This window comes from Hemitrygon akajei, unplaced genomic scaffold, assembly GCF_048418815.1.
Source record: "Hemitrygon akajei unplaced genomic scaffold, sHemAka1.3 Scf000054, whole genome shotgun sequence".
Classification (NCBI taxonomy): domain Eukaryota; kingdom Metazoa; phylum Chordata; class Chondrichthyes; order Myliobatiformes; family Dasyatidae; genus Hemitrygon; species Hemitrygon akajei.
The window spans coordinates 1,994,546-2,138,724 of NW_027331940.1; the positions used below are offsets into that span (position 1 = coordinate 1,994,546).

The 144,179-nt window shown below is 43.4% G+C and overlaps 2 protein-coding genes and 1 long non-coding RNA gene across 5 annotated transcripts in view; 1 reads left to right on the top strand and 2 right to left on the bottom strand.

Moving 5' to 3' along the window:
• Positions 1–13,199: 13,199 nt before the first annotated feature.
• On the bottom strand, positions 13,200–103,166 carry LOC140721349 (uncharacterized). The gene is given in 5 exon segments (XM_073036191.1): positions 13,200–13,960; positions 25,976–26,286; positions 70,825–71,096; positions 96,759–98,180; positions 103,121–103,166. Coding segments are annotated over 4 exon segments (2,451 nt in total). The 5' UTR covers positions 97,866–98,180; positions 103,121–103,166.
• On the bottom strand, positions 71,136–89,802 carry LOC140721374 (uncharacterized). The gene is made up of 3 exons (XR_012097370.1): positions 89,671–89,802; positions 86,791–86,958; positions 71,136–71,598 (listed from the first exon to the last, which is right to left on the bottom strand). It is a non-coding gene; the product is annotated as an uncharacterized lncRNA (long non-coding RNA).
• Positions 103,167–107,958: 4,792 nt separating the features above from the next.
• LOC140721367 (uncharacterized) overlaps positions 107,959–144,179 on the top strand; it is a 558,567-nt gene continuing 522,346 nt past the window's right edge. Inside the window, exons 1-3 of one of the 3 annotated variants that reach the window (XM_073036210.1) lie at positions 107,959–108,106; positions 109,869–110,035; positions 129,054–131,818. In XM_073036210.1, the coding sequence (XP_072892311.1) occupies positions 129,460–131,184 (1,725 nt within the window). In that variant the 5' untranslated portion in view covers positions 107,959–108,106; positions 109,869–110,035; positions 129,054–129,459 and the 3' untranslated portion in view covers positions 131,185–131,818. Of the gene's footprint in view, positions 108,107–109,868; positions 110,036–129,053; positions 131,819–144,179 lie in introns of those variants that run through there. The other 2 variants (XM_073036211.1, XR_012097366.1) reach the window with 2 other exon arrangements.

Consider the following 144,179-nt stretch of genomic DNA (forward strand, 5'->3'; position numbering starts at 1 on the left):
TATTAGAGAAAGAGTTGTTGTCACTCATCTTGGCCTTGCGGCATTTTGATGTCGATGTTTGTCCTGAGAAGAAATCTCTTGTAGTTTATACTGATCATAATCTGTTGGTGCTTTTTATTAAGGTAAAGGACAAAACCAGATGATTGTTAAACTAGGGTCTGATTTTGCAAGAATATGGTATTGTGATAACGCATATGAAAAGCACGGACAATATCATTGCCGATTGTCTTTCCAGATTCTGAGCTTACAGTTTTAATAGTGAAGCACAATCTGGTATTTGTATACGACTCTGCAATATGTTACATGATAACCATACATGCATTGTCTTACATACGGTAGCTTGCAGTTAAAATTTTCACTTTTAGAGCAAAAATAATTTTTTGGGTGAGGGGAAGTGTTATGAATTCCTAAATTTTGTTTGCTGTGGACTGTCACTTTAAGAGAGTGCCAGAGTGAGGTAGGTACTAAAAATGACGTCAGCCGCTGACTTTCTCAGCTCACTTTTGATTTTTACAGAGAGAGAGAGAGAGAGAGAGAGAGAGAGAGAGAGAGAGAGAGAGAGAGAGAGAGAGAGAGAGAGAGAGAGAGAGAGAGAGAGAGAGAGAGCTCAAGGAGGCGGGACTGTCTGACTTGCAGCTTGTTTACATTACTCGCAGTTTGTTTCGTTTTCAGCGAGGAGACAGACACTCACAGTCAGAAGGACGCAAAGAAAGAGAACAAAAGGATTTGGACAAGGAAGCTAGTGGCCAAGGGTCACTGTTTGGAACTCTCCTGTGCCCACAAGGGCGGTTTGATTATCGATCCAGTGCACATCGAATGTGTGCCTGTCACCCCGAATAATCCACAGGAGTGGATTTTGTTTGGGGAATCCTGTGGAGACCACTTACGTGTTAAACCTTGCCTGGGTATGTGGTGTGGCGATTCACTTGAAGACGATATCCCTGTGACAAACACGAGGAAATCTGAAATTCAAACAACAAGACACACAAAATGCTGATGGAACACAGCAGGCCAGGCAGCATCTATAGGGAGAAGCGCTGTCGACGTTTCGGGCCGAGACCCTTCGTCAGGACTAACCTAAAGGGAAAATAGTAAGAGATTTGAAAGTAGTGGGGGGAGAGGAATTGCGAAATGATAGGAGAGTACCGGAGGGGGTGGGATGAAGCTAAGAGCTGGAAAGGTGATTGGCGAAAGTGATACAGAGCTGGAGAAGGGAAAGGATCATGGGACGGGAGGATTCGGGAGAAAGAATGGGGGGGGGGTGGTTAGATGGAGAACAGGTAAACAACTAATCATGTCACAGATGGGGTAAGAAGGGGAGGAGGGACATTAACAGAAGTTAGACATTTTAATTACACGTCCCATTCCCATTCTGATATGTCTATCCATGACCTCCTCTATTGTCAAAATGAATCCAAACTCAGGTTGGAGGAACAACACCTTATAATCGACTGGGTAGCCTCCAACCTGATGGCATGAACACTGACTTCTCTAACTTCCGTTAATGCCCCTCTTTCCCTTCTTACCCCATACCAGACATATTTAGTTTTTTGCCTGTTCTCCATCTCCCTCCGGTGTTCCCTCCCCCCACCTCCTTTCTTTCTCCCGAGGCCTCCCGTCCCATGATCCTTTCCCTTCTCCAGCTCCGTATCACTTTCGCCAATCACCTTTCCAGCTCTTAGCTTCATCCCATCTCCTCCGGACTTCTCCTATCATTTCTCATTTCCCCCTCCCCCCACGACTTTCAAATCTCTTACTATTTTCCCTTTAGGTTAGTCCTGACGAAGGGTCTCGGCCCGAAACTACGACAGCGATTCTCCCTATAGATGCTGCCTGGATTGCTGTGTTACACCAGCATTTTGTGTGTATTGTTGATCCCTGTGGCAAGTCACTTTCGGTGATAATTCGTATGTGGATTTGGAACGGCGACGGATAAAATCTACGGCGACTGTTCTCTCATTTTACCACCGTGGAACCTATGGAATTCAACGTAATCGCCATCTTTCAGTATTTGCCCTGGATTACAAATATCTCTCTCCCATCCCTTATTCCGTGAATGAACTACACTGTCATACTTTACCATCTCAAGACTCTAAGCCTTGCTCCACGACCCCCCCCCCACCCACCACCAAGCTCAATTGTTTGGGAGTTATACTTACACATACATATACACACATATCTTGCTTAAGTTACTATATTGTAAGTAGATACTAATGAAGATAATGGTTTTAACTTCAAAAACGTGCTCGTCAGAGCCGAAATAGGAGGATATTTCAGAGGAATACGTGGCTTGAAAAATGGTGCAAGGGGGAGGGATTCAAATTTCTGGGGCATTGGAACCAGTTCTGGGGGAGGTGGGACCGGTATAAACAGGATGGTCTGCACCGGGTCTGGTCTGGAACCAATATCCTAGGGGGAGCGTTTGCTACTGCTGTTCAGGAGGATTTAAACTAACATGGCAGGGGGATGGGAGCAAGTGCAGAGGGACAGAGGTGTGTTAAATGAGGGTAGAAGCAAAAAGTAGTAAGGTGAAAAGTAAAAATGGCAGGTAGGAAAATCCAGGGCAAAAAGCAAAAAGAGCCACTTTTCAACATAATTGTATAAGGGCTAAGAGTGTTGTGACAACAAGCCTGAAGGCTTTGTGTGTCAATGCAAGGAGCATTCGTAACAAGGTGGATGAATTGAATGTGCAGATAGTTATTAATGAATATGATATAGTTGGAATCACAGAGACATGGCTCCAGGGTGACCAAGGATGGGAGCTCAACATCCAGGGATATTCAATATTCAGGAGGGATAGACAGGAAAGAAAAGAAGGTGGGGTAGCATTGATGGTTAGAGCGGAGATTAACGCAATAGAAAGGAAGGACATTAGCCTGGAGGATGTGGAATCGATATGGGTCGAGCTGCATAACACTAAGGGGCAGGAAACGCTGGTGAGAACTGTCTACAGGCCACCTAACAGTAGTGGTGAGGTTGGGGATGGCATTAAACAAGAAATTAGAAATGCGTGCAATAAACGAACAGTAGTTATAATGGGTGACTTCAATCTACATATAGATTGGGTGAACCAAATTGGTAAGGGTGCCGAGGAAGAGGATTTCTTGGAATTTATGCGGGATGGTTTTCTGAACTAACATATCGAGGAACTAACTAGAGAGCAGGCCATTCTAGATTGGGTATTGAGCAATGAGGAAGGGTTAGTTAGCAATTTTGTCGTGCGAGGCCCCTTGGGTAAGAGTACCATAATATGGTGGAATTCTTCATTAAGATGGAGAGTGACATAGTTAATTCAGAAACAAAGGATCTGAACTTAAAGAAGGGTAACTTTGAAGGTATCAGACGTGAATTAGCTAAGATAGACTGGCAAATGATACTTAAAGTGTTGACGGTGGATATACAATGGCAAGCATTTAAAGATCGCATGGATCTACTACAACAATTATTCATCCCAGTTTGGCAAATGAATAAACCAGGGAAGGTAGTGCACCCGTGGCTGACAAGGGAAATTAGGAATAGTATCAAGTCCAAAACAGAAACATATAAATTAGCAACAAAAAAAAAGCGGCGCACCTGAGGACTGGGAGAAATTCAGAGACCGGCAGAGGAGAACAGAGGGCTTAATTAGGAAAGGGACGAAAGATTATGAGAGAAAGCTGGCAGGGACCATAAAAACTGACTGTAAAAGCTTTTATAGATGTGTGAAAAGAAAAAAAAAAGATTGGTCAAGACAAATGTAGGTCCTTTACAGTCAGAAACAGGCGATTTGATCATAGGGAACAAAGACATGGCAGACCAATTGAATAACTACTTTGGTTCTGTCTTCACTAAGGAGGACATAAATAATCTTCCGGAAATAGTAAGGGACCGAGGGTCCAGTGAGATGGAGGAACTGAGGGAAATACATGTTAGTAGGGAAGTGGTGTTAGGTAAATTGAAGGGATTAAAGGCAGATAAATCCCCAGGGCCAGATGGTCTGCATCCCAGAGTGCTTAAGGAAATAGCCCAAGAAATAGTGAATGCAGTAGTGATAATTTTTCAAAACTCCTTAGATTCTGGATTAGTTCCTGAGGATTGGAGGGTGGCTAATGTAACCCCACTTTTTAAAAAAGGAGGGAGAGAAAAACCGGGGAATTATAGACAGGTTAGTCTGACGTCGGTGGTGGGGAAAATGCTCGAGTCGGTTTTCAAAGATGTGATAACAGCACACCTGGAAAGAGGTGAAATCATCGGATAAAGTCAGCATGGATTTGTGAAAGGAAAATCATGTCTGACGAATCTTATAGAATTTTTTTAAGATGTAACTAGTAGAGTGGATAGGAGAGAGCCAGTGGATGTGGTATATTTAGATTTCAAAAGGCTTTTGACAAGGTCCCACAAGGAGATTAGTGTGCAAACTTCAAGCACACGGTATTGGGGGTATGGTATTGATGTGGATAGAGAATTGGTTGGCAGACAGGAAGCAAAGAGTGGGAGTAAATGGTACTTTTTCAGAATGGCAGGCAGGGACTAGTGGGGTACCGCAAGGCTCAGTGCTGGGACCCCAGTTGTTTACAATATATATTAATGATTTAGACGAGGGAATTAAATGCAGCATCTCCAAGTTTGCGGATGACACGAAGCTGGGCGGCGGTGTTAGCTGTGAGGAGGATGGTAAGAGGATGCAGGGTGTCTTGGATAGGTTAGGTGAGTGGGCAAATTCATGGCAGATGCAATTGAATGTGGATAAATGTGAGGTTATCCGCTTTGGTTGCAAAAATATGAAAACAGATTATTATCTGAATGGTGGCCGATTAGGAAAAGGGGAGGTGCAACGAGACCTGGGTGTCATTGTACACCAGTCATTGAAGGTGGGCATGCAGGTACAGCAGGCAGTGAAAAAGGTAAATGGTATGTTGGCATTCATAGCAAAAGGATTTGAGTACAGGAGCAGGGAGGTTCTACTGCAGTTGTACAAGGCCTTGGTGAGACCGCACCTAGAATATTGTGTGCAGTTTTGGTCCCCTAATCTGAGGAAATACATTCTTGCCATAGAGGGAGTACAGAGAATGTTCACCAGATTGATTACTGGGATGGCTGGACTTTCATATAAAGAAAAACTGGATCGACTAGGCTTATACGCACTGGAATTTAGAAGATTGAGGGGGAATCTTACTGAAACATATAAAATTCTAAAGGGATTGAACAGGCTAGATGCAGGAAGATTGTTTCCGATGTTGGGGAAGTCCAGAATGAGGGGTCACAGTTTAAGGATAAATTGGAAGCCTTTTAGGACCGAGATGAGGAAAAACTTCTTCACACAGAGAGTGGTGACTTTGTGGAATTCTCTGCCACAGGAAACAGTTGAGGCCGGTTCATTGGCTAAATTTGAGGAAGTTAGATGTGGCCCTTGTGGCTAAAGGGATCGGGGGCATGGAGAGAAAGCAGGTACAGGGTTCTGATTTGCATGATCAGCCATGATCATACTGAATGGCAGTGCAGCCTCGAAGCGCCGAATGGCCTACCTCTACACCGATTTTCTATGTTTCTATGTTTCTAAAACCAGACTCCAGGTGCAGTCTGTTCCTGCTGGTTCGTTTCTAAAGTGTTACTGTTCGTAACAAAATGCTAGAATCTATCCTGCCATGCCCTACGATCGTAGCTTATAACTCTTAACCCACCAGGTGCTGCATTCAATTAAACCTTTTGTCGTTCTAGCAATCAGAAACTGATTCTTGGAAAACTCAGTGAGATAGAAGGTGCAAGATAAGACTTCACAATGAAGTCAAATGTTACAGGAAACTTTACCGATACACTGTACATCTTTGCCTCAGTCAAAGTAGGAATTATAAAAGTCAATTGTTTAATCAAATGTTGTGTACCATTTGTTATTTCGGGGTACAGTACTGATTTGTAACAGTGGACACATCACGCAGCATCCACCCAAATGAGATTTCTTAAGTTTGGATGGGTGGGGAGGGGACTATCACCTCCTATGTTAAGCTGCCAGCCGAAGCGAGAGTTACATAAGGCTAGATGAATAAGCGAATCGCTTCCCAAATTCACAGTACGTGAACAGCCGTTCCAAATCCACATACGAATGATAATCGAAAGTGACTTGTCACAGGGATCAACAACGCACACAAAATGCTGGTGGAACACAGCAGACCAGGCAGCATCTATAGGGAGAAGGGCTGTCAAAGTTTCGGGCTGAGACCCTTCGTCAGGACTAACCTAAAGGGAAAATAGTAAGAGATTTGGAAGTCGTGTGGGGAGGGGGAAATGAGAAATGATAGGAGAAGACCGGAGGAGGTGGGATGAAGCTAAGAGCTGGATAGGTGATTGGCGAAAGTGATACAGAGCTGGAGAAGGGAAAGGATCATGGGGCGGGAGGATTCGGGAGAAAGGGGGAGGGCAGATGGAGAGCAGGTAATCAACTAAATATATCAGGGATAGGGTAACAAGGGGAGGAGGAGCAATAACGGAAGTTAGACATTTTAATTACACGTCCCATTCCCATTCTGATATGTCTATCTATGGGCTCCTCTATTGTCAAAATGAATCCAAACTCAGGTTGAAGGAACAACACCTTATCTACCGGCTGGGTAGCCTCCAACCTAATGGCATGAACATTGACTTCTCTAACTTCCGTTAATGCTCCTCCTCCCCTTCTTACCCTATCCCGGACATATTTAGTTGATTACCAGTTCTCCATCTGCCCCCCCTTTCTTTCTCCAGAGGCCTCCCGTTCCATGATTCTTTCCCTTCTCCAGCTCTGTATCACTTTCACCAATCACCTTTCCAGCTTTTAGCTTCATCCCACCACTTCCGGTCTTCTCCTATCATTTCGCATTTCCCCCTCACCCCACTACTTTCAAATCTCTTACTATCTTTCCTTTCGGTTAGTCCTGACGAAGGGTCTCGGCCCGAAACGTCGGCAGCGCTTCTCCCTATAGATGCTGCCTGGCCTGCTGTGTTCCACCAGCATTTTGTTTGTGTTGTTGTTTGAATTTCAGATTTCCTAGGGGATATCGTCTTCAAGTGAATCGCCACACCACATACCCAGGCAAGGGTTAACACGTAAGTGGTCACCACAGGATTCCCCAAACAAAATCCACTCCTGTGGATTATTCGGGGTGACAGGTACACATTCGATGTGCACTGGATCGATAATCAAACCGCCCTTGTGGGCACAGGAGAGTTCCAAACAGTGACCCTTGGCCACTAGCTTCCTTGTCCAAATCCTTTTGTTCTCTTTCTTTGCGTCCTTCTGTCTGTGAGTGTCTGTGTCCTCGCTTAAAACGAAACAAACTGCGAGTAATGTAAACAAGCTGGAAGTCAGAGAGTCCCGCCTCCTTGAGCTCTCTCTCTGTAAAAATCAAAAGTGAGCTGAGAAAGTCAGCGGCTGACGTCATTGTTAGTCCCCACCTCACTCAGGCACTCTCTTAAAGTGACAGTCCACAGCAAACGAAACTTAGGGATTCATAACACTTCCCCTCACACAAAACATTTATCTGGAAAGACAATCGGCAATGATATTGTCCGTGCTTTTCATATGCATTATCACAATACCATATTCTTGCAAAATCAGACTCTAGATTAACAATCATCTGGTTTTGCCCATTACCTGAATCAAAAACACCAACAGATTATGATCAGTATAAACTACAAGAGGTTTCTTCTCAGGACAAACACAGACATCGAAATGCCGCAAAGTCAAGATGAGTGACAACAACTCTTTCTCTAAGAACCACAGAACATTACAGCACAGAAACAGGCCTTTTGGCCCTTCTTGGCTGTGCCGAAACATTTTTCTGCCTCGTTCCACTGACCTGCACCTGGGCCATATCAACCCAAACGGCTCTCATTCATATACCTGTCCAGGTTTTCCTTAAATATCAAAAATAACCCGCTAAGGTGGAATAATTTCTTTGATGCTCATTGAATTTTCTCGAAATGTAAGCTACAGGATGTTCAACATCATCATCATCTTTTTGTAATAACACTGCCCCGGCAGCTTCATCAGTGGCGTCCACAGCTACAGAAAATGGCTTTGTAAAGTCAGAGCAGAGGTGAATAACATAAAAGCGGCATTCAATCGATGAAATGCCTACTGACGAGGTTCGCTCCGAAGAAACTTTTCACCCTTCTACAGGACATTAGTCAGAGGAAGAGCGATATCAGCAAAGTTCTTACAGAACTTACGATAATATCCAACCATTCCCAGAAACCTTCTAAGAGCCTTCTTACCAGTCAGAACAGGAACTTGAGAAATTGCCTGGACTTTTGCCTGAACAGGAGCCCACTTGCCTTGAGCTACAACACAGCCAAGATAGGTCACAGTGGCATGGCAAAATTCACTCTTAGCCAAGTTACCTGTAAGGCTGGCCTGCGAATGCATGTCAAACAGCTTTTCTACTGCAGAGATATGCTCTTCCCAAGTGTCACTCCCTGTGACTAAGTCATCAATATTGGCATCTGTGTGCTCTAATCTTCGAATTACAAAATCAATCATTCTCTGGAATGTTCATGGAGCATTTTTCCTTCCAAAGGTAAAACATTGTATTCATGCAACCCAGGTGGTGTCACAAACGCAGAAATTTCTCCACCTCTCTGCATCAATGGAACACACCAATACCCTTTCAACAGATCAATCTTTGTTGGAAATTTAGGTTTTCCAACCTTATCGATGCAATCATTCACCCTAGGGATAGGATAGGCATCTCTTTTTGTTGCTGCATTTACCTTCCTATAATCAGTGCAAAATCTAACACTACCATCAGGTTTGTGCACAATAACGCAGGGTGAGCTCCGATCTGATGCTGAATGACTAATAATACCATTTGCCAGCATATTTTTAATTTCTTGCTCTGCCAATTTACATTTTCTACGTTCATGTGATATGGTGTTGTTTAATCGGTTTGGCTTGACCAATATCTGTGTCATGTACTGAGACCGTGGTTTGCTTGGGAATATCAGGAAATAAATCTTTAAACTTCAGAATTAATTCCTTCAGCTGTTGTTGTTGCTTTGGCTGCAGATGAGCCAACTTGTTATCAATGTTTTCTGGAACAACCGAGTTCATTAGCCTAACTGGGACCATGTTTGGCCTGTGAAAAGTCTCAGATGAGTCAATTGTTTCATTCTCAGGGTTACCAGATGCATATATTTTGACAACAACATTCACAGATGGTGCCTGTTTGTCAAAATAAGGCTTTATCATATTTATGTGTACAACTTGTGTTAGTTACATCAGTCGGGTGTTTTAATAACATAATTCGCATCATTAATTTGAGAGCCTATTTCATACGGTCCATTGAATTTCACCTGGAGTGGATTCGTCAACTTTGGAGATAAGATAAGATATCCCCCACCTGGTATTTTCTTTCGCAAGCCCGCTTATCAAACCAACACTTCATTTTGTTTTGAGAAATCTTTAAGTTTTGGCTCACGAGACTACACGCTTGGTGTAGTTTATTATTGAACTTCAAAACATAGTCTAACAAGTTAACATGTACATCCCCATCAATCCACTGTTCCTTTAACAAGTCAAAGGTCCCCTCAGTCTGCAACCAAATAGTTCAAGTGAACTAAAGCCCAGTGATCCTGTACCGACTCTCTTACTGAGAACAAAAGCAAATATATTCCTTCATCGCAGTCTTTCCATTTTCAATACAGTATGTCTTAATCATTGTTTTGAGTGTAGAATGAAAACTTTCTGCAGCCCTTGTGATTCCATATGGTACGCAGATGATGTTATTTGTTCAGCTCCTAGTTCATAAACTACCTACTGAAATAATCCAGGTGTAAAATTACTTTCTTGATCAGACTGGATTTCTTTAGGCACTCCAGAAAATGTATTAAAAAAGAAAACAGCTTGGTAAGAACTTTCGCTACAGTTTTAGCTTTAATATTTCTGAGAGGTATTGCCTCTGGGAATCTGGATGCAGTACACATTATAGTTAGCAGATACTGATGGCCAGCTTTGGGCTTTGTCAATGGGCCAACACAATCCACTATGACTTTAGAAAAGGGTTCACCGAATGCAGGTATAGACCGCAGTGGGGCCACTGGGGTGACCTGGTGGGGTTTACCCACAAATGGACAAATGTGACATGTTTGAAAAAGGTCACATCTTTCCTCAACTTAGGCCAGTACAATTATTTCATAAACCTGTTTACAATTATATTCATTCCAATATGGCCACCTATGTGTTTACTGTGGGCCAAAGTGAAAATTTCAGCCCTATAAACTTTAGGAACTACAACTTGGTGAACAATTGCCCATTCCTCACTCGTTGGTATAGCAGGTGGCCTCCACTTCCTCATTAACACTCCATCCTTGAGATAATACCCTACTGGCACTTTCTTAATCACATCATCTGAGAGAGCTGTTTCTTTTAAAGCTTCAATCTCAGAGTCTCGGTTCTGTTCTGCTATAAACTCCTTCCTAGACAGGGATAAATCTTTCTCATCACTTACTACCTGAATCCTGTTGAAACAATGAAGGCAGAAAAGTTCCTGACAAGTCATCATAACCTGAATCCCGATTTTGGCTATCATGGATATCAGAATCATGCTGCACAGAACTGTCTGTGTCGGCAGCCTTTTTAACCATACTTCGAGTTACTGCGCAGGAAGGATAAATGTTAAAATCCATCTGTGTGTCGTCAGTGGTTGGCTTAGTTGTCAACTACACTGCAGGAACTACTTTAACATCTGCCAGGTCATTCCCTAACAGCAAGGTAACATTTCCCACCAGTAAACTGGAGCACAATCCGATTTTAACAGGTCCCGAAACCAACCCTGACTGTAAAGTTACCTTGTACAATGGAACAGAAACCACACCGCCCCCAATGCCTTTAATAAGATTTAACTCACCTGTTTCAGTCTCATCACCAAACTTTGGAATACTGTCTCATATAAGTGACTGAGAAGCCCCTGTATCTCAAACAGTTTTCAGTGGTACCGGGGTTGACCCTTCCTTTAATAATACAATCCCATCTGACATAAAATGATCGAATCTCTTCTTAACTGGGTCAGACCTCTCAAATGCTTATCTGAGCCTCAACAGAATGTTCAGAACCCTGTGGGTTTACTGGTGCTTCAACAGACTGAACACAGGCATTCGGGACTGCCTCCTTTTCCATTTTCTTCCCCAGGAGGCAACAATTAGCCATCATATAACCAGCTTTCTTACAATAGTAACCAGCAAGACCAGAATATTTCTCCTTCAACTGCTTCCCTTTATCCTTACTCTTGTTACTAGTCCCATCTTTAATTTCTGGATTACACTGGTGATCCCTGCTACTCTTTTGGAAGCTCTTATTCGGGATAAACTTAACCTTCTGAGTTAACGCAAATTCATCTGCTCATCTAGCAGACTCCTGCAAAGTGGCAGCATCCTTTTCATCTAAATATCTCTTTATGTCATCAGCCACGCACCCTCTGAATTCTTCAATTAAAACCAACACTTACAAACTGTTAAAATCAACAGTTATATTTTTATATGTGCACCAGCGGTCAAAACACATAAACGTATCATAAGCAAGATCAATATAAATTTGGTTCGCAGACTTCCTCAATTTTCTAAACTTTTGCCTGTATGATTCTGTGAAAAACTCATAAGCTTTGAGCACAGCCTGTTTCACTATGTCATAATCAGGTGCTTCATCAACTGTCAAAGCAGAATAGGCTTGCTGAGCCTTCCCCTTAATTACACTTTGTAAGAGAATAAGGCAACCCTCTGTTGGCCACTTTAAACTCTGAGCAACTTTCTCAAAATGCTGAAAGTATTTATCAACCTCTACCTCGTCAAATGGAGGTACCAATTTAACTTCCCGACTGGCCTTAAACTTATCACCAGATTCTAACACTCGACCCCTTTGCTGCAATCTTTCTATCTTTTCCAGCTCGAACAGCCTCTGCCTTTCGGCTTCCTCTCTCTGATTTTCTCTCTCTGCCTTTCCGCAGCCTCCGCTTTTAATTTTTTTCTCAATTGTACTGGAGCTCAAGCTCACTAGGTTTACTTTCAGGAAACACCTCCAACTCCTCCACTTTAAACACACCCTCAGATACATAATGTTCAGCTATTATCCTCTGCATCTGTGCCCTCCTCATTGTCGATTTCCCCTTAGCAAGTTTTAACCTTTTAGCAATACATAACAACTCAATCCTTCTGGCGTCCTCCAATGCCTGGCACTTCGAGACATTTATCAACATCCATTGCTTCTGATTTTTCACACACAAATAAATCAAAAGGGATTTCCCCAATGAAATCGATAATTAATGACTACGCCCCCAAATCTGTTCATATCCCAGACGCAGGCCCACATTTTGTTATGAATTGTAACGCTTTAGAAACGAACACCAGCAATAGGCTACACCCGGAGTCTGTTTTAATGTTAAAACTATCTTTATTAGAATCTACTTATAATATAGTAACTTAAACAAGAGAAACAAATGTGTTATGTGTATATATGTGTGTAAATATAACTCCCAGACTATTGAGCTCGGGGGAAACAAGGCTTGGAGTCCCGAGATGGCAAAGTATGGAAGTTCAGTTCAACAATGGAATAGGTGATGAGAGAGATATTTGTAATCCAGCGTAAATGTTGAGAAAAGGCAATTATGTCGAATTCTACAGGTTTCATGGTGGTAAAACGAGACAACAGTTGCTGTCCGTCATCATTCCAAATCCACATACGAATTATCACGGAAAGTGTCTTGTCACAAGGGGTATTGTCTTCAAGTGAATTACCCCACCACACCCAGCAAGGGTTAACACATCAGTGGTCTTCACAAGATACCCCAAATCAGATCCACTCCTACGGATCAAACGAGGTGACAACCACACATCTGAGTACGCTGAATCGATAATTAACCCACCCTAGTGGGCATAGGAAAGTTGCAATCAGTGACCCTTGGTCACTAGTTTTGATCCTTCCATTTTACCTCCTTCGTCTCCGTCTGACTCTGAGTGTCTTTGTCCTGGGTTAAAACTAAACAAGCTGTAAGCGATGTAAACAAGCTGAAGTCAAACTGATTTAACTTTTTAATTTCTCTCTCTTAAAATGACAGTCCACAGCAAACGAAATCTAGGGATTCATAACAATGGCCACTCCCCATTGTGAACTGACTGATGTGCCATTACTTGGGATGACTGAGTGAATCCCTTCTCACATTCTGAGCAGGGAATGGCCTTTCCCCAGTGTGAACTCGCTAGTGACTCAGTAGGTTGGCTGACCGAGTGAATCGCTTCCCTCATTCTGAGCAGGTGAACGGCTTCTCCCCAGTGTGAACTCGCTGATGTCTCTGCAGGGTGGATGACTGAGTGAATCTCTCCCCACAGACTGAGCAGGTGAACGGCTTCTCCCCAGTGTGAACTCGCAAGTGACTCTGTAGGTGAGGAGACTGCGTGAATCCCTTCCCACAGACAGAGCATGTGAATGGCTTCTCCCCAGTGTGAACTCGCTGATGTCTCTGTAGGTTGGATGATTGAGTGAATCTCTCCCCACAGACTGAGCAGGTGAACGGCTTCTCCCCAGTGTGAACTCGCAAGTGACTCTGTAGGTTGGATGACTTACTGAATACCTTCCCACAGACTGAGCAGGTGAACGGCTTCTCCCCAGTGTGAACTTGCGTGTGAATCCGTAGGTTGAATAAGTGAGCGAATCCTTTCCCACATTCTGAGCAGGTGAATGGCTTCTCCCCGGTGTGAACTCGCTGATGACTCTGTAGGTGGGATGACTGAGTGAATTCCTTCCCACAGACTGAGCAGGTGAACGGCTTCTCCCCGGTGTGAACTCGCTGATGTATCTGTAGGGTGGAAGATTGAGTGAATTGCTTCCCACATTCTGAACAAAGGAAGGGCTTCTCTCCAGTGTGAACTCGATGGTGTCTCTGTAGGTGGGATGACTGAGTGAATCCCTTCCCACAGACAGAGCAAGTGAAGGGCTTCTCCCCAGTGTGAACTCGCTGGTGTGCCATTACGTCAGATGATTGAGTGAATCCTTTCCCACAAATTCAGCAGATCACCAGCCTCTGCCCGATGTGAAGTGACTGGTGTGTCCGCAGGTGGGAAGACCAACTGAATCCTTTCTCACACACAGAACAGGTGAATGGCCTTGCCCAGTGTGAACTTGCTGATGTACCTTCAGTTGAGATGACCGAGTGGATCCATTCCCACTGTCTGAGCAGGTGAACGGCCTTTCTCCTTTGTAAGATGACGGGCGTGCCAGTTGGTCAGTTGACCGAATAAATCCCTCCCCACAGTCTGAGTAGGAAGGATGTTCGATTGAATCCCTCGCTTCACTTCTTAAATATCTGGACAGAGACAGCAAAACTGGCGTGGTGTGTTTGAGATTCCCGGAGACAAATTCCTTCTCGTTTTAACCTGTGAAATGATTTACAAAGTCCATCAATGGCTGTAGGACAACATTTCAGATGAGATTGCTTGAGTCGCCAAGTTTTGATCTGGCTGTTCCTCACTGTTACAATGAGGTTGAACCCAAGTTGGACAGAGAAATCATCTCCTGACTGGGCAGATTGCTGGTATCTGGAATGACCATCAATTCCCCGATGCTCTTCCTGTTTCTATAAGAATGGGGCATTTCTGCCATCTGCAATTTGTACCCTGGCTCAGTTTGACTCTCTCCATTGGTATTATTCCCTGTTCCCACTGAGCTGCATGGGTCCTGGCCCCACAGTAACTGAAACACTCTCACGCAAATTCTCTTTTTAACGTGCATCTGGGATTTTCTGTGACGTATTATTAACTTAAAGTTCCACAAATTTAACGCCATATAAAAAATCCCTGCTGAGGTGAATGGTTGGTCTGCACAGCTGTTAAAAGGACTTAGAGTGAATATTAGTATTACTTCAGGTTCTTGTGGAAAATTACAATACAGAAACAGGACATTTGGGCCATCTGGTTTGTGCTGAACTAATTAAACTGCCCACTCCCACACCCCTACCATTCAGGTATCTACACGAACCGCTTAAATGTTGAAATCGAGCTCGCATGCACCACTTGTGCTGGCTGCTCATTCCACACCCAGATGACTGTCTGTGTGATGAAGTTTCCCCTCATGTTACCCTTAACATTTCACCTTTCACCCTTAACCCATGGCCTCTGGTTGTAGTCCCGCACCATCTCAGTGGTAAAAGCCAGCTAAAGGGAGTAGGGGGCGACCCTGGCTGACAAGGGAAGTCAAGGACAGTATAAAAATAAAAGAGAAGATGTATAACATAGCAATGATGAGAGGGAAGCCAGAGGATTGGGAAACTTTTAAAGAACAACAGAAGATAACTAAAAAGGCAATACGGGGAGAAAATACTAAATTCTAAATTCTCCTACTAAATTCCTGTGTAAACAAGCCTGGCTTTCCCGGCTCCTGTTTGATTCTTACTGAGAGAGAGGGAGAGGGGCGGAACTATTTGACGATGCAGCGTGTTTACACTTGCTTGCAGCTTGTGTTTACATAGCTCACAGTTTGTTTTATTTAAGCAAGGACACACAGTCAGCCGGAGAGAAAGAAAGAAGATAGAAAGTTCGAAACAAAGGGCCGAGTGGCAAAGGTCACTGTTTGGACTCTCCTATGCCCACAAGGGTGGGTTGACTATTGATCCAGCGTATACCGAATGTGTGATTGTCACTTTGTTTGATCCATTGGAGTGGATCTGTTGGTTTGGGAGTATCCTGTGAGGACCACTTGTGCTAACCCTTGCCTGGGTGTGGTAATTCACTTGAAGAGGTACCCCTGTGACCAATCACTGTTGGTGATAATTCGTATAATCCAAATGGGGATTTTGTTGGAGTATCCCGTGGCTACAACTTTTGTTAACCCTTAGCTGGATTCGGGTGTGTGATGTGGTAAACACTTGTGAGAAGGGATATTCTGTGGAAATCACTGTCGGTAATACTTTGTGTGTTGGGTCTGGATTGGGAGTACCTTGCGGAATCTACCTGTGTGTTATCCCTTGCTTGGGTGGTAGTTCCTTCTAAAGACAGTACTCCTGTGATAAGCTACTTTTGGGGATAATTCGTATGTGGATTTAGAACAACGACGGATAAGACCTGCAGCGACTGTTATCCTGTTTTACCACTGTGGAATTTGTGGAATTCAACGTAATTGCCTTCTCCTGACATTCACCTTGGATTACAAATATCTCTCTCTCGTCATTGATTCCGTGGATGAACTGAATTTCATACTTTCCCATCTCAAAACTTTAAGCTTGATATTCCCTGCGCTCAGTGGTTTGGGAGTTATATTTACACATATGTGTCCTCATAACACTATTAGCTTTTGATTATTTTGCTTAATTTGTTATATTATAAGTAGATACGAATAAAGACAATGGTTTTAACATCAAAAGCACACTCCAGGTGTCGTCTATTGCTGCTGGTTCATTTAAACCGTTACAGGAATGTAACAGAGGTCTTCGTGTTTATGTCATTCTGGGGGCCCCCATGTTAACACCTTTCTCTCTCTCGGTCACACCTTGCCAAACAGGTAGAACCTTCCTTCCAATGTCTGTAATCCTGCTAAACCAGATTGAGGAACTCTCAGCCTGGGCTTCCTCAAATAACACCTGGGGAAGAGAGTGAGTAACTGTGGTCCAGTCAGAGATGACTGTGGCTGTCGGTGTTTTGAGGGATGGTATCGCAGGCCCCCACCAAACTGAACTTCCTATACTGGGAAACATGCATCCTGGCCATAACTGCAGGTGCCCAGCAGCCGAGAGGAATAACTGAGACTGATTGATTTTGGATGATCGCTTTTCTCTCCTATGGTGTAGCCAGGAATTCACGAGAGATAAACGATTTGGCTAACATCACTTGAGGAGCTGGCCACAATACTGCAGGGGCCCTGACAGAAACACAGGCCCAAGTAACAGAAATATCCACTGAAATGATTGCAATCCGGCAAACAGTCATACAGAATCGTACGGCTTCAGATTTTATCCCAGCTGAGAAAAGGGGAACCTGTGCTATTACTGACACAGAATGCTGCACCTCTATCCCTGATGAGTCTACTAACGTTACATCCCTCTCCAAGCACACTGCCAAGGAGACTGACAGCATCAAGAGAGTAGGGCAGGATTTACACGGGTTCACCGAAGGGTCGAAATGGTGATCTTCGAAGACCTGTCGGTAATATGTGGGGCATGATATTGCATTATGTCCAAATGGTTGTACATATCATTGTTATAATTACTGATGTATGCGTTTTTACCTATTGAGAAATTAATACTCTACTTGGTTTCTTTCTCTGTAAAAAGTTACTACTTTGTTAATCATGAATGATCTAAAGGAGGGAATGATATAGTATGCAAAATGGTTAACACTACATTAAAAATAGCAGCCTGTTTCTCTGAAAGAAACTTCTGATGATCAACCAATGTGCTAAGCCGTGCTGAGCCATATTTCTTCTTGAGGGTAGCTAGCCAAGGTTTCAGGATGCTTATCTCCTTGTGCACTCATGTGTACTGATAGGACAGCTTCTGTCTGTTCTGTGTGTGTAAGCCATTATGACTATTTTGTAATTTGTCTTTAGGGCCTGTCATGTAGTAAATATTTTTGGCTCCAGCCTGTCTTGTGTGGGGTGTATCTGGACAGATATATCTGTGGTGTGAGGGGAATCGGTGAAATGGGTGGGAGCATTCACAGACTGTTCCTGTCTGAGTGACTAACTAAGTAAGTCCTGCTCGGATCGGATAGTTCAAAGGTTAATTTATTATCAAAGCAGGTATCCATAAATACCGCTCAGTTTTTTTATTCTTTTCCAGAGAACCACGAAACAAAGAAAACAGGAAAGTCGTTCAGAGAGAAAAAAAATGAAACTCCCTCCCCACCCCCCGCATCAAAAATGACGGCCTCCCGATCATCAACCCCCAAAACCAACCCCTCCCGCACAAAAGGGAAGAAAAATATCGACTTCCGTTAAAAAACATTCCTACCCGGCAAAACTGAGGAGGAGCCGGTGTCACCAGCGACGAGGCGGCCGCATCGGGAGCAGCGGACACAATGGGCGACTGCAGAAGCTTGACAGGTGAAGTGTCGCCTCACCTGGAAGGACGATTGGACAACGGGGAGAGTTCGGCCGTCCGGCCCTTTCACTGTGACACCCCGAACTCCACATCAAATCCGTCCAAACGAATCTGGGTGAACTTTAATGACCAATAAATATAATATCCTCTCGTCGATCAGCTGACAGAATGATTCCCTGACTCTGAGAGGAAGGGGCATCTATGGGCCACACTGTCAGGGTGTTGAGTTTACCAGGAGACAAAGCCTGCAGTGACAAGAGGTTTTCTGTTGACTAATACACTGTGTGTGGACCCCGCTGGCAATTCTGGTGTTGTGACCCGAATCGAGACAAACACCACGCTGCCCACTCCACCAACAACACGGCACAGCCGGACACATAACAGGGGACTTTACATCTCACAACACTGGATTCAGTGAGGAAACCCGTGATTAATGTTGTTGTCTCACCGAAAAGTCCATTAACACAAACCCTAACCCTGCAATATGGTGTAAATTCCCGCTCCCCATACTAACACGGGTTATACAGACCAAAGAACAAATTGCCGGAGGAACTCAGTGCGTCGGGCAGCATCTGTGGAGGGAAATAGACGGTCAACATTTCGGGGCGAGACCCTCCCTCTGGACTGAGAGTGGACGGGAAATAGTCAGAGAAAAGAGGTGAGGGGTGGGGATGGGGCAAGAGCTGGGGATTGAGTGGTGGATCCAGGTGAGGGGGTAGGTGGAAGGCGAAAACAGTGACAGGGGTGGGAGGTGAGTGGTTGGGGCAACACGGGGCTGCAGAAGATGGAAATTAATTCCATAGAGGATGAACAAAGAGGTTAGAGAGTATTTGTTATAGAGAGTGCAATGAAGATTCACCTGACTGATCCCTGGAGTGGTGGGGTCATAACTTGAAGAAAGATCAAATGTGATAACTCTAAATGTAATTTAGAGAATCGAGGACTGAGAGGAGAACACATTGAAATGCACATCATTACCGTTTGATCCAGGGATCCCAGTCTCTGAAAAAGTGGGTGGATGGTCCGGGACTGAGATGATTGGATGTCTCCATTCCGAGGGTGGTGAATATCTGTAAATCCCCTCCACAGAGAGCGGTGAAGACTCAGTGATCGTTCTCAGGTAGAAAAGAGTCCGGCTGATGTGTGGAGACCGAAAGGATCGTGGAAATGAGGATCGGACAGAAACGTGGCTGAGATGGGAGAGCAGCCGCCATCTTGTTGATTGTTAGATGGGCAGAATGGCCACCTCCTGCTGTTTCTCACTTGATGTTTCAGTGTTCCTGTCCACTGAAGCCGGAGGAATTTGAATACAAATTAGTGTTTATAAACACAGAACCGATTTAAATGAAACGTGAACACTTCCTGTTTGGGCTTGAATTATGTTTCGGACCGGGATGGGAATCGAGCCCGTGACTCAGTGACCTGGGGGTGGAGGAAAAGGGATCGGTGCAGATATGGTGTGGAAAAGTAGACATGTATCTGGTATAAATATGGAATAATGTGGGGAATGCGGCGGATGGGTCAGGCAGTGTGTGTGGGTAGAGGAGCAGAGTCACCGGTTCAGGTGGGAGTCCCTCCACCTGTCACCTGATCCCGTTCCCTGTTCACGTTTTTCTGCAGATCTGCAGCATCTGCGGGTCACTGCTCTACGTGTACGTGTAGCTTCACCTTTTGCCCCTTCAGACAAGGCAGTGAGATCCGGATCAGTCACGTCCTCTCGCTGTGGGTGGACATTGTTTTTTTTTCGTGCAATATTTTCTGCATGTTTCATTCACTGTTTCGACGTGCTGAAGTGCAGCCGATGTTTTGGGGTGTCTGACCCATTTATGTGAGAATTTAACCTTCTGTATTTATCTGAGCTTCTCATAAATGTGTAAAGTTTAATTCAGCTTCACTTCAGAATTTCCAAAGCAACAACCCAGTCAGTCAAATAGATCCACACAATTAAAATACTTTATTACATTTACACAATTAAAATAGTTTATTACATTTTTATTTTTTCTATTTTTGTACTATATATATACACTTATTTTAAATCACAATTGTTAAAATCTTTTGTTAAGAATTAGGTTCTACTGCTACCGCAGAGACGACGTATTTCATGGCATATGCCGGTGCTATTAAACCTGATTCTGATACTGATATGGGAGACACAACACCGGTCACCTGATCCCAGTTACCGCAGATCGTAATGAGAGATTGAAGCATTTTCCATATATTTGCTTTCCACAGAAATGACAACAGTTCAGTTTCCTTCTGTGGTTCCAGAGCAGAAGCTCAGTCTGTCTAATATTTCCACACAATTAAAATGGGGAATTTGTTTATTCTTATCACGTACTGACCTACAGTGAGAATCTTGCCTGATGTACCATCCACATAGATCGATACATTACAACAGTACATTGAGCTGATATACAAGAAAACAATAACTGTAACAAAGTATTAGGCTGCAGGGAAAGTGCAGTGCGGATAGACATATAGTGCAGGGTCATGTCGATATACATTGTGAGTTTGAGTCCATTTTATCATTCATTTGGCTTATAACTGCAGACTGGTGTTACGCACTTTAAGGCTTTTGTATCTCTCCGCCAATGTGGGAGCGGGTTTGCAGCAAGAATATCCAGGTTATGAGGTTATTTGTGTACATGGCCTGCTTTTCCGAGGGAGGGGAAGTGTAGGAAGAGTCCATGGAGCGGAGGCTTGTTTCTCTGATGTTCTCTGCTCTCCAAAGTTCTCTGCAGTTCGTTGCAGTCATGGGCAGAGCAGTAGCCATACAAAGGCATGAAGTATCCACAAGGAGCTCAGAGACCTCGGCCTTCATTCTGTCTTGTGTAGCTGAATCCTGGACTTCCTGTCAGATAGCCGGCAGGTGGTAAGAGTGGGCTCCATCTCCTCTGTCTCTCTGACCCTCAGGACACATAACCCACAGATTTGTCTCTTTGGCCCTCTCCTTTACTTTCTGTGCACACATGATTTGTGTTGCCACCCACAGCTCCAATCTGCTAATTAAATTTGCTGACAGCACTCCATTGATTGGCCTAATCTCACATAATAACTTAAAATCGTTCAAATGCCTCCTGACAAGGCTCGGTCCAAACAAACTTTTCACCCTTCTTCAGGAGATTAGTCAGAGGAAGAGCGATAGCAGCAAAGTTCTTACAGTACTTACGGTAATATCCATCCATTCCCAGAAACCTTCTAAGAGCCTTCTTAGCAGTCAGAATAGGAATTCAAGAAATTGCCTGGAATTTTTCCCGAAAAGGAGCCAACTTGCATTGACCTACAACATAGCCAAGACAGGTCACAGTGGCATGGCCAAATTCACTCTTAGCTAAGTTAACTGTAAGGCTGGCCTGGGAAAACCTGTCAAACAGTTTTTCTACTGCAGAGATATGCTCGTCCCAAGTGTCACTCCCCGTGACTAAGTCATCAATATAGACATCTGTGTGTTCCAACCCTCGAATTACAGAATCATTCATTCTCCAGAATGTTCCTGGACCAGTTTTCATTCCCAAACAGCAAGACATTATATTCATACAACCCAGATGGTATCATAAATGCAGAATTTATTCTACCTCTGTCCGTCAATGGAACACACCACTACCCTGTAAACAGATCAAACTTTGCAAGAAATTCAGCTTTTCCAACCTTATTGATGCAATCATCCATCCTAGGGATAGAATAGGCATGTGCTTTTGTTACTGCATTTGCCTTCCTATAATCAGTGTAAAATCTAACACTACCATCACGTCTGGGCACAATAACGGGGGGGGGGGTGACTCCAATCTGATGCTGAAGGACTAATAATACCATTTTCCAGCATATTTTCAATTTCTTGCTCAGCCAATTTACACTTTTCTACGTTCATGCGATATGGGTGTTCTTTAATCGGTTTAACCAATATCTACATCATGTATTGCGACCGTGGTTTGCTTGGGAACATCGGGAAATAAATCTTTAAACTGCAGAATTAATTCCTTCGGCTGTTGTTGTTGTTTTGGCTGCAGGTGAGCCAACCTGTTATCAAAGTTTTCTGGAACAACCGAGTTCATTAGCTTAACTGGGACAATGTTTGGCTTGTGAAAAGTCTCAGCCAAGTCAATTGCTTTATTCTCAGGGTTGCCAGATTCATATGTTTTGACAACAACACACACAGATGGTGCCTGCTTGTCAAAATAAGACTTTATTATATTTATCTGTACCACCTGTGTTAGTTTACATCCGTCGGGTGTTTTGATAACATAATGCACATTATTAATTTGAGAGACTATTTCACACGGTCCATTAAGTTTTGCCTGAAGTGGATTTGTCAACATTGGAGATAAGGTAAGCACCTTATCCCCCACCTGGTATTTTCTTTCGCAAGCCCACTTATCAAACCAACACTTCAGTTTGTTTTGAGAAATCTTTAAGTTTTGTCTCGCTAGACTAAAGGCCTGGAGTAGTTCATTGTTGAACTTCAAAACTTAGTCCAACAAGTTATCATGCACATCCCCAACAATTCACTGTTCCTTTAACAAGGTCAAAGCTCCCCTCACTCTATGACCAAATACAAATTCAAATGGACTAAAGCCCAGTGATTCCTGTACCAACTCTCTTACTGCGAACAAAAGCAAATATATTCCTTTATCTCAGTCTTTTCCATTTTCAACACAGTATGTCTTTTTTTGGCATGTGCATGCGTGCGTCCGATAATGTATTTTTCAAGCCTTTACAAGTCATGGAGTGAGAGAGAGAGAGAGACAGTGTGGAACACATTATGTTTTAATCATTGTTTTGAGGGTAGAATAAAATCTTCCTAGAACCCATCGTAATTCTGGATGTAATTTGTTTAGCTCCCAGTACATAAAATACCTGCTGGAATAATCCAGATGTTAAATTGCTTCCTTGATCAGACTGGATTTCTTTAGGCAAATCAAATAAAGTAAAAAAAATCTTGGTAAGAGCCTTCGCCACAGTTTTAGCTTTAATATTTCTGAGAGGTATTGCCTCTGGGAATCTGCATGCAGTACACATGATAGTTAGCAGATACTGATGGCCAGCTTTAGTCTTTGGCAATGTGCCAACACAATCTACTATAAATTTTGAAAAGGGTTCACCAAATGCAGTTATATATAGACTGCAGTGGGGCACTGTGGAGATCTGATTAGGTTTACCAACAACTTGACCAATGTGACAGTTTCTGCAAAAGGTCACAACATCTTTCCTCAGATTAGGGCAGTAGAATAATTTCATAATCCTGTTTACAGTTTTATTCACTCCAAAATGGCAACCTGAGGGCAGACTGTGGGCCAAAGTTAAAATTCCAGTCCTATAAACTTTAGGAACTACAACGGTGAACAATTGCCCATTCTTCACTCGCTGATATAGTAGGTGGCCTCCACTTCCTCATTAACACTCCATCCTTGAGATAATACCCTACTGGCACTTTCTTAATCACATCATCTGAGAGAGCTGTTTCTTTTAAAGCTTCAAACTCAGGGTCTTGGTTCTGTTCTGTGATAAACTCGATTTTGGCTCTCATGCGTATCAGAATCATGCTGCACAGAACCGTCTGCGTTAGCAGACATTTTAGCCATACTTCGAGTTCCTGCGCAGGAAGGATAAATGTTAAAATCCATCTGTGGGTCGTCAGTAGTTGGGTTACTTGTTAACTGCATGCAGGAACAACTTTACCATCTGCCAGGTCATTCACTAACAGCAAAATAACATCTTCATCTGGTAAACTGGAGCATACTCCGATCTTAACAGGTCCCGAAACCAACCCTGACAGTAAAGTTACCTTGTGCAATGGCACGGAAACCATGCCGCCCCCAATGACTTTAATAAGACCTTAACTGAGCCTGAAACAGAATGTTCAGAACCCTGTGGGTTTATAGGTGCTTCAACATACTGAACACAGGCTTTTGGGACTGAATCCTTTTCCTTTTCCTTCTTCAGGATGGAAAAATTAGCCATAATATAACCAGCTTTCTTACAATAGTAACAAGTGAGACCAGAATATTTCTCCTTCAACTGCTTCCCTTCATCCTTACTCTTGTCATTATTCCAGCGTTAATTTCTGGTTTACCCCGGTGATCCCTGCTACTCTTTTGGAAGCTCTTATTCGGGATAATCTTAACCTTATGAGTAAAAACAAACTCATCTGCTATTCTATCAAACTCCTGCAGAGTAGCGGCATCCTTTTCAGCTAAATAGGTTCTTTATGTCATCAGGAATGCACCTTTTGAATTCTTGAATTAAAAGCAATACTTTCAAGCTGTTACAATCATCATTTATATCATTATATGTGCACCGGCAGTCAAAACACACAAACTTCTCATAAGCAAGTTCCATATAAGACTGTTTCACAGATTCCCTCAAATTTCTAAACTTTTGCCTGTATGATTCTGGGACCAACTCGTAAGCTTTGAGCAAAGACTGTTTCACTAGGTCATAATCAGCTGCTTCATCAACTGTCAAAGCAGAATAGGCTTGCTGAGCCTTCCCCTTAATTACACTTCGTAAGAGAAAAGGCCAACCCTCTTTTGGCCACTTTAAACTTTGAGCAACCTTCTCAAAATGCTGAAAGTATATATCAACCTCTGCCTCATCAAATGGAGGTACCAATTTAACTTCCTGACTGGCCTTAAACTTATCACTACAGTCTAACGCCAGACCCCTTTGCTGTAATCTCTCTAATTTTTCCAGCTGAAACAACCTCTGTCTTTCTGCTTCCTCCCTGTTTTTCTGCATCCCTAGCCTCAAACTGCCTCTGCCTTCCGCAGCCTCCATCTTTAATTTTTCTCACTTGTACTGGAGCACAAGCTCACGAGGTTTACTTTCAGGAACACCTCCAACTCCTCCACTTTAAACACTCCCTCAGATACATAATGTTCAGCTGTTATCTTCTGCATCTGTGCCCTCCTTATTGTCGATTTCACCTTAGCAAGTTTTAACCTTCTAGCAAGACTCAACAACTCAATCCTTCTGGCGTCCTCTAATGCCTCAGAGGTTGGCGCTTTCTGACATCTATCAACATCCAATGCTACTGATTTTCCACACACAAATAAATCAGAGGGACTTCCTCAATGAAATCGATAATTAATGACAATGCCCGCAAAATGTTAATATCTTGGACGCAGGCCCAATTTTGTTATGAATCATAACGCTTTAGAAATGAACCAGCAGCAATAGACTACACCTGGAGTCTGTTTTTGAAGTTAAAATTATCTTTATTAGAATCTACGTATAATATAGTAACAAGCAAGATAAACAAAAGATAACATTGTTATGTGTGTGTATATATATATATATATACATATATATATATGTGCAAATATAACTCCAAAACTATTGAGCTCGGGAGAAACAAGACTTGGAGCCTTGAGATGGAAAAGTACGAAAGTCTGTCTTCGTTCCAAATCCACATACGAATTATCACCGAAAGTGACTTGTCACAAAGGGTATCGTCTTCAAGTGAATTACCACACCACACTCAGGCAAGGGTTAACACATCAGTGGTCTTCACAGGATACCCCAAATCAGATCCACTCCTATGGATCAAATGAGGTGACATCCACGCATTCGATGTATGCTGAATCGATAATAAACCCACCCTTGTGGGCATAGGAAAGTTGTAATCATCAGTGACCCTTGGCCACTAGTTCCCTGGTTTCGATCCTATTTTCCCTCCTTCATCTCTGTCTGACTCTGAGTGTCTGTGTCCTCGGTTAAGACTAAACAAGCTGCGAGCGATGTAAACAAGCTGCAGGGCAGACTGATCACCTTCTTAATCTCTCTCTCTCTTAAAATGACAGTCCACGGCAAACAAAACCTAGGGATTCATAACAATGGCCACACCCCAATGTGAACTGACTGGTGTGCCAGTAATTGGGGTGACTGAGTGAATCCTTTCCCACATTCTGAGCAGGTGAATGGCCACTCTCCAGTGTGAACTTGCTGATGTCTCTGTAGATGGGATGACTGAGTGAATGTCTTCCCACATTCTGAGCAGGTGAACAGCCTGTCTCCAGCATGAACTTGCTGATGTACCTTCAGATGCGATGATTTAGTAAATCCCTTCCCACAGTCTGAGCAGAGGTATGGCCTCTCCCCAGTGTGAACTGATTGGTGTCTCTGTAGGTGGGATGCCAGTGAGAATCCCTTCCCACATTCTGAGCAGGTGAATGGCTTCTCCCCAGTGTAAACTTGCTGGTGACTCTGTAGGGTGGATGAATGAGTGAATCTCGCCCCACATTCTGAGCAGGTGAATGGCCTCCCTCCAGTGTGAACTCACTGGTGTATCTGTAGGGTGGATGACTCAGTGAATCCTTTCCGACATTCTGAGCAGTTGAAATGCTTTTCCTCCGTGTGAACAGACTGGTGTGCCAGTAATTGGGATGACCGAGTGAATCCCTTCCCACACTCTGAGGAGGTGAAGGCCTCTCTTCAGTGTGAACTCGCTGATGACTCTGTAGGTGAGATGAATGAGTGAATAACTTCCTGCAGACTGAGCAGCTAAATGGCCTCTCTCCAGTGTGAATTTGCTGATGACTCTGCAGATTGGATGAATGAGTGAATCCCTTCCCACAGACTGAGCAAGTGAACGGCTTCTCCCCAGTGTGAACTCACTGGTGAGCCATTAGGTCAGATGACTGAGTGAATCCTTTCCCAGAAATTCAGCAGATGACAGCCTCTGCCCGGTGTGAACTGACTGTTGTGTCCACAGGTGGGAAGACTGACTGAATCATTTCTCACACACAGAACAGTTGAATGGCCTTGCCCAGTGTGAACTTACCTTTAGTTGAGATGACCGAGTGAATCCATTCCCACTGTCTGAGCAAGTGAACGGCCTTTCTCCTTTGTAAAATGACGGGCGTGCCAGTTGGTCAGATGCACGAGTGAATCCCTCCAAACAGTCTGAGCAGGAAGGATGGTCGATTGAATCCCTTGCTCCACTTTTTAGACATCTAGACAGAGACAGCAAAACTGGCATGCCGTGTTTGAGATCCCTGAAGACAAATTCCTTATCATTTTTAACCTGTAAAAAGATTTACAAAATACATCAATGGGTGCAGGACAACATTTCAAGTCAGATTACTTGAGTTGCAGGGTTTGATCATCCTATTTACTATCTCATCTTGAATGCTGATTGACTGAACGTTCGTGACCAAACTCCCTTATGAGACTTTGTCAAGTGCCTTGCTAAAGTCCATGTAGAGAACATCCACTGCCTTGACCTCCCCATCTATTTTGTTTCCTCATATGGATTACCATTCTGATCTTGCAGAGGATTATTTGTTTCCCATGTAATCTTTTTTACTCTTAACATATCTGCAGATTCCCTGAGGATTCTCCTTCACCTTGTCTGCAGGGGCAACCTCATGCCTTCTTTTATTTCTTTCATAAGTGTTCACTTGAATTTCCTGTATTTCATATGTACCCCATTTGTTCCTATCTGCCTGTACCTGGTATTTTCTCTCCTTTTTTTGATCTGGGAGAGGAAAACCAAAGGGGTGATAGAGCTGCATGCTGGGAGGTGGGGGTAAGGGGGGGGGGGGGTAAACGAAAGTTGCAGGGGGAATGGGAGCCTGAATAACTGAACAGAGAGTGGAGTGTTTGTGGAGGTAGTTGTTGTTCAGTCCTCAAAGACAGGAATGAAAAAGTTGAGCATGGTGCAGTGAATATGCTGAGCCCTGTATATTTCAATACAAGGAGCGGATGTGTTCGGGACATGGATCAACACGTGGAAATAAGATACTAGGATCTGGCAACTGTGGATTGGGACAGTCTGCTTTATGGCAAAGGTATAGGCAGGCAGAATCTTATGGAGCATAAGAAATGCAAGAGAACACATAAGAAATAAACCAGGATGGCTAAAAGAAGGCATAAGGTTGCCCTCACAGAAAAGATGAAGGATAATCCTCAGGGATTCTAGTGATAGATTAAGAGCAAAAGGATTGCAAGGCACAAAGTTGGTCCTCTGGAAGACCGGAATGACAACCCACGTGCGGAACCAAAGCAGATGGTGGAAATCTTAATTCTTAAATATTTTTCCATCTCTGTTTACTCAGGAGATGGACAAATAGTCTATGGGAGTGTGGAAAAGTGGCATTAAAATCATGGACCCTATACAGATTAAAGAAGAGTAGTTAATTCACTGTTCAAAATAGAAGATAGAAATCTACAGCATATTCCAGGCGATTCAGCCTAAAATGTTGTGCCAACCGTGTAACCTACTCTAGTAACTGCCTGGAATTTCCCCAGCACACAGCCCTCTGTTTTTCTAAGCTCCATGTACCTATCTAAGCGGCTGTTAAAAGACCCCATTGTATCTGTCTGGACCACCGCTGCTGGCAGTGCATTCCACGCACGCACCACTCTCTGTGTAAAAATCTTACCCCTGACATCCCTCAGTATCTATTTCCAAGCACCTTAAAACTATGCCCTCTTGTGTTAGTCATTTCAACCCTGGGAAAAAACCTCTGGCTATCCACACGCTCAATGCCCCTCATCATTTTATACACCTAAAAAAGGCTCTAAACATAAAGAAGGAAATTATACATTGGATTGGAGATTTGTTAGAAGTATAGAAAATTATGAGAGTATAGATAGGTTAAATGCAAGCAGCTTTTTCCACTGAGGTTGTGTGGGACTACAACCAGAGGTCATGGGTAAGTGGGGAAGGTGAATATTTAATGGGAACATGTGGAAAAGCTCTTTACTGAAATGGTTGTGAGAATGTGGATTGAGATGCCGGTACAAGTGGTGAATATGAGCTCGGTTTCACCACTTAAAGGAAGTTTGGATGGGAGCCTGGATGGTAGGGGTATGAAGGGCGATGGTCCCAGTGCAGGTAGTTGCATTAGACAGCTTAAATGTTTTTTTTCAGCATTGACTAGATGGGCCAAATAGCCCATTTCCATACTGAACTTCTCCATGTTTCTATGACAGAGAAGCTGGCCAAACTTGTTTGGAAGGGAAAGATAGGAGTGACAACGGAGCAACAATGGCTGGAGTTTCTGGGAGCAAATCGGGAGCTGAGTGATTCCACAGAAGTGGAAATATTAGAAAGACAGGAGTACACAACCGTGGCTAAAATGAGAAGCCAAAGCCAACATAAAGCCAGAGAGAGGACACCTAATAGAGCAAAAACTTTTAGAAACCAACAGCAGACAACTAAAAAACTCAGATGAGCTCAGTGCATGGAATCATGTTATTAATGGGTCTTGGTAGCACCCAACAGTCTGAGGGATTTAGAGGAACAAAATATCTGGGGCCTCGATATCTCTTGAAAACCAAGGTTCCCTGTACCAGTTATCACTCAACTTTTATTTTGGCAGGCATATACAAACTCTACACCCTCAAAATTTCACTTCTGAAGGCCTCCCACTTACAAGTACTCCATTGCCAGGAAACAGCCTGTCCCAAACCACACTTGTTAGATCCTTTCTGATACCATCAAAATTGACCTTTCTCCAATATAGAATCTCAACCCATGGTCCAGACCTTTCTTTTTCCATATTTCCTTTGAATCTCATGGCACTATGATCACTAAATTCTGTCACCAGCCTTGGATCATTTCCTAACAGCTTATTGCACACTTCTACGTCGGGAATTCTACGTACTGATTAAAGGCACATTTGACAAACTTTACCCCATCTAGTCCTTTTACAGTATGGGCGTCCCAGTCAATATATGCAAAGTTAAAATCACTTACTGAATAAACCTAAGTTTATTGACATGGTCTACAATCTCTCTACAAATTTGTTCCTCTAAATCCCTCAGACTGTTGGGTGTAAACAAGTCACAATAATGGCTACAATATCATAATTCCCTGACCTGAGCTCATCTGGCTTTCCTACGATGCTTCTTGCATTGTGATATACACAGCTCAGCACATTCATCGCACCATGCTCAACCATTTGATTGCTGACTCTATCTGAGGTCTGAACAACATCTGACTGGTGTCAAGAAAACAAACTCTCCCTCATTGTCACAAAAACAAAGGAGCTGATTGTGGACTACGGGAGGAATGGAGACAGGCTAACCCCTAGTGACATTAATCAATCTGTGGTTAAGAAGGTGATGAGCTTTAAGTTCCTTGGCATAAACACCACCGAGGATATCACATGGTGCCCTGACGAAGGGTCTCGGCCAGAAACATCGACAGTGCTTCTTCCTATAGATCCTACCTGGCCTGCTGTGTTCCACAAGCATTTTGTGTGTGTTTCTTGAATTTCCAGACATCTGCCGATTTTCTCGTGTATACGTACCGGCTATTTTGTGAAAAAAGCACAACAGCACCTCTTTCACCTCAGACGGCTGAAGAAGTTTGGGATGCGGTCCCAAATACTAAGAACTTTCTACAGGAACACAACTGAGAACACCCTGACTGGCTGCATCACTGCCTGGTATGGGAACTGTACTTCCCTTAATTGCAGGAAACTGCAGAGAGTGGTGCGGACAGCCCAGAACATCTGTAGATGTGAACGTCCCACTATTCAGGACATTTACAGAGACAGGTGTGTAAAAAGGGCCCAAAGGATATCGGGGACCAAATTCACCACAACCACAAACTGTTCCTGCTGCTACCATCCAGGAAATGGTACCACAGCAAAAGGACCAACAGGCTCCTGGACATCATCTTCTACCAGGCCATCAGACTGGTTACTTCATGCTGATACACTTGCATTTGTATGTTATATTAACTGTCCTATGTACAAACTATTTATCATAAATGACTATATATTACACATTGCACATTTAGACGGAGACGTAATGTATAGGGAGGATCGATGTAATAAAGTCAATTCAATTCAATTCACGCTCTCCAATATCTGTTCTGTCATTCTGGCTCCCATTCCCCCCTACAACTTATTTTATCCACATTACCCCCCCACCCCCCACCCTACCATTAGCAACCATTACCACTAGGATATTAGTCTCCTCTTGTTCTGTTCCCCTAACTAACGAATCCCCTATCAGCCCTTTGACTTTCCTCTGCCAGGTAATTCCCCCCAACAGCTTCTAAAGTGTTCCACCTGTTGTTTTTTGGGGATGGCCGCAAGAGTACTCTGCGATGGCTATTTAACCTCATTCCCCTTCCTGACTCTCATCCCGTTTCCTGTGTCCTGCAACTTGGGTGTAACTCACCTCTCTTCATGTCATATTCATCACCCCCTCCAACTCCTGGATGATCCAGAATTCATCCATTTCTAGCTCCAACTCCTTAAATTGCAGCTGGACACACATCTTGTAGGTGAGGGCATCAGGGACACTGGATGTCTCCCCACCTTCCCTCCAATGTCCAGCATCTGCAGAGTTTGTGATTGGAAGTGTAACAAAGGTGATTTTCTCAACTGGTGATGTAAAAGACCCGATTTTGTTCCCTTTTTCGGAGTTCCGAATCCTTGCATTTAGATAGCTGGAGCTCAGCTTTGTTTGAGAGATCCATTGGTTCCCATTCCCTGATAAGCCGGAAGCTCCCCGGGGGCCCGTGTACGGATCGTGGGGCTGAGAGAGAGGGAGGTGAGCAGGAAGGTCACAGAAACTGTCCCTCAGTCGGTGGTTAGGACAGTCGCCCGGAGATAATCGCCTACCTGCGTCCGATCCAGCAGCCGTGCTCCTGAGGCCTTTTGTGAACTGCGCGCATGCGTTATATTCGTAAACGTCATCAACCTTGACGCCTGCGCATGTGACCGATGCTTCAGCGCAGGCGAATTTTTTAATACAGGGCATTATCGGTAATCACGGTGCCATTAAAAGTTTCTTCAAGCTCCGGTTCCATCTACAAACCTCATTTTTTTTGTATATAGAAAACTCAGCAGCTGTTTTAACGCAGAAAGCGGCTCACATAAACAATATACTCAATATCAAAGTGTATCTAACTTCAAAGTGCAATCCTCTTACAAAGGCAGATATAAAACTGATGCACCATCAATAACTCACGCCGAGACTTAGGAAGTGAGATATCGGCTTTTATTGACTGAAGGACAACACTACATCCTGGGGAAAATGAGGGAGAGCAGCAGGCCACAGTCGCCTTTATACAGGGGTCTGTGGGAGGAGCCACAGGGGTAGTCAGCAGGGTCTTGGGAGGAGCCACAGGAGCAGTCAGACAGGTATATCTAGTTCACCACATTCACCCCCCCTTTGTTTAAAAAAAAATTCCCAAGCATATTTACAGGTTAAGTCGATCAGGTGGTCGAATCGTTCGCTGCGATCTACGTAGCTCCGGCTGCAATTGCACAGGAGCCGGAGGTGATGACGGCACAGGTGCCGGAGGTGGTGTGTGCTCCGAAGGCGGAGAGTGGGTTAATTCTGTCCCAACAGGAGGTGTCAGGGACCCCTCGCGTGTGAGCGAGGGCCCTGGAACAGACGCATACGGAGTCTGTGTGGGGCACGGTGCGTGCGGAGTCACCTCGGGTACAGGGTGCATAGTTACCGTGGAGTGCTCGGGGTAGTGGTCTGCTGCTCCGGCGGGCGCCAGGTCGCGGACAGAGACCGTGTCCTCCCGCCCATCAGGCAAGACCACGTAAGCATACTGGGGATTAGCATGCAGGAGGTGAACCTTCTCGACCAGTGGTGAGTACTTATTACTCCTCGCATGTTTACGCAGCAGCACTGGCCCCGGGGACGTCAGCCAAACTGGCAGGGTGGTCCCAGTGACAGACTTCCTGGGAAAAGAGAATAAGCGTTCGTGAGGGGTGGCATTAGTGGACGTACACAACAGGGAGCGGATAGAGTGGAGTGCCTCAGGGAGGACCTCCTGCCATCGGGAGACCGGCAACCCTTGTGACTTAAGGGCTAAAAGTATGGCCTTCCACACTGTGGCATTCTCCCTCTCCACCTGGCCATTCCCCCGGGGATTATAACTCGTGGTGCGACTAGTAGCTATGCCCCTAGCAAGCAGGAACCGGCGCAACTCGTCACTCATAAAGGAGGACCCTCTATCACTGTGGACATAGCAGGGATATCCGAACAGTGTGAAGAGCTGGCGCAGGACTTTGATGACCGACGTGGTAGTAGTGTCGGGGCAGGGAACGGCAAAGGGGAATCGCGAGTACTCGTCAATAATACTGAGAAAGTAGACATTGCGGTCGGTGGAGGGAAGGGGGCCCTTAAAGTCAATACTCAGTCGCTCAAAAGGGCGGGTGGCCTTGACAAGCTGCGCAGTGTCAGGACGGTAGAAGTGCGGTTTGCACTCAGCGCAGATCTGGCAGTCCCTGGTCATCGTCCGGATGTCCTCCAGGGAGTACGGCAGGTTCCGGGCTTTAATGAAGTGATAAAACCGGGTGACCCCCGGGTGGCAAAGTTGGGCATGAAGGGCATACAGCTGGTCGAGCTGGGCACTAGCACACGGTCCCCGGGATAGGGCATCAGACGGTTCATTGAGCCTGCCAGGCCGGTACAGGATATCGTAAGTATAGGTGGAGAGTTCTATTCTCCATCGCAAAATTTTATCATTTTTGATTTTGCCCCGCTGTTGGCTGCTGAACATGAACGCAACCGAGCGCTGGTCGGTCAGCAAGGTGAACCTTCTGCCGGCGAGACAGTGCCTCCAGTGCCGAATAGCTTCCACTATGGCTTGGGCTTCTTTCTCCACCGTGGAGTGCCGAAGTTCAGAGCCTTGAAGGGTACGAGAAAAAAAACGCCACTGGCCTGCCTTCTTGATTGAGGGTAGCAGCCAGCGCAACGTCAGAGGCGTCACTCTCTACTTGGAAGGGAATGGTCTCGTCTACCGCATGCATCGTTGCTTAGGCAATGTCCCCTTTAATGCAGCTGAAGGCCGCGCGGGCCTCGGCAGAGAGGGGAAAGGTGGTAGACTTGACCAGGGGGCGGGCCTTGTCTGCGTAATGGGGAACCCATTGGGCGTAATAGGAAAAAAAACCCAGGCACCGTCGGAGGGCCTTGAGAGTAGTGGGAAGAGGGAGTTCTAACAGGGGGCGCATACGGTCGGGGTCAGGGCCAATGACCCCGTTCTCCACGACATACCCAAGGATAGCGAGCCGTGTGGTTCTGAACACACACTTGTCTTTGTTATAAGTGAGGTTCAAAGCATCGGCCACCTGGAAAAAACGTTGGAGGTTGGCGTCATGGTCCGACCAGTCGCGACCACAGATGGTGATGTTATCTAGATAGGGAAATGTGGCCGTCAGTTTGTACTGGTCCACCATCCGGTCCATCTCCCTCTGGAAGACTGAGACCCCATTTGTGACACCAAATGGGACGCGCAGAAAGTGACAGAGCCTGCCACCCGCCTCGAAGGCGGTGTAGGGGCGGTCCTCTGGGCGGATGGGGAGCTGGTGATAAGCGGATTTCAGATCAATTGTCGAGTACACCTTGTACTGAGCTATCTGGTTGACCATATCCGCGATGCGGGGTAGGGGGTACGCGTCAAGCTGCGTGAATCTATTGATGGTCTGGCTGTAGTCCACAACCATCCTATTTTTCTGCCCAGTCCGAACAACGACCACCTGGGACCGCCATGGGCTTGTGCTTGGCTCAATGATCCCCTCCCTGAGCAGCCGCTGCACCTCTGAATGAATAAAGGCCCTGTCCCCCGCACTGTACCTCCTACTTTTAGTTGCCACAGGTTTACAGTCGGGGGTCAGGTTGGTGAACAGCGATGGGGGAGGGATCTTGAGGGTGGAGAGGTTGCAAATAGTGTCAGCAGCACAGCTATCGGCATGGTGCTGGGCGGGATGTGGGGTTCGGGGTGTATGTGCGTGTGGTAACGGAGTATATGGCGAAGTCCCACCAAACTGAGGATTCCTGACAGTGAGTGGTGGGAGGGGGCCGTCATATGCCATAGTCACACTTTCGAGATGGCTCTGGAAGTCCAGCCCAATAGCACAGGTGCGCACAGCCGAGGCATGACCAGGAACGCAAAGTTCCGATATTCTGTGCCCTGCACCACCAATGTCGCTACACAACCCACCCGGATGTCTGTGGAATGCGACCCTGAAGCCAAGGTGATCTTCTGACGGACCGGCCGTGTCACGAGTCCGCAGCGTTTCACTGTGGCCGGGTCAATAAAACTCTCAGTGCTGCCCGTGTCAAACAGGCAGCTAGTCCTGTGCCCCTCCACCAGGATGTCCATCATCGACCTTGCGAGCTGGTGCGGAGCGCTTTGATCGAGGGTCACGGAAGCCAGCGTTGAACTGGGCGTGTCGAGGGCGGGGCCTGGTGACGCCGGCAAAGATGGCCGCTCACATCCGGGCATGCAAGATGGCGAGGCGGGGGCGGGGCCTGGTGACGCCGGCAAAGATGGCCGCTCACATCCGGGCATGCAAGAGGGCGGCTCCCAGGTCGCACACGGGTAGGTAGGTAGGGGCCAGGTGACGCCGGCAAAGATGGTTGTCCACATCCGGTCATGCAAAATGGCGGCCCCCAGGTCTCAGACGCGGCGCTGCTCGACCCCGGGCGCGGTTTAGATTTACAGACCTTGGCGAAATGGCCCTTCTTCCCGCAGCTGGAACAAGTCGCTTCGCGCGCCGGACAGAGTTCCCGGGCATGTTTCCGAAGCCCACAAAAGTAACAGAGTTTCATACCTGGCGAATTCGTGGGGTTTGAGATACCGCGACTGGCTGCGGCGTTGGCGAATTCGCTCGGAACCGGGGAATGGCTCGGTTGGACTTCTTCGGCGTACAGTTGCGCAGCCTCTATCGAACTGGCCGTCTCTATCGCAGAGCGTAAGGTAAGATCAGCTTTTTCCAGCAGCCGCTGGCGGATACACACTGACCGAACCCCAGTCACAAAAGCGTCTCGGACCAAGAGTTCCTTATGCTGTTCCGCTGTGAGCGCTTTGCAGTCACAGTCCCGCGCCAGTATCTGTAGCTCGCTGAGGAATTCAGCAGTCGACTCCGTAGGCCGCTGTTTTCGCGTGGCCAAGCGGTGCCGTGCATAAACTGGATTTACTGGCCGCAGGTACTGTCTTCGGAGGGCGGCAAGCGCCTCCTCGTAGGTGGATATGTCCCTGATGAACGAATAAACTTTTGGGGCGACCCTCGAGAAGAGAAGTTTGTGCCGAACAGCCGAATCGGTGGCACGAACCTCCTCTAAGTACGATTGGAAGCACACCAGCCAGTGATCAAAGGCAAGAGCTGCTCCAGGGTCTCGGGGGTCCAAGTCTAGGCGTTCTGGGCGTAAAGCGGTTTCCATGTTGTAACTTTCAGTCAATAAAATTGATGCACCATCAATAACTCACGCCGAGACTTAGGAAGTGAGATATCGGCTTTTATTGACTGAAGGACAACACTACATCCTGGGGAAAATGAGGGAGAGCAGCAGGCCACAGTCGCCTTTATACAGGGGTCTGTGGGAGGAGCCACAGGGGTAGTCAGCAGGGTCTTGGGAGGAGCCACAGGAGCAGTCAGACAGGTATATCTAGTTCACCACAAAAACACAAAAGATTCTGCAGTTGCTGGAAATACAGAGACGCACACACACAAAATACTGGAGGAACTCTGCAGTTCAGGCAGCAACTAAGCAGAGGATGACTAAAAGAGCAAAGGGAAAAACAGAGAGCTGAGAATACTCCACCGCCGACCCGAGGGTGCGGCAAATCCCTTCCCACCATGGCCGGCATCTGACGGCCCAGTACTGTCCGGAATGTCCTTTGGAATTCTGAATAAAGGACAGGATCCAAAATATCCCTGGTTCCTCCGGACCATATTCCTCCCATACTGGTAAAATGATCCTCAGTGGGAGAGGGGTGGGGAGAGGGGCGGAGGGAGAGGCATGTGTGGCTTCCGATTCGGGGCCAAGTAGGGACAACGTACAAGTTTAAATCCCGATACATTAAGGCGGGATGAATTTTTAGAGAACGGGGAAGATGTGATGTGCATGTTGCCGGGGCAGTTTCCCTCATGACTTTAGAGAGACGGATAAAGCGAGGGGCTAGTTTCCGCCATTCCAGTTTGAGTGGACGATCTTTACTTGAACAGAGACCCGCTTGTCAATATTGAAAGAGGGGCCAAGCCGCCTGTGTCTGTTGGCCTTGGCCTGCAGCCCGGCTGAACTTCCTTTCCGAGTCTTTGTCATTGAGACATCTTTGAACAAATTACTCGGCGGAGGGAACCCCGACATCTAATTCCTGATCAGGAGATTGAGCGGGCAGAAACTCAATTTGACATTCGAATGGGGTCAGACCCAGCGGTGACTGCTGAAGGGTATTGTGGGCGGACTCGGCCCGGATTAAATGGTCACTCCAAGAGGGCAGATTCCCGGACAGAAGGCAGAGAAGGGCTCGCTCCAGGTCCGGGTCCGTCCTCTCAGCCTGCCCATTAGTCTGAGGGTGGAACACCCACTGGCACAAGCTGATGGGGAGGATCAGAGACATTGCCGGGTGTCGATGGCGAAGAGGAAGATTCAGAGGGAGGGTTCAGTGAGTTGGTGTGTGGTCTTTGGATGTGTGTAAAACGTGTGGGGTGGGTGTCGGTGATTTCAATGCGAAGGGCCTGTGCTGATGGAATGGACTCGGGGGGTTTCTATGTAGGAGGACTGGGCTCATTTCGGACAGGTTATTGGGGGAGTCGTGTGTTTATTGGGAGGTGAGTTTAATGAGCAGGCGAGCTGAGGGGGAACGGTCTCTGGTGGAGAGATGTGGGTACAGCCCGTACGGAAGGCGCTGGGTGATCGGAAGAGGTTAGAGGAGGAGTTGTGATGTCTGTGGGGGCTGAGGGATTCCGAAGGTCAGTATCTGTTGCTACTTGGAGACAGGCGTAGTCAGTGTGAGAGTGTCGCGCAAGAGGCGTGTTTTATTATCGGGAGTCACGATCTTCAGTATTTTATTTCATCTGCTATATTTCCCATTAACCTTCCTCTATATCACGGTTTTGTTTTCCCAGAGTTTTTCCGCTCTCCTTTAATGATTATAAAAATTTGGAAATGCTACTGACATCTGAGGAAGTCCAGTGTGAATCCTTCACCGGTCCGGAGAAGCAGCAACATTTCAGGGCTTGGTTCTGCAGAGTCGCGCTCCCCGTTATTGCACAATATCAAATCTCCATGGCAACCCAATTATCCAGCAGCTTTTGGGAGTCAGTAACTGCCCCGTTGCATTAGCTTACGCATCTTCTGCTTCACTGAAGGGTTTTCCCGTGTTACTAAGAAGGATTTTTTTTAACAACTTCGTTCTAATATATTTCAATTGTCCCAGTGAATGCAAATTGAGCCCCTTCCCTGCATCTCCATCCTCTGTGCGGAATGTGTTTTGATTCCCGGTCAGATTCTTCGAGACACAGTCACTGTATTCTTCCGGTACCGAACGTCCACAGTCCTTACACCCACTCTGACTCTGCCTTCCAAATTCTCAATCATCCCGGCAGACTCCCCACATCTTCTCTCTTCTAGGCATAATTTAAGTACCTTCTCCAAATCTTCCATATAAATGAAAGCCAACGTTCTTAGCATTTGACTGTCCTACAAAACTTCTATATCATCCGGGCCGATTCCATCACAGCCACTCATCTTCAAAGGATAATCTAACCCCTCTCGCCAAATCACCCGTATCACTGATAGCAAACGCTCTTAGCAATTATGTTGCAAGCTTATCGTTTGATTGTCACGATAAGAAGACAACATAAATAATAAAAATTAACACTGTGATTGACCTTACTGAAGCAAAATTGCCGGGCACACATTAGTCCGACGGAAGATAATGACAAAGGTGAAAACCAGGCAGCTTCATCACAATAATAGACTCATGACCGCCCCCTTCAGGAGTAGTTGGGGTAACGCATTCCCTTTCGTCCAATGTGATCACAGGCGACCGGCACGTTTTATCACATCCGTTCAATAGGATATTCCTCAGCAGACCAGCAAGAGCTTCCCGCCCGGAACGTCGACTGTACTCTTTCCCATAGATGCTGACTGGCCAGCTGAGTTCCTCCAGAATTCTGTGTGTGGAACCTGTAATTCGACAAGAAGTGCATCAGCTGCGCGAACTTCCTTCTAAAACCTTCACTCCACGGAAAATAAACATCGAGAAATCGCCATTGACCGCGGTATTCGTGAAATATGGTGGAACTGCTTTCCCGTCATACAGTCAGCATGCAGCATGGGGAATGCTTTCATAGCCTAAGAACGTTGCTGGAAATTTGAACTAAATCAATAGAATAAAGTCCCTCCTCTCACTTTGTCTGGGAAGTTAGTCCCATAGTGACATTTGGTTGTACATTTCATTTGGTTCACGTTTGTAAAACTACCGTTCGGCCTGTTCCTGAGCAACAACAACGAGACCGCTCTCACTGCCGACTGGTATGTACAAGCAATTTATTCCGTTCTTTTACAACTGATATTTGTGGTTGTTGCCGACTGTGTCAGCGATCCTGCACCACGCGATAGGGGAAATGTGTGAAGGGGTTAAACGATGGCATAGGAGAGCGAACAACTCCGGAAAATCTGGATTTAACGCATTTCCTCTGTCCACAATGCCGGTTATGACGTCAGATCTCCATTGCTATTAGTTATTCTTCTACATTCTTCAGGTTTTATCTTCCGCCCGTTTTAATCTCCGAAAACACTGTAATGAAATGATTTTACATTTATTGGAATCGCACTGACAATCCCTAATTCAAAACAATACACCTACGGATAAACTCAGAGAGCGCGGCTGCATCACCACTGAACGATTCTTTGCTCTAATTGTGTAACATTGAATGTGCCGTCTTCACTAAAAGACATGTAACCCCACTGGGACATTAGAAAGCACCATAACCGATCATGCAGGTAGAATTAGAAAAGGCGCAGCGGGAGACCCAGCATCTTCCAGTAGCTTTGGCATTTCAGAATTATTTTCCTAAGCAATACAAACATGGGACACGACTTTGTCAGTCAGAGACAGACTACTCACGTCAGGAACGAGATACTCAAAGGAATAGGTCTGAATTTTAAATCAGTAATCAGACTCTGCCGGTACCTGCAAGTAGAAGTGAATTCAGGATTTTGCTGCATATCAAGTTTAAAACATTCTAATGGGGATCACTAAACTGAACATACGGCAACCCCACCCTTTCGGCCACTTTTCCTCGTAAAAATTTACGGGAAACAAAGCAGCACGACAGGTGCAGGAATTTCGAGACGTTTCTGATGTTTCAGTGATTAGAAACGACTTCTCATTGACTTAACGCTGTATATGATACGCCAATTCGGATTGCGTAGTATGTTTCCAGAAATCCCGAATCAGACGAAGGAGCAATTTTAATGGCGGGGACTCGATCGAGATATGAAGTCGCTCCGCTGATTGGGACGTTTCTCCGGAAAGTGTCTTTAAATGCTGCAAACCGGGCAGAGATCAAAATCAGCACGTCAGCTTTATATTGAGTTAATCCTGGGTACGTAGAGTCAAACATAGTTAATTGAACGCTCTTGATTAGATAATCTGTACTGTTCGTGCTTATTTTAATATACCGGCTGTCAACGTGTTAATGGGATAAGGACAGACGTCTGAATTTCCAGACTTATCGCGCTCTTTTGAAATTGGAGAATGATGACGAATATATTCAGACCAGCAGGAAAACCAGACAGAAAGTCGCCAGATGATTCTGACTTTGAACTTACATTTTAAAATCTAAGAACAGGCGTTGAAAGCTTGAGAAACCGGTGTGATGTGTCTTTGAATCAGAATAAATGTAATAAGACCATAAAACCCTTGAAAAGAATTAGGCCATTTGGCCAGTCGAATGCATTCCGCCATTCCATTATGGTTGATTTATAGTTATTTTTCTGCCTTCGCGCCCCTAACCTTTGATGCCCTGATTAACTAAGAAGTTATAAAACTCCGGCTTAAATCCATCCAGTGTCTTGACCTGCACCGTCGACTGTACCAATCGATTCACAGACTTTCCGTGCGTGGCTAAAGGAAAAAATCTTCATCTGTGTTGTAAATTGACGTCTCTCAATTCTGTGCCCTCCCCTCCTAATCTCCCCCACTAATGGAAAATGCCCTTTCAACTCCACTCTATCGAGGCATTGCAACATTCGAAATGTTTCAATCAGATCCAGCCTCATTCTTCGGAACCCCCGCGAATACAGACTCGGAGCCTTCAATTCACAGGAATTGTTTACAACCCAGTTGCGTGCGACACGTGGCACTGCAAAGGGGTCACAGTTCAGTACCATCACAGTCCAACAGCCCTGGGAAACAATGAAACCCGGAATATATAAAGCAGGACATTAGCTTGAATGATCAGGGCAGTAATGGCTCGAACTCAATGTGAATGTATACATTTTAGAATTAGTGTAAGGAACAAAGCATAAGGTCTTTAAACTTGCTTCTGATCGTTCCCCATGTTCGACATCATTACTGTGAAGGGCCGGTGCTGCAAATCTACTATAGCAAAGATAACCTGTATTTACTGTATGGAAATACTGTCAGGCCAATGGGAAATGTGTCCCGATGTGTTGTCAAATTAGAGCGAAGTTGGGCCGAAGCAAAATGATTTCTCATTCATACTGTGGGCTTGGACTTGTGCCGAAACTAGAGAGCTTCAGCCAGACAGAGAAAGGAAAAAACAATCACCCTGCAGAAATAAATTCAGCGAAAACACCGAACAAGAGAGAGAGAGAGAATGAACGTTGGGTGTCCGGTTCGGCAGCCAAGACCAGCACTCTGCAAACGTTTAGGTAATACACACCTCGAGAATGGATATATGTGTTTTCAATATTAGATACCCGGGTGATTTAATCTGCAAGGTAAAATACATTGCTACGGGAGGGATGTAATCAAACGCCGAAATCAATAACGGGAAAGGAGAGTCTGAATGAAAGGCGATGCATTCCTCCTGGGAAGAAATGTAATCACTGAGAAGAACGTTTTCAGGGAGTTTAATTTATTACCATCCCAGTGGATCAAGTGTGGCATTACTTCCGATATTGGAACATTATTTGACGCGTTCATCTGAACGGTACAGACTTCTAAAAAAATTCAAAGCTGAGGTACCGGGGGAGAGCAGAAGAGCTTCCAACTGCTCTCTGAATCTGGTCTGGGTCACTCCGTAGATAAATGTATTCGTGCAGCTGCTGAAATTCTGAATCACAGAACCCCAAAACTGTGCCTGAAAAAGCCGGATTGACATTTCCAGGTCTGTGTAGAGGCATCGCATGAGAATGAAGACCAAAGTGGTTGTCGCCCAACAGAGAAGGAAACTCGCCGACAGGCTGAAGAGCAGAATGATGGATTGTCTCCGACTCTCCAGCTCCAGATCTCGCTGTTTCCCGCATTTTCCCCGTCCCTTCAGCCCCCTGCGGACTCTGCTCGCCGCCAGTATCTGTCTGACGGTCAGAGCATTGAGGGTCAAAATGAGGAAGAAAGGAAGTAGCGGATTCAACAGACGGTCCACCCAATAAAACCCCTCAAACGATCCCGAAATAAGAAGTACGAACCTATTGAAACAGACCCAGTCACCCCTCACCAACAACGCTGCTCTTTCCAGGTATACGAAATAAAATGGGATGTTCTTTAAAGAGAAACCGATCGATATTGCGCCAATCACCAAACCCGCAATTCTGGGAATGCAGTATATTGTTTTAAATTTGGCGGAGCAAATGGTCACAAAGCGATCGAAAGTGAAAGCGACATTAAACCACACGGAACAGTCAACGGCCACGTGACACAGGACGTAGTGGACAAGGCAGAACGGAGCGTTGTCCAGGACTCCGTAATGAAATCCGTATGCTCGACCCATCTGGTAGAACAGGACTTCGATAATCACCACCATTAGATCCGCCGCAGCCATCGCCACCAGGTACCGCGTGACGCATTTGGAGAGACCGCATTTTCCTCGGCTGAGAATGATGATCGCCACAAGGTTAACTGCAGTGAGACAAAAACGACCAAAAATAAGAATAAAAAAATTCAAATGTATTTTTTAGTAGAAACACAGCCGTCAATTGTTCTCTTGAAATTAAATCTCTGCTGGGCATTATCAGTGGAAGTAAAAAGATACTTTGTTTTTTGAACACGTGACAGCAGCATAAAACGTTTTACAGTAGCGCATGCTCACATTAATCTCTTCACCTTCACGGTTGCAGCAGCGATGAGTAGAGTACAAGAATGATAGATCACAGTAACGGGTCCTTCGGCCCAATATCTCCATGCTGACCGACGTGGCCATCTGATACCGTTGTCCGTGATTGGATCAGACTCGTCAAGCCGTCCATGTGCACTTTAAATATTGTTAACGACTCAGTTTTCCCCATTTCCTTTCTCATGCTGTTCAATACACAGAGCAGGTTCTATGTGAGGAAACGTCGCTCGGAATCCAGCTGCATTTCAGCCCTCTGAAAAATCTACATTCTTTTGTTCACGATTCCCTGTTGAATGGTTCACGGAGTTGAATGGTTTAATGCACCTCGTCCGCCAATCACCTGCCTTTTGCGATAAAATGCCACTCGGCCGAACCTCTCCCTGTAACTCAACCCCGAGAGTCCCTGCAGCATCTCTGTGAATACTGTCTGCACTCTTTTCAGCGGACTTCTGCCTTTCCTATAACAGGGCGACCAAGACTGTTCACAGAACTCCAAGCGCGGTATCTCCAAGGAGAGGGGGAGTGTAATTGAAGTGCGCATCTACGCTTCTTTCCGAAAGTCTGAGTTACTATTCGATTGCAAGGTCAGAGTCTGAAAACAAGATCTTGCACCGCAGCCACCTTCCCTCTGTTTTATTTTACTGCTTCGGGGACAAACCATTGCTCTGAGCAGAACATTGTTACCCGGTCTTAAAAGTGCTCGGCACTTGTAATGTTTTTTAAATCTGTAATATGCAAGTCAAATGATGACAAAACATATCACACAACACACGTAAGCACTGTCAGGCAGTCACAATTGACAGGGAGGATGCAACAGTGAAATGTTCTGACGGGACGGCGATGGTGGTTTCTGAACAGTGAGCGACCGACTTCAATTCTGTCTTCATTGTGACCATTTCTGACAGTGTTGTAACTTGAAACAATGACAATTCACGTACGCTGAAGCTAAAATGTTTCAATGTAAATGTGGTTAGTTTAGCGTTTAGCACATTTATGGATTATATTCATTAATACAGTTAAATTCATCATTATATTACCAAAGATTTCGGAAGACTTTAGCATAACTTCAAAATGATGTTAACATGGTGTAAAAGAAATTCCAGCTGTTTGTCCACAAATGCCATGTTCCCGGGGGAATTTCAATCATGGCGAGGCTGTGGTATGGAATTGATGACGGGCGCAGTAAAAGAAGTCCTGATCCTTCGAACCGGAATCGAACCAGCGACCTAAGGATGACTCCATTTCCTCTACAGTCCTCCGCTCTACCAACTGAGCTATCGAAGGAAAAGCGACACCAAGTTTCTCCACGTTGGCTCCTACCGGCAATCATTATGCATATTTCAGCCCGGCATCTGTCGACCGATGGCAAAAGCCTGCCTATGGCAACTATCTCGTCCTTCCAGCACTGGGGGCCACAGGCCACGGGATGACGCCTATCACCGCGCTTCTGACAATTCTAGGGACACTACGATTCCAACACAGCTCTTTGATCGTCCTCGCCCGTTCAAATCAAAGGTTACTCAGCTTTCTCTTTTCACCCAGTAACCAGGGCAATGTCCTTCTAACCACTCACCTGATTTATGCCTGAATCGTCGCCTGCAGCTCATGCATTACTGAAACACCAGCTGCCAGCCGGCTTTCCCTCCTATCTGCTTTCAACGCAGCAAACCTACGACATTTTCTCCCGGCCCTTTGACTGAGAAACTTTCCGCTCGCTCTGCGCCAACCGCATCTTTTGTGCATTCCAAGATCAGGGATTTGGTGCGACGAATCCTCTGAATGCAAAATGTCAATGGAGAATGCGAGCATCGATCTCGCTACCTCTCGCATGCTAAGCGAGCGCTCTACCATTTGAGCTAATTCCCCAGCACATCGCGCTAACCTCCTACAATTTGCTCCGTTGGACAAACATCATTGCATGCCTGCCACTGTTCACCAATGCACAATCAGCAGCTCACAGACAGGCACACACACTCACTCACTCATCAGTAGTTGAGAGCGGCGTGAGGTCTCTGCTTCCGTATAAGTAATCGAAAGGTAGTTACCCGGGATACCGACAAATATAATCACTGTGTAACAAATAGCCCTGTCTGGAAATATTGTTAATCCAAGGCTGTTCTGTTTGGAATGTTGTTAATTTCTAAATTTCATAAAAGTTGTAAACAGCCAGTAAATAAACTCAAACAGTTATAACAACGCCCAGAGAGCAAATTTCTTTCGCGCCTACAGGGTAAAACTCTTCACCGATCACACGTTGTTGAGAGTCCACCGCGTCTGGATGTTTCCGTCCTCAATGTAGCTGCAACACAGAATGACGTACTTTTATATAAACACTCGGTCACCAATAATGAAAACAACTTGTACAGTGATTGGTGCTAATTGCCGCTAGTTAGCAGAAATATCTCTGCTCTGACGAACCGTGATGCCAGTGGGGAAGTAACACTCCTTATTTCATTCAACTGAACGCAACACCAGTCTTGAAGCCTCAAGAGACGGCCGATGCTGGGATGGCAACAACAGATGCGATGTTGTCAAACTACTCCGTGTAATGACAGGACATTATCTGCGCATCGCTGGTGACGACAGTAGTCTGTAATCCTGTGGGAGAGTCCACCTCATCAGCGCTGATTCCGCTCTCACATTGCGAGTGGAGTCTCTGACTTGTCAATTCCACGTGATGACGCACCTTTCATGTGATTCACTGTCACTTTGCTTGCGGGGATTTATTTTTTACTGGACATTAACATGAATGATTTCTGGCGCAAACCCTCACTGTTTGCACTGTTACCGGAGTCAGTCGCAAACACTGATGTTGGCGAGATGCGCGTGAAATGCAAACCAATGACCCCAGCATTACAGACATTGTCCGCTGCTGTACCAGTCAGAGAAAAACAGAAAATATTGTATCAACATCGGTTTTAATGCAAATAAGTAGCAGTAACGATATTAAATATGTTACAGAGTCACTAGATGATCTTCGAAGTTGAGTTTCAGAAATAAATTGATTCAGGGAAAGAAGTGCGCATTAAACTGCTAAACAGCGATGGACGACGTAATGGGGCATAAATACACGGACACAGGAAAGCATCGGGATAATTAAACCGAGCTATTCCTGAAGCACGCTGTTCTCGTGTTTAGATAGAGAAACATGGAGAAGCAGGGGGCCGGGGGTTCTTTGGCATTTCATAAAACATGATTTACTACAGGCCAATTGCGTCACTTCCGCTACAGCACATCAGGAACAGAGTGACGGTCCAAGGAGAGACGCATTGGAAAGAACGCAGCATTATGAACCAGCATCAGTAACTGAGCTTCCGGGCGTGCACTGGCTTCAGATTAGAGCTGCGCAAATATCTGAGTGCCGGGGACAGCGGATTGATGGTAAATCAGGGAGGATTCCGGCATTAATTGTCGAACCCCGTTCTATGTGCATGAGAATAAAATGGTTAATTGTGAGCAGCGATCCCCTCCTGGAAGATCTGTATACCATGGATTCTATGAAGAGTCAAGATAAAGTGTCTCGACCCGAAAAGGCAACAGTCCTGCTTGTGTTTACGCTATCTATACCCTTCATAAATTGCAACATCTGTTAAAATCCTTCTCTCTTACCCCAAAGCTTGGGGGAAACACAAACCTATTCCTAACCTAATCAACCTTTCCCTCCAACTCCCCTCCTCACGTCCCGGCATCATCCTTCTAATTTTTCTATGTACTCCATCAAGATTATTGATATCGTTCATGCAATTTGGTGACCAGAACACATACAATACTCGATAGTAGGCATTACCAACATCTTATGTAACTTCAGCAAAGCATCACAGCCCCTGTACTCGTTGCTTCAATGTCTGAAGGCCGATGTGCCTATAGTTCTCTTTACAACCCTATCTGCCTGCGACGCCACCTTCAAGGGATTATGGATCAGTTTTCCCAGGTCCCTCTGTAATACCACAGCACTCAATGCCCTCCGTTTTAAAGTGTAAATCCTGTCATGGTTTGTCCTCCCTGTTACGGATTCAGGCAACAATAAATATATGAGTTAGGCAGGGGTTTTTATAACAAATGACACGTTTATTAAACACCGAAAACAAATCCCCCAAAAGTAAACAATACACTAACGTAACCGGAAATCAGCTGCTGTGCGGCAGTTTAAACATTTCTTAAAGCGATGAAGCTTAAACAGTTCTTAAAGCGATGTTGCAAAAACAGTTCTTTAAAGTGGTATTGCCAAAAGTTCAAAATGCTCACAGTTCATTTAAGGGAGAGACTTTTTAAGACGATTTAAATTCTCTTTCACGTCGTGTTGTTTCGGTTCCCAAGATCGAACTTTTCCCACGAAGAATTTACGAAACGAAACGGCTTAAAGGCACTGACCTTTTCCTTTAGAACACCGTTCTCAATCCTTTCTGAAATTTCTCAGGGATTAACACGAGAACAGTCAACGATTTCCTTCCGAATAAGGATCAAACAAGGTCGAACCTGTTTCACCGTCGAAATCGATTCTCCTCGATGTTTAACTCCCAAACTCCGATCTTAACTCTCCACTGATTCTCAACTAGCAGTATTGTAAAGAAACTGCTGGCAATGACCTTTTAAACTTTAGGCATTAGATAAAACTTCATCTTTCAACTAAACTGCGTCATAACATTAAATCACGCAGTGGCATGAAGTCAACATGGCAAATCCCACCACGAACTGCCCCTCCTCACAGGGAGGGGTCCTCCTTTTATACCCTGTAAGAAAAGACTGTCTCATGACCTCTACTGGCGGGAAAATGACGTCACTCCACCATCACAAGACCATTACCTCAAGTCCAGTATAACTTCAACCCCAGTCACGTGACAAGGGTACCACTGTCACGTCTCACGAGTACGTAACATTCCAAAGTGATAAACCACGCACTTACCTGTATTCAAGACCATCAGCCACTCTCGCTGTCTGCCACTCATCCAATATTGGTGTCATTCGCAAATCTGCAGAGCGAATTTATCAAATTATCAGTCAGATCGTTGACATCTTTGATCTCGTAGAATATTTGCTAATAATGTACCCACTTCTGACGCCGCGTTCAAGGACTTTGTCCCAGAAACTTTCTTAAGTACAGAATACATTAGCAACCATCCAGTTCTCAGACTCCTGACCCGTGACAGACCTCGGCAGACCCAAATGCGGTGGAACCAACACGCCGGCAGATTGTGAAAATGAAAGCATGTTGAAATTTGATTTTGAGTTATAGAATAATGAACCGTAAGACGAGGGAACGAGTTCAGATGTAGAGATAGTGAGCAGCTTTAAGTTCCTGGGTGTCAAGATCTCTGAGGATGTAACCTGGTCCCAGCATATTGATGGAGTCATTAAAAAGGCAAGTCAGCGGCTGTACTTTATTAGGAGTTTGCAGCGATTTGGCATGTCAGCAAATAAGCTCAAAAACTTCTATCGTTGCACCGTGGAGAGCATTCTGACCAGCTGCTTCACTGTCTGGTGTGGAGGGGCTTCTGCACAGGACCGTAAGAAGCTGCAGGAGTTTGTAAATCTAGTCAGCTCCATGTTGTGTACTAGCCTACAAAGTATCCAGGACATCTTTAGGGAGCCGTGTCTCAGAAAGGCAGAGTCCATTATTAATGTCCTCCAGCACCCAGGGCATGCCCTTTTCTCACTGTTACCATCAGGTAGGAGGTACAGAAGCCTGAAGGCACACACTCAGCGATTCAGGAACAGCTTCTTCCCTTCTGCTACCTGATTCCTAAATGGACTTTGAAAGCTTGGACACTACCTCACTTTTTAATATACAGCATTTTTGTTTTTACACATTTTAATAATCCAATCATTACACGTAATTGATTTACTTGCTTATTTATGTTTAAATTTATTTATTATTTTTAAAGAATATACAGCATTTGTTTCCTGCACGATTTTAATATCTTCAATATATGTATACTGTAATTGAATAACTTCTTATTTATTTATTATTATTATATATTTTTTCTAGATCATGTATTGCATTGAACTGCTGCTGTTAAGTTAACATGCCGGTGATAATAAACCTGATTCTGATTCTGGTTTGTTAATCTGGACTTGGACTGCGCTATAAATCTCCGCACGGAGTGCAGTATTGATCCGGTTGCATGGCGGCCCGGTATGGAAACACCAATGTCGCAGAACGGAAACACCTGCACAAGGTAGTGGATGCGTCCCATCCCATCACAGGAAAAGCCCCACACACCCGACAGGTGAAAGCACAGGAAACTAGCGACACATCTACAACGTGTGCGTCACAAGGAAGCAGATGGCGTAAACAGGAGCGCCCACCTTCCAGGTGATGCTCTTTTATCCCGGCTGCCATTGGAAAGAAACTCAAGACCAGGTTTAGGAACAGTTATTCACTCCGACCATCAGGCACCTGAAACAACGCGGATTACTTCACTCACCGCAAAACTGAACAGATTCCACAACCATGGTCACACTTTCAATGGCTCCGAAAGTCATGTTCTCGTAATATTGATGTGATGTAGTCATCTATCAAGTTATCTATTTCTCTGTCCTATCGACCTCTATCATCTATCTATCTATCTATCTATCTATCTATCTATCTATCTATCTATCTATCTATCTATCTATCTATCTATCTATCTATCTATCTATCTATCTATCTATCCATCTATCTATCTATTAGTGTATTTATTTATTTATTTACGTACTTACTTACTTACGGTTTTGCATTATTATTGACTCCCTCCGTTGGACAGTGTGAACCATGGATGATGCGACCGAGTTGTCTCCCTGATACAAAAGACAATATGAAAGCCATTACAACAGAATACACAGAGCACGTTGTTGCCCCGTAGCTGTTGCTCCGGACTTTTCCTTGTAGTTTTCTACCGAAGCTTTCCCCAGGACTGGGTTTTGTCGTAGGTTTGAGAACAGAATTTTCCATCACGTGAAGAGTGCCAACCCCGGCTGACAAGCCCCATCCGTCCGAAGCCATGGTGAGCCGCCTTTGCTCCTCATCCTGTCAATAGAAATGGTTCCGCCGAGCTTAGTAGTTAATCCTCATGTGAAGGTCAGGAGCTGGGCTTGTTCAGACGCGGTAGACAACCCAGAGGTTGTGTGAGAAACACGCCATTGAGAGAATTTTTGTGTCGTGGGAGTTAATCAGCATTACCAACCCCGTTTATCACACGCATAATGAAGCTTTTCATTCTGATTACTATTTAAGTTTTTTTTTCTCAGCTCAAGCTGGTCAAACTTGCGGCATGTCCACAGCCGAGGGCACTTATTTTCTTAATTGCGGGGAGTTTTAGGAGCATTCTAGAGTTGTTTATTATTGTGGCTTTCTGGAGACTTACATAAATATTGCTGTGAAGGCCTAACTGTTTAAAAATACTGTATAGTGTGTTTGGGATGAGACCAGTTGTGAATATCACTATTGGGACAATGTATACTAGACAATGTATGCTAGAGCTGTTCGGGAGGGTTTAAACTAATTTGGCGGGGGTGGGAACCGGAGTGTTCGTGCTGAGGATGAGGTACGAGGGGTGATTGACGGACGGGCGTCACGTATTGGCCCTATTTCTAATAATGGACCAGCCTTAATGTAATTGTAGATCTCCGACTCTAAAACTGGATTAGGTTCTATTTGTAGTAACGTACGCTGCCTCTTAGGAGATAGCATTTTAAAGCAAGAACTTGGTGAATGACGCTTGCCGCCTGATTTCACCTGTATCAGTAATCAAACTGAGTTAATCTGCTGCAGGATCCTGTGCTGCGATCGATTGTTTCTGCTTTCTCGTGACATTGTCGTCTTGAACTTGTTGTTCTTTTCTTCTGTATTTTATATTGGTTCAGAGTTCACCACCTTCTGTTGCCTCGTTCCTGGGAAAAGGACTCCAACTCTGAGCCAAACCTTCGACGTCTCCTTGACGACATCGACTCTGTTCAAATCGTGGGGATGTCCTCCGTGCAAGGTCATTTTCTTCCATCGGATAACTTTCTGTTCTGAAGTGACAATATTATTATTTTTCCTATATTGTAACTTCATTTAAGTTTAATGGTGTGGTCTCCATATCAGAATTCCACATGTTCTCGTTGATTATTAAAGCCTGTCTTCCTTGATGAAAAGTTATTTTTCTAAGTTTCATCTGGGTAGTGTGTAAACTTATTACGTCTGTTATTTCTCTTCTGCCTCTGTCCGAGGTACCTGCGCTCAAGTGCATGTAGTGTTTTCTAAAATTTTCATTTCAGTTGTTATTTTTCTTTATCAGTTTTCCAGATAGGTTTTGACAAACAAATATAATGTATTTACAGCAAACCTGTGTGTTGCCTTTGTAATATTTTCACTATTGAGCTCCTCCTGGCGCATTTTCTTAAGCCCTGAAGTGGTTTATTTCCATTTATCACGCCATGATCTAATTTGCTTGCATTTTGATATCCCAGGTGTTTATCTGTTTCATTTCCATCCATGGGGAGTATCGGAACTTGCTGCTCTACTCGCTCTATTGCACCTTTCATTATGTTTAAAGTTCTGCGGTTATCCAGTCCAAATTGCATGCTTATCTAGTGTGGGGCAGAATTAAATGATTTTTGTAGTCAACATAACCACATGAAAGCTTTCAGATATTCATTCGGGCTTGATTTAGAATTACAGAATCTATTATCAGTTATCTTTACACATTTTCATACCCTCACGGCATACTTTCTGCTCTTCTGAAATTATATTGTGATTATCTCAGTGAGTGTCGAATAGCTATGGGATGCATGATGCTACAATTTTATATCCTGTTTTTAAACAGGTAAATTATTATCAATGGTATTATTTTTTTTCCCTTTTGCTCTCAGCTCCGGCTGCTAAACCCTGAGGCACGAGCAAACCTCACACACCTACTTCTCAATTCGTGCGAACTTCCGAGCCACTCTATTCGTGTAAACTATCATGGCGTTCTGGAGACTGACATCAATATTGCTGTGTAGGCCTCATTGTTTAATGCTGCTATGTGCTGACTTTCGGATGATGTCAGATGTAGCTGTCACAATTGAGAGAATGTGTTACAAGGATAACCCATCAGTAATAATGATCAGTTAGGTACAGAAGGAGTTTGTATTTATTGATAAGTGCCTTTATTGTCTGAGCTAAATCAGCACGTGAACGTACACAGCCGACTAAGTTTCTATAAACCTGGGAAAAGTGTCAAATAATCGAAATGATGATTGCCGGTGAAGAGTGGGGTTCCACAGGGCTCCATGTTGGGACCGATTCTTCTTACGTTTTATGCCAATGATTTCAATGATGGAATTTATCGCATTTATTTGCAATGTTTGCTGATGATATGAAGAGAGTTGGACGGGCAGGGAGCTTTGTGTGAGTAGAGAGGCTACAGAAGCACCCACATAGATTTGGAGAATGGGTAAAGAAATGGCAGGTGGAAGGTAGTGCCGTCTCTGGTCATGCACATCGGTAGGGGAAATGAAAGCATTGATTCTTTTCTAAACGGAGGGAAAATACAAACAGAAACTCAGGGGGAAAGGGACACGGGAGGTCCTGTGTGACCGTCCATAAAGGGGAATTTGCAGGTTGAGTCTGCGGTGAAGAAGGCGTGCAATGTCAGCGTGGATTTCCAGAGAACCAGAATATAAAAGCAAGAAGATAATGCGGACACTTCATAAAGAACTGGTGGGGCCTCACCTGGAGTGTAATGAGCTGTTTCCGGCCCCTTGTTTGACTGGAGATGGCTCAGATCAGTTTCACGACAGAGATTCCAGGATTGGATGGCGTGCCATCTGAAGAATGTTTGATCGCTTTGGGTCTGTATTCACTGGAATTCAGAAAAATTAGGTGTGGCCTCATTGAAAACTATGGAATAGTGAAAGGCCTTGATAGAGTGGGTGTGGAGAGGATTTTATGGAAGGCAATCCTTTTAAAATAGAGATGAGGAAGAATTCCTTCAGCCAGAGAGTGGTGAATCAGTGTAATTCTTTACCACAGTCATCAGTGCAGACAAATGTGTTTCTGTATATTTAATGTACAGTGTGACAGATTCCTGATTGTTCAGGACATGAGTGGATGCGGGTGGAAGACAGAAGACTGGAGCTGAAAGGAAAATTGGATCAGCCATGATGGAATGGCGAAGCACACTCGGTGTAACAAATGGTTTAATTCCACTCCTACATTTTATGGTCTCATGGTCTTATGTCATTGAATATTAACTGGTTAAACAGCCTCATGAGCGGCACCTTCTCAAAGGCCTTCTGAAAATCCAATTACACAACATCCAATGATTCTCCTGAATCTAACCTGCGTGTAACTTCTTCAAAAATTTCCAGAAAAGCTGTCCGGCAGGATTCTCCATTAAAAACCAGAAGACTGAATGAGTAAAGAAATTCTTGGGAGATCCGCTGGTGCCGTCAGTCTCCCCTGATGATCAGGTCTGGTTGGAAAGTGGATATGCTAGATATGTGATTCCTTTTACCAGTAACTTGTGTGGTTGGACGAATCGGAGAAACAAACAACAAGCGAAGTCAGAATTAGATCCTGGTTTGCACTGTTGAAAAATCATGATTGACACAACCGAAGTAATCCGGACGTGGACCCCGTCCGAAGTTCGGACTATGGGACAAATTTGTGAAAGATTGGTGGAGGCGTTTGTAGTGCTGAGGAAGTAATGTGATTGCAGCAGGACACAGGGAAATGTGAAGAATGAGCAAAAATGTGGCGGATGGAATACAATATTGGGAAATGTACGATAGTGCTTTTTGGCAAAAGGAACAATAGTGAACTATTATCTGATTGGGAAGAAGGTTCAAACAACAGAAGTGCAGAAGGAAATATGAATCCTCGGGCAAGACTCCCAGAAGGTTAATTTACAGGATGAGCCTGTGTAAAGAAGGCAAATGCAATGCTGGCATTTATTTCGAGTGAAGTGGAAGATATAAGCCAGGAGATAATGCCGGCAGTTTATAAGACCTTATTAGGCCACACTTAAATCATTTGGGACCCATATCTCGGAAAACGTGTGCTGTCGTTGCAGAGAGTCCAGAGGATGTTCAGGATGATGATTCCGGGAATGAAGGGGTTAAGTTATGAGGAGCGTTTGCCAGCCTTGGCCCTGTACTCCTGCACTGACAAGTTTAATGAATGCGGGTGGTGGGGTGGCAAATCTCACTGAAACCCACCGAATGTGGGAAAAGTCTAGAAAGGGTGGATGAGGACTGGTCTTTTCGTATGTTGGGGATAGCCATAACAGAGGACACAGCCTCAAAACTGAGGAGCGACCTTTCAGATTAGTTAAAAATAATCTTATTCAGTCAGACAGCAGTGAATCTGTGGAATTCTCTGACACAGACGGCGGTGGGGGACAAGTCTGTGGGTACATTTAAGGCAGAATCCAGAAGTTTGCTGATCAGTCAGGGAATTACAGGATATGCCGAGGAGGCTGGTGCATGGGGTTGAGTGAGAAGCGGGATAATCCATGATAGAACGGCAGAACAGACTTGATAGGCTGAATGGCCTAATTCTGCTCCTATGTCTTATAGTCTTATACAGTGAAGAATGACACAAAATACTTGTTATGTTCGGCCGCTATTTCTTTGCTCGATCGGCAGCATCATCTTCCAGCGGTACAATATCAACTCGCCCTCTTTCACTATTTGTATGTATGAACAGCTCTTGATAACTGATATTATTGGCTCACTTACTCTAATTTTTCATCTTGTCTCTCCTGTGTGTCTTTTTTTCATTGTCTCCTGCTGGTTATGTAATTTCCAATCCTCTAACTTCCCTCTGTTTTCTTGCTATATTACGTGATTCTGCTTTTGTTTTATCAAAAACAGGAGAAAATCTGTGGATGCTGGAAATCCGAGCAACACAAACACAAAATGCAGGAGGAACCTAGGAGGCCAGGCAGCATATATGGGAAATAGTAAACAGTCGACGTTTCGGGCCGAGACCCTTCGTCAGGACTGGGAAAAAAAAATGAGACGTCAGAGGAAGAAGTGTGGGGGTGAGAGGGATGGAAGAAGTGGTAGATGCCAGGTGAAACTGGGAGAATGGGAGTAATGAAGGAAGAATCTTCTCAGGATATAATTTCCTTAACGATTCTCAAAAGTTCATTGCTAATACCTCCACATCTCCTCAGCCACCTCTTTCAGATCTCTGGAGTGTACACCATCCGGTCCAGGCGAACTATTTAACTTCAGACCTTTGTGTTTCCCAAAAACCTTCCCCTGAGTAACGTTACTTTACACATTCTGACCACTGACATCTGGGACTTCCGTATTCCTGGCAGAGTGATAAGAGTGATGTACAATACTTATTCAGTTCATCTGCCATTCCCATGCACCCCCACCACATTACTACCTCTCCAGCATCATTTTTCAGTGGTCTGATATCCACTTCTGCCTCTCTTTAACACTATATGTACCTGAAGAAAAATATGGCATCCCCTTGAATATTACTGGCTAGCTCACCTTCTTAATTACTTTAGTTGCATTCTGTTGGTTTTTAAAAGCTTCCCAATCATCTAGCTTCCGAGTAATTTTTGCTCTATGCCCTCTCTTTTGTTTTCATGTTGTCTTTGATTTCTCTTATCAGCCACGGTTTTGTCACCTTACCTTTAGAATTCCACTTCCTTCTTCTGATGTATATATATCCTGTGCCTTTCGAATTTCTTCCAGAAATTCCAGCCGTTGCTGTTCTGTTTTTACCCTGCAAGTGTTCTTTTCAAATCAATTTTGACCAATTTTTCTCTCGTGCATCTCTAATTCTCTTTATTCCACATCTGACTTTAGTTTCTCCTTCTCTAATGTCGGGGTGAATTTGATCAGATTAAGATCACTTGTCCCGAAGGGTTCCTTGAACTCATGTGACCTAATTAATTCAGGTTCATTACAACACACAATCCAGAATAGCTGATCCCCAAGTGGGCTCAACCACGAGCTGCTCTAAAAAAAAACATCTTGTAGGCATTCTAGGAATTCCTCCTCTTGAGACCAACAACATCATAATTTTCCTAATCACCTGCATGACAATCCTCCATGACCATTGTAACATTGCCCTTTTGGCACGCATTTTCTATCTTCCAATGTAATTTGTGGACCACATACTTACTGTTGTTTGGAGGTCTCTATACAATTCCCATCAGGGATTTTATTTACATTTGCTGCTCGTTAATTCTACCCAAGGAGATTTTACACCTTCCAACCCCATGCCACCTCTTTCCAATGATTGTATTTAATATTTTACCAACAGAGCCACGCAACCCCAATAGCAGCTTGTTCTTCTCTTATTCTTTCAAGAAATATATAAGTATCTGGGAAACAAGAGGACCTGCAAATGCTAGAGAAATTCACACAAAGTGCTGGAGAAGCTCAGCAGGTCAGGCAGCATCTATGGATGGGAATCAAAATTACCGGTCAAGACCCTGCATCGGGACTCTTGATTCCCACGTATCTGGGAAAACCTTTGACAAAATTTAGTTCAAGGCTTAAAAAAACCCTGTCAAACAGAGCACAATAGTTAACAAATACAACAAATGCAATAAACACCTTCATCAATACCGACATTGATTTTTCTTTAATAAAAATATCTTGGTCCCATTTCAATCAGCAAATTTACAAAGATAAATAGCAACTTTAGAAAAGACTATTTACACTCAAACCCACTTAGACTTTGGACAGAAGGAGGAAGATAAATCATACACATGAAAAAAAATCACACAACAGTCAAATGAAACTTCTAAGTATATATTTTCAACAAACATGAACTGGATTCAGCACTCCATGTGTGGAAATGCAATCGTGATAAGAAATACAGACCAGAAAACTAAAATGAGAGGCCAACTCAGAAAAATGAATCATCACTATGGAAGAAAACATTAACCAGTGGAATGAGTATGACCCTCCATGGGAGACATCCCAACGATCTGAGCAGACTAGGTAGTGACAAGGAAGCATCGAGCACATAACTGAGAGTTGGAAACCTGTTCCCAGAAAGAGAGACATTCCTTACAGAAATACAGGACAAGGTGGTTAACAAAATGTTAACAAGGTGGTTAACAAAATGTTAAAAAAATCAAAAATACTTGAAATACAAACAAACAAGGCAGTAAGTGCACAAAATACCAAGAGAAACCAGACACAATCCAACACAATCCAGGACCCTGCAGCAGTTTAACTCAGTCCAATTACTTACAAAAGTACAATCAAATGGCAAATATTATTCACCAAAATCTTTAAAATACAAACTCATGAATGACCTCCATCACTTCAAAAAGCCACCATAAATTCAAGCCTGATCCAGCTTTAGAGTCAAAATCTTACAAATTACATGATAATACATTATTTCAGATAGGACAACCCATAATAACCACCCAGATATAACATTACAGGATAAACAAGCAGGAACAACTCCCTCAATAGATAAAACTATTCCCAACACACACACACACACACACACACGTTCCTCGACCAGTGGAGCACCTCTTCACAGGTATTGTGTCATCAGTCAGACAACGAAATTATTTTCTCTGTCAATCATCTTCCAAATGTTGCTACTCTGTCATTTGTTGCCATGCCCCGCTGCTGATTCCCTTCTCCTCATCATACATTTTTACCCTGATCATCGCCGAGCCCCAAACTCTGCTCTGTGCGGACCTGCCTCTGGTTTCTAACCCTGCTCCGTTGGACATCCAGCTAATGGTTTCCCATTCTGCTTTCAGTCTTTAGAGGACAGTGGTGTTTTCTAACAACCATTTAGAAGCAGGGAAAGTGACCCATAATCTGGAAATGAGCCGTGATTAAGGAGGTAAACTCCCAATGTCATTCTTCCTCAATCCAGAGATTAGAGGGGCGAAGAACATCTCAGACAGAACTGCAGTCAGCTCGACTTCTTCAGTCTGCAGGAAATTCAAGGGAAACCTCTTCACCCACAGTGGTGACTGTTTGGAACCCATCACCACAGGGAGAGCGAAAGGGGAACAACAGGGGAGGATTTAAAGGACTGTCATGGAACAGAATCACTGGCAGGGTTCAGCTGAACTGAGTTGACCCTCTACTGTGCACTAGGCGTGTTATAAATTCACTAAGTACCGGAGACAGAGTTTAGAATGGAACTGATTTATTTGTCTCAGATCCAGCATATTAAACTCCAGTCTCATTAAAGGTGAATATGCAGCTGAAGAAACTCCTCCCATGCCCAGTGACCAGGGTGCAGAACTGGGTTTGGTGAGCAGCAGCAATAGTTGCAGAGTTCAGCACCGACAGTCACTCTCGAAATTGCATTCAGCAATGGGGATTGACAAATATCCAGCATGCAGCTCATTGAAACTTTCTTCCTATTGTGAACCACAAGGTTAATTGTGCCACAAGGTTAATTGCTGAGAGAATCCCTTCCACACTCACAGCAGGTGAACAGTCACTCCCCAGTGTGAACTCAGTGATGCTCATTTGGTGGAGATGACTGAGAGAAACTCTTCCCGAAGTCTGAGCAGGTGATCGGCCTCTAACCAGTGTGAACTCGCTGGTGTTTCAGTAGATGAGATGACCATGTGAATGCCTTCCCACATTCACAGCAAATGAACGGCTTCTCCCCAGTGTGACCTCGCTGATGACTCTGTAGATTGGATGATTGAGTGAATTCCTTCCCATAGTCTGAGCAGGTGAATGACCTGTCCCCAGTGTGAACTGACTGGTGCGCTAATAGGGAGGATCACAGAGTGAATCCCTTCCCACAGTCTGAGCATTTAAACGGCCTCTCCCCAGTGTGAACTCGCTGATGTTTCCATAGGGTGGAAGAGTGAGTGAATCTCTTCTCACAGTCCGAGCAGGTGAATGGCCGCTCCCCAGTGTGAACTCGCTGATGTGCCTTCAGATGAGATGACCAAGTGAATTCATTCCCATTGTCTGAGCAGGTTAATGGTCTCTCCTCTATGTAAAATGACGTGCGTGCCAGTCAGTCAGATGACCGAGTAAATCCCTCCCCAAAGTCTGGATCCCTTGCTCCACTTCTTAAATATCCAGACAGAGACAACAAAACTGGTGTGTTGCGTTTGAATTCCCATAGACAAATTCATTGTCAGATTTAACCTGTAAAAAGATATAAAAAATCCATCAGTGGGTGAAGGACTGATCAGATGAGATCACTTGAGTTGCCAATGTGTGATCTGACATCACACTGTTACAATGAGGTTGAAGCCAAGTTGGACAGAGAAATCATCTCCTGACTGGGCAGAGTGCTGGTATCTGGAATGACCATCAAACTGTCTGATGCTCTTCCTGTCTCCATAAAAATGGGGCATTTCTGCCATCTCGTCTGTGACCTGGCTCAGTTTGACTCTCTCCATTGGTATTATTCCCTGTTCCCACTGAGCTGCATGGGTGCCTGTCCCCACAGTAACTGAACACTCTGACGCAAATAGCCTTTGTTAACGTGCAGATGGGATTTTCTGTTATGTACTGTTAACTTAAAGTATCACAACTTTAACGCCATGCAGATATCTCCAATTCAGATGTATGGTTGGGCTGCACAGCTGCTAAAATGAATTAGAGTGAATATTAGTATTATTTAAGGTTCTGTGTAGAAAAATTCAACACAGAAACAGGCCCTTTGGCCCATCTAGATGGTGGCAAGCTATTTAAACTTTCTGTTCCCATATCCCTACCATCCAGATATCTATACAAACCTCTTAAATGTTGAAATCGAGCTCGCGTGCACCACTTGTGCTGGCTGCTCATTCCACACCCGGATGACCGTCTGTGTGAAGAAGTTTCTCCTCATGTTCCCCTTAACATTTAACCCCTGGCATCTGGTTGCAGCCCCACCCAAACTCAGTGGAAAAGGCCAGCTTGCATTTACACTGTCTATGCCCCTCTATCACAATGAAATCTGACCTCAATCTCTAACATTCCAAGGAATAAAGTCCTGACCTGTTCAAACTCTCCTTATAACCCAAGTCCTCCAGACCTGGCAACATCCTTGCGAATTTTCTCTGAACTCTTTCAAAGTCTTTACATCTTTTGAAACTCTTCATAACTCGAGGGATAGAGTTTAAGAGACGCGATGTAACGATGCAGCTCTATAAAACTCTAGTTAGGCCACACTTGGAGTACTGTGTCCAGTTCTGGTCGCCTCGCTATAGGAAGGATGTGGAAGCATTGGAAAGTGTACAGAGGAGATTTACCAGGATGCTGCCTGGTTTAAAGAGTATGGATTATGATCAGAGATTAAGGGAGCTAGGGCTTTACTCTTTGGAGAGAAGGAGGATGAGAGGAGACATGATAGAGGTGTACAAGATACTAACAGGAATAGACAGAGTGGACAGCCAGCGCCTCTTCCCCAGGGCACCACTGCTCAGTACAAGAGGACATGGCTTTAAGGTAAAAGGAGGGAAGTTCAAGGGGGATATTAGAGGAAGGTTTTTCACTCAGAGAGTGGTTGGTGCGTGGAATGCACTGTCTGAGTCAGTGGTGGAGGCAGATACACTAGTGAAGTTTAAGAGACTACTAGACAGGTATATGGAGGAATTTAAGGTGGAGGGTTATATGGGAGGCAGGGTTTGAGGTCGGCACAACATTGTGGGCCGAAGGGCCTGTAATGTGCTGTACTATTCTATGTTCTATCTTTCCTGCAGGTTGGTGACCAAAACTGCACACAATACTCCAAATTAGGCCTCACCAATTTCTTGTACATTTTCAATCTTTTTTTTATTGATTTAAACAAAATATAAGGATAGTTACAAGTCAGAGAAGTTATATCAAATATATATTTCAATAAAAGTACAAGGGAATATGCACTGTCAAAATATTGAGCTAATATAAAAAAGGAACCACAACTCCTCTTAACAATTCATATTAAAAAAAAAGTCTCGAAATTTCTATTATTGAGAAAGAAAAAATCATCACTTCCCGTTATTTCCTTCTTTCGGCAAAAATCTCAGGAGCAAAATCTTCCACTATACCAATTTCAGTTGAATTGTAGATCAGTTGTCCTCTTTTTCTAGCCTCTCGGAGTATAGCTTTTTTACTTGTATAACAATGCAAGAAAAGTATGAGTGGTCGTGGACGTATTTCAGATAAATGCCGAATTCTCGGAATTCTATGTGCTCTGTTGAGTAAAGGGTTCACTTCAAGGATCTCACTAAAAAGTGAATGCAGCATATCTCAGAAGAAATTTAACAGGTCACCAGTTTCAGTATTTTCAGGCAAACCCATGCTGTCTGAATCAATCATTTTTTTTCTCTTTGTTCTTGATAAGTCCAAAGTGACTTCATTAACTTCCTTTTCCATAGTTGACATCTTCAATTCTTGTTCGTTAGTTGTTTGCCTGAATAGTTACTGTTCCATCTCAATTCGATGCATAGTCTGTTTGAACATCTGAAATTGAAAGTCCAAATTCTTCAGAGATTCTTGAACAGTAGAGATAGATTTGTCAATCTTTCCGTTAGCATCCGTCATCCGTGAGCGAACCAAATTCAAGTTTCATATCATGTATTTTTGCGAAAGCAACAGATTTCTCCGATTTCTTTATTTGTTCCGTTTGTTCCATTTCAGGAAAGGTCTTGCCGCTTCTCAATTCAATACCAGATCGACTTCATGCCATCATGATTAAATCATAAATCCTTTAACAAAAATAATGAATCTTCATTTTCATTTTCAGAATCTTTTTATTGATGCATAATCTTCTACAGCTATAAAATGATACAAAACTTCAACAAGTTGATATATACAATTAATAAAGCTGAAGAAAAAAAGCTTATCAAAATAAATGAAAATGAATATATATATATATACTTTTATATAAGGAAAAGAAGGAAAAAAGGAGAACCCCAACTAACTAAAAAAAAGAAACCCTACTAACTACAAAAAAAGGGAAAACAGAAAAAAAAAACATTAGGAATCAACTCCCAAGGCAATACATCTTACCATCATATGAATTGGCAGTTAATGATTCTTTTTCTGAGAGAGAGAGATATCTTTATATATATATATATAAAGAAAAAGAATCATTAACTGCCAATTCATCCTTATATAAAATAAAATTGGAAGGAAACCATATAAAATAATTCAAATTAAATAATTTGGCAAAACAGCTCCATCTTCTCTTAAAATCGAATCAAGGATCAAAATTTCTACTTCCATTTTTTTTTCAAACCGAGATATAACATTACTTGAGAAAACCATTGAATTAATGTAGGGACAGAGGTATCTTTCCACTTTAATAAAATAGCCCTTCTTGCCAACAATGTAACAAATGCAATTACATGTTGATGTGAAGATGCAATACCCTGAATATGATGTGGAAATATTCCAATTAGAGCAGTCAATGTATTAGGTTGTAAATTAATTTTCAGAGCTTTAGAAATTGTAGAAAACAAAGATTTCCAAAAAGATTTTAATGAAGAACATGACCAGAATATATGTGACAAAGTGGCTATTTTAGTTTTACACCTATCACAGTAATTGTCTATGTTAGGAAATATTTTGGATATCTCACCTTGGTTAAATAATAATGGTGAACAATTTTAAATTGAATTAAACTGTGATTGGCACATATCGAAGAAGAATTTGCTATTTTCAGAACACGCAAGCAATCTTCATTAACAAAGGTCATATTAAGTTCTCTCTCACAATCTTGTTTAATCTTTAGTGAGAGGATATCTTTTTATAGTAAACATAAATTATAAATTCTACCAATGGAACCTCTTACTATGGGATTCAAATTCAAAATTGTATCCAACAAATCAGATTCTTCCAAATATAGAAACTTAGATAAGTATTGTTGTAAAAAAATGTCTAACCTGAAAATATTGCAGGAAGTGTGTATGAGAGAGAGGATATTTGTTAATTAACTCTTCAAAAGTCATCAATTGGCCATCACAAAATAAATCTGCAAAAGAACAGATCCCCTTATTTCTCCACAGGAGAAAAATAGGATCAGTTATTGAAGGTTTAAATAAAAAATTTCAATATAAAGAACCAGACAATTTAAGTTGTTTAAAATTTTAATAATTGCAAAACTGAAACAAAATCCATAAGGACTGTTTAATAACAGGGTAGAGATTTAAATTTGTAAATTTAGAGAGCTGTAAAGGTACTGGAGCTCCTAATAATGAGGTTAAATGAAATTGTTTGACAGCTTACAATTCCAAATCAATCCAACCTGGTTTTGGGCTCTTATCAAGCCAATATAGCCAAAAACATAATTGTCGACTATTAACAGCCCAATAATACAGTCTTAAATTAGGAAGTGCAAGTCCACCATCTGTTTTAAGATTTTTTTAAATGATACTTATTAACTCTTGGTCCTTTATTGTTCCAAATAAAGGACAAAATAAGTGAGTCAGTTTGATCAAATTCTTTTTATTTAAAAAGATAGGAAAATTTTGAAAAATATATAAAAATCTAGGTAAAAACATCATTTTCACGGCATGGATACGACCTATTAAAGAAAGAGTAAGTGGATTCCATCCAGAAAATAGCTGATTCATGGAGTCCATTAAAGGAACTACATTAGCTTTATAAAGATCTTTATATTATTTGTAATTATAACACCTAAATATTTAAAAGAATGAACAATTCTAAATGGAATATCATTATATATAAACACAGGGGCATTTAATGGAAACAATTCCCTTTTATTGAAGTTAAGTTTATATCCTGAAAATTTACCAAAATCTTTCAGTGCTTCCAAAGTTTAGGAATTGATTCCACAGGACTCGAAATAAAAACCAAAAGATCATCTGTGTAAAGAGAAATCTTATGTATGGTTCAATTCATAGAAATACCATGAATATTTTTAGCTTCACAGAGTTTTATGGCCAAAGGCTCCAGTACAAGATTAAATAATGAAGGGCTTAATGGAAAACCCTGTCTTGTGCCACGTGAAAGTGAAAAAAGAACCTGAAATTATTATTAATAACTGTGGCAATAGGATTCTCATAAATCATTTGAATCCACCTATTGAAATTATTACCAAAACCAATTTTTTTCTAAAACTTTAAACAAATATGACCACTCAACTCTATCAAATGCCTATTCTGCATCGAAAGAGATAGCACATTGGGGTTCCTTAGATAGTGATGAATATATAATGTTCATCAATCTCCGAACATTGGAGAAACAGTAACGACCTTTAATAAAGCCTGTTTGATCCATCGAGATAATTTTAGTTAAAATATTTTCCAAGTGGTTAGCCATTATCTTAGACAGAGTTTTTGAATCCATATTTAATAACAAAATAGGTCTATATGATGAACATTCAGTAGGATTTTTATCTTTCTTAAGGATTAAAGAAATAGAAGCTTCATAAAAAGAAGGTAAACTACCCTTCTCAAAGGATTCATTTGTATTTCCAACAGGTAAGGAGAAAGTAACCTTTCAATTTTTATGTAAAATCCTACCAAATACACATCAAATCCAGGAGCTTTACCTGACTGCATTAACAACATAGCTTTCTGAATTCCATGCTCAATAATTGAAGCATCAGGCATCTGTTGATCTTCAACAGTAATTTGAGGAAATTTAATCTTATGTAAAAAAAAGCCTTCATTTTGGAGGAATCTGCAGGAAGTTGAGATCTCTAAAGATCAGAATAAATATCCTGAAAAATATTATTGATGTCTTTATCATTACCTGATATATCTCCATTATTTTTACAAATCTTTAAAATTTGTCTTTTAGCTACAGCTGCCATTAATTGGGAAGCTAAGTGCTTAGTATTTTTATCCCCAAAAATATAAAACTGACTTTACAATTTAAGCAAATATCCTTCAATAGGATATGTTAGTAATAAATTATACTATGATTGTACTTCAACTCTTCTTCTAAACAAAGCAACATTTGGAGAGGTAGCACTGATGTTATCTAATTCTTTAATTTGTATTAGATTTTATCTAATTCCATTCTTGTCTGTTTCTTCAGTTTAGCTATATATGAAATAATCTGACCACCTAAATAGTCTTTTAATGTATCCCAAATTACTAACTTTGAGACGTTTCCTGTATTATTAAAGAGAAAAAACTCTTTTATCTGAGTTTCAATAAACTCAACAAATCCAGAACCTCGTTGACAAATGTTCTGGAAAACAACAAAGTGGTCTGGTAGAAGCAACATCTTTCAGTTCAATTATGAGGTTTAAAGGAGTATGATCAGAGATAACAATTGCATCATGTTCACATTTCTGAACATTAAATAGAAATCGAGGGTCGACTATAAAATAGTCGATTCTCGAATATTTATTATGAACATGTGAGAAAAAAAGAGTATTCTCTATCACTAGGATGCATAAGCCTCCAAATTTCAATTAAGCCATAATCAATTAAAAAGGAATTAATAAGTGATGCAGAATGATTAGGAAGTTGATGTTCGGATGATAGAAACACATAAAATAGGTGCAGGAGTAGGCCATTCAGCCCTTTGAGGCCTGCATCGCTATTCTGTATGATCATGGCTAATCATTCAACTCAGAACTCTGTACCTGCTTTCTCTCCATACCCTGATCCCTTTAGCCACAAGGGCCATATCTAACTCCCTCTTAAATATAGCCAATGAACTGGCCTCAACTGTTTCCTGTGGCAGAGAATTCCAGATTCACCACTCTCTGTGTGAAGAACTTTTTCCTCATCTCTGTCCCAAAATGCTTCCCCTTTATCCTTAAACTGTGACCCCTCGTTCTCGACTTCTCCAACATTGGGAACAATCTTCCAGCACCTAGCCTGTCCGATCCCATTAGAATTTTACACGTTTCAATAAGATCCCCCCTCAATCTTCTATATTCCAGCGAGTATTAGCCTAGTCTTTCCTCATATGAAAGTCCTGCCATCCCAGGAATCAATCTGATGAACGTTCTTTGTACTCCTTCTATGGCAAGAATGTCTGTCCTCAGATTAGGGGACCAAAACTGAACACAATATTCCAGGTGTGGTCTCACCAAGGCCTTGTACAACTGCAGTAGAACTTTCCTCCTCCTGTACTTGAATCCTTGTGCTACGAATGCTAACATACCATTTGCCTTTTTCACCACCTGCTGTACCTGCATGCCAACTTTCAATGACTGGTGTACAATAACACAATGACTCCCCTTTTCCAAATTGGCCACCATTCAGTTAATAATCTGTTTTTCTGCTCTTGCCACCAAAGTGGAGAACCTCACATTTATCTACATTAAATTGCATCTGCCATGAATCTGCCCACTCACCTAACCTATCCAAGTCACCCTGCATCCTCTTAGCATCCTCCTCATAGCTAACACTGCCACCCAGCTTCATGTCTTCCGCAAACTGGGAGATGCTGCATTTAATTCCCTCGTCTAAATCATTAATAAATATTGTAAACAACTGGGGTCCCAGCAATGAGCCTTGCAATACCCCACTAGTCACTGCCTGCCATTCTGAAATGGTCCCGTTTATTCCCACTCTTTGCTTCCTGTCTGCCAAACAATTCTCTATCCACATCAATACCATACCCCCAATACCGTGTGCTTTAAGTTTGCACACTAATCTCCTGTGTGGGACCTTGTCAAAACCCTTTTGAAAATCCAAATATACCACATCCACTGGATCTCCCATATCCGCTCTACTAGTTACATCCTCAAAAAATTCTATAAGATTTGTCAGACATGATTTACCTTTCACAAATCCATGCTGACTTTGTCCGATGATTTCACCTCTTTCCAAATGTGCTGTTATCACATCTTTAATAACTGACTAGCATTTTCCCCACCACCGATATCAGGCTAACCAGTCTACAATTCCGCGATCTCTCTCTCCCTCCTTTTTTAAGAAGTGGGGTTAAATTAGCCACACTCCAATCCTCAGGAAATGATCCAGAATCTAAAGAGTTTTGAAAAATTATCACTAATGCATCCACTGTTTCTTAGGCTACTTCCTTAAGCACTCTGGGATGCAGGCCATCTGGCCCTGGGGAGTTATCTGCCTTTAATCCCTTCAATTTACCTAACACCACTTCCCTACGAACATGCATTTCCCTCAGTTCCTCCATCTAACTAGACCCTCAGTCCCCTACTATTTCCAGAAGATTATTAATGTCCTCGTTAGTGAAGACAGAACCAAAGTAGTTATTCAATTGGTCTGCCATGTCCTTGTTCCCCATGATCAATTCACCTGTTTCTGACTGCAAGGGACCTACATTTGTCTTAACCAATCGTTTTCTTTAAAAGGCTATAAAAGATTTTACAATCAGTTTTTATGCTCCCTGCCAGCTTTCTCTCATAATCTTTTGTCCCTTTCCTAATTAATCCCTTTGTCCTCCTCTGCTGGACTCTGAATTTCTCCCAGTCCTCAGGTATGCAGCCTTTTCTGGCTAATTTGTATGTTTCTTCTTTGGAACTGATACTATCCCTAATTTCCCTTGTCAGACACGGGTGCACTACCTTCCCTGGTTTATTCTTTTGCCAAACTGGGATGAACACTTGTTGTAGTTCATCCACGCGATCTTTAAATGCTTGTCATTGCATATCCACTGTCAACCCTTAAGTATCATTTGCCAGTCTATCTTAGCTAATTTCTGTCTCATACCTTCAAGGTTACCCTTCTTTAAGTTCAGAACCTTTTTTTCTGAATTAACTACGTCACTCTCCATCTTAATGAAGAATTCCACCATATTATGGTCACTCTTAACCAAGGGGCCTCGCACGACAAGATTGCTAACTAACCCTTTCTCATTGCTCAATAATACCGTCTAGAATGCCCTGCTCTCTAGTTGGTTCCTCGACATGTTGGTTCAGAAAACCATCCCACATACATTCCAAGAAATCCTCTTCCTCAGCAGCCTTACCAATTCGGTTCACCCAATCTATATGTGGATTGAAGTCACCCATTATAACTGCTGTTCCTTTATTTTACGCATTTCTAATTTCCTGTTTAATGCCATCCCCAACCTCACTAGTACTGTTAGGTGGCGTGTACACAACTCCCACCAGCATTTTATGCCCCTTAGTGTTATGCAGCTCTACCCATATCGATTTCACATCCTCTAGGCTAATGTCCTTCCTTTCTATTACACTAATTCCCCTCTCTAACCAACAACGTTACCCCACCTCCTTTTCTTTCCCTCCTGAATATTGAATATCCCTGGATGTTGAACTCCCATCCTTGCTCACCTGGGAGTCATGTCTCTTTGATCCCAACTATATCATATTCATTAATAACTATCTGCACATTCAATTAATTCACCTTGTTACAAATGCTCCATGCATTGACCCACAAAGCCTTGTTTTTAAACACTCTTAGACCTTATACAATTATGTTGAAAACTGGCCCTTTTTGATTTTTGCCCTGGATTTGCCTGCCTGCCACTTTTACTTTCCACCTTACTACTTTTTGCTTCTACGCTCAGAAGTGTGAGGCGGTGCACTTTGGAAGGTAAAATCAAAGTAAATGGCAGGATACTTGGTAGTGTGGAGGAGCAGAGGGGTCTGGGGTTTCATGTCCACAGATCCCTGAAAGTTGCCTCATAGGTAGATAGGGTAGTTAAGAAAGCTTATGGGGTGTTAGCTCTCATTTGTCGAGGGACAGAGTTTAAGAGTCCCAAAATAATGATGCAGCTCTATAAAACTCTGGTTAGGCCACACTTGGAGTATTGTGTCCAGTTCTGGTTGCCTCACTATAGGAAGGATGTGGAAGCATTGGAAAGGGTACAGTGGAGATTTACCAGGATGCTGCCTGGTTTAGTCAGCATGCGTTATGATCAGAGATTAAGGGAGCTAGAGATTAAGAGAGCTGGGGCTTTACTTTCTGGAGAGAAGGAGGATGAAAGGAGACATGATAGAGGTATACAAGATATTAAGAGGCATAGATAGAGTGGATAGCCATCACCTCTTCCCCAGGGCACCACTGCTGAATACAAGAGGACATAGCTTAAGGTAAGGGGTGGGAAGTTCAAGGGGGATATTAGAGGAAGGTTTTTTTACTCAGAGAGTGGTTGGTGTGTGGAATGCACTGCCTGAGTCCGTGGTGGAGGCAGATATAGTGAAATTCAAAAGGCTACTAGACAGGTATATAGAGAAATTTAAGGTGGGGGGGGGGGGATATATGGGAAGCAGGGTTTAAGGGTTGGCACAACATTGTGGGCCGAAGGGCCTGTACTGCGCTGTACTATTCTATGTTCTATAATCAGCTGCTTCATCAACTGTCAAAGCAGAATCGGCTTGCTAAGCCTTCCCCTGATTTACACTTTGTAAGAGAATACACCAACCCTCTCTTGGCCACTTTAAACACTGAGCAACCTTCTCAAAATGCTGAAAGTATTTATCAACCTCTGCCTCATCAAATGGAGGTACCAATTTAACTTCCTGACTGGCCTCAACTTATCACCAGAGTCTAACACTCGACCCCTTTGCTGCAATCTCTCTATCTTTTCCAGCTCGAACAGCCTCTGCCTTTCTGCTTCCTCCCTCTGTTTTTCTGCCTCTGCCTTTCCGCAGCCTCCAGCTTTAATTTTTCTCACTTGTACTGGAGCTCAAGCTCACTAGGTTTACTTTCAGGAAACACCTCTAACTCCTCCACTTTAAACACACCCTCAGATACATAATGTTCAGCTATTATCCTCTGCATCTGTGCCCTCCTTATTGTCGATTTCACCGTAGCAAGTTTTAACCTTCTAGCAAGACTCAACAACTCAATACATCTTCTAATGCCTCAGAGGTTGGTGCTTCCTGACATCGATCAACATCCATTGCTGCTGATTTTCCACAAACAAATAAATCAAAAGGAATTTCCCCAATGAAATCAATAATTAATCAATACACCCCCAAATCTGTTCATATTCTGGACGCAAGCCCCAATTTTATTCTGAATTGTAACGCTTTAGAAACGAACCAGCAGCAATAGACTACACCTGGAGTCTGTTTTTGATGCTAAAACTATCTTTAATAGAATCTACTTATAATATAGTAACTTAAGGAAGATAAACAGAAGTTAACAGTGTCATGTGTATATATGTGTGTAAATATAACTCCCAAACTATTGAGCTCGGGGGAAACAAGGCTTGGAGTCTTGAGATGGTAAAGTATGAAAGTTCAGTTCATCCACAGAATAGGTGATGAGAGAGATATTTGTAATCCGGGGTAAATGTCGAGAGAAGGCAATTATGTTGAATTCCACAGGTTCCATTGTGGTAAAACGAGCGAACAGTCACTGTAGATTTTATCTGTTGTTGTTCCAAATCCACATACGAATTATCACCGAAAGTGACTTGTCACAGGAGGTATCATCAAGTGAATTACCACACCACACCCAGGCAAGGGTTAAAACATCAGTGGTCTTCATTGGATACCCCAAATCAGATCCATTCCTATGGATCAAACGAGGTGACAACCACACATTCGATGTACGGTGAATCGATAATTAACCCACCCTTGTGGGCACAGGAAAATTCCAAACAGTGACCCTTGGCACCTATTTCCCTGGTTTTGATCCTTCCATTTTTCTTCCTTCATCTCCATCTGACTCTGAGTGTCTGTGTCCTCGGTTAAAACTAAACAAGCTGCGAGCGATTTAGACAAGCTGCAAGTCAGACTGATTCGCCTTCTTAATCTCTCTCTCTCTCTCTCTCTGTCTCTTAAAATGATAGTCCACAACAAACGAAACCGAGAGATTCATAACAATGGCCACTCCCCATTGTGAATTGACTGGTGTGCCAGTAGTTGGGATGACTGAGGGAATCCCTTCCCACATTCTCAGCAGATGAACGGCTTCTCCCCAGTGTGAACTTGCCCATGTCTCTGTAGGCTGGAAGAGCGAGTGAATCTCTTCCCACATTCTGAGCAGGTGAATGACCTCTCCCCAGTGTGAACTCGATGGTGACTCTGCAGGGTGGATGACTGAGTGAATCTCTTCCCACATTCTGAGCAGGTGAACGGCTTCTCCCCAGTGTGAACTCGCTGATGTATCTGTAGGCTGCATAACTCAGTGAATCCTTTCCCACATTCTGAGCAGGTGAATGGCCTCTCCCCAGTGTGAACTCGCTGATGACTCTGTAGGTGGGTTAACTGAGTGAATCTCTTCCCACATTCTGAGCAGGTGAATGGCTTCTCCCCAGTGTGAACTCGCTGGTGTTTCCACAGGGTAGAAGAGTGAGTGAATCTCTTCTCACAGACTGAGCAGATGAATGGCCTCTCCCCAGTGTGAACTCGCTGGTGAGCCATTAGGTCAGATGACAGAGTGAATCCTTTCCCAGAAATTCAGCAGATGACCAGCCTCTGCCTGGTGTGAACTGACTGTTGTGTCCGCAGGTGGGAAGACTGACTGAATCCTTTCTCACACACAGAACAGGTGAATGGCCTTGCCCAGTGTGAACTTGCTGATGTACCTTCAATTGTGATAGCCAAGTGAAACCATTCCGACTGTCTGACCAGGTGAATGGCCTTTCTCCTGTGTAAAATGACGGGCGTGCCAGTTCGTCAAATGACCAAGTGAATCCCTCCCCACTGTCTGAGCAGGAAGGAAGGTCGATTGAATCACTTCTCCACTTCTTAAATATCTAGACAGAAACAGCAAAACTGGCGTGCTGTGTTTGAGATTGCTGGAGACAAATTCCTTCTCGTTTTTAACCTGTAAAAAGATTTACAAAATCCATCAATGGGGTTAGTACAACATTTTGGATGAGATTACTTGAGTTGCCAAGGTTTGATCTGGTATCACACTGTTACAGTGAAGTTCTACCCAAGTTGGACAGAGAAATCATCTCCTGACTGGGCAGAGTGCTGGTATCTGGAATGACCATCAATTCCCTGATGCTCTTCCTGTCTTTATAAGAATGGAGCATTTCTGCCATCTCCAATTTGTACCCTCGCTCAGTTTGACTCTCCATTGGTATTATTCCCTTCTCTTGCTGAACTGCATGGATGCCTGGTCCCACAGTAACTGAAACAGTCTCACGCAAATAGTCTTTCTTGATGTGCAGCTGGGATTTTCTTTTATGTATTATTAACTTAAAGTGCCACAGTTTTAACGCCATATAAAAAATTCCTGCTGAGATGAATGGTTGGTCCGCACAGCTGTTAAAAGGGCTTAGAGTGAATTTTTGTAATATTTCAGGTTCTTCTAGAAATGTACAACACAGAAACAGACTAAAATAATAGATAGGGATGGTGGTAAGGGGTATCAACAGAGGGCAGTGAATTGGACATTCATACCGGCAGGAAGGAGGCTACCTAGGCGGGAGATAAGGTATTACTCTATTGACCTGCGTGTGGCCTCATCTTGATGGTAGAGGAGACCATGGACAGACATATCAGAGTGGGAGTGGTCTGTGGAATTGAAGTGCGTGGCCACAGGGAGATCCCGCCACTGCTGGAGGACCGAGGGCCGGTGTTCGGCGAAACGGTCTCCCAGTTTGCGGTGGGTCTCCCGAATGTATAAATGGCCACATCGGGAGAACCGGATACAGTATATCACCCCAGATGACTCGCAGGTGAAGTGGTGCCTCACCTGAAAGGACTGCCTGGGGCCTTGGACTTCATTAACTTCGCCTCCAACTTTCACCCCACCCTCAAATTCAACTGGTCTATTTCCGACACCTCCCTCCCCTTTTGAGATCTTTCTGTTTCTATCTCTGGAGACACCCTATCCACCGACGTCTACTACAAACCTACTAACTTCCACAGCTACCTAGACTATTCCTCCTCACACACTGTCTCCTGCAACAATGCTATCCCTTTCTCTCAATTTCTCCGCCTCCGCCGCATCTGCTCTCAGGATGAGGCCTTTCATTCTAGGACAAAGGAGATGTCTTCCTTTTTTAAAGAAAGGGGCCTCCCTTCGTCGACTATCAACTCTGCCCTCCATCGCGTCTCCCGTATTTCACGCACCTCTGCCCTCAACCCATCCCCCCACCAGCCCACCAGGGATAGAGTCCCCCGGTCTTCACCTGTCACCCTACCAGCCTACAGATCCAACGCATAATCCTCCATAACTTCCGCCACCTCCTAAGTGATCCCACCACCAACCACATCTTCCCCGCCCCCCCACTCTCAGCTTTCCGCAGGGATCGTTCCCTACGCGACTCCCTTGTCCATTCATCCCCCCCATCCCTCCCCATGGACCTCCCTCTGGGCACTCATCCCTGCAAACGGAAGAAGTGCTACACTTGCCCCCACACTTCTTCTCTCACCACCATCCCAGGCCCCAGACAGTCCTTTCATGTCTGTCCATCCTCTACTGTCAAGATGAGGCCACACGCAGGTCGATGGAGCAATACCTTATTTCCCGCCTAGGTAGCCTTCTTCCTGCTGGCATGAACATCCAACTCACTGACCTCCATTGATACCCCTGCCCCCACCCTTACCCCTATCCCTATCTATTATGTTAGTCCGGTTCTCTTTCTCTCTCTTTTCCCCCCTCACTATAATCTCTCCCCACAGCCCTACCTTTCTTTCTCTTTTATTTCCCATAATTCTCCACCTTCCCCCAGCCCATTTCCCTCCAGCCTATCACCCCAGCTCTCTACTTTATCCCTCCCCCCAATTCTTATCCCCCATTACTTCACTCCTGATGAAGGGTTTTGGCCCGAAATGTCATTATTACCTCCTCCCATAGATGCTGTCTGGCCTGCTGAGTTCTGCCAGCATTTCGTGTTTTTTTTTATTTATTTCCAGCATCTGCAGATTCACTCATGTTGAACTCAGAAACAGGTCCTTTGGGCCTTCTAGTTTGTGCTGAACTATTTAAACTGCCCACTCCCATACCTCCATCATCCAGGTATCTACGCAAACCTCTTAAATGTTGAAATCATGCTCGCATGCACCACTCCTGATGGCTGCTCATTCCACACCTGGATGATCGTCTGTGTGAAGAAGTTTCCCCTCATGTTCCCCTTAACATTTCACCTTTCACCCTTAACCCCTGGCCTCTGGTTGTAATTCCACCCAAACTCAGTGGAGAAAGCCAGCTTGCGTTTACACTATCGATGCCCTTCTATCACAATCAAATCTCACCTCAATCTCTAACATTCCAAGGAATAAAGTCCTGACCTGTTCAACCTTTCCTTATAACCCAAGTCCTCCAGACATGGCAACATCCTTGTGAATTTTCTCTGAATCTCTGAACCTCTTACATCTTTCCTGTAGGTAGGTGACCAAAACTGCACACAATATTCCAAATTAAGCCTCACCAATGTCTTCTACAAGTCAACATAACATCCATCTATTGTCAATATTTGGTTCATGAAGGCCATTGGGCTAAAATCTTTCCTTCTGTTTCTATCTAACTGTGAGACCACTTTCAGTGAATTAAGGACTTGTATTCCCAGGTCCCTTCCTTCCACAACACTCCTCCGTGCCCGACCAGTCACTGTGAAAGACCTCCCTTGGTATGTCAGACCAAAATGCAACACCTCACACTTGTCTGCATTAAATTCCATTTTCCATTTCTCAAACCATTTTCCCAGTGGGTCCAGATCGCACTGCAAGCCATGATAGTCTCCCTCACTGTCCACTACCCCCAGTCTTGGTGTCATCTACAAATCTGCTGATCCAGTTAACCACACTATCATCCAGATTACTGATATAGATGACAAACAACAACAGATCCAGCACTGATCCCTGTGGCAACCACTAGTCACAGGCCTCCAGTCAGAGAGGCAACCATCTGCTACCACACTCTGGCTTCTCCCAAAGACAGTGTCTCATCCAATTTACTGTCTCATCTTGAATGCTGAGTGACTGAACCTTCTTGACCAACTTCCCATATGAGACTTTGTCAAGTGCCTTGCTAAAGTCCATGTAGACAACACCTACTGCCTTGCCTTCATTCACTTTCCTGATAACTTCCTCGAGAGACTCTCTAAAATTGGTTAGACATGACCTACCATGCACAAAGCCATGCTGTCTATCCTTAATCAGTCCACATCGATCCAAATACTTACATATCGGGTTCCTGCACATATGTTCTAATAACTTTCCCACTACTGATGTCAAGCTCACTAACGTAACATTTTCGCTTCTCCTTAGAGCCCTTCTCGAACAGTGGAACAACATTGTCTGCCCTCCATCCTCCAGTACCTCACCTGTCACTAAGGATTATTTCAATATCTCTGCTTGGACCCCGACAATTTCTGCACTTGTCTTCCGCAGGGTCCGAGTGAACAACTTGTCAGGCCCTGGGGATTAATCCACGCTAATTTGCCTGAAGACAGCAAACCCCTCCACCTCTGTAATCTGTCCAGGGACTCTGAAGTTGATGTTGCTTTGCCTCACCTCTACAGACTCTGTGTCCATCTCCTGAGTCAATACAGATGCAAAACTACTATTTAAAACCTCCCTCATCTATTTTGTCTCCCGTATAGATTACCATTCTGATCGTACAGAGGGGGCATGTTTCTGTTCTGACCTTCTCCATGTTTCTGTGACAGAGAAGCTGGCCAAACCTGACTGGAAGGGGAATCTGGTAGGAGTGACGACAGAGCAGCAATGGCTGGAGTTTCTGGCAGCAACTCGGGAGCTGAGTGATCAATACATCCCAAAGAAGTGGAAGCATTGGAAAGGCAGGAGGACACAACCATGAAATGAGATGCCAAAGCCAACATAAAAGCCAAAGGGAGGGCAAATAATATAGTAAAAAACATTGGGAGGCTTTTAGAAACCAACAGAAGACAACTAAAGAAAGTCAGATGAGCTCAGGGTGTGGAAATATGATATTGTAGTCATTAATGCGTCTTGGTAGCACCCAACAGCCTGAGGAATTTAGAGGAACAAAATATCCGGGGCCTCAATATCTCTTGAAAGCGAAGATTCCCTGCACCAGTTACCTTTCAACTTTTATTTTGGCAGGCACATACAAACTCTACACCCTCAAATTTTCACTTCTGAAGAACTCCCACTGACCAAGTACTCCTTTGCCAGGAAACAGCCTGTCCCAATCCACCCTTGTCAAATCCTTGCAAATACCATAAAAATTGATCTTGCTCCAATCTAGAATCTCAAGAGAGGTCCAGGCCTCTGTTTTTCTGTATTTACTTGGAATCTCATGGCATTATGATCACTAGACACAAAGTGTTCCCATTCACTAATTTCTGTCACCAGCCCTGGATCGTTTCCCAACAGCTTATTGCACACTTCTATGCCGGATGTTTTACGTACTGATTAAGGCTCATTTGACAAACTATACCCCATCTAGTCCTTTTACAGCATGGGAGTCCCAGTCAATATATGGAAAGTTAAAATCACTTACTATATCAACTTTTGTTTCTTGGTGTAATCTGTGAACTCTCTACAAATTTGTTCCTCTAGATCCCTCAGACTGTTGGGTGCAACCAATTCCCAGTAATGCCTACGATATCACAATTCCATGCCCTGGGCTCATCTGGCTTTGCTACGATGCTTCTTGCATTGTGATATACACAGCTCCACACATTCATCGCACCATGCTCAAGCATTTGATTGCTGACTCTGTCTGAGCTCTGAACAACATCTGTCTGGTGTCAAGAAAACAAATTCTCCCTCAATGTCAGAAAAACCTGGGGGGGGGGGGCGTCACGTGATGACGTAGGGTCGAGACGTTGGGATTCCAGCTCCCTCGCAAAAAGTAATGAAATAGGGTTTAAATGAAGAAGAGTTATTAAATATCTATTAGAAACTAACTATAAGCAACTCAGGATTATCTTTTGACATGGCTCCTAAACTGAAACAAAAGAAAGCTACTACTTCGAAGATGGCGCAAATCGGCGGGGAATTCGGCCCAGCCGCCTCGGACTCAAGTTGGATCTCCTCCCGGCGAAGTGCATGGCATTTTTGATGATGCGGAAAAAGAAGTTGCAGCAATGTCGGCGGTCTCTAAGAAGAAACGGCAAGAACAACGCATGTGCGAAGGTATGCATGAACAGATATTAACAAAACAACAAACCTCAACTACGGCTGGAAGTGAAATTGGAAGTGGATCGGAAGTAGAAACAGCCTCTTTGGGAAATTCAGAGGAAGAAGAAGAGGAAAAGAAAGAAGAGATTAAAGGAGACATAAAAGATATCCTGATGTATATAACGAATGAATTAAAAGTTATAAAAACAGATATGATGAATGAATTTAAAGTTATAAAAACAGAAATAAGAAGGATGCAGAATACACTTGATAATGTGGTAGAAAAACAAAAGAAGATGGATAATAAAGTCAAAGAGATGGAAGTAAAAATAGAAGAAAACACGGAAAGAATAGATAAGGTAGAATACGAAAATCTTGCCTGGACAACAGAAAGAAAACGGATGTTTGGAAAAATGGATGCACTTGAGAACTTTAGTAGACGAAATAATATTAAAATTGTTGGTCTTATGGAAGGTACAGAGGGAGAAAATCCAATAAAATTCTTTCAGGAATGGATTCCGAAAGTTTTGGAAATGGAAGAAGGAAGTCAGGTATTTGAAATTGAAAGAGCACACAGAGCTTTAAGACCAAGATCACAACACGATCAAAATCCGAGATCAATTTTGATAAAATGTTTAAGGTACCAGGATAAACAAATGAGCTTGAAGGCAGCTACTCAAGGTGCTAAAAAGAGAAAAGGGCCATTGATAATAGAAGGGAAAAGAGTTTTTTTTTTATCCAGACATAAGCTACGATCTGTTGAAGAGGCGGAAGGAATTTAATCCTGTGAAAAAATCTTTATGGGAAAAGGGCTATAAATTTTTATTGAGCTATCCAGCAAAACTGATAATTTTCCTGGATAATGGAGAAGGAAGACTCTTCGTTGATTAGCAGAAACCGGAGAAATTTGTACAAGAACTACTTGATGTCCATGAAGAGGACTAAAGAATTATAGAAATGAAATGGACTAATGATGAAAACTGGAACAAGGTTGGACTTGATGGACAATTATAAGAAAAAAAAATGGTCGAGGAGTAATAATTGGGAGTAGAGACATTAATTTTTTTTTCTTTATTAATATATTTTTGTCTTCTATTTTTTTTGCAGGGGAGCTGGAGGAGCTCCTGATCCATAGCTGCGAGTTTCACATGTACAATCATGGCGATTGCCATGACCCAAGAAATGCGGGGGGTGTAATGTTGTGTTCTTTTTATTCGCAACATTAGTGGGGGGGTATTTTGTTTTTTTTCTTATATATTAGTTATCTTTCTTCTATTTTTCTTCTTCTTTGCCTGGATGATTGGGGAGAAACTCATAGCAACATGGAGAATTTTAAAGAATTCCCAAGGTACTATGAATGATTAATTTACTTAATTTTTTAAGTTTTAATGTTAATGGAATTAATGGACCTGTGAAAAGAAAAAGAGTTTTAACATATATTAAGAAAATGAAAGGAGATATAGCTTTTTTACAAGAAACACATTTAACAGAAACAGAACACAAGAAATTAAAGAGAGATAGGGTTGGAAACTTCATTGCAGCTTCATTTAATTCAAAATCGAGAGGAGTTGCAATTTTGGTTAATAAATTTTTACCAATTAAAATACAAAATGTAATAATTGATTCTGGGGGGAGATATGTGATTATACATTGTCAATTTTTTTCAGAATTATGGACTTTTATGAACATTTATGCACCAAATGAAAATGATGCAAAATTCATACAAGAAGTTTTTTTGAACTTGGCTGATGCACATGATAAAATATTAATAGGTGGAGATTTTAATTTTTGTTTAGATCCAGTTCTGGATAGATCAACTAAAGGTGCTATAAAATCAAAAATAACAAAACTAACTTTATCATTAATGAAAGATTTAAACTTGATTGATTAATCCAAGAGAAAGATTATTCATTTTACTCAGACATAAAACTTACTCAAGGATTGATTTTTTTTTATTATCAAAAAATATTCAAGATAGAGTGAAAAGTGTGGAATATAAAGCAAGAATATTGTGAGATCATTCCCCCTTGATAATGACAATGATAATGATGGATAAGGAGGAATCGATTTACAGATGGAAATTTAATTCAACTCTATTAAAATGTCAAGATTTTTGTGATTTTATGAAAAAACAAATTCAATTTTTTTTGGACACAAATCTACATTCAGTCGAGGATAAAATTGTATTATGGGAAGCGATGAAAGCATATTCAAGGGGTCAGATTATAAGTTATACATCTAAAATTTAAAAGGAATACGCAGCAGAAATCGATCAATTGGAAAAAGATATCATAAAGTTAGAGAAAGAATCTCAAAGATATATGACAGAAGAAAAATGAAGACAACTTGTTAATAAAAATCTACAATATAATACACTTCAGACATATCGTACAGAGAAAGTAATTATGAGAACTAAACAGAAATATTATGAATTAGGTGAAAGATAACATAAGATTCTTGCTTGGCAGTTGAAAACAGAACAGGCCTCTAAGACAATAAATGCAATTAGAACAAGTGTAAATAAGGTTACATATAAACCTTTAGAAATTAATGAAACTTTAAAAAAATTTTACACTGAACTATATCAATCAGAATCACAAAATAAGATTGCTGAGATAGATAAATTTTTTATCACAAATAACCCTTCCAAAATTAAATTTGGAAGAACAGAAAGGATTAGATATGCCCTTTACATTAAAAGAGGTTGGAGAAGCTTTAGGATCATTTCAGAGTAATAAATCCCCAGGAGAAGATGGTTTTCCTCCTGAGTTTTATAAAAAAAAAAGATTTATTAATTCCTCCTTTTATGGAATTAATATACCAAGTGGAAAGAATGCATAAACTTCCACAATCTTTTTTAACAGCGGTCATAACTGTATTGCCAAAAAAAGATAGAGACCCTTTAAAACCAACATCATATCGGCTTATTTCTTTATTGAATACAGATTATAAAATACTATCAAAAATTTTATCTAATAGAATATCTAAATATTTACCAAAATTAATACATATGGATCAAACAGATTTTATTAAAAATAGACAATCAATGGATAATATAACTCGGTTACTTAGTATAATTCATTTGGCACAAAAAAGAGAGGAAATGAGTGTGGCAGTTGCTTTGGATGCAGAAAAAGCATTTGATAGATTGGAATGGGATTTTTTATTTAAGGTATTGGAAAAATATGAGTTAGGAAAATCTTTAATACAATGGATTAAAACTTTAAATACTAATCCTCAAGCTAAATTAGTTACAAATGGTCAGATTTCAACACCATTTTGATTATCGAGGTCAACTAGACAAGGCTGCCCATTATCACCTGCTTTATTTGTATTGGCAATAGAACCATTAGCAGAACTAATTAGAACAGATCCAGATATTGGGGGCTTTAGAGTTAATCAAGAAGAATATAAGATTAATTTATTTGCTGATGATGTTTTGATTTATTTAACAAACCCATTGCAATCCTTGCAAAGATTATCTTTTAGATTGGAAGAATATGGGAAAGTATCAGGTTATAAAGTAAATTGGGATAAAAGTGAAATTTTGCCCCTCACCAAAGGAAATTATAATCATTGTCGATTAGCAACTCAATTTCGATGGTCAATGAATGGGATAAAATATTTAGGTAATAGAGTTGATAATGATGTAAAAAATTTATATAAACAAAACTATTTGCCATTATTAAAAAAAGAGGATCTTGATAAATGGATGATGTTACCAATAACATTAATAATGCTGTAAAAATGAATATATTTCCTAGATTGCAATATTTATTTCAAAATTTACCAATACAATTACCTCAGAAGTTTTTTCAAGAAATGAATAAATATGTAAGGAAATTTCTTTGGAAATGTAAGATGTCAAGAATTTCATTGGAAAAATTGACATGTAAATTTGATTTAGGGGGGTTACAACTTCCAAATCTTAAGAATTATTATAAAGCAAATCAACTTAGATTTATTGCATCTTTTTTTGATGAAGAAAAATCAGCATGGATTAAAATAGAATTAGATAAGATAGGAGAAAATATACCAGAGGATTTTATATATAAATGGAATCCAAATGATTACGGGGAAAAAAAAGAATCTCCTATATTAAGACACTTGATTGATTTATGGAATAAGGTAAATATGGACGATGAGATAAAGAAATCTTTATTAGCAAAAAGAACTTTAATTGAAAATAGGCTTATTCCTTTTACAATGGATAATAAACTTTTACATAATTGGTTCCAAAAGGGGATTAAATATATAGGTGATTGTTTTGAAGGAGGTATATTGATGTCGTTTGATCAATTAAAAAATAAATATAAAATATCAAATAACACTCTTTTCTGTTATTTTCAATTAAAAACCTATTTACGAGAAAACCTGGGACAAACAATGTTGATGCCAAAACCTAGTGAAGTAGAAATATTAATTCAGAAAGGAAAAATTAAAAAATTTCCATCTTGTATGTATAATTTGATTCAAAAACAAATAATTAAGTTAGGAACTCATAAATCAAGACAAAAATGGGAATCTGATCTGACTGTTAAAATTGATGGAAAAAACTGGTCAAGATTATGTTTTGATAGTATGAGAAATACAATAAATGTTCCACAGATTAATACAATATAATTTTTTACATCAATTATATATAACACCACAGAAAATAAATAGATTTAATTCAAATATGTCTGACCAATGTTTTCGATGTAATCAAGAAATTGGTACTTTTTTACATTCTACCTGGTCTTGTTTTAAAATTCAACCATTTTGGATAAATTTAAGACTTTTATTGGAACAAATTATTGGAGTACAACTCCCACATAGTCCACTATTATTTTTATTAGGAGACATTGAAGGGACAATACCGAAACTTAAATTGAACAAGTATCAGAAAAAAATTATAAAAATTGCATTGGCAGTAGCCAAAAAAGTTATCGCAGTTACTTGGAAATCTGATTTATATTTAACTATGGATCATTGGAATAATGAAATACATAGTTGTATTCCATTTGAAAAAATTACATATAATCTAAGAAATGAATATGATATATTTTTGAAAATTTGGCTCCCATACTTACAAAAGATAGGATTAAATACACAGGTCCTTTGAAGATAAAATTACAGTAATTGAGGAAAGCAAAATTAAATATCAAAATTATTTTGAACTCTATGGAGCATGTGGGGGTCCTCCAATATCCGGGCAGTCTTTCTCTTCTTTCTTTAGATAAGGGTTAAGGGGAGGGGGGAGGGTCAATATTATTTTTCTTACTATTTTATTATTACATTTATTCCTTGTAATTTCTAAAATTTAATAAATAAATAAATAATGCCAGAGAAACCTCTGGCGCTGAATTTTGTGGTGGGAACGCAGGCAAGGTTTTCTTCTGATGACTCTTACATGAAGGTCATGTTTGTGCAGGTGTTGCTGCACAGTAGAACAGTGCACCACCACTCCAGAGGCTGCTAAATCTTCCTGAAGGTCTTTTTACAGTCAAATGGGGGTTTTGGTTTGCCTTTCTAGCAATCCTATGATCAGTTCTCTTGGAAAGTTTTCTTGGCCTTCCAGACATCAACTTGACCTCCACCGTTCCTGTTAACTGCCATTTCTTAAATACATTACGAACTGAGGAACCGGCTACCTGAAAACACTTTGCTATCTTCTTATAGCCTTCTCCTGCTATGTGGGCATCAATTATTTTAACTTTCAGAGTGCTCGGCAGCTGCTTAGAGGAGCCCATGGCTGCTGATTGTTGGGACAAGGTTTGAGGAGTCAGGGTATTTATAAAGCTTTGCGATTTGCATAACCTGGCCTGTCCTAACGATGACTGTGAACAAGCCATTGTCCTAACAAGCTAATTCAGGTCTAAGACCGTGGTAAAATTTAACTGAGAGCTCAAATCTCTTGGGCTGCCCAAACTTTTTCATGGTGCTCCTTTCCTTTTTGTCACTCTAAAATTATACAAAACAGAAATAATACACTAAATTCCTGATGAAGGATTTCAGCCCGAAACGTTGTCACTACCTCCTCCCATAGATGCTGTCTTGCCTGCTGAGTTCTACCAGCATTTTGTGTTTTTAATAACACACTAATCTTGCTTAAAATGTTGAAAATAATGTTTTGTCTTTAATTTTATGACTTTTGGAGACCAGTTCACCTTCTACTCACTTAACTATTCACAGTAACAGGAAGTTTGACCAGTGGTGCCCAGCCGTTTGCATACCACTGTATGGGATGGGGTGGACAGTGCGGGGTGTGACGGGAGAGAGGGGGAGGAGGAGTGAGACTGACAGGGAGCGAAGAGGGAGAATGCGTGGGGTGAGTGGTAGATTTAGAGGGTGAGAAAGAGGGGAAGACAGTGTGGGATACGGGAGCCAGCAGGGACAGTGTTTGAGAGAAGGGGGGAGGGTGGGATGTAGGGAGAGAGATAGAGAGGGAGAGAGCTGGAAATGGAGGAGTTTACAGAGTGGTGGAGGTGACTGAGTGAGAGAGGAGTTTGATTGAGGTGAGAGGGTGCGTGAGAGAGGAAGAGATGGAGATGGGAAGGCAGAGGGTGACTGAGATTGAGAGTGAGGTGGCGGGTGATAGGGGTAGGGACAGGGATTGTGGGATGGAAGAATAAGAGAAACAGAGGGGATAGAAGGGGAGAGAGTGTGAGAGAAATGAAGAGCGAGGCATGAGAGAGTGAGGAGATGAAGAGTGAGAAGAGAGAGGAGTACGACTTGTTACTAGAGGAGTAGAGAGAGTGGCAAAAAAGCAGAGCGCGAGGAAAGGGGTGAAAGAGAGTGGGAGACTGGTCAAGTAGCAGTGTAACTGAGACGGATAGGGAAGAGGGAAGGAGGAGGGAGAGAGGCGGTGAGGAAGCAAGGATGATTGAGGGGGTGATGATAAGGAAGGGGTGAGGGAGAGTTGAGACAGTGAGGGAGAGAGGGAGCAAGAAGGGAGGGCTGGAGTAGAGGGCCCTATGAGGAAGACGGACTGTGACGAGGGTGTGGTGAGGGAAATGGGATAAGTAGCTAGGGGTGAGGGAGAAAGGCAAGGAGACTGTGTGTCTGATTAGAATTGTTAGACTAACTATTTATTCAGTCCCCAGTTGCAGGGTCATTAATCACGTATGTTCACAAGTCATTGAACAAATCCACCGTGGGATTACGGTTCCATGCTGGGAATTATGAGTGTGAGGGCAGCTTGCTGTTCTCGGTGTCGGATGTGGGAGGTCCTGGAGTCTCCCAGCCTCCCGGACGTCCACATCTGTGCCAGGTGCGCCGAGCTGCAGTTCCTAAGGGACTGTGCCAGGGAACTGGAGATGCAGCTCGATGACCTTCGTCTGGTCAGGGAGAGCGAGGAGGTGATGGAGAGGTGTTACAGGCAGGTGGTCATACCAGGGCCACGGGAGGCAGTCAGGGGAGTCATGGTTAGGAGGGGGAAGGGGAAGAGTAAGGTACTAGAGAGTACCCCAGTGGCTGTACCCCTTGACAATAAGTACTCCTGTTTGAATACTGTTGGGGGGGGAAGACAGCCTACCTGGGGGAAGCAACAGCGGCCGTGCCTCCAGCACAGAGTCCGGCCCTGTGGCTCAGAAGGGTAGGGAAAGGAAGAGGAAGGCAGTAGCAATAGGGGACTCGATAGTTAGGGGGTCAGATAGGCAATTCTGTGTATGCAGTCAGGAGACCCAGATGGTAGTTTGCCTCCCTGGTGCCAGGGTCCAGGACATTTCTGATCACGTCCATGATATCCTGAAGTGGAGGGTGAGGAGCCAGAGGTTGTGGTACATATAGGTACCAATGACATAGGTAGGAAAAGGGAAGAGGTCCTGAAAGGAGAATATAGGGAGTTAGGAAGGGATTTGAGAAGAAGGACCGCAAAGGTAGGAATCTCAGGATTACTGCCTGTGCCACGTGACAGTGACAGTAGTAATGGAATGAGGTGGAGGATAAATGCGTGGCTGAGGGATTGAAGCAGGGGGCAGGGATTCCAGTTTCTGGAACATTGGGATGTATTTTGGGGCAGGTGTGACCTGTACAAAAAGGACGGGTTGCACTGGAAACCCAAGTGGACCAATATCCTGGCGGGGAGATCTGCCAAGGCTACTGGGGAGACTTTAAACTAGAATGGTTGGGGGGTGGGGGGGTGGGAATCAAATTGAAGAGACTAGGAGAGCAGAGGTTAGTTCACAAATAGAGAAAGCTTGTAGATAGTGTGAGGAAATCTAGGAATAATGGTGCATATTTCCCTGAAGGTGGAATCTCCTGTGGTGGTGAAGAAAGCTTTTGGTATGCTGACCTTTATAAATCAGAGCACTGAGTATAGGAGTTGGGATGTAATGTTAAAATTGTACAAGGCATTGGTGAGGCCAGATTTGGAGTATTGTATACAGTTCTGGTCACCGAATTATAGGAAAGATGTCAACAGAGTACAGAAGAGATTTACTAGAATGATACCTGGGCTTCAGCACCTATGTTACAGGGAAAGGTTGAACAAGTTAGGTCTTTATTCTTTGGAGAGTAGAAGGTTGAGGGGGGACTTGATAGAGGTATTTAAAATTATGAGGGGGATAGATAGAGTCGACGTGGATAGGCTTTTTCCATTAAGAGTAGGGGAGTTTCAAACAAGAGGATATGAGTTGAGAGTTAAGGGGCAAAAGTTTAGGGGTAACACGAGGGGTAACTTCTTTACTCAGAGAGTGGTAACTGTGTGGAACGAGCTTCCAGTGGAAGTGGTAGAAACAGGTTTGATTTTGTCATTTAAAAAAAATTGGATAGGTATATGTACAGGAAAGGAATGGAGGGTTATGGGCTGAGTGCAGGTCAGTGGGACTAGGTGAGAGTAAGTGTTCGGCACGGACTAGAAGGGCCGAGATGGCCTGTTTCCGTGCTGTAATTGTTATGTGGTTTTACCGCGTATGATTCTGGTCTCCATATCTGACAGCGGGGAGTTTTAACACATACGGGGACCAACTCAGCTCAACCCCAGCTGATGCGGGTGTTTCTCCTGTTCAGGTGGTGGTGAGGAAGGTGTTAATCTCAGGTTTGTGTAAATCGAGGGCCGGTTGCAGTGGGAAAGAGCCGGGACCGAGCCGAACAGCTGGAGGCTCCGGGCTCTCCAGTCTTGCATACCTGGATTTAGTTTTGCACTGAGTCGGGATCGCGGGATCAGTTTGCTCTGGTTCCCCAAGCTGGGAGGGTGGATGTGGGTGAAGGGGGCCTGTCTATGTGTTTGTGTGGGGTGAATGGGCAGAAGGGTGTGGGGCCACAGGGGGGACGGAGGGTGGTTGGGGTACTGTGGGTGATCAGAAGTAACATGACCTGGGTGGATGGGCAAGGGGTAAATTACGTTGTCAGCGAGGGTGGATCTGGTGTAATAAATCAGACAGCTCAGCTCGCGTGTCCTTTCAGGAGGCCACAATTCTCTCATCATCTTAATCACTGACTAATCTTCCTGTTAACATTGAGTTTGTTACAGAGCCCCAGGGTCTGGGAATGGCTGAGTGGTAGGAGGCAGAGGGTGATGGTGAGAGGCTGTTTCTTGGACTCGAGTCCCGTGCTTAGTGACATTTCCTGGGGTTACGCCCATTGCATTCCTGGGGTTACGCCCAATTTGGTTGAGAAAGTACAGGGTATGGGTAGAGAATTTGCAGCAAGTTCAAACAAATACTGTTTTTGAAAGACAGTCAGCATAAATACTCCACTCTCTTTCCCTCTCCCCACTCAGAACTGACCAAAAGCTGCATCAGAGGATGTAAGATCTTGAACTGAGTAACCACTGTGAGGGAATGGGAGTGATTTCAAAGGGCTGGGCTGCTGGAAGCACATTACCAGACCTGGAGTGATTGTAAATGGGTCTGGCAGAGGCATAACTGTTACTTCTGGGCACATTCAGTCTCACTCCAACTATTTCCTACCTTCCTTTGTGCAGGTATGTAATGTCTAAAGGACCAGTGTTTGAGTAAATGAGACTCACCAAACTTTCTCCTGACTGAATCACTGGAATCTCCGAGTCAGATGGGTTCTCTCCAGTTGGTGCTCTCAATCCTCGGGCTGGTTCACTTGTTGCTGTTCCCTCGTCTTCAGTCATGGTTTGCTTCCATTTGGGGTTTTTCTTCCAATAAATCTCTCACCACATGTCTAACTTTAACATGAAAGACAATGAAGCCGATTAGCAATAAAAAGGAGAACCAAACATTTCTATTAAATGTTACTATGAACAAAACTCACTGAACATTAAACATTGAAGACTGAGCAGAAAGGAAAACACCACCCACCCGGAGACAGTGAGCATGTGTGAAGAGATTGTTACATCTGCGGATAAATGGGAGGGGCAAACAGGATCACGTGACTGGTGGGAGTCTCCCACCCCAGGCAGAGGGTCCAGCTACCCACACTCTGTGGAAAGAGAAAAAATTTGTCGCTTACATCTGGTCTCACCTTAAGTGTATTAGACATTTCAATCCCCAGGAAAAATGTATCTTCTATCCACTCAGGTTCATAATCAGGTTTATTATCACCAGCATGTGGTGTACAATTTGTTAACTTTGCAGCAGCATTTCAATGTAATACATGATATAGAAAAAAAAACAAAATAATAAAAAATTACCGTATACGTATATCTGGGTCCATTGATCGTCGTGATTTTTATAAATGACCTTGATGAGGAAGTGAAGGGATGTGTTAGTAAATTTGCTGATGACACAAATGTTGGGAGTGTTGTGGATAGTGTGGAGGGCTGTCAGAGGTCACAGTGGGACACTGAAAGGATGCAAAACTGGGCTGAGAAGTCGCAAATGGAGTTCAACCCGGATAAGTTTGAAGTTGTTCAATTTGTTAGCTCAAACATGATGGCAGAATATCGCATTAATGGGAAGACTCTTCACAGTGCGGAGGATCAGAGGGATCTTGGGATCCGAGTCCATAGGACACTCAAGTCTGATATGCAGGTTGACTATGGTCTACGGTGCATTGACCTTTATTAATTGTGTGATTGAGTTTAGGAGCCGAGAGTTTTTGTTGCAGCTATATAGGACCCTGGTCATACTCCACTGTGCTCAATTCTGGTCACCTCACTACAGGAAGAATGTGGAAATCTTAGAAAGGGTGCAGAGGAGAGTTAAAAGTATGTTGCCTGGATTGGGGAGCATGCCTTATGAAAATAGGTTGAGTGAACTCGGCTATTTCTCCTCAGAGCGACAGAGGATGAGACGTGACCTGAAAGAGGTATATAAGGTTATGAGAGGCATTGATCATGTGGGTAGTCAGAGGCTTTTTCCCAGGGCTGAATTGGTAACTACAAGAGGACACAGGTTTAAGGTGCTGGGGAGTAGGTACAGAGGAGATATCAGGGGTGAGTTTTTTTAGTCAGAGAGAGGTGGAGAGTGGTGTAATGGGCTGCCGGGAATGGTTATGGAGGTGGGCATGATAGGCTCTTTTCAGAGATTTTTGGATAGGTACCTGGCGGCACCAGAGGAAAATAGAGAAAAACTAGCTTAGAAAAATAGAGGGCAATGTGTAACCATAGTAATTTCTAAGGCAGGAACATGTCAGCACAACTTTGTGGGCTGAAGGGACTATACTGGGCTGTAGGTTTTCTATTATTCTATGAATAAATTAAAAATCATGCAAAAAGCAGAAATACTATATATTTAAAAAGTGAGGTCGTGTTCAAGGGTTCAATGTCTATTCGGCAATCAGAAGGCAGAGGGAAAGAAACTGTTTCTGTGTCACTAAGTGTGTGCCTTCAGGCTTCTATATCTCCCTCTCTGATGGTAACATTGAGAAAAGGGCATGCCCTGGGTGCAGGAGTTACTTAATAATGGACGCTGCCTTTCTGAGACATTGCTTCTAATCCTTTGGTAATCTTATAAACGTCTATTCAGTCTCACCCCAGCCGGCACGGCTCCAGAGAAAACAACATAAGATTGACCAACCTCCCGTTATAGCTCAGGCCCTCTATTCCAAGCAATATCCTGGTAAACCTCTTCTGCGCCCTCTCCAAAGCCCCGATATCCTTCAGAGAATGAGAGCGACCACAACTGTATAAAACACTCCAGATGTGGCCTAATTAATCTTATAAAGCTGCAACATAACTTCCCGACTTTTGAACTCAATGATAAAGACAACCACGCCATTTGCCTTCTTAACCACCCGATCAATCTGTGCGGACTCTTTCAGGGAGCGATGATCTCGGACTCCAAGATCCCTCTGATCATCAACACTGTTCAGGGTTTTGCATTTAACAGTGTACTGTCTCATACATTCGACCTACCGAGCTGCCAAGATGATCATCACTAATCAAATCTCACTGACTTTTCGCAGGACCTGTTGAATTTATTGCCAAGTGCACAAGTACGGGAAGGTGCAGGAACAGAGAAACACTGACTTGTGGCAGCATCACAGGCAAGTACATTCAGATAACACACGGAACACAAATTGTACAATTCTCTGTCAGTAACAATAGGGAAACATGTTTTACTTCATCGTGCTAATAGGACCAGAACAACAGGGGCTGATCGGACCGACCCCGGCAGATTCTGTGAAGGAAGTGAGGCGAGGCCGCCAGTTCAGGAAAGTTCATCCCCTCCCCCTTCAGGTTTCACCGATCACCTTGTGTTTCTCTCTCCCTTCCCCACCCCCACCTTTTATTATCCAGTCCTGCCGAAGGGTTTCGGCCGGTAATGTCGACTGTATTCTTCCCCTAGATTCTGCCCGGACTGCTGAGTTCCTCCAGCATTTTGTGCGTGTTGCTCGCATTTCCCGCATCTGCAGGCTTGATCTTGTTTGAATTCGGGAAAGTTAACTCACCACCCAACGTCAGACCTCCCCGCTCGGGACCGGCTTCAATACTCACCGAAGGGAAATTGTTGGTGTTGCCCCGCAGAGAATAATCCGTCTCCGGCACCCCGTCCAAGGGGGCGAGAACCCCCTCCCGATCCCGATCTCACCGCCGTCCCGCTTTCACAAAGAACGAAAAAACAGCACTGCCTTTACCGGGAATGTGAGCATGCGCAATCTGCTTATTGCGTCACGGGCGTTGGGCGGAGCCTCGGAAAATGCTGACGATCCGCGGTAAAACAGGATCACGTGACTCGGTGACTGTTCCTCCCCCTTCAGATATTGCCCGACCCACCGCCGCACTTCCCAAATTATTTCATTATTTCCATATTTACACCAGACACGTATTTAGTTTTTCCCTCCATATCTTCCCCGATCCCTTTTCAGCCACCCCCAGGTCACAGAGTTCTCAGGGTTATAATTTCGATTCCCATCCCATCCCGACACACAATTCAGACCCACACAGGAAATGTGCGGGTTTCAGTTAAATCAGTCGATGTTTATAAACACTTAATTTATTAGCCCAGCCGTTAAACCGATAAAGCTCGATCACAGCAGCACGTGGGTGACGTAAGACACCGCGACCGTCAGGGCAGATCCCGGTGTGGGGAGCCCATGTGTGACGTCAGGCGAATGGGGGGGGGGAGTTGTGTGACGTCACCTGTGGGGGAGCGCTCGTATTTAAAAGCACTTTAATGGATTTTTCGGTGGGACAACAACATTAATCACGGGTTTCATCACTGAATCCAGTGTTATGAGATGTCAAGTCCCCTGTTATGTGTCCGGCTGTACCGTGTTGTTGGTGGAGTGGGCAGCGTGGTGTTTGTCTCGATTCGGGTCACAACACCAGAATTGCCAGCGGGGTCCACACACAGTGTATTAGTCAACAGAAAACCTCTCGTCCCTGCAGTCTTTGTCTCCTGGTAAACTCAACACCCTGACAGTGTGGACCATAGATACCCCTTCCTCTCAGAGTCAGGGGATCATTCAGACAACTGATCGCTGAGAGGAATTATATTTATTGGTCATTAAATTTCACCCAGATTCGTTTGGACGGATTTGATGTGGAGTTCGGGGTGTCACAGTGAAAGGGCCGGACGGTCGAACTCTCTCCGTTGTCCAAACATCCTTCCAGGTGAGGCGACACTTCACCTGTGAATCTTCCGGGGTCGCCCGTTGTGTCCGCTGCTCCCGACGCGGCCGCCTCTGCACTGGTGACATCGGCTCCTCCGCAGTTGTGCGGGGTAGGGTTTTTTTTTTGCGGGGGGGGGGTGGCGGTCGACGATATTGTTCCCTTTTGTGCGGGAGGGGTGGATTTTGGGGGTTTGATGATCGGGATGCTGTCTTTTTGATGCGGGGGTTGAGGTGGGAGTTTGATTTTTCTCTCTGAACGACTTTCGTGGTTTTCCGGAGAAGAAAAAAAGCTCAAGAATTGTTTACGGATACCTGCTTTGATAATAAATTAACCTTTGAACTATCCGCTCCGAGCGGGACTTCCTGATGTTCAAACATTTTCATTCCGATTCCCACTGGGGAATCTACTGATGTTGAAAATGATCATAACATGATAAGGAATGGCTACAAATGGCACATGCAACTCGTTCATTATCTGATCCAGAAACACGTTATGCCCAGATTGAAAAAGAATTGCTCAGCATTTTGTTTCCTTGTGAGGCATTTCATCAGTTTGTGTCAGGGCAATCTTTTGATGTTGAAAATTATCATAAACCTCTGATTGCATTGTTTTATGCGGGAGGTGGAGTGGGAGTGTGGCTTTTCTCTCTGATAGATGCTGCCCGGCCAGCTGAGTGGTGGTGTGTCCTTTTAGGAAGCAACAATTCTCTCTTCAAATCAATTGCTGTCTAATCTTGCTGTTAACATTGTGTTTGTTACAAAGCCCCAGTGTCTGGAAGAGCTGTCACCGTCATGGGCTGTTGGTGCAGACTGGGATGGCGGTGGAGTGTCAGTGACCTCTGTATCAGAGAACAACACGGGTTTCTACATCCTCCTGTGAGATATAAATGTCCTCACAGTGGGTTCGGATCAGCTGGCATATCTGGAGTTTGCAAAGGGAAAGGGAATAGTGAAAGGGCTGAGGAGAGAGAGAGTTTTAATCAGCAAACCATCATCCGGGGTGGAGGGGTACAGGAGCTGTCTGATAGATCGTTTTACAGTGATTGTATTTTTATATAATCTCACAGACGGTGACTGAGGAAGAGGCTTGTTGAGGGAGGATACTCGGAGGTGAGCAGGTCAGACACGTTATCAGGAGAGTGACAGTGATGTGATTTCCTGTGTCACGGGTACAGACAGTCGTCTCAAGTGAGGAGTTTGTGTGGAGATGCAGCTTCCCTGGCGGTGGAGGAAAGAGGACACACCAACAGGTGGAACCAGCTGTGGGAAGACATGGTTTGTCAGGTATGACGTCGAGCTGAATGTACCATAACCTTCAGACTGAATCAGAAAACCATTCTGAGGGAATTTGAATTGTCAGAAGCAGGGCAGATGTGATCCCATGTCTCGATCAGACCCTCAGTGAGGTGGTTCCAGTTATAACGTGCAGGGATGAAAGCACAGTGTTTGGGGTCTGATTTAATCACTGATTCTGACACAGTAAGAGGGTTAGTTTTACTGTAAGGCAGCAACATTAATGGAAGAAGACACAGAAACTTCATCAATTGCCAGTTGTTTAGCAGAAGTGATCAATTTGTATGTTACCTTGACAGAAACAGATATTCCCAGTGGTGACAAAGGGGTGCAGTCAGATTTATTTCAGGTTGGAGAGGGGTGTGGAGTTTTGAAATCAATGCCTTGCATCATTAATTTAGCATGTCCGGAGTGGTGGATCACACAGCACGGAAACAGGCCTTTGGCCAGCCATACCTGTTCTGACCATCCACTCACAGTCTACACTGGTCCCATTTATCAGCACTTGGTTCACAGCCGACTGTATCTCGACAGTTTCAATGCTCATCCTCTTCGTAAATGTTGTGAAGGGACCTGCCTCCACCACCACCTCGGGCAGTGTGTTCCAGATTTCAGCTACCCTCTGAGTGACAAATCTTTTCCACAGATCCCTCTAATCCTCTTCATCCTCTGCTTAAATCCATGCCCTCTGATCGGTGACACCTCTGTCCCAGGATCGGGGCCGATATGGGCATCAGTGAGGCCTTTGATAAGGTTCAGCATGGTAAGTTGCTGTGGAAAGTCAGATCACACGGGATCCAGGGAGAGATGGCTCACTGGATGCACAGTTGTCTTGATGGTAGGAAGCAGAGAGTGATGCTGGGAGACTGTTTATTGGATTCGAGGCCCCGGCCTAGTGAGGTTCCCCAGGGTTACACCACATTGCTCTCATTATTCATTGATATTTAATTATATTTCCATTTGCACAGTTTGTTGAATTCTATGCTCCACTTGATCTTTCATTGATCCTGTTATTATTCTAAGGATTTTCTAAGTGTTCCTGTAGGAAAAACAATCTCAGGGTTGTATGTAGTGACATATACGTACTCTGATATACGTACATTTACTTTGGACGTCAACCATTATTGTCATCTGGATCAATAATTTGGTTAAGAATGTACAGGGTATGTAGAGTAGGTTTGCAGCAAGTTCAATTACATTTTTCTGAAAGATATTAAGTATAATCTCTTCACTCTGTTTTCCTCTCTGCACTCGAACACCCCCTCCCCTTACTGTCTTCCCTCTCTGCCCCGTCCTCCCTCTCACCCTGACATACATTCAGGGTGAAAGTGAATTATTTTCGGGGAATCTGAAGGGGAATTCTTCATTCGGAGGTTGGTGAGAGTGTGGAATGAGCTGCCAGTGGAAGTGGAGGATGTGGGTTTGATTTAGACACTAAAGAGGAATTTGGGTGAGGACGTGGATGGGAGGTGTATGGAGGCTCTGGTGTAGGTAGCTGGAACCAGGCAGTAACAACAAAAACAGGTCAGCATGGACTAGAAGGGCCTGTTTCAGTACTGCTGCTCTCTGTGACTCGAATAATATTCTCATTTGTAATTTCCACAGTCAGTACTTTGCTACTTATGAGTGAACCCAGAAATTTACTCAAACAAGAATTGAAAGACTCTTGGCTGGCGACAAAAAGTGTTCACAAGCTGTGATACTTGCCAAAGGGGGTGCTACTCAGTAATGACCATGCGGGGTGCCCAAACTTTTGCTTCGGGCCCTTTTCCATTTTTGTTATTTTGAAATATTAAAAGATGGAAATAAAAATGTAATCTTGCTTAAAATATATTTAAAAATGTGTCATCTTTAACTTTATGCCTTTTGTAATCAGGTCATCGTTTACTCGCTTAGCTATTCACAGTAACAGAAATTTTGAACAGGGGTGCCCAAACTTTTGCATGCCACTGTATATATCCTGTGCCTTCCAAAAATTCCAGACATTGCTGCTCTGTTTTCATCCCGGCCCATGTTTTTTTAGATCAATTTTGACCAATTTTTCCCTCGTGCCTCTCTAATTCTCTTTATTCCACCTGACTTTAGCTTCTCCTTCTCTAATGTCAGGGTGAATTTGATCACATTAAGATCACTTACCCCTAAAGGTTCTTTGGACTTAAGTGACCTAATTAATTCTGGTTTATTACAACACCCAATCCAGAAAAGCTGACCCCCAAGTGGGCTCAATCACGAGTTGCTCTAAAAAAGCATTTTGTAGGCATTCAAGGAATTCCTCCTCTTGAGACCAACACCATCCCAATTTTCCTAATCACCTGCATGACAATCCCCCATGACTACTGTAACATTGCCCTCTTGGCATGCATTTTCTATCTCCCATTGTAATTTGAAGACCACATACTTACTACTGTTTGGGGGTCTCTGTACAATTCTCATCAGGGATTCTTTTTTACATTTGCTGTTCCTTAATTCTACCCACAGATTTTACACCTTCCAACCCTATGCCACTTCTTTCTAATGATTTTATTTAATATTTTACCAACAGAGCCACACAACCCCACTACCAGCTTGTTCTTGGCTTCTTCTTTCAAGAAACATATAAGTATCTGGGAAACAAGAGGACCTGCAGATGCTAGAAATCTAGAGAGCCACACACAAACTGCTGGAGGAGCTCAGCATGTCAGGCAGCATCTATGGATGGGAACCAATATTTCGGCCCAAGACCCTTCACCAGGACTCTTGATACCCACATATCTGGAATATCAACAAGCAAATAAAATAGAAAGTAGAGCAAAATAGGGAAAACCTTTGACAAAATTCAGTTCAAGGCTTTAAAAAGAACTACCAAATAGAGCTCAGTAATTAACAAATACAACACAGGCAATAAACACTTTCATCAATACTGACATCGACTTTTTTTTTAAATAAAAATATCTTGGTCCCATTTCAATAAGTAAAATTTAGAAAGATAAACCAGAACTTAAAAAAGCTTTAGAAAAGACTATTTACACTCAAACCCACTTAGATTAACACTACCTTGGACAGATGGAGGAAGAGAAATAATATACATGAAATAAAAAATATCACAGAACAGTCAGATAAAACTTCTAGGTATATATATTTTCATCAAAAATGAACTGGATTCAGCACTCCATGTGTGTATATGCAATTGTGATAAGAAATACAGACCGGAAAACTTAAATGAGAGGCCAACTCAGAAAAATGAATCATCACTAAGGAAGGAAACATTAATCAGTTGAACGAGTATGATCCTCCATGGGAGACATCCCAACAATCTGAGCAGATGAGATGGTGACAAAATTATACATTAATCAATACATTATTTCAGATAGGACAATTCATAATAACCATCCGGATACAATATTACAAGATAAACAAGCAGGAACAACTCCCTTAATAGATAAAGCATTTCCCAACAGACATATGTTCCTCGACCAGTGGAGCACTTCACCACAGGTATTGTTCGTGTCATCAGTCAGACAAACAAAAGATTTTCTCTGTCAATCAGCTTCAAAATGTTTCTACTCTGACATTGCCATGCCCCACTTCTGATTTCCTTCTCCTCGACTTCTTCACTCTGCAGAAAACTCAAAGGAAACCTCTTCACCACAGAGTGGTGTCTGTTTGGAATCCGTCACCACAGGATGATGGATCCAGTGGTGGATCTCACCATCCAGGGAGAGCGAGAGATGAACAACAGGGGAGGATTTAAAAGGACTGTCGTGGAACTGAATCACTGGCAGGGTCCAGCTGGCTTGAGTTGATTCTCTACTGTACACTAGGTGTGTTATAAATTCAGTAAGTACCAGAGACAGAGTTGAAAATAGAACTGATTTATTTGTCTTAGACCAAGAATATTAAACTCCAGTCCCATTAAAGGTGAATGTGCAGCAGATGAAACTCCTCCCATGCCCAGTGACCAGGGTGCAGAACTGGATGTGGTGAGCAGCAGCAATAATTGCAGAGTTCAGCACCGACAGTCACTCTCGAAGTTGCATTCAGCAACGGTGATGGACAAATATCCAGCTTGCAGCTTATTGAAACTTTCTCCCAGTGTGAACCCGGTAGTGTGTCACTGCTGATGTAACGACCTCTCAGTAATGTTTCCCAGCTGAGGTAATGGTTTCTCAGTAGCAGCAATGTTTAGGCTATGACTAGAGATAACAGGGTTTTGAAGTGTGGGGCTGTCCAATGACAGAAATGTCCTTTCTTGTGAGTCTGGAAGAGTGATTTTCATGGTCTTTTGCCAGGGAGAGATGAGAAAATGCAAATGGAGAGAGTGGGCCCTTTTTCTTTTTTTTATTTGTTTTCTTTACTAACCCTCTGGTCAAAGTAAGAATTACAAAGCTCAATTGTTTAATCAGATATTGTTTACTGTTATTTCAGGGTACTGATTTGTAGCAGGGGACACATCATACAGCATCCATCCAAACGAGATTTCTTAAGTTTGGCCGGGCTGGGGCCTATCACCCCTTATATTAAGCTGCAAGCTGAAGTGAGAGTTACACAAGGTTAATTCACTGAGTGAATCGCTTCCCACATTCACAGCAGGTGAACGGAATCTCCCCAGTGTCAACAGTGATACACATTTGGTGGATTTGGCTGAGAGAACTTTTTCCCAAAGTTTGAGCGTGAAATCGGCCTCTACCCAGTGTGAACTCGCTGGTGTCTCTGTAGTTGAGATGTCCGAGTGAATCCCTTCCCACAGTCTGAGCAGGTGAACGGCCTCTCCCCAGTGTGAACTCTCTGATGTACCTTCAGTTGAGATGACGAAGTGAATCCCTTCCCACAGTCTGAGCAGGTGAATGGCCTTTCCCCAGTGTGAACTCTCTGATGTACCTTCAGATGAGATGACATAGTGAATCCCTTCCCACAGTCTGTGCAGGAGAACGGCCTCTCCCCAGTGTGAAATCGCTGATGTATCTTCAGTTGAGATGACGAAATGAAACCCTTCCCACAGACTGAGCAGGTGAACGGCCCTTTCCCTGTGTGGGCTGACTGGTGTGACAGCAGGTGAGATAACCGATTGAATCCCTTCCCACAGTCTGAGCAGGTGAACCGCCACTTCCCAGTGTGAACTGACTGGTGTCTCTGCAGGAAAGATGATTCAGTGAATCCCTTTCCACAGACTGAGCAAGTGAATGGCCACTCCCCAGTATGAACTAACTGGTGTCTCAGTAGGTAAGGTGACAAAGTGAATCCCTTCCCACAGACTGTGCAGGTGAACGGCCTCTCCCCAGTATGAACTCGCTGATGTACCTTCAGTTGAGATGAGCAAGTGAATCCCTTCCCACAGTCTGAGCAAGTGAACGGCCGCTCCCCAGTGTGAACTCGCTGATGTAACTTCAGTAGACATGACTGAGTGAATCCCTTCCCACAGTCCGAGCAGGTGAATGGCCTCTCTCCAGTGTGAACTCGCTGATGTACCTTCAGTTTATATGACCGAGTGAACCCCCTCCCACATTCCGAGCAGGTGAACAGCCGCTCCCCACTATGAACTCGCTGGTGAGCCATTAAGGTGGATGATTGAGAAAATCCTTTCCCACACTCTGAGCAGGTGAACGGCCTTTCCCCAGTGTGAACTGACTGGTGTACCAGTAGGTAGGATGACTGAGTGAATCCCTTCCCACAGTCTGAGCAGATGAACGGCCTCTCTCCAGTGTGAACTCTCTGATGTATCTTCAGTTTAGATGACGAAATGAATCCCTTCCCACAGTCTGAGCAGATGAACGGCCTCTCCCCAGTGTGAACTCTCTGGTGAGCCATTAGGTCAGATGACCGAGTGAATCCTTTCCCACAAATTCAGCAGATGACCAGCCTCTGCCCAGTGTGAACTTGCTGAAGTACCTTCAGTTGAAATGACTGAGTGAATCCATCCCACTGTCTGAGCAGGTGAACTCCCATGTAAAATGATGGGCATGCCAGTCAGTTAGATGATAGAGTGAATCCCTCCCCACAGTCTGAGCAGGAAGGATGATCGTGTGAATCCTTTGCTGCACTTCTTAAATATCTGGACAAAGACAACAAAACTGGTGTGTTGTGTTTGAGATTCCCGTAGACAAATTCCTTGTCATTTTTAACCTGTAAAAAAGATTTACAAAATCCATCAATGGGTGTAGGACAACATTTCAGATGAGATCACTTGAGTTGTCAAGGTGTGATCTGACATCACACTGTTACAGTGAAGTTCATCCCAAGTTGGAGAGAGAAATCATCTTCTAACTGGGCACAATGCTGGTATCTGGAATGACCATCAAACTCTCTGATGCTCCTCCTGTCTCTATAAGAATGGGGCATTTCTGCCATCTCCAATCTGTGACTTGGCTCAGTTTGACTCTCTCCATTGGTATTATTCCCTGTTACCACTGAGCTGCATGGGCTGCTGGCCCCACAGTAACTGAACACTCTGACGCAAATAGCCTTTGTTAACATGCAGATGGGAATCTCACACAAATATCTGGAAGTGCATTTCACGCACCCACCACTCTCTGTGTAGAAAACTTACCCCAAAATCCCCTCAGTATCTATTTCCAAGCAGCTTAAAATGATGCCCCCTCATGTTAGCCATTTCTTCCCTGGGAAATTTCAACAACAGAACCATGGAACATTACAGTACAGAAACAGGCCTTTTGGCCCTTCATGGCTGTGCAGAACCATTTTTCTGCCTAGTCCCACTGACCTGCACCTGGGCCATATCCCTCCAAGCCCCTCTCATCCATATATCTGTCCAAGTTTTTCTTAAATGTCAAAAGTGAATCCGCATTCACCACTTCATCTGGTAGCTGATTCCACACTCCCACCACTCTCTGAGTGAAGAAGCACCCCCTAATATTCCCTTTAAACTTTTCTCTCTTCACCCTTAACCCATGACCTCTGTTTCTTTTTCTCCCCTTGCCTCAGTGGAAAAAGCCTGCTTACATTCACTCTATCTATATCCATCATAATTTTATACACCTCTATCAAATCACCCCTCATTCTCCTACATTCCAAGGAATAAAGTCCTAACCCATTCAACCTTTCTCTGTAACTCAGTTTCTCAAGTCCCAGCAATATCCTTGTAAACCTTCTCTGCACTCTTTCAAACTTATTAATATCCTTCCTGTAATTAGGTGACCAAAGCTGCACAGAATACTCCAAATTCAGTCTTACCAATGTCTAATACAACTTCACCATTACATTCCAACTCTTATACTCTATACTTTGATTTATAAAGGCCAATGTAACAAACATCTGGCTATCCACACAATCAACATCCCTCATCATTTCATAAACCTAAAAAAGCTCTAAACATAAACAAGGAAATTAAACATTGCTTTGAGGATTTGTTAGAAGTCTACAAAATTGAGGGTATAGATAGGGTAAATGCAAGCAGCTTTTTCCACTGAGGTTGGGTAGGATGTCAACCAGAGGTCATGGGTAAGTGGGGATGGTGAAAATTTAACAGGAACAGTTGGAAAAGCTCTTTACTGAAATGGTCGTGAGAGTGTGGAATGAGATGCCAGCACAAGTGCTGAATATGAACTTGATTTCTCAATTAACAGAAGTTTGATAGGTACCTGGATGGTATGGGTATGGAGGGCGATGGTCCCAGTGCAGGTAGTTGCATTAGACAGCTTAAATTTTTTTTTGGCATTGACTAGAAGGGCCAAATAGCTTGTTTCTGTACTGAACTTCTCCATGTTTCTGTGACAGAGAAGCTGGCTAAACGTGTTTGGAAGGGAAAAGGTAGGAGTGACAACGGAGCAGCAATGGCTGGAGTTTCTGGGAGGAATTCCAGAGCTGAGTGACAGATACATCCCAAAGAAGTGGAAGCATTGGAAAGGCAGGAGGACACAACCGTGGCTGAAATGAGAAGCCAAAGCCAACATAAAAGCCAAAGAGAGGACAGACAAAAGAACAAAAAACTATTGGGAAGCTTTTAGGAACCAACAGAAGATGACTAAACAAAAAGTCAGATAAGCTCAGGGCTTGGACTGATGATTAATGAGTCAGTCATTAATGAGTCTTGGTAGCACCCAGCAGTCTGAGACATTTAGAGGAACAAAATATCCGAGCTCTCAATATCTCTTGAAACCCAAGTTTCCCTGTACCAGTTACCTTACAACTTTTATTTTGGCAGGCACATACAAACTCTACACCCTCACTTCTGAAGAACTCACACTTACAAGTACTCCTTGACTAGAAAAACAGCCAGTCCCAATCCACACTTGTCAGATCTTTCTGATACCATCAGAATTGACCTTTCTCCAATTTAGAATCTCAACCCATGGTCCAGCCCTCTCCTTTTCCATATTTACTTGGAACCTAATGTCATTACAATTGCTAGATACAAAGTGTTCCCATACACTAATTTCTATCACTAATGCTGGATCATTTCCTAACAGCTTATTGCACACCTCTATGTCGGGAATACTACGTCCTGATTAAGGGCACATTTGACAAACTCTACCCCATTTAGTCCTTTTACAGTATGGGAGTTCAACTCAATATATAAAAAGTTAAAATCGCTTACTATGTCAACCGTTGTTTCTTAGCATAGTCTGCGATCTCTACAAAGTTTGTTTCACTAAATCTCTCAGAGTGTTGGGAGCAACAAAGTCCCAATAATGGCTACAATATCATAATTCCCTGTCCTGAGCTCATCGGGCTGTCCTACGATGCTTCTTGCATTGTGATATACACAGCTCAGCACATTCATCGCACCAGGCTCAACCATTTGATTGCTGACTCTGTCTGAGGTCTGAACAACGTCTGTCTGGGTGTCAAGAAAGCAACCTCTTCCTCAATGTCACAAAAGCAAGGGAACTGGTTGTGGACTACAGAAGGAATGGAGACAGGCTAACCCCTATTGACATCAATGGATCTGGGGTTGAGAGAGTGAACAGCTTTAAGTTCCTCGGCATAAACATCACCGAGGATCTCATGTGGTCTGTACATACCGGCTGTGTGGTATGTGGCCGTGCGGTTCTGTCACCTCAGATGGTTGAAGAAGTTTGGGATGGGGCCCCAAATCCTAAGAACTTTCCACAGGGGCGCAATTGAGAGCATTCTGACTGGCTGCATCACTGCCTGATATGGGAACTGTACTACCCTCAATCGTAGGACTCTGCAGAGAGTGGTGCGGACAGCCCGGCGTATCTGTAGTTGTGAACTTCCCATTGTTCAGGACATTTACAGAGACAGGTGCATAAAAAGTCCCAAAGGATCATTGTGGACCCAACTCACCCCAACCACAAACTGTTCCAGCTGCTACCTTCCAGGAAACGGTACCGCAGCATAAAAGCTGGACCAACAGGCTCCTGGACAGCTTCTTCCATCAGGGCAACAGACTGATTAATTTATGCTGATACAATTGTGTTTCTGTTATAACCACTGTGCTATGTATAAACCATTTATTATAAATTACACATTGTACATTTCGATGAAGAAGTAATATGAAGATTTCTGCTCCTCATGTATATGAATGATGTAAGTCAATTCATTTCACCCACTTCACTATCTGTTCTGGCATTCTGACTCCAATTCCCCCCTGCAAATTTAGTTTCACGTCACACCCTCCCCACCACACACTAGCAACAGCAAGCCTTACCACTAGGATATTAGATCTCTGCTAGTTTTAATCCCCAAACTAACAAATCCCCTATCAACCATTTGACATTCCTCTGCCAGGTAATCCCCCCCAACAGTTTCTAAAGTGGTCTACCTGTTGTTGTATGAGATGGCCCCAAGCGTACTCTGTGATGGATATTTAACCTCATTCCCCTTCCTGACTCTCACCTAGTTTAATGTGTCCTGCACCTTGGGTGTAACTCACCTCTCTTGATGTCATAACTGTCACCCCCTCTGACTCCCAGATGATCCAGAATTCATCCATTTCCAGCTCCTTAAAGTGCAGGGTTACAGGCTGCAGCTGGATGAACATCTTGTATGTGAGGGTATCAGGGACACTGGAGGTCTCCCCTCCTTCCCACCAATGTCCCGCCTAATTTGTAATGACCGGTGTGCCAAAACACCTTGTGCTGTGCAATTTTTACCCACTGACAACAACATGCGCACACTGAATTTTAAATAGGGAGGTATTTCTTTTAACAGCTGGCAAATCACTGTCGATAAGAACTTTGATCTCCCCTGGGTTTGATCGAGTTCATCTGCACTCTCACACAAACTATGTAACAGGCCTGTTGCGAGTTATTAAGGATTTTCTCACTAGAGCTTTTGCACACCGTCCATATGGTGCTAATGGTGCATTAAAAAGTCAGATTTCCAAATATCACTCCACTTCTTCCCACTTGCAAATTCTCCAGCAACTTTTGCATCGCCACAATACACACATCAGTTTCCGTATTGTACATAAATATTCCCCCTGAACCCTCCCCCGGGTGACTGACGGTGGTGAACTCAGTGATGGTAATGCCAATGAATATGAAGGGAAGGGCAGTAGTCTGTCTCACTGGAGTCTGGCACATTTGTGATGTGAAAGCTACTTGTTGCCCAGGACAAAGGTGCTTGATATCGTTATGTACCCAGAGAGAAAGGGACAAAACATGTTCTCCCCAGTAGAAAAGTGCAGAACGAGAGGAGGTAGCTCAAGCAACACACACAAAATGCTGGAGGAACTCAGCAGGCCAGGCAGCATCTATGGAAAAGAGTACTAATGCTGAATTCCTCCGGCATTTTGTGTGTGTAGCTTGGATTTCCAGTATCTGCAGATTTTCTCTCGTTAGTGATTGGAGGTAGAACAAAGGTGATTTTCTCAGCTGGTGATGTAAAAGATATTGTTCCCTTTCTCCGAGTTCCTAATCCTTGCATTTAGATAGCTGGAGCTCAGCTCTGTCTGAGAGATCCATCGGTTCCCATTCCCTCATCAGCCGGAAGCTCCCCGGGGCCCGTGTACGGATCGTGGTGCTGAGAGAGAGGGAAGAGGGCAGGACTGTCCCGGGATTGCGGGCTACGATGTCCAGAGTTTACGGCAAATGTCCCTCAGTGGGTGTTTAAGATAGCAGCCCGAAAATCATTCTTACCTTTACCGATCCTCCTGAGGCCTTTTGTGTACGGCGCGCATGCGTGCGATTCAGTGACGTCATCGACCTTGGTGCCTGCGTATTTGATCGTTGCTTCGGAGGGAGCGAAATTTTAAACGAAGGGGTTTATGGGTATTTGCGGTGCCATTAAAAGTTCCTGCAAGCACAGGTTTCATGTCCACACCTCAGAGTTTTTTCTGTGTAGAAAACTTAGCAGTTGTTTTAACGTAGAAAGCGGCTCCCAAACACAATATACTCAATATCAACAGGCCTCTCGTACAAACCTCTTACAAACGCAGATATAAAATACAAGAGATTCTGCAGTTTCTGGAAGTCCAGACACACAAACAAAATGCTGGAGGAACTGTGCAGTTCAGGTAGCAACTAAGCAGAGGAGTACACAGTCCAGGCATGCTGAATGGGGCTCAGCCTAAACGTTGTCTATTTATTCCTCTCCACATTTGCTGCCCGATCTGTTGATTTCTTCCAGTATTTTGCAAAAATTAACGACCCATATTTTCAATCAAGAAGTTTCCAAATGTGTCTGATCTTTCATTCGTAGCCACATCCTGCAGGGTCGATTCCTCTTCTTCCTCCTCCTTGTAAACTCTAGGCCCCATCTCTTTCTGCAGCCCCAAAACCCTGACTGGCAACTTGGTTTCTGACTCTGCTCCATCGAAGATTCACTCGCTAGTCTGCTGTCTGACTTTAGAGGTGCATTGTAACAACCCAGCAGTTTGAAGCACAGTCCTTTGAAATGAGTGAAAATTACCTAAATCATTGAAAAGAGCGGAGAAGAAAGAGTTTAACCATCTTCGTCCAGAACCCTGAAGAACGTCAAAACCACAGTGACCTCGTCGTCTTATTCAGCCCGGAGAAAATTATGCAGGAAATTCATGCAGGTGTATAAGATGATGAGACGCATTGGTCGTGTGGATAGTCAGAGGTTTTTTCCCAGGGCTGAAACGGCTAACACGAGGGGGAATAGGATTAAGCTGCTTGGAAGTAGGTACAGAGGAGATGTCAGTGCCAAGTTTTTTTAAACAAAGTGTGGTGTGTGTGTGTGGAATGCTCTGCCAGCGACGGTGGTAGAGGCGAATAAAATAGGGCCTTGTAAGAGACTCTTAGATAGGTACACGGAGCTTACGAAAATAGAGGGTGATGCGGTAGGGTAATTCTAGGCAGTTTAGAGGCAAAGTTACATGGTCAGCACAACATTGTGGGCCAAAGGGTCTGTAATGTGTTGAAGATTTCAGTGATTCTATGGAATTCAAAGGAAATCTCCTATCCCACGGAGTGGTGACTAGTTGCAACCTGTCATCTCAGGGGGAGTGAGAGGGGAACGGCAGGGATAGATTTTCATATACTGATACGGAACAGAAACATGGCCAGGAATCAGATGGGCTGAGTGGCCTCTCTAGTGTACATTGTGAGTGTGGTAGAGACAGTAAGTACCTGAGACACGGGATTTGATACAGAACTGATTTATCTTTCACAGATCCACAATATTAAACACCAGTCCAGTTTAAGGCTAACATCAGCAGAACAGATTCCTCCAATGCTCAGTGACCAGGGTTCAGTCCTGGGTGCGATGAGCAGCCGCAAGAACTTCAGAATCTGACAGTAACAGTCCCTCATGAACCTGCAGCTGCCTTCAGTCACCGTGATGGTTAAACATTTAACACGGAGCAGATTTGAACTTCCTCCCTGATGTGAAGTTGCTGGTGTTGCAGCAGCTGGGATGATTGAGTAAAACTCTTTGCTCACTCCGGACACAAATGTGGCCTCTATTTATTGTGAACTCACCGGAGCATCACAAGGTGGGTTAACTGAATGAGTCTCTTCGCACACACGGAGCAGGTGAACGGCCGCTTCCTAGAGCGAAGCTGTTGGTGTATCTGCGATGGCTGACGGAATTTCTTCCAAAATGAGAGCCAGTGAATGACATCTCACTGCTATAACGTCATGGCGATGTATCCATTCAGATCACGGACATGGACACGTGTTCGGGCTCTCCTTGTAGCGAGTGGGGCGCTGTCTTCTCCAGCATCTCCGCCTCCACATTCAAGGATCGCCGGCATTCAAGCGCTGGAGAACTGACAGATACAGCGGAACTAACGAGCTGTTGTGTTTGTGATTTCCATACACAAATCCTTTGACTTTTCTAAACTGTTAAAAGTTTACAAACCACGTCAGTGGGTGAAGGACAACATTTCAGTTCAGATAATTTTAGCTTCTATGGTGTCTTCTGAGAAAAACACTGTCACAACTCAAAATAATTTGGGGGGACAAGACTTCATCTTCTAACTGGCCACAGTTCCGGCATCAGGCACAATATCAAACTCTCTGCTTCCCTCTCTGTATCAAAATGGATCATTCCTCCCCTTCATCAGTCTGTGACTTGGCTCAGTTTGTCTGTCTCCTTCGCATTCTGAGCATGCGCCACACACCTACTGAGATCACATTTTATTTACACGGCTGTGACTAGAGACTTTCTGATTATTATGTCCCTCCCGGCATTTGACGGTGGTAAACTCAGAGTCAGCAATGGTATTGACCCTCAGGAGTCGGTGATTAGGCTTTTTCGTTGGAGATGATAAACTGCCGGTGGTGTGTCTGGATGAGTGGGTCGTTTTCAGACTGGAAGGAGGGAGCGTTTGGAGTACCCCAGAGATCAGTCCCTGACCACAGTTGTTCACAGTTTAATGTCCTGGCGGAGCCAGCGAGATGTGAGATGTCCCAGTCTGATGGTGACGCAGAAAGACTGGAGTTGGGGGAGGGGAGGCTATTCACATGCAATTTCGTAGCTTTGCAATCAGTACATAGTGCACTGTGGGGCTGCAACGGCGGGTTCCAATCTGCTAATTATATTTGCTGACTACACTACACTGACTGGCCTAATCTCAGATAATAACGAGGCAGCCGACAGAGAAGAAGTCATCACCCGACACGGTGGTGTCAAGAAAACAACCTCTCCCTCATTGTGACAAAAACACAGGAGCTGGTTGTGGATTATAGGAGGAATGGAGACAGGGAACAAATTCAACATTTCCAAGTCTGTTATTGACACAAAATACACTTTTTAATAGTGATCATGACACAATGTATTTTATATATTGTTAATGACATAAAACATATTTATAGATTGTTACTGATAGAGAGTCGTATAACTTGTGTTCCGTGTGTTATCGGAATGTACTTGCCTGTGATGCTGCCACAACTCAGTGTTTCTCTGTACCTGTACCTTCCCGTACTTGTGCACTTGGCAATGAATTCAACAGGACCTGAGAAATCTCAGTGATGATCATCTTGGCAGCTCGGTAGGTCGAATGTATGAGACAGTACACTGTTAAATGCAAAACCCTGAACAGTGTTGTTGATCAGAGGGATCTTAGCCTCCAAGTTCATCGCTCCCTGAAAGAGACTGCACAGATTGATCGGGTGGTTAAGAAGGCAAATGGCATGGTTGTCGTTATTAGTTGATGCATTGAGTTCAAAAGTCGGGAAGTTGTGTTGCGGCTGTGACGAACCTGCGGTCGTACTGAGACTGTTTCTTTAAGAGCGCCGGCGTGAGGAGGCGGGATTATGACGTGGTGTCAGGCTGACAGTGCTGAATGTGGACTGCACCATAAGAGAGAGAGAGACAGCGATCTGCAGCCCGGGGGGGGGGGGAGAGGGAGAGGGAGAGGGAGAGGGAGAGGGAGAGGGAGAGGGAGAGAGAGAGAGAGAGAGAGAGAGAGAGAGAGAGAGAGAGAGAGAGAGAGAGAGAGAGAGAGAGAGAGAGAGAGAGAGAGAGAAAAGCTGATAGCTTCAGTTAGTCGCAGCTGAGGCTTGGAACTCTCCTATGCCCACAAGAGTGGGTTGATCATCGGTACACGGAACCACTACGAATGTGTGTGGCTGTCACTTCGTATAATCCATAGGAGTGGATTTTGGAATATCTTGTGTTAACCCTTGTCTGGGTGTGTTGTGTGGTAACCCCTGGAAGACAGTATTCCTGTGACAGGTCACTTTTGCTGATAATTCGTATGTGAACGATTCAATGGATAAGAATTTCGTCGACGGTTATTTTCATGAAACGGCCTTTTCTCTACGTTTCACCCTGGATTACAAATATCTCTCTCCCATCATTTATTCCGTGGATTACTGAACTTTCCTACTTTACCATCTCAAGACTCTAAGCTTTCTTCCCTCAGGCTCGATAGTCTGGGAACTGAACACTGTTAACTTTCCTTTATTTCGTTAAGTTACTATATTATAAGTAGACACTAATAAAGAGAGTGGTTTTAACATCAAAACCAGACTCCAGTGTGAACTCTATTACTGCTGGTTCGTTTCTAAAACGTTTCAGTTCGTAACACAGTTTTATAAAACTAGTTAGACCACATCTGGAGTGTTTCATACAGTTCTGGTCGCCCCCATTCTCGGAAGGATGTCGGGGCTTTGGAGAGGGCGCAGAAGAGGTTTACCAGGAGACTGCCTGGATTAGAGGGCATGAGCTATAACGAGAGGCTGGACAAACTTGTGTTGTTTTCTCCAGAGCGGCGCAGGCTGGGGTGAGACTGGATGGACGTTTATAAGATTACGAGAGGAATAGATAGATTGGACAGACGATATATTTTTCCTGGGGGTTGAAATGTGTAATACATTTAAGGTGAGAGGAGATGTGAGCGGCAAGTTTGCTTCTGTCCAGAGACCAATGAGTAGCTAGAGTCTCTGCCTGGGGGGGGAGGAGTCACCAATCATGTCACGTGATCCCGTTTGCCCCTCCCACTTAATCGCAGTTGGGCAGCACCTGCGCGTCTGTTTCCGAGGCCCCGCCTCCCGATGATGTAACAATCTCTTCGCGCATGTTCACAGTCTCCGGGTGAACGGTGTTTTTCTCTCCACTCAGAGCTGAAGTCGGTCGGCTGTGTGTTCGGGAAAGACTTTCGTCTCTTCCGCCGGTATATCTGTCTGCGGGCCGAAGATATCACTTTCCCATCGGTGAGTATTGAGACCGATCCCGAGCGGGGAGATCCGATGTTGGCCGTGAGCCCCGAACTGAGGGCCAGGAACTCATTTGTTTCCAAACTATCTGGGCTCGTCAGAAATATGTCCCCTTCGCTTAATCTGTATTGAACGATCCAAACCAGGAGCCCAGGCTGTCTGTTTCCACAGAATTGAAATGGAAGTCCCGCCGACAGGTCAGGTGAGGCTGTGTGCCGCAGATTCGCCCCGCCCTCTGCTTTGTGACGCCAGATCACGTGGTGTGATTTTGGCCGCTGAGTCCCGTTAACTTCCCCGAACTCGCCTCGCTTCCTGAGGCTCCTCACATTTGTCCTGGAGCTTTATGGCTGTTGTGACTTCTCCCGGACTGGAGTGGGTGAGAAAGGAGAACGTCCCAGGTTGTGGGGATCTTTGATTTCACTGCCTACTTTACCGAGGGACTGTGAAGTCTCGGGGGGAAGATGGTTTCTGTGATGTGCCGATCTGTATCCAAAGGTCTCTGCCGTTCCTCACAGTCACGGGCGGAGCAGTTACCATGCAAAGCGTGAAGTGTCCGGATGGGAAACTTTCTATGGTGTGTTGATAAATATTTGGTGAGGGTCAAAGTATATATGGCAAAGTTCTTGTTGTTTCTTCTAACTCTGTCATTTTTGAATCTTTTATACAGTAGTATGTATCATTAATTCAGTAGCTGTGGTATGTTCTGACGTCTCCGGACCGGCTTTTCCATGTTTACAACAGTAGGACTAGACCCGTGAGTCTGGCGTTCAAACTGTGTTTGGAAATTCCCCCACCCCTCACTGTCACCAGTCTGTCATTCGGTGGAAATCAGGCAGAATCTCAAGTTGCACTAACAACTAAATGTTTGAAGTCATTCTGACGAAACGTCATTAACCTGAATTGTAAAGTTTGTTCCCCTCCCCGCAGCTGTTCCTTACCTGCTGAGTTTTTCTGGTAATTCCACTTTCTTTTTATTACATTTAACCTGGAAATGGAAATGACTCGATCTGTGATAGTAGAACAGTAAGGAAAGCACAACTTTTCCCTGTCAATTATCCTGGTACCAGTTTGTCTGTTATTGCTGGAAATGTGTTCAGTGCAGTTGTTGCTAACGAGGTTCACATGAATAATCTCAGGAGTGATCGGCTTTATGTATGATGGTTCTGGACTTGCGCTCAATGGAGTTCAGAGCGATGTATGGTTAAGTAAACCTACCGGATAGTGAAAAGCCTGGATACAGTGGACATGCAGAGGATGTGTCCATTAGATAGAGTCTGTGATCTGACAGCACAGTCTCAGAATGAAGATGCTTCCCGTTAAAATTCAGTTGAGATTTTTTTTTGCATTAGGTGTCCGAAGTGTGGAATTTGTTGCCACAGAGGTTGGTTGAGGCTGTGATTTGGGTATATTTATGACAGAGATTAATATATTCAAGATTGCTAAGTAGCTTCAGGGTTACAGGAGGAAGGCAGGAATATGGTGTTGGAATAAAAATCAGCCATGTTTGAATGGTGGAGCAGATCAAATGGATCAAATCACCTAATTCTGTTCCTTATGTCTTACCATGACTGAATGATGGCTCCTTCTTATCCCATATTCTTTTGTGTCATGTGAGGGACAATAAAAGTTTGTTCACTGAGATCATTATATCTGCCTTCAACGTTTAAATTTCAGTGAGTTTTGTTCTTAGTGACATTAAGCAGAAATGTTTGGTTCTCCTTTTTATTGTTAATGTGCTTCATTATCTTTCATGTTAAAGTTAGACCTGTGGTGGGAGATTTTTGGAAGAAAAACCACAACTGGAAGCAGAGTGTGACTGAAGACGAGGCAACAGCAACAAGTGAACCAGCCCGAGGATTGAGAGCATCAACTGGAGAGAACCCTTCTGACTTGGAGATTCCAGTGATTCAGTCAGGAGAAAGTTTGGTGAGTCTCATTTACTCAAACACTGGTCCTTTAGACATTCCATACCTGTACAAGGGAAGGTAGGAAACAGCTGGAGCGAGACTGAATGTGCCCTGCAGAACCAGTTATGCCTCTGTCAGACCCAGTTGCAATCAGTCCAGGTCTGGTAATGTGCTTCCAGCAGCCCAGCCCTTTAAAACCACTCCCATTCTGTGGAAATCGAATCCGGAGAGCGTCACTCGGAGACCATATAGTACAAACTCTTTCCAAGTACCTGGGGCTTACTCAGTTAGTCACTCAAACAGGAACCGTCAATGACTGTTCCCGCCCAATCCACTAACTGGCTAACAATTCCCCTTCACCACAGATATATCCGTCCAGATACTCCCCACACAAGACATGCTGGAGCCAAAGTTATTTACTACATGACAGACCCTAAAGACAAATTACAAAATAGTCATAATGGCGTACACACACAGAACAGACTGAGGCTGTCCTATCTCTATGTATGAGTGCACAAGGAGATAAGCATCCTGAAAGCCTAGCTAGCTACCCTCAAGAAGAAATATGGCTCAGCATAGCTTAGTACATCTATTGATCATCAGCAGTTTCTTTAAGAAAAACAGGCTGCTATTTTTTAACGAAGTGTTAAACGATACTTCATCATTCCCTTCTTTTTGATCATTACATGAGCAACAAAACAGTAATTTTTTAAAGAGAAAGCAACCGAGTACAGCTTTGACCTCTCAGTGGGTAAAAACGGCATACAACAGTAACTATAACAAAGATATGTACAACTATTAGGACATAATGCAATATCATGCCCCACATATTACCAAACAGGCCTTCGAAGATCACCATTTCGACCCTTCGGTGAACCCGTGTAAATCCTGCCCTACTTTCTTGATGCTCTCAATCTCCTTTGCAGTGTGCTCGGAGAGGGGTGTAATGTTAGTAGATTCATCAGGGATATACGTGCAGCATTCTGTGTCAATAACAGCACAGGTTCCCCCTTCTCAGCTGGGATAAAATCTAAAGCCGTAAGATTCTATACGAGTGTTTGCCAGATTGCAATCATTTCAGTGGATATTTCTGTTACTTGGGCCTGTGTTTCTGTCAGGGCCCCTGCAGTGTTGTGGCCAGCTCCTCAAGTGCTGTAGCCAAATTGATTATCTCTCGTGAATTCCCGGCTACTCCATAGGAGAGAAAAACTATCATCAAAGATCGCTCAGTCTCAGTTATTCCTCTCCGCTGCTGGGCACCTGCAAGTACGGCCAGGATCCATGTTTCCCAGTGTAGGAAGTTCTGTTTGGTGGGGGCCTGAGATACATCTGTCAAAACACTGTGTCTGTCAGGGCCCCTTGTTCTACTCATTTGGCATAAGTGTGACAGAGACAGAAAGATCGTAACTGGATGCTGGGGTGAGCCCTCTGAAAGACATAAACACAAACACTACTGTTACGCTCCCGTAATGGTTTAAATGAACCAGCAGCTATAGACCACACCTGGAGTCTGGTTTTGATGTTAAAAGCACTGTCTTTATTAGTATCTACTTGTATAACAACTTAAGCAAAATAATCTAAAGTTAAAGGTGTTATGAGTACACATATGTGTAAATATAACTCCCAAACCACTGAGCTCAGGGAATAACAAGCTCAAAGTCTTGAGATGGTGAAGCATGAAAGTTCAGTTCAGACATGGAATAAATGACGAGAGAGAGATATTTGTAATCCAAGGTGAATGTCGAGAGAAGGTAATTATGTTGAATTCCACAAATTCCACAGTGGTAAAATGGGATAACAGTTGCCGTAGGTCTTATTCGTCGTTGTTCTAAATCCACATACGAATTATCACCAGAAGCAGCTTATCAGAGGAGTACTGTCTTCAGAAGGATCTGCCACCCAAGGAAGGGTTAACACACAGGTAGATTCTGCAAGGTACTCCCAATCCAGATCCAACACAAAGTATTACCGACAGTGATTTCCACAGAATATCCCTTCTCACAAGTGGTTACCACATAACACACCCAAATCTGGCTAAGGGTTAACAAAAGTGGTAGCCATGAGATACTCCAACATATCCCCATATGGATTATACGAATTATCACCAACAGTGATTGGTCACAGGGCTACCTCTTCAAGTGAATTACCACACCCAGGCAAGGGTTAGCACAAGTGGTCCTCACAGGATACTACCAAACTAAAAGATTCACTCCAGTGGATCAAACAAAGTGACAATCACACATTCGGTATACAATGGATCAATAATTAACCCACCCTTGTGGGCATAGGAGAGTCCAAACAGTGACCTTTGGCCACTAGGTCCTTTGTTTCGAACCTTCCATCTTCTTTCTTTCTCTCTGGCTGACTGTGTGTCCTTGCTTAAACAAAGCAAACTGTGAGCTATGTAAACACAAGCTGCAAGCAAGTGTAAACACGCTGCACGGTCAAATAGTTCCTGCCCCCTCTCTCTCTCTCTGTAAGAATCAAACAGGAGCCGAGAAAGCTGGCGGCTGACGTCACTGAGGCACTATCTCTTAAAATGACAGTCCACAGCAAGAAACCGAGAGGTTCATCACTCTCTACTATCAACCAATACAATTTCCTTTAGTCCGAGAGAGTCCTTCTACTCAGCTCCTTCAGTAACACGTTTGTAGTCTGTTCGATGTATCCATCGAGAAATCCCCTTCAGTTTCACAGCTGTCAGAGTGGTCAGTAACACTTGATATGGTCCTCTCCTCCAAGGTCTGAGTTTCCCTCGATCCCTTTTCCTGATCAGGACAAATTTCCAAGGTTCTATGGTGGGATAGTCATTCCTCTCTGCGGGGTAGTTCTCTTCCTTGTAAGCCTGTCATACCTATGAATGTAATGCTTGGAAAATTTTGGTTAGTTGGCATATTTATTTCCCCATCTCTTCCAATATCTAATTTTGCTGGTAGGCTTTCTGGGAGCAATGGTGCAAAAGGTCTTGGTCCCTAGGATATTCTCATGGGCCATCCATAAATGTTGTAAACTGGTGACAACCCCGCTTTCCCCTATGGGGTAACCCTTGTGGAATAGGGCTAACGGTAGGACCTTCAACCAAGTGAGTCCAGTCTCCGCTGCTGGTCTGGCCAGTTTATTCTTCAGAGTGCCATTGGCTCTTTCCACTCTGCCAGTGGCCCATGGGTGGTGTACACAGTGGAATTGTTGCTGGATAGCTAGTTCGTTACATACCCCTTTGTTTACTTTCACCACAAAGTGTGGCCATTGTCAGAGCTCAGCATCTCTGGCAGGCCGTACCTGGGAATTATATCCCATAACAATACCTTCACAACAGTCATAGCAGTATTAATGGTAGTTGGAATAGCTTCCATCTACTAAACACATCTATAATAACTAAGCAGTATCTATAGCAATGTACTCTAGGCAATTCAATAAAATCAACTTGTAGACACAGAAAAGGATCCACCTGTCAAGGGAGTTGTACCCGGTGTGCAGGGTACAGGTTACCAACCATTCCCTCCTTTCCCAGGTGTGTACAATTATGTATATAATCGGCCAATATTGGTAAAAACTGTGTAGGAACACAAACCTGTCCCGCTAGGGTGATCCAAAAACCTAGGTTGGGGTCTTTCTGGCACCCCCATCTGGGACCACAGTTTTCACTCCTCCTCAGAGGTGTCCCCCTGAAAATTACGTACCTCCCACATGTCCGGCAAACCCGTTCTGCTTTAGTCATGGAGGGTTGCTTGACGAGAACGCGAGGAGGCTACAACTACTGAGGATTGTGCCGCACTTTTCACTGTCTGTTCTGCTAGAGCATTGTGTTTAGTGACACAGTCGGACATGCGTGTGTGGGCAGCACATTTAATAACAGCCAGAACTCCAGGTAGCTGTAGAGCGGTGAGTAAGTTGTTTACAATGGTGGCTTTACTGATGGGGTGGCCAGAGGAAGTCAGGAATCCCCATGTTCCCAGAGATCCCTGTAGTCATGTACAATTCCAAATGCATAACGGGAGTCTGTGTAAACGTTCCCACTTTAGTCTGTTGCTGGGATACAGGCACGAGTCAGAGCAAACAGCTCAGCCTTCTGGGCAGAGACAGCTGCTTCAAAAGAGGCCTGCTCAATTACTTCACTGTCCGTCACTATCGCATCGTTTCCCTGCTGGATCCACAAAAGAGCTTCCATCCTCATAAAATTGCTTCGGGCTAGAGGGGGATATTGCAGAATGGATGGGAGAGTCTGTCCTTCCTTCACGGTGATCCGGACAGGGGGATAGTTGGTGCGACCGACTTCATGGCCTGAATTTGCTCAGAGATGGGGTACAGCGTCTTGGGATCGGTCAATATTAAAAGTGTGTCTCACCAAATGTCCCGCCTTCACCTCAGACTCCTTCCACTATCGGAGTTGGACCGCAGCCAAGTCTTGCCAGTCTCCCTCGGTGCTGGAGGCTTGTTTCAGCAAGGTGTAGGCAATGAACTCTGGGCTCTTTGGCTTGAACCCAGGGCAAACACTAACAGTGGATTGGGGATCTCTCCAATCATCATGACTGGGAACTTCTGTCCCTCGAGGGGTGCATAATATTGACTTTCCTCAGCTGAGCACCCCGTAATGTCACAGCACAGAGTCACATGGGGGTCGACCACTGGCAGAAGGGGTTCAGACGCAGTGGAGTCCAGATTAAATGCCCACCACTGGGAGGTCGGAAATTGGGGAAGCTATCAGTTGTTCACCTGTCACAGGGTGACACCATTGCCTGTGCAGAGAATCTCGACTTCCAACAGACAGAGCAAGTCTCTCCCTGCTGGATTACACCCCCGACTGTTATGTGAATACGTACGTTCCGTGCCTTTAAACCCAGACAGAGTGAATGTTGCGTCTGATAACTGCAATCCCTTTTCCGATACTATTTCCCGATTGAGAGTGGTTGTAGTTGTCCCCATATCAATCATAAACGGAACTGGAATAGCAGCAACTGTCAATATTACATTGGGCTCTTCCTGAGGGCTGGTACTCATGGTAGGAAGCATCTTTGCTTGTCAATTTCTAAACGGGTTGCTGTCCCCACCTGTCCCTTGGTAGGTTGTTGTTCCCATTTCTGATCCGCAGATATAGCCCGCTCGCATCCTCCTTCCCACTGAACATATTCACCTTTAATATTCTTTTCATATCTTTTTATTATTATTATTATTCAAAAATAGCACAAGTGCATCGAAGTAACAACACTTACAATGCCTCATAAAAGAGGAAATTATCTTGAGGATTGAAAATTTTGTGAATTAAACTAAAAAGAAAAGTGAGGGGAAAAAAGAAGAAACCCATTGGAGGTACAACCCCAGAGCCAAGCGTCATACAAAAAGCTTCTAAAAATAAACATCAAACCACCAAAAAGAAAGAAAAGATATATCAAAAAAATTTACATTTAGATCGTGGAGGAAATCTATCAGTTAACTGAAATGATAATAATGAGCAGATGATCCCCATCTTTTCTCAAATTCAAATAAAGGTACAAAGGTTCGACTTCTAATTTTCTCCAAGACACAGCATCACCTGAGAGAGCCATTGTGACAAAGTAGGAGCTGATATATCCTTCATTTCAACAAGGTGGCCCTCCTAGCTATCAATGTAACAAACATGTTGGTCAGACACAGAAATACCATGGATATTTTGAGGAATTATTCCAAAAAGCATAGTCAATTTATTAGGTTGTAAATTGATTCTGAGTGCTTTAGAAATTGTCGAAAAGACTGACTTTCAAAACTGTTTTAATATAGACATGACCAGAACATATGTGTCAGTGTGGCTATCTCATTTTTACATCTATCACAATACTTGTCAACATTGGGAAATATTTTTGGAAGTCTCTCCTTCGTCAAATGGTAATAATGTACAATTTTAAATTGAATCAGTGAATGACTAGCACAGATCGAAGAAGAGTTAACCAGCTTCAGAATCCATGTCCAATCCTCCCATATAAAAGGGAAATTGAGTTCCTTCTCCCAATCCTGTTTAATCTTAAGTAAAGGACGCTTATCCCTTTGTAATAATAAATGATAAATTCTTCCAATAGAACCTTTCAACAAGGGGTTCATATTCATAATAGTATCTGCCAAATCAGCCTCCAATATGTAAGGAAAATTACTTAAATATTTTTGTAAAAAATGTCTAACTTGAAGATATTGTAAAAAATTTGAATATAAGAGAGAATACTTATCGACAAATTGTTCAAAAGACATCAATCTGCCTTCTTTAAATAAATCCAAAAAAGAATTAATACCTTTATTTTCCCAAAGTAAAAAAAATTGGAGCACTCCAAGAAGGTTTAAAAAGTAATTATGGTAAATTACACTACAAAGTTTAACTTTTTTACGATTAAAAAAAATTGCGGAACTGGTTCCAAATTTGTAAAGAGTGCTTAACCACAGGATATAGGTTTAAATTAGCAACTTTAGCTAATTGTATAGGTAGAGTAACTCCTAATAACAAAGTTAAATAAAACTGTTTCACAGCTCTCAGTTCCTGGTCTACCCAGATTGGCTGTTCATTCCTATCAACCCAATATAACCAGAAGGACATACCAGAAGTTAACAGCCCAATAATACATTCATAGATTAGGCAAAGTGAGACCACCATCCTTTTTCAACTTTTGCAAATGACATTTACCAATTCTTGGTCTTTTATTATCCCAAATAAAAGATAGAATAATAGAATCAATCCGATCAAATAACTTCTTAGTAAACAAAAACAGGAATATTCTGAAATAAATATAAAAGTTTTGTTCGGCGGAAGCAGACACTTTGCTTGCTTCCTCTGGAATAATCCCAAAAATTGCTGTAAGTGGATTAGGTTGAACATCCACATCTATTACTTTAGATAATATTCCAAACACATCCCTCCAAAAATTGTTTAAACTTACACATGACCAAAACATATGAGTTAGAGTAGCCACTTCTGCATTACATCTGTCACAAATAGGGCTTATATTAGAAAAAATATGCACCAATTTATCTTTGGACATATGGGCCCTGTGTACTATCTTAATCTGAATTTAGATATGGCGTGTGCAGATAGGTGAATTATTGACTAAATAATAAATTTTACTCCACTGATTATCTGAAAGTGAATGTTGAAGTTGTACTTCCCAGGTGCGTTGAACCCTATAATTAGGCGACATGCGAGCATTCATTAACTGTTTATAAAGGATTGCTATGAATTGTTTTTGAAAAGGTTTAAACTGAAAAATAGCATAAGCCAAATTTAAAGAGCAGGCTGAGGGGTAAATTGATAAAAAATCACGTAAAAAATTCCCAACCTGTAAATATTTGAAAAATGTGTATTAGAGATAATCATATTTGTCCATTAACTGTGAAAAAGACATTAAACACTCTTGTAAAAACAAATCTTAAAAAGTCCACTAAAGGAGGAAAATTGGCTTTATAAAGATCCTGATATTTTTTAGTAATTATAACACCTAAATATCTAAAAGAATCCATAACTTTAAAAGGAATATTATCATATATAGAGACAGATTCATTTAAAGGAAGTAATTCACTTTTACTAAAATTTATTTTATATTCTGAAAGGTCTCCAAATTTGTCATATAATTTTAGCAAAGCAGGAATAGATTATTCAGGCTTAGATATATATATCAATAAATCATCAGTGTAAAGAGAGATCTTGTGCATGGTCTCATTCACAAAAATCCCATGAATATTTTCGGCTTCACAAAGAGCAATAACAATCTTAAGTTACATAACAAAGGACTTAATGGGCAACCTTGGCTTGTCCCCGTGATAGCTGAAAAAAGGAGACCTACAGTTATTAGTGACAACAGCAATAGGAGCTTTATATATCATTTTAATCCAATTATTAAAATTAATACAAAAACAAAATTTTTCTAAAGTATTAAATAAATATTTCCATTCGATTCAATCAAATGCTTTTTCAGCATCCAAAGATATAAGGCATTGGGGAGTTTTAGAAGAAGGTGAATGTATAATGTTAAATAATCTCCGAACATTTGAGAAAGAAAAATGACCCTTTATAAAGCCTGTTTGATCTTTAAAAATGACTTTACCCAAAATACTCTCCAACAGATTGGCCATCATCTTTAAGTGAATCTTAGCTTCAACATTCAATAATGAAATAGGTCTGTATGAGGCAAAATCAAAAGGATCTTTATCCTTTTTGAGAATTAAAGAAATAGAAGCTTCATAAAAAGTAGAGGGTAAATCACTTTTCACAAAAGATTCTTTAAACATCTCCAACATATATGGAGAAAGCAATTTTCCAAATTTTTTGTAAAATTCTACAGGATAACCAGCAAGTCCTGGGGCCTTACCAGATTGCATTGAGAAAATAGCTTTATGAATTTTGGATTCAGTAATTTAGGCATCCAGAATTTTTTGATCCTCAACAGATATTTTAGGAAAAGCAATCGTTCGTAAAAAAAAAACAACAACAACAACAACAGTCATTTCAGAAGAGTCCACTGGACATTGAGATTTATAAAGTTCAGTATAAAAGTCTTGAAAAATCTTATTAATTTCTTCATAATCCCGAGCCAGGGTGCCATCTTTTCTACGAATTTTCAAAATTTGCATCTTGGCTCCAGCTGATTTTAATTGAGATGCAAGTAGTTTATTATTTTTATCTCCAAACATATAAAATTGGGTCTTTATCTTAAGTAGATAACCTTCAATTGAATGAGTTAATAATAGGTTATATTATGATTGAAGTTCCACCCTTTTTTAAAATGTCAATATTAGGGGAAGTCACATAGATATTATCTAAATCTTTAATTTGTTTTGAAATTTTATCTAATTTTGCTTTAGTCTGTTTTTTAAGTTTAGTTGAATAAGAAATAATCTGACCACATAAAAATGCTTTGAATGTATCCAATATAATTAATTTAGACATACCTCCTATATCATTAAAAAGTAAAAAATTATTTTATCTGGCTTTCGATAAAACTAATAAAGTCAGAGCTTTGCAATAAAGTCTGAGACATGTGCCATGGTGGACGGCCAAAAATGTCATCGTCAAATTCAAAGGACAAACTCAAAGGCGCATGATCAGGTATAGCAATAGCGTCATATTCACAGTTTTTAACATTAGGCAAAAGACAGGGATCAACTATAATATAATCAATCCTTGAATATATTTTATAAACATGGAAAAAAAAAGAATATTCTCTGTTATCAGGGTGTAAATGCCTCCATAATTCGATCAACCCAAAATTGGTCAAAAAAGAGTTAATAGATAGATAGATACTTTATTCATCCCCATGGGGAAATTCAACTTTTTTTCCAATGTCCCATACACTTGTTGTAGCAAAACTAATAACATACAATACTTAACTCAGTAAAAAATATGATATGCATCTAAATCACTATCTCAAAAAGCATTAATAATAGCTTTTAAAAAGTTCTTAAGTCCTGGCAGTAGAATTGTAAAGCCTAATGGCATTGGGGAGTATTGACCTCTTCATCCTGTCTGAGGAGCATTGCATCGATAGTAACCTGTCGCTGAAACTGCTTCTCTGTCTCTGGATGGTGCTATGTAGAGGATGTTCAGAGTTTTCCATAATTGACCGTAGCCTACTCAGCGCCCTTCGCTCAGCTACCGATGTTAAACTCTCCAGTACTTTGCCCACGACAGAGCCCGCCTTCCTTACCAGCTTATTAAGACGTGAGGCGTCCCTCTTCTTAATGCTTCCTCCCCAACACGCCACCACAAAGAAGAGGGCGCTCTCCACAACTGACCTATAGAACATCTTCAGCATCTCACTACAGACATTGAATGACGCCAACCTCCTAAGGAAGTACAGTCGACTCTGTGCCTTCCTGCACAAGGCATCTGTGTTGGCAGTCCAGTCTAGCTTCTCGTCTAACTGTACTCCCAGATACTTGTAGGTCTTAACCTGCTCCCCACATTCTCCATTAATGATCACTGGCTCCATATGAGGCCGTATAACTGACGCAAAATGATTTGGAAGTCGTTGATTAGTTGAGCTCTTATCAATCATAGGATTTAAGCAACAGTTAAAATCCCCACCCATTAACAACATATACTCATTTAAATCTGGCAGTAAAGGAAATTTTTTTTTTAAAAAAAGCAGGATCATCGAAATTAGGACCATACAAATTAACCAGAACAACCTTTCTATTACAAATCACTCCTTTAACAATTAAAAATCTACCATTAGAATCTGACTCAATATCCTCTTGAGTAAATATATTAGATTTAATAAAGATAGACTCACCCTTAGTTTTGCTCTGAGAAGTAGCATGGAGTTGTTTTCCATTCCGCCAGCGAAAAAAATCTATTTTGATCTCCTGTCTTGATATGCGTCTCCTGAGCAAAAATTATATCAAATTGGAATCGATTAATAATTTTAAGTCTTTTTTGTTTCATAGGATAATTCCAACCACGTATATTCCAAATTATTACATTAATCCATTTAACTGCCATACTATAATTTTATTCTTATTTACTTTATACATCCGCAGAACACATACCAATACGGGATTATCAAAGATGGCAGTGATGAAGAATAAAGCCATATAGAAAACACACATGCTCCAGAACCACCCAATGGGAAAAAACTCCTAACTCTAAACCCACCCACCCTCCCAAAAGCCTAAAAAAAAGGCAAGTGACCTAAGATAGATGCAAAGACATGGGCCACTCTGCCTCTCGTCTCTACCTCCCCCGAGCCAGAACATAAAATAAATAAAATGACCTTGCAAGAAAGACAGTAAAGTCTCAACAAAGGAGTGTTTACGTTCTATCATGTGTTAAACAGAAAAAGAACCAAAATAATATAATCTCTTAGAGAGAAAAACCAGCCCCATCTTAAGTTTAGCTTTAAATCCCTAAGAAAACTTTAAATTCAGTTACAGGGCACTATAATAAAACAGAATAAAAAAAAGTTAATAGTATACTTAACTGAACTAAATTGATGGAAATATTAATTAGTAAAATCATAGTAACTTAACCCTCTCAGATAAATATATAAAAAGAAACCCTGTTGGTAGAAAAAAAAACTACCAGTTAGTAATTTAAGAAACAGCAAAAAAAATCAAACCAAATATTAGATAAAAGGAACAAATCCTTTTATCCTCTTTTCTCAGTCAAATATGTAATTAACCATTTAAATAGTCAAACTTGATCCGTAAATCTTCTTTCCAAAAAAAAAATCCAATAGGATGTAATGATGAGCAGGTTTTCTTTTCTTCTTTTATTAATTTGTCAATGAAATATCCAAATAGCCTTCATATATCTTCTTTTCGTAGTGTGAGTAATATACAGATAATCAAACAGCTTTTCAGTTAGTTCATTCAGTAGTAACGTCAGTGGCAGTGACAGGTATAGCCTGGACAAAATCCAGCTCGACTTTTGGGTCAAAGAAAGTACATGGGGAAGAATTAGGAGGAAAAACTTTCATTCTTGTCGGGTAACTCAAAGAGGGAAATTGTTTCTTATCATATGCTTGTTTCATTACCAAAGCAAATCTTGCTCTTTGTTCCATTTCTTCTTTTGGATAATCTTCACAAAAACGGAGCTCAGACTCATTGAATCTGAAAACTCTGTTTTCTTGCCTGTCGCATTATTTGATCTTTAATTTTAAAGTGATGAAAACAAGCCAAAATAAATCTTGGTCTGGCTGAGTCTTTAAATTTCGAAGTAGACAGCCTGTGTGCTGTTTCAATAGCAGGTAGATTCATGCAGATTCTTCCCACTTCTCGTAGACATAGACATATCACTCTCCTTCAAGAATCAGCAATTAAAAATTTAAAATTCAACATTTAAGCTGTGGGCGGGAGAGAAAACTAAGAGCAGCACAGAATTAGTGCTACTCCATCGACAGACAGAGGGAGTCTCCATTCACCTGTACTATTAGTTCCCTTCGGGGTTGATTGGCATTTGAAAGCCCTGTTCCAATGATATGTCAAAGCTTGTTGCATTCGATTTTGGTCATTGTCAGGCCAATCCATATTATTTGTTAATGATGTTGGCTAACTTAGTTGGTAAGCATTGGAGCAGTAAGACAATAAATTGGGGGGACAGATTCCCATCATTAAAGGCTTGGTCTCCTGCGAAAGTGCTGTAGCAGGCCACAAAACTCATACAGGGTCGATATGCCAGACACGGGTTTGGGATCCCATGTTTCCCTATCAGTTCTAACTTTAGACACACATTCCTGCCCTTCTCTCCTATGTAGACCGGCCTTGGTTTGCTTACGTTGTTTTTCCTGCTGTCGTTTTCGGCGCCCATCCATCCATTCATGCTCTGTTTTTAACGTCTCCCAACCTTTGGTGTTCCTTCTGCAGTACTTACCTCTATCCTAGTGGTCGCCAACCTGTCGATTGCGATCGACTAGTCTATCTTTGAGACTTTTCCAGTAGATCCCAAAAACTAAGAAAAATAAATACACAAATACTGTTGAAAGATTGTTTCTGGATTGTGGGGTTTTAGTTCCATTCTTTCTACATGCGTGTAACTACACAGTGTCCCCAACCACTGGGCCACGAGGAAACAACATGAGTCAGCTGCACCTTTCCTCATTCCCTGTCAGCCCACTGTTGAACTTGAGTGCACGCGAGGTCATCAGTCGCCTAACCGCAGTGACACCCTCATGCCAGAGATCGCCAGTTGGCCTCGGGCGGCCGGTGGGAAGTGCCGTCACTACTGGCCTGGAGTGCTGCCTCTAAACCTGTTTAGCACACTGAATGTTTGTGGGGAATCCGGTGCTAAAATATTCGCAGACGACCTAATTCGGGCTCAGCGTTTCATAGGTATCAGAGCAGCTACCGTGCTGTGATCTACTGAAACAAACTTTTGTCGGCTGATAGGTCCTACTGGGGGGGCGGGCTCGTGCCCTGTCACACTCCTTGCTCGGTTGGTCACTCTCTCCGGACTGTGACTGCCGCGGCTCCGGCACAGGGACCTCCGGCCCTGACATTGTCCTCTCACCCGACCCACGACCAACCAAACCAAGCCAAGGCATCTGGCGGCGGGCGGGCAGGAGGCTGTCCAATGAGGCAATGAAGCCCTCAAAACCACTTGGGTACCCCGAGTCCAAGCACCCTGCACTTAAACGAAAACGTGTTGAGTTTTTTCAGCGGAGAAAACGTGAGCAGCGCGGGACAGAAGCTAAGTGCCGAGCGCCACAAAAACTGAATTACGGAATAGACTGGACATAAGGAACTTATGAGTATCGCTGTATTCCTATTGTGTTTAGCACCCCCACCCACCCCATCCCCCGTTGGCCGGTCCACAAGAATATTGTCAATATTAAACCGGTCTGCGGTGCAAAAAAAGGGCGGGTGCCCCAGTGTTTATACATTATTTCTACTTCCAGGTTGTGGGGTTTTACTTCTGGTCTTTTCTGCCCTGGTGCGCATGCGTGTAACTAATTGATCTGGGTCGATCTTGCATTTTACTAAGGCCAAGGTAGGGGATCTTGGGCTTAAAATGGTTGGTGACCACTACTCTATCCCTTTATCACCTGCATTATTTTTCCAACTTGCTGATAATATACTGTTCCACTTTAAAGGTATGTCACATCCGGAATATTTTCCAGTTAGCCGAGGATTTCCTTCCACGCCACTGTGTGGTGTTGGGAAATCACGTACAAGGCAAGTTACAGCAGTAGTTTGCCATTGCCTTCTGCTGGGTGAGTTGTTTTGTTCACCAGCTCTAACCCAGCGCAGATGAAAATGTGCAAGGGGGTCGGCTGGATTCGAACTCGGGACCTCTCGCCTCGAAGTCCAATCCTGAAGCCATTATGCCACCAGTGGCATAGCCAGCAAAGTTCTGCTTTACATCTGCCTTTTCCTTCCAATCCCTTTTCAACAATTTCCACTTATTTCCTCAGTTCTTTTTCCAAATCAAATTTACTGCTTGTTCTCATGAGGTAATAACCAAGGCTCCTGCACCCTCCCCCATCCGTGGCCACATTTTGTTCCCCAATTTCTTATTCAGCACTGCACTCAACATTCACAAATATTTTTCCTTGTCTGGAGAACTCTCACACAAATTGTGTCGGGCTGCTGCTGGCCCACTCGTATCAATTGACTGCAATTGACCAATGGTCTCTAAGTAATTTATTGGGCGCAACGCTTCCTGCTCAATTAACAATGAGATAAATTTACCCGGCTGGCACCTCCTGCTTAATTGATGAATTTACCTGGCATGTCTGCCTCCTGGCCACTTAGTAAAATTTTGCCTACCTTATACAAATCTCCCAACAATTTCTTTCCCGATCCTGTCAAGGTATGTGATCAGCCTTGGGTGAGGCACCGTACGTCCAAAGGAACTAACGGTGAGTGACAAATTTAAAATACCTATTGGGCTCCCGTTTGGTCTCCGCAGTCCCCCGAGTGGTCCAGCTGCTTACTCAGCCCGTCTGCTTGGCACTCCCTATATTGGCACCCTGTTCGTGATGCCAAATGTTAAAGTTGAATCTGAATAAAACTCAGGAGACCAGCTTCTTATCGACACCACGGTTTATTGTGCATTCAAATGCCTGCAGGAGTTTGAGACCCAGTTGTCAAAGTGAAGGCATGTAAGCACTGCCACCTTCTGACAAGTCGAATGACTTAGGTTACAGCCGTATATTTATACATAGTACATCCCATACATTAATATTGCAAGATGTTATTTGAACTGGCACGCCCACTAAGTGTGTTGGTGCAAAACTTAATTACTTAGATAAGAGTTTGCTAAATGGTTTTAATTATAGATGGATGTACTGTCCAGTCCTTATCAGTTATTCCCTTTGCAAGGCCCTGACTTAATTACAAACAAATGTTCATTCCTGTCCTTATCAGTGAGTCCTTCTCCCTTTACTCTAAGGAGGATACAATGTATAATGTTATCAGCTCTCAATGTGTCTCTCTGCAAGCCGCAGAGAACTGGTAATGAGTCTGTCTTAGCTAAACGCTGAAGACTGAGTTCACTTCAGTTAAAATTCCTATTCACTCCCAATTATTCTTTTAGCCAGAGATTACACAGGTTCAAAATGAATTTTTTTATATACCCTCAATTCGTCAGGAGGGTTCAGGGGAAATATTTATGCCCAATATAGAAACTGGTGTTACCTGTGTGTATTGTGGCAATGCAAGAGGTGCTGGAGAATTTCTAAGTGGGAAGAAGTGGAGTAATATTTGCAAATCTGACTTTTTAAAGCATAATTTAGCAAGCAAACCACATATGGACAATATGCAAAAGCTTTGGTGAGAAAATCCTTCATTATCCGTTACAGGCCTGCTACATAGGTTGTGTGAGAGTGCAGATGAACTCGATCAAACCCAGAGGAGATCAAAGTACTTATCAACAGTGATTTGCTAGCTGTGAAAACGATTACCTCTCTGTATAAAATTCACTGTGCACATGTCACTGAGTTAAAAAAAGTGCACAGTACATGATTTATGTGCACACTGGTCATTACAAATTAGAGGGGACATTGGTGGGAAGGTGGTGAGACCTCCAGTGTCCCTGATGTCCTCACCTATAAGATGTGCAACCTGCACGTTAAGGAGTTGGAACCTGAAATGGATGAATTCCGGATCATCCGGGAGTTGGAGGGGGTGATAGATATGACATGAAGAGAGGTGAGTTACACCCAGGGTGCAGGACACAGGAAACTGGGAGAGAGTCAGGAAGGGGAATGAGGTTAAATAGCCATTGCAGAGTACTCTTGTGCCCAGCAAACACAACAAAAGGTAGACCACTTTAGAAACTGGTGGTGAAGGGGATTACCTGACAGAGAAAAGTCAAAGGGGTGATAGGGGATTCATTTGTTAGGGGAACAGAAGAAGAGGGGACTGATATCCAAATGGTAAGGCATGCTAGTGCTAGTGGGGGTGGAGCGGGTGACGTGGTTAAAATAAGCTGTAAGGGGAATGGGAGCCAGAATGACCAAACAGATAATGGAGAGGGTGAATTGAATTGAATTGACTTTATTAGATACATACTTCATAAACATGAGGAGTAGAAATCTTTATGTTATGTCTCCATCTAAATGTGCAATGTGTAATTTATGGTAATTTATAATAGATAGTTTGCACATAGGACAGTCAATATAACATCGAAATGCAATTGTATCAGCATGAATTAATCAGTCGGATGGCCTGGTAGAAGATGATGTCCCGGAGCCTGTTGGTCCTTTTGCTGTGGTACCATTTCCTGGATGGTGGCAGCAGGAACAGTTTGTGTTTGTGGTGAATTTGGTCCCTGATATCCTTTGGGCCCTTTTTTTCCACCTGTCTGTGTAAATGTACTGAATAGTGGAAAGTTCACCACTACGGATGTGCTGGGCTGTTCGCAACACTCTCTGCAATTTCCTGCAATTAAGGGAAGTACAATTCCCATACCAGGCAGTGATACAGCCAGTCAGGATGCTCTCAATTGTGTCCCTGTAGAAAGTACTCAGGATTTTATTCCCCATCCCCAACTTTTTCAACTATCTGAAGTGACAGAGGTGCTGCTGCGCTCTTTTCACAACACAGCCGGTATGTACAGACAATGTAAGGTGCTTGGTGATGTTTATGCCAAGGAACTTAAAGCTGTTCACCTTCTTAACCCCAGATCCATTGATGTCAATAGGGGTTATCCTGTCTCCATTCCTCCTGTTGTCCACAATCAGCTCCTTTGTTTTTGTGACAATGATGGAGGGTTTGTTTCCTTGACACCAGTCAGGTGTTCAGATCATAGATAGATTCAGCAGTTAGATGGTTGAGCCTGGTGCAATGAATGTGCTGAGCTGTGTATATCACAATGCAAGAAGCATCGTAGGAAAGCTAGATGAGCTCAGGACAGGGAATTATGATATTGTAACCAATATTGGGACTTGGTTGCAGCCAACAGTGTGAGGGATTGAGGAACAAATTTGTAGAGAGATTGCAGTCCATGCCAGTAAACAAAAAGGTTGATTCAGTAAGTGATTTTAACTTTCCATGTATTGACTGGGACTCCCATAGTGTAAAGGACTAGATGAGGTAGAGTTTGTCAAATGTGCCCATAATCAATACGTAGAATTCCTGATGTAGAAGTGTGCAATAAGCTGTTAGGAAATGATCCAGGGTGGTGACAGAATTTGTGATCATAATGCCATGAGATTCAAAGTAAATATGTAAAAAGAGAGGTCTGGACCACGGGTTGAGATTCTAAATTGGAGAAAGGTCAATTTTGAAGGTATCAGAAAGGATCTGACAAGTGTGGTTTGGGACAGGTTGTTTCCTGGCAAAGGAGTACCTGTAAGTGGGAGGCCTTCAGATGTGAATTTTTGAGGATGCAGAGTTTGTATGTGCCTGCCAAAATGAAAGTTGAAAGGTAACTGGTCCAGGAAACCTTGCTTTTGAAGAGAAATTGAAGCCTCGTATATTTTGTTCCTCTAAATGCCTCAGACTGTTGGGTGCTACCGAGACCCATTAATGACTACAAATCATGATTCCATGCACTGAGCTCATCTGACTTTTTTTGTTGTCTTCTTTTGGTTTCTCAAAGCTTCCGAATAGTTATTGTTTTTTTGTTTGCCCTCTCTTTGACATTTGTGTTGGCTTTGGCTTCTCATTTTAGCCACAGTTGTGTCCTCCTGTCTTTCTAATGCTTCCACTTCTGTAGCATCACTCAGGTCCCGAATTGCTCCAGAAACTCCAGCCACTGCTGCTCAATTGTCACTCCTACCCTTTCCCTTCCAAACAAGTTTGGCCAGCTTCTCTGCCATAGAAACATGGACATGTTCAGTAAAGAAACAGGCTATTTGTCCCATCTAGTCAATGCCAAAAAAGCATTTAAACTTGCAGTGCGATCTGGACCAGCTGGCAAAATGGTTTGAGAAATGGAAAAAGGAATTTAATGCAGACAAGTGTGAGTTGTTGCACATTGGTCTGACCTACCAAGGGAGGTCTTTCACAGTGACTGGTCGGGCACGGAGGAATGTTGTAGAAGAAAGGGACCTCTTGTAGAAGAAAGTCCTTAATTCACTGAAAGTGGTATCACAATTAGATAGAGACGGAAGGGAAGATTTTAGCCCAATGGCCTTCATGAACAAAAGTACTGACAACAATTGATGGATGTTATGTTGATTTGTAGAAGACATTGGTAAGGCCTAATTTGGAGTACTGAGTGCAGTTTTGGTCACCTACCTACAGGAAAGATTTAAAAGAGATTCAGATATTTCAGAGAAAATTCACAAGGATGTTGCCAGGTTTGGAGGACTTGGGTTATAAGGAAAGATTGAAGAGGTCAGGACTTTATTCCTTGGACTAGGAGATTGAGGGGACATTTGATTGATGGGGGGGAGTACAACCAGAGGCCATGGGTTAAGGGTGAAAGGTGAAATGTTAAGGGGAACATGAAGGGAAAGTTATTCACACAGACGGTCATCCGGGTGTGGAATGAGCAGCCAGCACAAGTGGTGCATGCGAGCTCGATTTCAACATTTCAGAGGTTCATGTAGGTACCTGCATGGTAGGGGTATGGGAGTGGGCAGATTAAAAAGTTCAGCACAGACTAGATGGCCCAAAGGGCATGTTTCTGTGTTGTAATTTTCTACAAGAATGTGAAATATTACAAAAATTCACTCTGTCTTTTTAACAGCTGTGTGGACCAACCATTCACCTCAACAGGAAATTTTTATATGGCGTTAAAACTATGGCGCTTTAAGTTAATAATACATAAAAGAAAATCCCAGATGCATGTCAAGAAAGACTAATTGTGTGAGACTGTTTTTGTTACTGTGTGGCCAGGCACCCATACTGCTCAGCAGGAACAGGGAATATTACCAATGGTGAGAGTCCGACTCCGCCAAGGTACAAATTGGAAATGACAGAAATGCCCCATTCTTATAGAGACAGGAAGAGCATCAGGGAATTGATGGTCATTCCAGATACCAGCACTCTGCCCAGTCAGGAGATGATTTATCTGTCCAACTTGGGTTGAACCTCACTGTAACAGTGTGATACCAAATCAAACCTTGGTAACTCAAGTAATCTCATCTGAAATGTTGTCCTACACCCATTGATGGATTTTGTAAATCTTTTTACAGGTTAAAAACAAGAAGGAATTTGTCTCCAGGAAGTTCAAACACGGCACACCAGTTTTGTTGTCTCTGTCCAGATATTTAAGAAGTGGAGCAAGGGATTCAATCGACCATCCTTCCTGCTCAAACTGTGGGGAGGGATTCACTCAGTCATTTGACCAACTGGCAACCCGTCATTTTACACAGGAGAAAGGCTGTTCACCTGCTCAAACAGTGGGAATGGATTCACTCGGTTATCACAATTGAAGGTACATCAGCAAGTTCACACTGGGCAAGGCCATTCACCTGTTCTGTGTGTGAGAAGGGGTTCAGTCAGTCTTCCCACCTGTGGACACACCAGTCAGTTCACACTGGGCAAAGGCTGGTGATCTGCTGAATATCTGGGAAAGGATTCACTCAGTCATCTGGCCTAATGGCACACCAGCGTGTTCACACTGGGGACAGGCCGTTCACCTGCTCAGTCTGTGGGAAGGGATTCACTCAGTCATCCCACCTATACAGTCACCAGCGAGTTCACACTGGGGAGAAGCCATTCACCTGCTCAGAATGTGGAAAGGGATTCACTCAGTCATCCACCCTACAGAGTCATCAGCGAGTTCACACTGGAGAGAGGCCATTCACCTGCTCAGAATGTGGAAAGGGATTCAGTCGGTCATCCCAACTACTGGCACACCAGCATGTTCACACTGGGGAGTGGCCTTTCACCTGCTCAGAATGTGGGAAAGGATTCACTAAGTCATCCACCTTACTGGTACATCAGCGAGTTCACACTGGGGAGAAGCCATTCAGCTGCTCAGTCTGTGGGAAGAGATTCATTCAGTCATTCTACCTGCAGAGTCATCAGCGAGTTCACACTGGGGAGAAGCCGTTCAGCTGCTCAGTCTGTGGGAAGAGATTCACTCAGTCATCCCACCTACAGAGTCATCAGCGAGTTCACACCGGGGAGAGGCCGTTCACCTGCTCAGTCTGTGGGAAGAGATTCAGTGATTCATCCAGCCTACAGAAGCATCAGCGAGTTCACACTGGGGAGAAGCCGTTCACCTGCTCAGAATGTGGGAAGAGATTCGGTGATTCATCCAGCCTACAGAAGCATCAGCGAGTTCACACTGGGGAGAAGCCGTTTACCTGCTCAGAATGTGGGAAGAGATTCAGTGATTCATCCAGCCTACAGAAGCATCAGCGAGTTCACACTGGGGAGAAGCCGTTCACCTGCTCAGAATGTGGGAAGAGATTCTCTCAGTCATCCCAACTACAGAGACATCATCGAGTTCACACTGGGGAGAAGCCGTTCACCTGCTCAGTCTGTGGGAAGAGATTCACTGATCCATCCACCCTACTGTGTCATCAGCGAGTTCACACTGGAGAGAGGCCATTCACCTGCTCAGAGTGTGGGAAGGGATTCACTCGGTCATCCCAACTACTGGCACACCAGCAAGTTCACACTGGGGAGTGGCCTTTCACCTGCTCAGAATGTGGGAAACGATTCACTACGTCATCCACCTTACTGGTACATCAGCGAGTTCACACTGGGGAGAAGCTGTTCATCTGCTCAGTCTGTGGGAAGGGATTCACTGACTCTTCCACCCTACAGAGACATCAGCGAGTTCACACTGGGGAGAAACCATTCACCTGCTCAGAATGTGGGAAGAGATTCACTCAGTCATCCCACCTACTGGCACACCAGTCAGTTCACACTGGGGAGAAGCCGTTCACCTGCTCAGAATGTGGGAAGAGATTCGCTCACTCCATCAACCTACATAGTCATCAGCGAGTTCACACTGGGGAGAAGCCGTTCACCTGCTCAGAATGTGGGAAGAGATTCACACGCTCTTCCACCCTTCAGAGACATCAGCGAGTTCACACTGGGGAGAAGCCATTCACCTGCTCAGAATGTGGGAAGGGATTCAGTCGGTCATCCCACCTACTGGCACACCAGTCAGTTCACACTGGGGAGAGGCTGTTCACCTGCTCAGACTGTGGGAAGGGATTCACTCAGTCATCCAACCTACAGAGACATCAGCAAGTTCACACTCGGGAGAAGCCGTTCACCTGCTCAATCTGTGGGAAAGGATTCACTCAGTCATCCCAACTACTGGAACACAAGTCAGTTCATAGTGGGGAGTGGCCATTGTTATGAATCCCTAGGTTTCGTTTGATATGGACTGTCATTTTAAGAGAGATTAAGACGGTGAATCAGTTTGACTTGCAGCTTGTTTACATTGCTTGCAGCTTGTTTAGTTTTAATTGAGGACACAGACACTCAGAGTCAGACGGAGACGGATGAAAAATGGAAGGATTGAAACCAGGGAAGTAGTGGCCAAAGGTCACTGTTTAGAACTTTCCTATGCCCACAAGGGTGGGTTAATTATCCATTCACCGTACATCGAATGTGTGGTTGTCACCTCATTTAAGCCATAGGAGTGGATCTGATTTGGGATATCCTGTGGAGACCACTTATGGGTTAACCCTTGCCTGGGTGTGATGTGGTCATTCATTTGAAGATGATAGCCCTCATGACAAGTCACTTTCGGTGATAATTCGTATGTAGATTTGTAAAGATGAAGGATAAAATCTACAGCAACTGTTCTCTCATTTTAACACTGTGGAACCTGTAGAACAGACAGATGGACAGACGTACTTTATTGATCCTGAGGGAAATTGAGTTTTGTTACAGCCGCACCAACCAAGAATAGTGAAGAAATATAGCAATATAAAACCATCAATAATTAAATAATAATAAGTTAATCTTTGCAAGTGGAAATAAGTCCAGGACCAGCCTGTTGGCTCAGGGTGGCTGACACTCCGAGGGAAGATTTGAAAAGTTTGATGGCCACAGACAGGAATGACTTCCTGTGACGCTCAGTGTTACATCTCGGTGGAATGAGTCTCTGGCTGAATGTACTTCTGTGCCTAACCAGTACATTATGGAGTGGATGAGAGTCATTGTCCAAGATGGCATGCAACTTGGACAGCATTCTCTTTTACGACACCACCGTCAGAGAGTCCAGTTCCACCCCCACAACATCACTGACCTTACGAATGAGTTTGTTGATTCTGTTGGTGTCTGCTACCCTCAACCTTCTTCCCCAGCACACAACAGCAAACATGATAGCACTGGTCACCACAGCCTCGTAGAACATCCTCACCATCGTCTGGCAGATGTCAAAGGAGCTCAGTCTCCTCAAGAAATAGAGATGGCTCTAACCCTTCTTGTAAACAACCTGAGTGTTCTTTGAGCAGTCCAGTTTATTGTCAATTTGTATCCCCAGGTATTTGTAATCTTCCACCATGTCCACACTGACCCCTTGGATGGAAACAGGGGTCACCAGTGCCTTAGCCCTCCTCAGGTCCACCACCAGCTCCTGAGTCTTTTTCACATTAAGCTGCAGATGATTCTCCTCGTACCATGTGACAAAGATTTCCACCATAGCTCTGTACTCAGCCTCATCTCCCTTGCTGTTCGACATAACTGCCTTCTCTCGACATTTACCCTGAATTACAAATATCTCTCTCATCACCTCTTTTGTGGATGAACTGAACTTTCATACTTTACCATCTGAAGACTCCAAGCCTTGTTTCCCCCGAGCTCAATAGTTTGGGAGTTATATTTATACACATATATACACATAACACTGTTAATTTTTGTTTAACTTGCTTAAGTTACTATATTATAAGTGGATACTAATAAGCATTGTGGTTTTCACATCAAAACCAGACTCCAGTAGTAGTCTGTTGCTGCTGGTTTGTTTCTGAAGCGTTACAGTTCGTAACAAAATGGGGCCTGCATCTGGGATATGATCAAATTTGAGGATTGATTAATTATCGATTTCATTGGGGAAATCTCTTTTGATTTATTTCTGTGTGGAAAATTTGCAGCAATGGATGTTGATCGATGTCAGGAAGCGCCAACCTCTGAGGCATTTGAGGACGCCAGAAGGGTTGAGTTGTTGAGTATTGCTGAAAGGTTAAAACTTGCTGAAGTGAAATCGACAATGAGGAGGGTGCAGATGCAGAGTGTAATAGCTGAACATTATGTATCTGAGGGTGTGTTTAAAGTGGAGGAGTTGGAGGTGTTTCCTGAAAGTAAACCTAGTGAGCTTGAGCTCCAGTACAAGTGAGAAAAATTAAATGCGGAGGCTGCGGATTGTCAGAGGCAGTTTGAGGCTAGAGAGGCAGAAAAACAGACAGAAAATTGTCTCATAAAGTGTAACAAAGGGGAAGGCTTAGCATGTCTATTCTGCTTTGACAGTTGATGAAGCAGCTGATTATTTATACTGCACCAATCATCGCCACTGGGCTATAAACGTGCAGGAGCAGTGTGTGGTTCAGTGCTTTGCTCAAAGACACTCACGCTGCCTTGGCTGAGGCTCGAAATAATGACCTTCAGATCGCTAGTTCAACACTTTAACCAGCTGGCTATGCACCACACATTATGACCTAGAAAAGCAGGCTGTGCTCAAAGCTTATGAGTTGGTCCCAGAAGCATACAGGCAAAAGTTTAGAAATTTGAAGAAATCTGTGAACCAGACTTATATGGAATTTGCTTATGAGAAATTTGTGTGTATTGCCCGCTGGTACACATATAAAAATGTAAATGATGATTTTAACAGCTTGAAAGAGTTGGTTTTAATTGAAGAATTCAGAAAGTGTGCGCCTGATGACATAAAGACGTATTTAGATGGAAATGATGCTGCCACTATGCAGGAGTCTGCTAGATTAGCAGATCAGTTTGCTTTAACTCATAAGGTTATGTTTACCCTGAATAAGAGTTTCGAAAAGAGTAGCAGGGATAACCAGGGTAAACCAGAAATTAATGCTGGGATTTGTCACACTTGTCAAGTTGTGGCTAAACTTAATCAGGTCATCCCAGTGGCCCCACTCCGGCCTATACCTGCATTCAGTGAACCCTTTTCCAAAGTTATTGTAGATTGTGCTGGCCCATTGCCAAAGACTATAGCTGGGCATCAGTATCTGCTAACTATTAAGTGTACTGCATCCAGATTCCCAGAGGCAATGCCTCTCAGAAATATTAAAGGTAAAAATGTGTCGAAGGCTCTTACTGAGTTTTTTTTTTACTTTATTCGATTTGCCTCAAGAAATCCAGTCTGATCAAGGAAGTAATTTTACATCTGGGTTATTCCAGCAGGTAGTTTATGAACTGGGAGCAAAACAAATTACATCGTCTACATACCATCCGGAATCACAAGGGGCTTTAGAAAGATTTCACTCTACCCCCAAAACAATGATTAAGACATACTGTGTTGAAAATGGAAACAACTAGGATGAAGGAATACATTTGCTTTTGTTCGCAGTAAGAGAGTCGGTTCAGGATTTCATTGGGCTTTACTCCATTTGAACTCGTATTTGGTCGCAGAGTGAGGTGACCTTTGACCTTGTAAAAGGAGCGGTGGATGGCTGGGGATGTACATGTTAACTTGTTAGACTATGTTTTAAAGTTCAAAAATAAACTAGATAGATAGATAGATACTTTATTCATCCCCATGGGGAAATTCAACATTTTTTCCAATGTCCCATACACTTGTTGTAGCAGAAACTCATTACATACAATCCTTAACTCAGTAATAATATGATATGCATCTAAATCACTAGCTCAAAAAAAGCATTAATAATAGCTTTAAAAAAAAGTTCTTAAGTCCTGGCAGTTGAATTGTAAAGTCTAATGGCATTGGGGAGTATTGACCTCTTCATCCTGTCTTTATCAGGAAACTGATAAAGGACTTTGTGATATGGTGCAACTCAAACTACCTGCGTCTCAATATCACCAAGACCAAGGAGATGGTGGTGGACTTTAGAAGATCTAGACCTCACATGGAGCCAGTGATCATTAATGGAGAATGTGTGGAGCAGGTTAAGACCTACAAGTATCTGGGAGTACAGTTAGATGAGAAGCTAGACTGGACTGCCAACACAGATGCCTTGTGCAGGAAGGCACAGAGTCGACTGTACTTCCTTAGAAGGTTGGCGTCATTCAATGTCTGCAGTGAGATGCTGAAGATGTTCTATAGGTCAGTTGTTGAGAGCGCCCTCTTCTTTGTGGTGGCGTGTTGGGGTGGAAGCATTAAGAAGAAGGACGCCTCACGCCTTAATAAGCTGGTAAGGAGGGCGGGCTCTGTCGTGGGCAAAGTACTGGAGAGTTTAACATCGGTAGCTGAGCGAAGGGCGCTGAGTAGGCTACGGTCAATTATGGAAAACCCTGAACATCCTCTACATAGCACCATCCAGAGACAGAGAAGCAGTTTCAGTGACAGGTTACTGTCGATGCAATGCTCCTCAGACAGATAGATAGATAGATAGATACTTTATTGGGAAGTGCATATCTCTGCAGTAGAAAAGCTGTTTGACAGGCTTTCACAGGCCAGCCTTACAGTTAACTTGGCTAAGAGTGAATTTGGCCATGCTACTGTGACTTGTCTTGGCTATGTTGTAGGTCAAAGCAAGTTGGCTCCTGTTCGGGCAAAAGTCCAGGCAATTTCTCAAGTTCCTATTCTGACTGCTAAGAAGGCTCTTAGAAGGTTTCTGGGAATGGATGGATATTATCGTAAGTTCTGTAAGAACTTTGCTGCTATAGCTCTTCCTCTGACTAATCTCCTGAAGAAGGGTGAAAAGTTTGTTTGGACTGAACCTTGTCAGGAGGCATTTGATCGATTGTTATCAGTATTTGAGATTAGGCCAATCAATGTAGTATTCTGAGCAAATTTAATTAGCGGATTGGAGCTGTGGGTGGCAACTCAAGTCATGTGTGCACAGAAAGTAAATGACAGGGCCAAAGAGACAACCCTGTGGGTTATGTGTCCTGAGGGTCAGCGAGACAGAGGAGATGGAGCCCACTCTTACCACCTGCTGGCGATCTGACAGGAAGTCCAGGATCCAGCTACACAAGGCAGGGTGAAGGCCGCGGTCTCTGAGCTCCTTGTCGATACTTCATGCCTTTGTATGGCTACTGCTCTGCCCATGACTGCAAGGAACTGCAGAGAACTTTGGGGAGCAGAGAACATCAGAGAAACAAGCCTCCACTCCATGGACTCTCCCTACACTTCCCCTCCCTCGGAAAAGCAGGCCATGTACACAAAGAACCTCATAACCTGGACATTCTTGCTGCAAACCCGCTCCCACATTGGCAGAGAGATACAAAAGCCTTAAAGGTGTACCTGGTGTACCACCAGGCTGAAGGATGGCTTCCTGTCTGTGGTTATAAGCCAAATGAATGATAAAATGGGCTCGGCCTCACAATGTAACTCGACGTGACCCTGCACAATATGTCTATCTGCACTGCACTTTCTCTGCAGCCATAATGCTTTGTTACAGTTATTTTTTTGTTGTATATCAGCTCGATGTACCGTCGTAATGTATCGATCTGTGTGGATGGTACATCAGGCAAGATTTTCACTGTAGCTCAGTACGTGATGATAATAAACAAATTCCCCACTTTAATTGTGTGGAAATATTAGACAGACTGAGCTTCTGCTCCAGAACCACAGAAGGAAACTGACCTGTTGTCATTTCTGTGGAAAGCAAATATATGGAAAATGCTTCAATCTCACATTACGATCTGCAGTAACAGGGATCAGGTGACCGGTGGTGGGTCTCCCATATCAATATCAGAATCAGGTTTAGTAGCACCGGAATATGCCATGAAATTCTTTGTCTCTGCGGTAGCAGTAGAACCTAATTCTTAACAAAAGATTTTAACAATTGTGATTTAAAATAAGTATATATATGGTACAAAAATATAAAAAAATAAAAATGTAATAAAGTATTCTAATTGTGTAAATGTAATAAACTATTTTAATTGTGTGGAACTATTTGATCCGGATCTCACTGCGTTGTCTGAAGGGGACAAAGGTGAAGCTACACGTACACGTAGAGCAGTGACCCACAAATGCTGCAGATCTGCAGAAAAAAGTGAACAGGAAACGGGATCAGGTGACGGGTGGAGGGTTTCCCACCTGAACCGGTGACTCTGCTCCTCACCCTTCACACACTGCCCGACCCATCCACCACATTCCCCACATTATTCCATATTTACACCAGATACATGTCTACTTTTCCACACCATATCTACTCCGATCCCTTTCCCTCCACCCCCAGGTCACAGAGTCACAGGCTTGATTCCCATCCCCTTTTCTCAGAGACTGGGATCCCTGGTTCAACCGGTAATGATGTTGTGCATTTCAATGTGTTCACCTCTCAGTCCTCGATTCTCTAAATGACATTTAGAGTTATCACATTTGATCTTTCTTCATATGATGACCCCACCTCTCCAGGGATCAGTCTGGTGAATCTTCATTGCACTCTCTATAACAAATACTCTCTACCCTCTTTGTTCATCCTCTATGGAATTAATTTCCATCTTCTGCAGCCCCGTGTTGCCCCAACCACTCACCTCCCACCCCTGTTACTATTTCCACCTTCCCACCTCCCCCCTCACCTGGATCCACCTCTCTCTCCCCAGCTCTTGCCCCATCCCCACTCCTCACCTCTTTTCTCTGACTATTTCCCGTCCACTCTCAGTCCAGAGGGAGGGTCTCGGCCCGAAATGTTGACGGTCCATTTCCCTCCACAGATGCTGCCCGACCCACTGAGTTCCTCCGGCAGTTTGTGCTTTGGTCTGTATAACCCGTGATAGTATGGGGAGCGGGATTTTACATCATATTCCAGGTACAATCTCAACAAAACACAAATAATTGTCACTTGAGCGGGGTAACGCCCACTCGGCTTGTCCGCCTCCGCGACTGGTTGTAACCGGTGATTGACATCGCTTCGCACCAAGGGGAATAGCGCAGCTCCTGAATCCTCTGTTGACAGCGGTGGGGGAGGGGCTGGTCACGTGATTATTAGCCCAGCCGTTAAACCGATAAAGCTCGAGCACAGCAGCGCGTGGGTGACGTAAGACACCGCGCACGTGAGGGCAGATCCCGGTGTGGGGAGCCCGTGTGTGACGTCAGGCGCGTGGGGGAGGAGCTGTGTGACGTCACCTGTGGGAGAGCGCTGGCATTTAAAAGCACCTTAATGGACTTTTCAGTGGGACAACAACATTAATCACGGGTTTCATCACTGAATCCAGTGTTGTGGGATGTAAAGTCCCCTGTTATGTGTCCGGCTGTGCCGTGTTGTTGGTGGAGTGGGCAGCGTGGTGTTTGTCTCGATTCGGGTCGCAACACCAGAATTGCCAGCGGGGTCCACACACAGTGTATTAGTCAACAGAAAACCTCTCGTCCCTGCAGTCTTTGTCTCCTGGTAAACTCAACACCCTGACAGTGTGGACCATAGATACCCCTTCCTCTCAGAGTCAGGGGATCATTCGGACAGCTGATCTCTGAGAGGAATTATATTTATTGGTCATTAAAGTTCACCCAGATTCGTTTGGACGGATTTGATGTGGAGTTCGGGGTGTCACAGTGAAAGGGCCGAACGGCCGAACTCTCTCCGTTGTCCAAACATCCTTCCAGGTGAGGCGACACTTCACCTGTGAATCTTCCGGGGTCGCCCATTGTGTCCGCTGCTCCCGATGCGGCCGCCTCGACACTGGTGACACCGGCTCCTCCGCAGTTGTGCGGGGTAGGAGTGTTTTTTGGGGGTTGATGATAGGGATGCTGTTCTTATTGATGCGGGCGGTGAGGTGAGAATTTGATTTTTCTCTCTGAAAGACTTTCATGCTTTTTCTTTCTTTCGTGGCTCTCAGGAGAAGAAAAAAAACTTGCAGTTGTTTATGGATACCTGATTTGATAATAAATTAACCGTTGAACACTCCGCTCCGAGCAGGACTTCCCAGTGTCCAAGCATTTTCATTCCGTTGCCCATTCCAGTTCCGACATGTCAACCCATCGTGTCCTCTTGTGCCAAGATGAGGCCACCCTCAGGGTTCAGGATCAGCACCTCATATTCCGTCTGGGTACACCCTTCCTCAACTTGATAGCATAAGTATCGATTACTCCTTCCTGTGAACAAATTTCCCTCCCACTCCCTCTCTGACTTTTTACATCCTCTCACCTGCTTATCACTTCTCTCTGGGTCCACTGCTCCATCCCTTTCTCCTATTCTCCACTCTCCTCTCCTATTAGACTCTATTTTCTTCTGCTCTTGAGCTTTCCCACCTACCTGGCTTCACCTATCACCTTCCAGCGAGACATTTCCTCGCCCGCCCCGATTTTATTCATTCCATCTCAGTCCTGAAGGAGGGTTCAACTGGAAACGTCGACTGTTGACTCTTTACGATAGATGCTGCCCGGCCTACTGAGTTCCGCCAGCATTTTGTTTGTGTTGCTCTGAATTTCCAGCATCTGCAGACTTTGTCGTGTCTGTGATTTACCTCTCCGTTGTCCCTCCTGCCTCCGGCCAGTGGTGGCTCTGCATGGACCTCCAGAGACTGGTGGCGCTCTGCGTACCTCCGGCCACCGGCGACTATGTGCAGACCTCCGGGCACCGGTGGCGCTGTGCGTACCTCCGGCCACCGGCGACGATGTGAAGACCTCCGGGCACCGGTGGCGCTATGTGTACCTCCGGAAAAGCGGCGACTATGTGCAGACCTCCGGGCACCGGTGGCGCTGTGCGTACCTCCGGAAAAGCGGCGACTATGTGCAGACCTCCAGCCACCGGCGGCGCTGTGAGTACCTCCGGCCACCGGCGACGATGAGAAGACCTCCGGGAACCGGTGGTGCTGCGGAGAACATCCTGCTAAACGCATGCGGTTTGCTCACTGCATCTGTTGTTGGCGGTTCTCCGATTCGAGCGGGGGTGAGTCAGAGTTGATCCCGAGATTGTGTGAATCTGGGCCGGTTGCATTGAGCTCTGCGGCTGGAGCAGGGGTGCATTGCCAATTTTTTGCTGCCGGAGCTGTACGAGGGGTGATTGATAAGCTCGTGGCCTAAGTTAGAAGGCCTGAAGTTATACAGCTCTCGGTACTTGCACGTGTCGTTCAACTCGAGGAGTGATTATGCAGAAAGTTTGAAATTAATAACTTTTGTGGTATTTCTGTTTCAGATAATTGAAAATAGCTAGGTTTTTGTAAGCACGAGGAAATCTGCAGATGCTGGAAAGGTTTTGTAAAATTCACTTCTTCCACCTTCAGCCACGAACGTATCAATCACCCCTTGTATGTCACACCCAATTTTTGTACCTGCTCATTTCATGTACTGAACAACTTCCTTGCCCCATTCACGTAACATATATGTAATGAGCAGGTACACAAATTGGGTGTCACACACACACGCACACACACACACACACACACACACACACACACACACACACACACACACACACACACACACATATATATATATATATACAAATATATGAGAATATGCCTTTTTATAATGTCTAGCACTATACCAAGATGAAAGAAATATACATGAATTCCAGAGCTCCACAGAAATATAGTGATAGTTAAGTCATAAGTTAAGATTATAGCCAATCACAACATTTCAGTATATAACTGGTACAATAAAACGTATAATACTTAATTGAATAATATGACAAAGTAGCGCACGGTTGAATTCACTAATTATCAGAAAATATAATTATCAAGCAAGTTAACATTTGCTTAGGGTTGTTTGTGAGATAAATTTAGTTTTGTATTATCAAGTAATCCACGGATCACCACAGTCACAGCTCCTGGATTTCACCAAAAACAATCAAATATCCTATCCTAATGTTATTAGTGGTATTTTCCCCACCAACCCCTCTCCCCAACCCCCACTTCTGTAAGTTTCCATCTATTTAATATGCGGCCGCTGTTAAATTCCCCGCTTGTTTATTTTGACTGTTTTTTACAGAGGTGCTGGAGTGGCATTCCGGTGAGCTCCGGCAGCACTGCACCCCTGTTAGATCCAAGTAAAATGGACCCGGGGATCAAGCTGCCCCGGTTTATGAGGTGTTGAGTGAGTATTTCTGGTCTAGGATCAGATGTTTGTTTCTGGAGTTCCTTTGGAAGCAATGACTGCCAGTCTGAGGAGGGAATGAGTTCCCATTCCATCCCTCACAAGGAGAGGCTGTGAGTAAATGGGCTGTTCTGTGTTTGAACCAGTAGAAATAAATCTGGGGGGGTGTTCAGTGTTCGGACTGTGTTTGGAAATTCCTCCTCACTGTCGCCTGTCTGTCAGACAGTGGAAATCAAACAGAAACTCAAGTGGCTGGAGATCTGCACTAAAAATGAAAAATTCTGAATCCATTCTGATAAAAGATTGTGAACCTGAATCCTTAACTTTGTTGCTCTCCCCACAGCAGTTCCTTACCTGTTGAGCGATTCTGGTGATTCCAGTTACTTTTTATTACATTCACTCTGGAATGGTTTAAATTTCCTGATTGTCTGTTGTACTTGGGAATGTGTTCAGTGCAGTTGTTGCTAACAAGGTTCACATGAATAATCTCAGGACTGATCGGCTTTATGTATGAGGAGCATTTGATGGTTATGGGGCTGTGCTCAATGGAGTTCAGATGGGGGTGAAAGGGGACGGGGTGGTTAAGTAAACCTACTGAATGCTGAAAAGCCTGGATACAGTGGACATGGAGAGGATGTTTCCATTAGACGGGGAGTCTGTGATCTGACAGCACAGTCTCAGAATAAAGATGCTTCCCTTCAAAACTGAGATGAGAAAAATTTCTTCAGCCAAAAGATGGCTGACCTGTGGAATTTGTTGCCACAAAGTGTAGTTGAGGCTGTCATTTGGGTATATTTATGGCAGAGATTAATATATTCATGATTGCTAAGTAGCTTCAGGGTTACAGGAGGAAGACAGGAATATGGTGTTGGAATAAATCTCAGCCATGGTTGAGTGGTGGAGCAGACTCGATGGATCGAATCACCTAATTCTGTTCCTGCATCTTATATCTGACCATGACTGAACGATGACTCCTTCCTATCCCATATTGGGTTTTGTGACGTGTCAGGGACAATTACAGATTTGTTCACTGAGATCATTATATTTGTCTTCAATGTTTCGATTTCAGTGAGCAGAAATATTTTGTTCTCCTTTCTATTGTTAATGTGCTTCATTATCTCTCTGGTTAAAGTTAGACCTGCAGTGAGAGATTTATTGGAAGAAATACCACGACTGAAGTCGAGGGAACAGCAACAAGTGAACCAGCCCGAGGACTGAGAGCACCAACTGGAGAGAACCCTTGTGACTCAGGGTTTCCATTGATTCAGTCAGGAGAAAGTTTGGTGAGTCTCATTTACTCAAACACTGGTCCATTAGACATTACATACCTGTACAAAGGAAGGTAAGGAATAGTTGGGATGAGACTGAATGTGCCCAGAAGTACCAATTATGCCTCTGTCAGACCCAGTTGCAATCACTCCAGATCTGGTGATGTACTGTCGGTATCCCAGCTCTTTAAACTCACACACATTCCCTCAGTGTTTGCTCATTTGAGGAACTTGCATCTTCTGAAGTAGCTTTTGGTCGGTTCTGAGGGTGGAGAGGGAAAGAGGGGTGTCTATATCTTGCAAAAAGAAGTAATTGTTTGAAATTACTTGCTGCAAGCTCACTACCCGTGTCCTGTACATTCTCAACCAGATTATTGACATCGATGACAAGTAGCAATGTGTGTTACCCTGGGGAGCTCCAGGAGGCACGGGCCTTGACTCCAGTAAACAGCCTCCCATCATCACCATCGAGCTGTTCCCAGACTCTGGGGTCTGTGACAAACACAATGTTAGCAGCAAGATTAGACAGTGATTAATATAAAGAGAGATTTGTTGCTTCCTGAAAGCTGTCTGATGCAATGGACCAGATCCTCCTTTGCTTACAACTTAAATCTGCCATAGGACCCATCCTCCTGGGTCACACTGTGTCCGATAACCCACATCCCCAACGTCCTTCCACTCCACCAGTAGCCCCACAACTTCCCCACCAATTACCCCACACCCGTACACGTAAACAGATCCACGTCACTGACATCCACTGTCACAGCTTGAGGAACCAGAACTAACTGATCCTACATTCCCGGCACAGACCGTGCAGCTGTCCGGCTCGGTCCCGGCCCTTTTACCCTGTAACCGCCCTTCGATTTACACAAACCCGAGATCAGCCCCCTCCTCATCGCCGCCCAACCAGGCTCAGAGCTCGTTAAGGAGCCTCACATGTGGTACTTTGTCAAAGGTCTGAAAATCCACGTTACACAATATCAACCAATTCTCCTTTGTCTGCCCTGCTTATTATTTCTCAAAGCATTCCGACAAATTTATCAGGCAAGATTTTCCCTTGAGGAAACAATGCTGACTCCGACCTATTTTATCATGTGCCTCCAAGTATCCCGAACTCATCCTTAACAATCGACTCCAACATCATCCCAACCACTGTCAGACTTAGTGGCCTATAGTTTCCTGTCTTCTGCCTCTCTCCCTTCTTGGAGTGTGGAGTGACCTTTGCAATTTTCCAGTCTTCCAGAACCATTCCTGAATGTAGTGACTCTTGGAGGATCGTTACTAATGCCTCCACAATCTTTCTGACCACCTCTTTCAGAACAGTGGGTGTAAACCATCTGGTCCAGGTGACTTAGCTGCCTTCAGATCTTCAGTTTCCAAAGACCCTTCTGTCTTGTTGTGGTCCCTTCTGTACAGATCCCACCTTCCCTGGAAGACAGCCACGGATCCAAAAATCTTACCCCTCCCCTTCCCTCCCCCCTCCACATGCCTGATGTCATGCATGGATTTGCTACACAGGGGTCTGACGCCGCGTGTGCAGTTCCTTACGTCTGCGGGCTTGTTTCTCGTGGTTGTGCAGTTTAATCTTCCTTCCGTTCAGGCAAGGGAGTGAGATCCAGATCTGTCACGTCCTCTCGTTGTGGGTGGGCATCTTTTATCATTGGCTCCATTCCAGTGTTACAAATTGCCAAAGTGCAGCCAATGTTTCGAGGTATATAGCCCGATTAATGCAAGAAGGAAGCCTTTTCTGTTTTCCAGGCTTCTCAAACATTTGTACACTTCAGTGAAATCTCCCTCCAGAAGTTACAGCCGAGAAGCTCAGTCTGTCTAATATTTCCACACAATTAATGTGGGGAATCGTTTATTATTGGCATGTACCGAGGTTCAGTGACAATCTTGTCTTGCATACTATCCTTTCAGATCAACACATTACAACAGTAGATTATGTTACGTACCCCGTAACT